At 35.1% G+C, this 144,179-nt stretch overlaps 1 protein-coding gene across 1 annotated transcript; it reads right to left on the minus strand.

Annotated features, from left to right (window-relative positions):
• Positions 1–31,441: 31,441 nt before the first annotated feature.
• Positions 31,442–100,295, minus strand: Tecrl (trans-2,3-enoyl-CoA reductase like). The gene is given in 12 exon segments (XM_028893949.2): positions 31,442–32,739; positions 33,991–34,036; positions 34,463–34,548; positions 37,426–37,483; positions 42,771–42,814; positions 45,803–45,875; positions 49,231–49,336; positions 55,613–55,728; positions 61,665–61,768; positions 66,323–66,367; positions 88,213–88,264; positions 100,049–100,295. Coding segments are annotated over 12 exon segments (1,086 nt in total). The 5' UTR covers positions 100,277–100,295; the 3' UTR covers positions 31,442–32,611.
• Between the last annotated feature and the right edge of the window lie 43,884 nt (positions 100,296–144,179).

The raw sequence follows: 144,179 nt of genomic DNA on the forward strand, positions 1-144,179 counted from the left end.
TCTGGAATGCTAGGATTAAAGGTGTGTGTGCCACTATTTTCTAGCCTCTGTATCTAGTGGCTGTTCTGTTCTTTGACCCCAGAGAAGTTTATTAGGGTGCACAATATTTTGGGGAACAATACCACCAGAAGTAGTAGTGACACATTTTTACTCTCAGCACTTTGGAGGCAGAGGCAGGTAGATCTCAGTGATTTTGAGGCCAGCAGCCTCTACAGAGCAAGTTTCAGGAAGCCACCCTTAGGCAGTGAAAGACAGAAAGCTGGTAAAGATGAAACTGAATGAGGGGCCATGTTTCAGCCACATGAAGCTCCTTTTTGCCACATGTTTCTAGGTTTACAGTTAAAAATAGAAGGAAAGCATTATGGAATAAAGCTGCCAAGGCCAGGCATGTGTCAGGGGTGTACCTGAATGGAGGCCTAGTAGAGAGGCCATTGTGTGGAGCTTTGAAATTGAAACCTGTATTGCCTTGGAGAACCCAAGATGTTAGAGATGCCAGAGTCATGGGATACCCTCTGAAGAGAGCTCCTAACAGGCAGTAGAACCAGCCCAAGAGAAAGAAGTATGTTGCAGTCAACAGAGCTGAATGGAGTTGGAGATCTGAAGAGTGTTTGGACATCAGACATGAAAATACAGAGTTTGTAGTTTTCCCAGATGGTATCCAGTCTTTGTTTGGTTCAGTGTTTCCTCACTAAGCCTACTTCTCTACTTTTTGGAATGGCAATGTATATCCTGTTTTATTATATATTGGAAGTATGTGATCTGTTTTTCTACTTTTATTTTTATTTTACAGGACATTAAAGTTAAGAGACTTCATGAATCTCAGAAGAGACTTTGGACTTTAAAACATTATAGAGACTGTGACAGACTATGGGGACTTTTGATGTTGGACTAAATGCATTTTGCATTATGATATTGTCACAAGTTTATGGGGGCCAGGGAGATAAATGTAGTTTAAATGTAATTGGCTCACATAATCTAATAGGGAGTGGCACTATTAGGATGTGTGATCTTGTTGAAGTAGGTGTGGTCTTGTTGGAGAAAGTGTGTCACTGTGGGGTGGGCTTTGAGTTTTCTTATGCTCATAATACCGTCCAGTGTTCTAGTCAACCTTCCATTGTCTGCAAGATGTATGACTCTCAGCTACTCCTCTGGCACCAAATCTGCTTACATTATGCCATGCTATCCACTATGATGATAGACAGAACTTCTGAACTGTAAGTTTGCCACCCTAATTAAATGTTTTCTTTGTAACAGTTGCCATGGTCATGGTGTATCTTCACAGCAATGAAAACCCTTACTAAGACAGAAGTTGGTACCAGAGAATGGGGTATTGTTGTGATAGGCTTGACTATGTATTTGTTTGGAGGGATTTGAGCTTTTAGTACTCTGGATTATGAAAGCAGTGGGATGCTTTAAGCACTGGTTAGTGATCCATGCTAGAAGAAGCATGAAAGACAGAGGTGATGATAGTTATTTGAACTGTCCTGGGCTCACTCAAGATGTTTTAGAGAATAATTTTAGAATGTTGCCTAGAGATTGTTCTTGTGATATTTTGATGAAGAAACTGACTGTCTTTTACTCTATATCCAAGAGGAGCCCCAATGAGAGTCCATTATCCATGGTGTGGCAGAGGCCAGAGTTCAGCCTCAAACTAGACCACTGACTCATGGTAATGAACACTTGCAAGTGAAGATGAATCGACTAAAGGTTGAACTGTGTGACTCACCGGGCCACACTACAGTTTCCATGTTGAGATTCTTATTCTTTTGTTTGTTTTGTTTTGTGTGTTTGTTTTGTTTGTTGGTGAGCTTTTCTTTTTAACTTTGTTTTGTTTTGGGGGAAGACCGCAACAGCAGGCATATTGGAGGTGACAGGGAGATGGATGAGTCTGGGATGCACGCAGTAAAATATGCAAAGAATTGATAAAAGTTAACACGGAAAAAGAACATGAAGAGGAAAGAGTCTAGAGTTGCTCTTATAGAACTGCCATTTCAAACCACCTTAAAACCTCGTATTCAAACTTTCAATTATTGTGCTCTTGTGTACGTATGACTCCTAAACATTTAGGGAGGATGATGTTGACAGTAGAAGTTCCTCAAGAGTCAAAGAATTATCAGTTTCTTTTGATATAAAAAACCAAGTAGAAACCATAATGTAGATGCAGAGGACCTGGTGTAGAATGATGCATGTGCCTTGTGCGTGTTACCTCAATCTCTGTCTCTATGGGATTCCTGAGTGTGTGAGTGAATGAGTCTATAGATTTGTGCCTTCCCCTGGGCTCTTTTACTATTGTTTGTTTGTCTTGTTCAACTGAAATGCAAAAGGTTTTGTTGTATCTTACTATATTTCATATTGTTATATTATTATCCCTTACAACTCTGTTTGTTTTCTAATGAGAGACAGAAATAGGGTGGATCCAGATGAACAGAAAAATAGGAGAAGAATTGGGAGGAATAGTTGTGGTGATATTGTGTTCCCTTAAATACTATGCACCCTAATAAACTTATCTGGGGTCTGAGAACAGAACATCCATAATGTTAAACATAGAGGTTAGGCAGTAGTAGCACATGCCTTTAATACTAGCATCCCAGAGGCAGAGATCCATCTGGATCTCTGAGTTCAAAGCCACACTGGAAACAGCCAGGCATGGTGACTGACACCTTTAATCCCAAGAAGTGAGCCTTTAATCCCAGGAAGTGATGGCAGAAAGCAGAAAGGTATATAAGGCATGAAAACCAGGAATTACGCCTGGTTAAGCTTTTAGGCTTTTGAGCAGCAGTTCAGCTGAAATCCATTCCAGGTGAGGACTAAGAGGCTTCCAGTCTGAGGAGGATCAGCTGAGGAACTGGTGAGGTGAGGTGGCTGTGGCTTGTTCTGCTTCTCTGATCTTCCAGCATTCACCTAAATAACTGGCCTCAGGTTTGATTTTATTAATAAGACCTGTTAAGATTCATGCTAAAAATAGTGGGAGGGGTAACTATAATCAGGATATATTATATGAGAAAAGTATTATATTTTCAATGAAATGAAAAAGAAAAAAATAACAAACAATCATTAAGAGTATAGTAGAAAGGCCAGGTGGTGGTGGCACACACCTTTAATCCCAGCACTTGGGAGGTAGAACCAGGTGGATCCCTGTGAGTTCAAGGCCAGCCTGGGCTACAGAGTTAGATCCAGGAAAGGCACAAAGCTACATAGACAAACCCTTTATGGAAAAAACAAAAAAACAAACAAAAAAAAAAAGAAAGAAAGAAAGATTATATTGGAAAGAAACAAGGATGAGCAAGTATCCCTGTGGTAAGAGTAGAATGTTTTAGGTATATGCCTGAGAGTGGTGATATATGATTGTTGAATATGTGATAGTTCTATTTTTAGAGTAAAAAAATAATATACACACTGAATTCCACAGTGTCTACATTTTATCACTTTACAGTTTACATTTTAGAAAGACTAAAATTAGGGTTATAGACATGTACAGCCACTCCTAGATAACATTTCTAATTTCCTATGTTAAATTTTATAGAAATCACAAATATTTCTTTGCTCTTATGTATCTTGTATCTTAAAATATAACCAAAAGTTATGTCCTCTTTCTTTTGAAAATCCCCTTCACTTAAAAACCCTCATTGTATGCAGAATTCTGAACAATAAAAATAGTTAAGATGCCTTTAAAAATTAGTACATATATAAATAAATAAATGGACCATATGTGAAAAATAAATAAATTTTGAAAGCCTTAACTAATATCAGTAAGAAAGTCACTTACCAATAGCTATAAGAACATGTTAGAAAGTTCATGAAATGAAAATGAAAGAAGTTAATTTAAAGAAAACATGATAAACTTGAATCTATGGTTATGAAAAAAAAGTAAAAGAAACAAAATGACTACTCATAATTCTACCTGGCATCAAAAACTTATTTGTTTAATATTATTTTAAGTTAAATATAATTTTATTCCAATTTAATAATGCTAAAATATCAAATATTATTTTAGTGGCTATGAAATGTATCAAGTGTCTCAAAGAACCATAAGTACTAATTTTGAATATTTTTTATGTAATTTCTTAATAAAATTTTCAGTTTCAAGGGAAGAGAATGAATTTAAATAGTTTTGCATGAAAACTATTTATCCAATAAAATTAGTGTTTTCCTTCAAAGACTCACACTAAAGTATTCCACTATAATAGGCTCATTAAAGAAACACTATTATGTGTGTAGTCTAAAACTAAGAGTAGAGGGCACAAAAATAGATAATAAAGAGTAGACGATGACGTTTAATTTTACAGTCTGCTAAACCAGCAATTTGGAATGTAACATTATTGCCTTAAACAAGGGATTTAATTCAAAATATAGCCTGCCCATCTGCTCTTATGTAAAATGCAGAGCAATGCATGTCTACATACAAGCTAAGGTTTTATATTTCATTATTTATTTATGGATATATTGCCTGTGTACATATGTATCACTCACCTGTCTTGTGTTCACAGAGGCCAGAAAATGTCGATGAATCCCTTATGAATTTCTTACATTAAATTTCACAGAAATCACAATTATTTCTGTGCTATTATATTGTATCTGGAGCTAGCATTACAGGTGGTTATGGGACACCATGCAGAGCTTTAGAGCAATACAGACCAATAAATAAGTCAGCCCAGTCCTACTCTATGCTTCATTGACAATTGATGTACGATGTAGGTGCTACTTACTATCCCTTGGCAACTGGTCCCGGGCTGTGCAAGTAAGCTATCTGCCTAGCCAAGTCGAGCAGTCTAAACAGAAGTGTTCCTCCATGTTTTCTGACTCAAGCTCCTGCCTTGAGTGTTTGCCTTGGCATCCCTTGATGATGTACCTATAAGCCAAATAAACCCCTTTAAGGACTGAAATATATGCCACTCTAGCCGGACCTATTGGGGCAAGCTTGAATACCAACTATCAGGAACACAAAATCCAGGAGCAACAATAGGAACAAATAACATAGTTGCTTTGGAAGAGCTGTGCACACTCAGGAGGTTCCACCTCCTTTGGGTTTGCTCTATCTGTGTCATTAGCCTATTACATGGTGCCCCTTGCTGCACTAATCTATGGGAATCAAGTACTCTCCTGAAACTCAGATGCTAGGCTTATCTGTGAAGTGTTAGCAAGTCTCCATGTGGAAAATTCATGAGTCTTACTTTGGGTTTACTGCTAACTTAGTGAGACACATGCACACACTTAAGTCCCAAACTAGCCATATTTGGATCCACTTTATGCAGAGCAGCTCACTCCTACTACATGTACATAAACCTGAGTGAGTTGTGATAAATGTTTTTTAAAAGACATGAAAAACACATGATTTATTGTTTTACAGTCCTAAACTTTATGTTTTTCTGCAGTAAAAACTAGATAACATCTTAATGACATATGAATTCAACACAACCTATGACTACAGATGAGCTACATTTAAAGTTAGATATACACTTATAACCTGCAGCTACAGGGTACTTGCCTATAAAGATCACTTCTCAATAAAGTGTGTGTCATGTATTATGAATCCCTACAAATTGTTATATATGTGCTACCAGCAACTTATTTGCAGTTTTTAGCCCTTTTAATTAGCAGTTGCAGACCTTGGTGAATGATTCCTGTCCTTCATAGTCATGAGTCAACACAGAATGATATGCATATTGTTTTCAACCATCAAAGTCCAGAATTTCAGAAATCTAGCAGCATTATTTTATCAATGCCTACCCATTATATGTAGCCCTGAGAATATGTACTAGCTTTTTATGGAAACTGAAGGCTTTGAAGGAAGAGCTTAGGTTGTCTCTACAACGACGTCCTTTGGATTTAATTATTCCAAAATAGAAAATGCAGTCCTTTGAATGGAGTCACAGAGCTGGTACAATGTATAAATAACTGCTTCTAAAAGACTGGAATTTTCTCCAATATTTCAATAGATTTTAAAGGTGGAATTGTTAGTAGAATGAGCACAAGAAGCAGCAAATTACTGTAGTAGGTAGCTATGCTAAGATTTCTTTGCAAATGAGAGCTGGGTAGGAGCATTACTATTTGCTTCTGATAAATCAAGGAAGACAAACAGAGTTCATTCTGGCCAAATATTGCATATTCAATATCATAGAAATTAACTGCTTTAATTGTCCCATGGGTTTTTTTTTTTTGTATCCATTTTAAATACTTAGTATTCTTAACACCTGTTCTTAACTTTAAGGTCAGATTCACTATCCAATTATCCATTTCATGTCAGATATTTTTCAGGTATGTAGAAAAGCTACTAAAAGACTAAATATATAGTCTGTAAGGTCTGAAGATTCCCTCTAACCATTCCTTCTAATTCCAAGTATCTCTTGAAGACATATAATGTTATCAGCCAAAGGTAGTTTAAAGCAGCAAAAGAATTATACTACAATTTTTTATGTATAAAACTCATACACATAATGTATAGTATGTATACATGAGTTCTATTTTTGTTATACATAGTATTATGGTTTTAACTTCCACATCCACGTATATTCATAGATAGAACTGATTTTGTATTGTGTATATTGTATCTTCAAATACTTTTTCTTTCTTTTTTTATTTAAAAGGTTATTTTCATTTTACATACCAACCACAGTTCCTCTTCCCTCCCTTCCTTTTGCTCACCCCTCACTTCCCCCTCCCCCTCCCCCATCCACTCCACAGAGGGGGTAAGGCCTCCCATGGGCAGTCAACAAAGTCTGGCATATCAAGGTGAGACAGGACCAAGCCCCTACCCCCTGTATCGAGGCTGAACAGGGTATCTCTACATAGGGAATGGGCTCCAAAAAGCCAGTTCATTATCTAGGGATAAATCCTGGTCCCACTGCCAGTGGCTCCACAAACTGTCCAAGTCATACAATTGTAACCCACAGGGCCTAGTTTCGGAAACCATGTAGGTTCCCCAGCTGTCAGTCCAGAGTCTGTGAGCTCCAACTAGCTCGGGTCAGCTGTCCCTGTGGGTTTCCCCATCATGATCTTTGCCCTTTTTTGCTCAAATAATCCCTCTTTCCTCTCTTCGACTGGACTCCAGGAGTGGAACTCGGCATTTTCCTTCATCAGTAACTGGATGAAGGTTCTATGATGACAATTAGGGTAGTCATCAATTTGATTACAGAAGAAGGCCAGTTCAAGCACCCTCTCTACTATTGCTAGTGGTCTTAGCTGAGGTCATCCTTCTGGATTTCTGAGAATTTCCCTAGCAAAAAGTATTAGAAAACTTTTTAATATTTAATACTTTTTCCAACTAGTGAAACAACCTGTAATCTTGGCAACAATTTAATAAATTATCTGAGTGATAATATTGAAATATTAACAAAATTATACAGGAGATGAAACTTTACTCTCCAGTTGACCTGAAAGCACACAAAAAAGCAAATGTGACAAGACAAATCAACTTATCAACCTAGATCTACAGTAGCTCCCAAATTTTATGATGGCTATTTGTTTATGTACACTCTTTTGCCTATTTATTGCTTTCATTAAATGATTATTATAACACTTAAAATGTACATATATCACTCTGGGATAGGGTGTGGAAGAGTCATCATTTAAGATTACAACTATGCATTAACTTATATTGTAAAACATAATTTCATGAGATACTCAGGCAAACAATTCTGTTTGCTTTTAATATTGTTCTTTCCTAAAAGGCAGGTTAAACAAAGAGGCTGAGTACATGGAGGGACATGAGTCTTAAGTCTTAAGTGGCCATAGGATATATCATTAACTTGGCTGTGAAGTTCAATAAAATTTCTTGGAATGTAAGAGATATTTTCATAGTAATGTATCGCCACTTTGCCATTAGGTGTGTTGGCTCAGAAATGGTGAAAATGCACTCTGTATTCTAATATAAAAAATAAAACATTCCAATTAAAAAGTGTCATAAAACTGATGATACCCTTGAAAACACGGTTCTCATGTTCTGTGCTTTAAACCTTTTTTAGCTCTCAGTAAAATGGGTAATCACCAACTATGCCACGGCCATAATTTAAATACTGCAAAGCCCAGACAATAGCTGCATTTGCAGATGTGTTTCTTGGTAATATTAAACTTTCCCTTTAGGAAGCACTAAGTGCTCAGTGGTGAAGCTGATGTCAGCAGATGCCTCCATTTTGATCTTCATAAGGTTATGCCTTGAAAATTAATGGGACAGCTATATTTGAAATCAAAATCAATTTACTATTTTCCACAGTGGAGAATGAATGAATTATCCAATATAAAGTGGGAGCCTATAACGACTGCAATCTCATCTCACTGTTCTGCTTTTTAATAAACTGTTCATGCTTTATTCTTGCCGTTTATGACATCAAGGGGACTCTTCTGTAAAATTACAGCAATAAATTCCACCTTATGCTGGACAGTTTTAGTTCTTCTTTTCTGTCTGTCATCTTGTTTTGCAAATAATCAAGACATGACAAAATTGATTAAAGATTTATCTTCTCTCTATGAAATACAATAACTGCTTTACTTAGCAAAAGCTAGCTATCAAAATGCAGAGCTAAGATTAGACTGAGCTTCTACTATTTAAGACACATATAGAGACAGACAAGATTCTGGTGAGCAAAAATAGTTGCCTATATTACCACTGAATATTGATTTGTTGTAGTTTTAGATGAAGTGAATTTAATTATTACCTCCAGCATTTGAAGAAATGTGTCAAACAGTTATAAAAGTACGTTGTTTACTACCTTCTGCTGTCATAGCTGTTTTAGAAATATGTAAGTCCAATGAGATTATTTATAGTTTCAATACACAGCATGTAATTCCATGCATAGGTTGTTGCCACAACACTAACACTAGTTTCTTTGTTTATAAACAATACAAATTCTCTAAATTAAAAACTAACATTGACATTAAATCATTCACATGGAGCCATTATTTAATTGAACTTTGAAATCTATTCCGCTCAAAAAATGTGAGATGCTTTTCAAATTAGATTAACTGTTCTGATTTCCTTCCATTGTAACTGTCAACAGTTAACCAAACACTTTGACACGCAGGTCTTCAGCCTATGCTTCCAAATAGCCTTGACATCTTCCCTGTGAACTGCTGACATTTTTAAGACAAGTTTGGAGATGTGGCTGTAGCACCCAGCTCTCGCTTCAACTTCATTTCTGCATTGCTGCTTTTATTTGGATAAGTTTGTCAACATTTGTTCGACAAATTAAACTAAAACGAAAAGGCCCTCTTTCATTCCCCAAGATTGTGCGGTCACTAGCTCTGCCTAGATCTTGGGTTTTCCTGTAGTGTTTTTTAATTGCAAGTGTACGTCTCTCCTTCCCTTGGGAGTCTGTCTGTCTGCTGTCCTGCATGTCTCTGTCTCTTTTTCAAGTGCTGTAACTCAGTGAGTACTGAAGCTGTGATAACATGCCCTCTTCTCAAACTTCCGATTCAAACTCTTCAACACAGACTATGACCATGATGCTTTTATTCTTTCATTTAAATATCCTAATGGGAGCTTTTAACTTTCAGTGGACTTCTCAATCTATTATCAAGCTATATAAAGAACAAATACACAAAATATTCTCTCTCTCTCTCTCATATGTGTGGTGATTTTTTCTAACTCTCTTCATAACAGCATTTATCTCTTTAATTATAAATATGCCCCCATTTTCCCTCTCAGTCCTACATATCTTGTAAGTTGCTGTCCAGTTAAGGATGGCTTTGAATTATTGATGTCCTTGCTTCTGCTTTCTGAGTTTTATCATTAGAGGAGTGTATCACCATGCTAGGTTTTATGGAAAATGTTCAAGTGAAGCTAGGGATTTACCCATACTAGTCAAACACTCTACTGACTGAGCTACAGCTCCAGCCTCAGCAAAGTCTTAAAGATAAAAAAAAAAAAAAAAAAAGAGAGAGATCTTTGGTTCTGTAAGATACTATATGAATATTCTTTCAACTTGTATCTGTCAGCTAAGTCTGCCTACTGAGATGCTTCATGTATTGTGCTAAGGTTCTCAATATCTTCAAGGATTATTATTGAAATTGGTCACTTTAAACATGAATTGCATTTGTCTCTTCAAAATAAATACCATCTGATTTAAAATTCTTAAATTAAATTATTTAAATCTCTAAAATTAAGAATAACCTTAAATTAGCTAGTTCTATTGAAGAGTTATTAGTACGCTTCTCTGGTAAAATGCTGAATGTGAACTGAGAAGCAATAGATCAGATTTATGTGTCTGTAAAACCCATTACAGAAATAGGCTTATAGTATCCCATTAAGAAGAAGCACCTGCTTTTGTTTAAGTTAGCATTTGCAAGAAAATAAATTTAATCTTTTAAGAGACTAATCTAGTAGCATACATTTGTATGAAATATATAGTACATGAAAACTAATTATGGAAAATGTCGACTCTCAAATATTCTTTTCTGCATAAAGCTTTGTTTTCATTTTAAATGAGTATTTCCTCAGTATAATGCTTATCCAAAATACCTTTTTTCATGAAGTTTTTTTAGTTTTTAAAATAAATTTTACATATTATCTATTTTCATTTTATTTTGAAAAATGTTTAAAATTCAAAATTGGATATGCATTTCTGGAAAAACATGACAAGAGTATATAACACATTAAAGATGCAGAGAGGAAAATGAATAAATGTTAAACTGATTTAGAATCTATTGCTTTTTCTTAACAAGAGGAAGCATTTCTAGCCAAATAAGAATGAGCACATTAGAATGATTTGGGCTCTCTTCTTTAAAATTCAGCGGTAACCAATAATATGTTAAAAGATAGAATTGTTAAGAGGTGCAAATCCAGGTGCATAGCCTTTTTGAATGGAATTAGGTGCTCTTTGAAGACAAGTAGGAAAAAGGTCTTTGTCTCCCCTGTCCCCCCATTTTTGCCATGAAGAACTCAGCAATTTGCTTCTCCGGAGAATTTAACACAACAACGAATGTGCTGTGTTGAATAGATGGACTGCATTTTAGACATAAACCATCTGTTCTCTTGAATATAATAGCTTCCAGAAGTGTGAGAAATAAATTCAGGATCTTACAAATTATTTATCCTATGATATTTGAGGAGAGCAGCTGCAAACGGGCTAAGACTTGGGTATAGAAAACTATTTTAAATCAGCACACCTCCACACAAGAAGGTAAGTTCATAAAAGACAGAACTGTAATGGATTTTTCAAGAGAATCAGAGCCAATAGAAAGAATGCATATTAAATCAGGATTACTAGATTGGCTAGTTCTACAATAACTATCTCGATGCCTCCACGTTCATAGTCTTGCAATGAAGGCCAGGAGAATTCTCCAAGAACCCATGGTCTACAGTTTACATTGAGTGTCCAGGGGAGATGGTTTCTGATGTCAACAACAGCAGCAGCAGCAACAATAGGGTAGATGAACTTGTGAACAGAGTGAGTGAGTTTGGAAAGACATGAAAGCAATCAGACAAAAAGCAGAGTTCTCTCTGGATCCCGTTTTATCTGAGCTGTCACTGGAAGGCACCAGCCTATATGCAGCATCGCACTTCCTATTGTGATTAACCTAAAAAAGAAAATCTCTCACAGAGGCATGCAGAGGCCCCTTTCTTATTTGGTTCCAGATCCAGTCAAGTTAACACCTAGATAACCTTCACAAAGATAATGATGCCCAATTTATACATCTTTCAGAATTAAAATAGGCATGTTACTTATGTGATCTGAAATGTATTTCACACTTAAGTACTTATGCATAGTTAATTTTCATGAAAAAATACTTCTTATACATCCCACTCTAACAGAGCATCTATGCAAAAGCGATGACTATTCAGCACAAGCTGGTTGCTTTCATTCATAAGTTCTCCAGAGCAAAGCCTTCAATCACTCAAAACCAGGGTAAATGGGAGGAGTTTTGCTATTATGGCTCTATGGAAGTATAAATTTTCACTTCCTTTCCCAACTCAAATTTTTCGCATAATTTCTGCAATCTAAGTGCCTTAAAAATCTCAATCCAACCCTAACAGTAAAAGAGACTGTGTGTTGAAATAAATGCTTTTGCAATTTCTATTAATACTTTTTTCAGAATGCTCAGTACTGAAGATGATAAGAAAAGCTGTAAGTATGCATCTCCACAAAAGACAGAAAGAAAAAAAAAAAAAAACCTCTTTCCTTATCTGTACATAAATAATGGCCAAGCTACTGTAGCCCACTGTTACCGATAACAGGAGAGGTCATTTGAGACATATTTTCTGACAGAATGAGGCCGTTCATTTTATCCGTGATTAGGTGAATAATGTCCCATGGCATTTTCTCCATTGATGCGACTTAACAGTGACAGCCTCATTTGCTGTCCACCCTGACCTTCCATTCCTTCTCACTAGATATCCTTCTCCCTTCAAAAGCACACTTAAATTCATAGGTATCTTTGTAGCTCTAAAAATAAACTGTGATTGTTCTTTGGCTTCCAAAGCAAAAATAAGTTAACTGTTAACAACATTATTGATTTCATTTTATACTGTTCTTATCACAAGCATCTATATTTAAAACATTTCTAAAATGTATTCTTATATCCTGAAGAGATGACTCAGTTTGGAGTGGACTTGCCAAACAAGTATGAGGACCTAAGTTTGGACCTAAGTTTTGATTAGCATCTAAATAAGCCAGAGAGTAGAACATACATCTGTAAACTTGATGTGGTGTTGATAGGATACAGGAGCAGAAAGATCTCGAAACTTCATTGACCAGTCATACTAGCTAAATTGATAAGCCAAAGGTGAGAAAATTTAATGCAAGAAAGAAACAGAGAGGGACTGAGAAAAAGTCCCATAGTCTCCACATGAAAACATATACAAGTTCAGGCATACCAACACATTCATGTTTACACATACTCACATGAACTTTCTCTCTCTCTCTCTCTCTCTCTCTCTCTCTCTCTCTCTCTCTCTCTCTCTCTCTCTCTCTTTCACACACACACACACACACACACACACACACACACACACACACACACACACATTTGTGCCACTACAGAACCAGCATATTGTGTATGAAAGCCGCCATTGTAGATGGAATGTAGCTAGATTGGTGTTTACCTTTGTCCTCTAGTAGCACGTGGAGTACCTTCCAGTAAGGAAAAGCATGGGGACAACTGAAGAGGCTTTATATAATGTTTATCTAGCATGCATGTAGATGTTCAGACTCAGTAACTCATGTTTTCCTGTATAACAAACCACTAAAAACTTAAGCAAATTCTGGGTCATAAGTTTCAAATTTTTAAGATACTCGAATTAGACTGTAAAAATTTAAGTAGAAATCCATAAAGTATAGATAATTCTTTCCTTTCTTTTTTCCACTATATTTATCTATTTATTTATTTAATTATTTATTTATTTACTTGTTCATCTGTTTGTTTTTAGACATGGCCTTACTATATAGTTCTGGCTGCCCTGGAATGAACTCTGTAGACCAGTTGGCTGCAAACACACAGAGATTACCTGCCTTTTCCTCAAAGCAGTTTTCAGTACAGTTTTCAATCTGACATGTTTTATTGTAATTCATAAAATATTAAGACATGGATGTTTTAAATGTAGAAGAAATGATGTCACTCGAAGGTGAATAAATGGAAAATATTGGCACTTTACAGAGTTTGATAATTCAACCACATATTTACTTTATTTGCTTAACATGTTTATATGAGTGAGAATTGTTGAGACCAAGATTGGAAAAAACACAGGGACAAATAGCCAAACTAGTGGAAACACATGAACTATGAACCAATAGCTGAGGAACCCCCAAATGGACCAGGCCCTCTGGATAAGTGAGACAGTTGATTAGCTTGAACTGTTTAGGAGTTACCCAGGCAATGGGACCGGGACCTGTCCTTGGTGCATGAGCTGGCTGTTTGGAACCTGGGGCCTTTGCAGGGACACTTTGCTCAGCCTGGGAGGAGGTGACTGGACCTGACTGGACTGAATCTACCAGGTTGTGCTGAATCCCCAAGGGAATTCTTTCCTTTCTAATCACATTGAAAATTGTTTGCTAAAACAATATTGTAAGCAGAGATAACAAAACAGAAATTGGAAAGTCAGTTGTTCTGACTGATAATGATCATATACCCAAAAGAACTCAAGTATAGAACTATAGACATGCTTAGATCAGGCTTGAATTTGACCCTGAAATGCAGTGAAAGATTATGCCCGAGGGTGACCAAGGACACCTCTTCCTTCCAACCACCACCTGTCTCTGCGGGCTTCAGTATGGAGAGCAAAACTTTTAGTCTTTCTTACTTAGAGAAAGACCCACAAATTCCACCCTAAAAATAAAAAAGGAGGCCAGATAAGATGTCTTTTCTTGTAAAATTGTCTGTTTCTGAGCTTGATCTGAGTTTGACCCTAGTGACCCATGTAAGGAAGAAGAGTACTGACGCACACAAGTTGTCTTCTGACCTCCACAGATGTCTCAGGTTACATCCAATTCCTTAAAGCACTTTGATTACTTTTAGGAATTGGAAAATAATGGCTTGTAATTCTCAAAGTTAACAGAAGACAGGCCATGACAAAATATCCAAACATCTGAGTTAATATCCATGAAAGAGAAAGGATACAAACAATTCAAAGACACCAATGCAATAAATATTGCTTAGGTGAAAAGATTTTAAAAGTGAACCCTTTAAGGGATTGGTGGGGTTGATCAGTAATAAATGTGTTTTCCTGTCAGTGTGTGAAAGTGAATTTTTATACTTAGAACTCATTTAGAAGCCGTCGTGGGGTAGCCTTCACCTACAGTCCCAGTGGTGGGGTCATGGAACCCGGAGGCAAGAAGATAGTGCCGGCCTCACTGGCCAGCCCTACTAGTCATTTGCTGGGCTGATGATTTAGTAACCAGTGACATCATAAATAATGATTTGGAGAAGTAATTTAAAAGAAATTGGCCTTGACCCTGATCATCCCATCCATGTGTAACTGCACAAAGAGCAACACATGCATACATACACTGAAACACAAAAGAAAAAATTGGCAAAACTAAGATGCTTTCTTCTATTTAGGTAGAAGGTAGATTTGTGGAGGGATGGCTGGACAGATGGATCTATGAGGTTGGTTATTTACAAGGAATAAAATGAGCAATGCTAAAGGCTCAGTCCCAGGGACTGGTGGTTAAGGCTTTCCCTGACTTTGCTAATGAAGGTTGTTTTCCCAAGTCATCTCTGTTTTCCTATGTAAGGCAAAGAGCAGTATCAAAAAGCCATTCCTGAAACTACAGTTCTTAAGGGAATTCAGCTTGATATAATGACTACATTCATTTACCAGATTTTGAAGTGAAGCTTTTTAATATTTCCAATATGGTTTGTTGATATTTTCATACATTTCCTATTTCATTTATCTTAAACAGTGTTTTAAGCAGGAATGTTGGGTTTTTGTCTTTAACTTTTTAGTGTAGCTCATATTTTTCTATTATTTATTTCATATCAAATCTATTGCTGTTACAGAACTAATGTTGTTTTATTTAATTCCATCTATATATTTTCAATCTTATTTTATGTATGGTTATGTGCTATGTCTTTGAATATGCTTCATGCACATTTGAACAAATTGTGAATACTACTATATTTAGAACACTTAAAGCTAAGAACACTATAAGTATTGCTGATGGTTTTATCTGAAACAATTGATATTTATTGAATTGGTATTTATTGTTCAATCACAAAGATATTTATATTTAAACTTCAGATATAATATTGAATTTAAACATCTTTGTAAGCAATACATCTGACATATTAGTGTCTAAAATGCCTAAGAAAAAAACAAACAACCCACTCCACTGGTTCAATGTTGTATTTCCATTTGTGTGCATTAAATATATATGAATATCTATGGCTCTAGATTCATAATATCTTTAAGATTTTAATAGGAATAGTTAAAATTTACAAGATAAGTTTTCTGTGTCAGTATACATGAAATCAACAAACAAACAAAGAATAATTTATATGAAGTAAATAAAACTAGCATGGATAATATATTTCGAAACAAAAATGAGAAATTCACATGAATGTCACTCTCCAAAGAAGTCCCAAAGAACCAAAAGCAATGAAAAGAAAATCATAGATAAAAATGTAGAACTTACTCTAATGTATATGTATCAAATTTTCAAAATATTTAAGAAATAATTGGAGTAAAATTATTAAGGTGATGTACTATGACAGCTTGAATCACAACAGTGACTATATTAATATCAAATAAGGGAGAAAAGACCATTTCAAATGGTTTAGAAACAATAGCTATTTCCATTTTTGCTATTGTCTATATAAACTTTATGGTTACTGTGCACTTTTGAATAATTTAATCTTGTCTCTGTATGTAATCAGTTTTGTTTTGTTTATGTTGTTATTTGTTGATTTGTTTTCTCATTAAAGTTGTTCTAATGGGTCTCAAAATTCTGTGACAAATTTGGTCAAGTTGTTTCTATTAAGTACAGATTTTGAAAACATATAACTTAAAACTGCCACACCCACACAAAATAATGGTTCACAAAATATTCTCCCTCTCTTCTGAAGGTTATACAATGCATTTGTATCATTAACCAGTCTTTATGCAAGAATACATTGTGGAAAGAATGAGTGAAGAAATATTCCATGTCTATTATTATAAACATGTCCCTTCTTTATGCTAAAACATTTAAAATCTTTCAATCTTCTCATTCTGAAATGTGTAACACAACAGTCATGCTGAGAAATGTGTTCTTTGATATAATTAAAGCATATTGACCCAAAATTTATCACCTACTCACTCTCTTCTAATGTTGATAACACTCTATAAAATTTATAAATTTTTTTGTATGCTTGTTATAGTATGGAATTATTCTTTCTATACCTGGCTTATTTTCTTGCCAAAGTATCCTTTGGGTTCAAATGGCATGTTGTCAATGTTTAATGGTCAAATAATATTCTTTTATGTACATTTCATTAATCCACTGATCAGTGATGAACATTTTGTAAATTTTGGCTATTATGTTAATATATTTTCCACAATATATTATCATAGTGCACATATTTTCTTAACATCCTGATTCCATTCCAAGTAGTAGCATGGCTAGAATACAGGATGGTTCTCTCTGCATATATTTCTTTATATTTTAAATATAACTTCTTTATTGTCTCTTGGATAGTTTCACATCATGCACACAAATTCTACTCATCTTCAGGTCTCCCCATATCTTCCCCTCATCCCTGCCACTCCCCCCACAAAAGAAAACAGAACACAGTAAGCAAGCAAGCAAACAGCAGAAAAAACAAAACAAGAGAAAAGATAATAAGCTCCGCAGCAACAACAGAAAAATCTCTTTGTTTCTTCTTCTTTCCTGCCTATCACCTTTTAATTTGTCCTGGTGGCATTGGAGGCTTTGGTGTGACGTATAAATACCCCTTTGTCCCATCAGCTTTACTGACAAATGTTTATTTCAATGAGTCACTGGTCTGGTGCAAGGCTTCTAGTTTCTGGTACATCATCATCATTTGGGTGAGGGGGCTGACCCTGCTTCCCTGCCATGCATGCCCTCAGGGCAGTTTCACCCTTGCCTATGGTGAGGGGTGGTGAGCATCTATCCTGAGTTCAGAGGCCAGCTCTCTTGTTACAGTGTCCAGCAAAAGACAAGGCTAGCTTTCCCAGGGAAATGAAGGGCAGGGTCGGCTCAGCATGGCCCTTGCATTTCATCTCCCATGGCCTGAGGTGACACAGGCCACAGACATGAACACAGACCCTAGTTACCGATGGACCCAGCCATGGCCCTAAGCAGCAGCTTGGACTCCGATGACATCCTGACTCTGGGTGGAAGGAATGGCCACTCAGGTGGAATGGTACTATTAGCCATATGACAGCCAGACAACACCAAGGCCTTGGTTGTGGCCCCAATCCTGGGACTCTATGAAACCTTTGGTGGCAATGCAGAACATGGACTTGAGTTCATACCCTAGCCGCAGTATAACCACGGATCGGACATGGACTTCAGCAGCAGCTGGGTCTGGATGTCACCACTGCCCCAGTGGCAGTATGGCGCTGAAACACCAACATGGCCCTCGGTCTTGGATCTCTGCATGGCCTTCGATGGTAACAGGAGCATAAAACATCAGCACAGATCCTAGCTGCTGTAGAGCCACGGACTCTGACATTTATATATACATATACATACATATATATACATATACATATATATATGCATACATGTTAACCCATTGCCTTTTTATGGTGCTATTGAATGTTTTGTGTTTCATAGATTCGCCAGACATTAACTGTTAGCCACAAAGATAATTCACAAATATTTTTTCCCATGTTCCATGCCCTTTGCTTTGTTTGATAATTTGTTTTGCCATATCAGGTTTTTTAGTTTGACATGATCTCGTTGGTCCACTTAGTTTTTGTTGCCCAAGCCAGGTATTTTTATAAAAACACACAAAAATCCATAATATATTTTGAGTTGATTTCTGTTTATGGAGAGAGATAGTGGTCTTGTCTATTATTTTAAATATAATTATTTATAGCAAAACTTTTCTTTTTCTTTTTTTTTCTAATTTGAGAATATGAGTGTAACATTTTTACTTAAAGACCACTGATTCTGTTTTTTTTTTTTTTTTTTTTTTCCCAGTTGTTTGTAGCAGGAATCTTAAAAGTTCGTATTAATAAAATCAAACCCGAGGCCAGTTATTGGGGTGAATACTGGAAGGTCAGAGAGACAGAACAAGCCACAGCTATTTCACCTCACCAGTTCCTCAGTTGGTCCTGTTTCCTCAGACTAGAAGCCTCTGAGTCCTCATCCAGAATAAATCTCAGCTGAACTGTGTTGCTCCAAAGCCTGAAAGCTTAACCAGTCAAATGCTTAACCAGGCCAAAATGCTTCTAGTTTCTGGTCCTCACGCCTTATATATCTTTCTGCTTTCTACCACCACTCTCTGGGATTAAAGTCGTGAGTCACTATGTTGGTTTTTTCCAATGTGACCTTGAACTCACAGAGATGCAGAGGGATTTCTGCCTCTGGAATACTAGGATTAAAGGTGTGAGTGCCACCATTTTTCTAGCCTTTGTATCTAGTGGCTTTTCTGTCTCTGAACCCAGATAAATTTATTAGGGTACACAATATTTTGGGGAGCACAATACCACTACAGTTGTGGTTGTTCTAATAACTTCTGTCTTTTTCAGAGGTTTGAGTATGTTCCCCTCTCCATATCAATTTCTCCCATTATCACCTGTGGGTGTCCCCCCACAGGTTTGTATATTTGAATGCTCAGCACCAGAGAGTGGGATTTTGTATAGGATTAGAAGGAATCCATGATCTGCCTATGTTGGAGGAAGTGTGTCAATGGAGTTGAGCTTTGAGGCTTCAAGCCAGCCCAGCCTCTCTCTCTTTCTCTACCTGTGCATCAACATGTAGATCTTAACTATTTCTCCAGCACCATGCATGTCATCTGCCATGTTCTTCACCACTATGATAATGGACCAAGCTTCTGAAATTGTAAGCAAGTACTCAATAAAATACTTTATCCTATAAAAGTTGCCATGATGCTAGTGTTTCTTCCCAGCAATAGAGTAGTGACTAAGACACCACGAACTCAACTTTTTCTCTAGTCCTGATATTTACCCTCAAGCCTCAAGACTGTAGTTCTCACTTCAGCATAGTGTTATATCCCTATACCAAGTAAATTCTTTTACCAATATATGATATAGATATACTGGTAAAAGTATATATATATATATATATATATATATATATATATATATATATATATAATGTTCCTAATATAAATTGTATATGTAATATATATGCATAGACTCACTTTTACTTACCACATTTCGTCCTGTATTGATGGTGCCCATAACACAGTAATTTTGTTTGTCAAACAAATCTGAGAGCTTGCTCTCTTTTACTAAAATCATACTGAAGGCTTGACAACCACAAAAAAACATAAAGGAAACTAGTGTTCCAAGAGCCTTCAGAGTTGGTTAACATTTGCATCTCGTGGACTTCCCTTCTTTGTGTAATGGAATCTGATTCACTAGAATACTATTAGAGGAAAATAAGTAGCATTCCCAGAACATTTGTAATTCAATCCGCAGACAGATTTAGAGCTTCTCTCTCATTTAGGATTGGCATTCTATAGCTGTCCTTGTCTGCTAAAATCACAGTAAACACCACTAACAACCAGATGTTCCCTCCAATACTAATCCAAACTGCTTAAGTACATCAGGACTTGGCTTAAACCTACACACTAATGTGCATTTTGAATAATATGATACAGTTCTCTAAAAGGCCAATTACATTTGCAGTTACGAGACCCACTTTTAATAATTCAAGAGTGAAAATATTATTGAGCATTTAATTTTCCAAGTTTGAATTTGAACAGTGACAGGATACAGAGAATCATGTCTTTCTCCACGTGAGTGAACAGTTTGAAAAATTGTGATGCATTATCTGCCTCAGTTGTTGCATGCCTGATACACTAAATATAAAACTGACAGGTAAAAGTGACCTTTCAACTTTTAGCTTAATTCAGGCTTTTAAAAATCTAATGTTCGGCTCATCTCCATCGGGCGGTGGTGGCGCACCCCTTTAATCCCAGCACTCGGGAGGCAGAGCCAGGCGGATCTCTGTGAGTTCGAGGCCAGCCTGGGCTACCAAGTGAGTCCCAGGAAAGGTGCAAAGCTACACAGAGAAACCCTGTCTCGAAAAACCAAAAAAAAAAAAAAAAAAAAAAATCTAATGTTCACTGCGATGCACTGACGTACACGCAAAACCCCTTTCAGGACAATTGAGAGTATGATTCTGTTTTCTTATGAGGAATGTTTACTAAAACATTAAACAATGATCCCACATGAACATTTCTATAGGAGTATTAATTGTGACACCAGGTTTAAAATATAACTCAATTTATCTTTCTTAACATAATAAAGAAATAATATTACAAATAATTTTAAGACTAGCTAAAATTAAAATGCTAACTACTAAAGATATTGTTTTTGCACTGTAAGTCTCTAAGAGCTACATGCTTCACATATCCAAAGCTGAAAGGCATTGAAACAAATATAAACAGACAAAGATTGGTTTATGCTCTAATAAGCACGTGGATATCATTGTGTGATAATTAGAAATACTTTCAAGCCGAAATTCCCACCATGTTTCTAATAAAGACATCATAGCTGAGATAAGGTAATAACATGAGGTTTGCTCTAAGTGTGCACCAGTCTGTCAGCTGTCACCAACCGCGTACCATAGTGAAAACACAAAAATAATTCTAGATTGACTGTGTTGTTCAGGCAGTTTTCTCATACAAAGAATCTTTTAATCTCTCATTCAAGGCTTTGCAGCAAGTTCAACTACCAAGCATGTTTAAGATTTTGAAACTACTTATATTAGAATCAATTCAAAAAACTAAAAAAAAAATATATCATTTTTATCATTTGTAAGATACCTACACCTTCCAGCATGAAAATGATTTCCCTTGCAAGGAAATTGTGGACTATGAACTATAAAACAACAACAACAAAAACCAATACTGCAGTCATCAGGACACTGAAATAAAGAAGATGTAAAAAGTACTAGCAAATTACTACACTGTTAAGCACTGAAGGTCAATTTCAGCTATCACCTCTTTTTAGATATTGCACTGTAGTCACCAGTTAAATGCATTGAGTAGAAGCTCAGACTCTGTGCTACAATCAATGATGTTAAACAATGAGCTCTTTAGACATGATCCTTCATTCTAATGAGGCACATAGTCAAACTTTGACTATAGCTATTTTGGATTGCTCCTACAACAGCATTGTTAAATAGATTGAAAGAACAATATGTTTGCTGACATAAAGCAAGACAAAAATAAAATGCAATAAACTATATCAGAGTCATGAATTTTTCGGATGGAAAAGAGATACTTGAATACCAAGACAGTATACTGTGAAGTAACTAGAATAAAGTATCCTATATATTTAATATCCAAATATGTGAAATGTCTTATAATTGAAGGTCCATGATGCTTTTGCTCACACGATTCATAGTAGAAGTGACTCAGTCATTGGGTGAGATTTTTGCTCTGAGCTCTGACCTCTTGGCTTTCTCTTTTACATTGTTTCTGTGTTTCTTATTTAATAAGACGGTTGGTTACATCTATATTACACATTTAAAAACAATGGGTAGCTACAATTTACACTATTCAAGATATTTCTAAGAATGTCATTATAATATTGGAATGCATCAAAGTATATTTGAAATTAAACATAAATGATTAATACAAAGAAGTCCTGAGCTGAGCTGCAAAGAAGACTTGAGAGAAGAATAAATAAAATAAAAATAAAAAGAATATATAGGTATAGACTTATATGTATGTAACAACAATTAACAAAACAGGATGCCATGAATTTGAAAGAGAGCAAGGGTATATGAATGGATTCAGAGGGGGTAAAGACAATGAGGTAAAGACGTAATTAAAATATTGGCCAGAAAATATATAATCTCAGAAAAAAATATATTTTTCATTTTTAATTAAAATGGAATCTTCTCTCATACAATGCAACCTGACCAGAGTTTCCCCTATTTTCATTTCTCTAAACTCCTCTTCCACACACACACCCGCCCCCGACAGATCTACTCCTTTTCTGTTTTTCTTCAAGAAAAAGCAGGCCTCCAAGTGACAACTACCAAATATCAAAAGACAAGATACAATAAGACAAAGCAAATGCTCTTGTATTGAGGCTGGACAAGGAAACCAAAGAGGAGGGGCAAAAGTCCCGAGAACAGATAAAAGAGTCAGGAACACACCTGCTCCCACTGTTAGGAGTCCCACAAAAACACAAGAAAACAGCCATAACGTATACGGAGAGAAACTGGAGCACACCCATGTGGGCCCAGTCTCTGTGAGCCCATGTGAGCCTTGCATGGTTGACTCAGTTAGCCATGTTCTCCTGGTGTCCTCTCTCCCCTCTGACTCCTACATTCTTTACTCCTCTTCTTCTTCAGGGTCTGAGCTCTGAGGAGGTGCCAGATAGAGACCTCCAATTCACAGTTTCCACATAATGTCTGGCTGTGGGTCTTTGCATCAGGTCCCATCTGCCGCCAGAGCAGGAAGCTTCTCTGATCAGTACTGTACAAGGCACCAATGTATGATTATGGCAGAATATCATTAAGAATCATTTCATGGACTTTTTTTTTTTCTTTTGTTTTTGTTTTTGCTACTCATGTTTGGTTGTACCCTAGGTTTCTGAGCTATCCATTCTTGGGTTCCTGGCCATTCAGGCAATGTAGGGCATGGGATCCCGACCTTGGTGTGGGCCTCAACTAAAACCAGACATTGATTGGCCACACACACATTTTCTGTGCCATCATTGACCCCAGTACATTTTTCAGACAAGAGAAATTGTAGGTTGAGGGTTTTGTGACTGGATTGGTGTCCAGTTTTGTCTTTCTTTAATCTAAAGAGTACCTTCTTTCACTAAAGAAGCTAACTCATGGGGGCAAAGTCTCTCTGCCAGCACCAGCTGGAGCTTTCTATGTTAAATGAACTGTGTGGATGTTGTCCTTGGCAATGGGGAACCGATGTCAGTTTTCAGAGAGCGACTTTATGTCCTAGGGTAAGCCTGAGTTGTTTAGGGATCTCCACGGGATCAACTCTGCCAAAAACTCAATCAAATACAACCCAATCTCACCATTGGGAGCCTTGCCTGGCTACAAAAGATGTCCAGTTGAAACACTGTATCTTCCATCACTAGATGGCCACACTAGGTTCAACCTCATAGATTCTGAGAAATTTTCACTACACTCTGCTCCCCAAATGTCCCCAATCCCAGCTATTTCTCTCACACTCTCTCCCTCCATCCCTTCCTTACCCACCTGATCTGTCCTACTCCCATCCCCACTCTTCCCAAGTCTGCCGCAAATCTATTTCTGTTTCCAAAGGAGATCCATGCATCCCCTAGAGCCCTCCTCTTTACTTAACCTCTGTAGTTCTGTGGATTGTACCTTAATTATCATTTACTTAACAGCTAATATTCACTTACAAGTGAATACATACTGATTATCCTTCTGAGTCTCAGTAACCTCACTTGGGATGATTTTTTTTTTTTTGAAGGTTGCATCCATTTGGCTGTAAATTTCATGATGTCTTTTTTTTAAACAGCTGAGCCATGCTCCATTGGGTAAATGTACCACATTTCTTAAATCCATTCTTCAGCTGAGGGACATTTAGATTGTTTCCAGTTTCTAGCTATTATGAATAAAGCTTCAATGAACATAATTGAGCAAATGTTCTTGTGGTAGGATGGAGAGTCCTTTGGGTATATGCTCAATAGTGATATAGCTAGGTCTTGATTGATTGCCAACTTTTGATTTCCCTTTTTAAACTTCACCTAACTTATTCTTTTCTTATACACTCATTGTGTGGTAGTTTACAGTATTTTTCTAGAATTACAAAATGCATATTATAGTCTCATGCAAATATATTTTATAGAAGCTCATAATCATATTCATATAATATTCCATATGATTTTTTAAATCTTCCTATATTACTAGATATTATAACCATGGCAGTTCTTAAAGGTAGAAATTAAGCTTTAATCATTTTTTATGTGTAATGGAGAACTGTAGCATGAATATTAAAAAATTCTTATTAGTAAAATCAAACCTGAGGCCACTTATTGGGATGAACACTGGAAGATCAGAGAGACAGAACAAGCCACAGCTCACCTCACCTGGCCAACTTCTCAGCTGATCCTGTTTCCTCAGACTGGAAGCTTCTGTGTCCTCATCCCAATGGCTGTCAGCTGAACTGTTGCTCGAAAACCTGAAGCTTAACCAGCCAAATGCTTAACCAGCCAAAGCTTCTAGTTCCTGGTCCTCATGCCTTATATATCATTCTGCCTTCTACCATCATTCCCTGGGATTAAAGGTGTGTGTCACCATGCCTGGCTCTTTCCAATGTGGCCTTGAACTCAGAGATCCCAGATGAATTTCTCTCTCTGGAATGCTAGGATTAAAGGCATGAGTGCTACTATTTTCTGGCCTCTGTATCTAGTGCCTGTCTGTTCTCTGACCCTAGATAAATTTATTAGGGTGCACAATATTTTGGAGAATACAGTACCACCACAGAGAACGATGATGGCAGAACACAATATGGTTTCTACCTACAAGCACCATACTTATGAGAACTCAAGGTTTCATATGTTCTTCATTTCAGTGTTTCCTATAGGGAATGTGGGATCTAACAATGACAGCATGATACCGGCTTCAACTCTATAACAATGTAATTCATAATGTTTATTATTAACACTTTAAAATATTCCATTATACAGCTTCAGCTAGCTATAAATTTTCTGTAGCTAGCTCTGGCTCATCCTTCCTAGAGATAGGATTAAAAGTACATACTACCATACATAACCAGATAAATATATTTTTCTGACAACTACTGCTTTAACATATTTAAAATAGAATGATCTTTTAATAGGAACTTGGTGACATGATCCATTCCACCTGCCTGAATTCCATTCATACAAGAAACTCAATATGGACAACAGGCATTGAGAAAATGTTGAGAGAAGCAAATGGTTTTGTGTCCTAAAGTCTGTGAAAATACAACATGAGACAAATGTTAGAATGTTAGAACTGATCATCACATTTTTTATTTGTGAATAAGGCCTCACATTTTTTATTTGTAAATAAGGCCTCACAGTTTCAGATGTATCTGTACAACTTTATGCAGTCCATCAGTTTCATATTGGGTTCAATAACATTAGCTGGAATGCATTTAGAAGTGTGATAATTCTGAAAATCAGAGACCATAAGGAAGCAAAAATTTCTCTTTTCTAGCATCCTAGTCTCACAGAAACTGAATCCAAGTGACCAATATTTCCCAAACACTTAATTACTTCACACCAGGACTTTCATTTTTAGTTTCTATCTCTTCTTAATCCTATCATAAAGAGGACCAAACTGGCCAGTTTTGCACAGTCCTTGGACATCAGGGCATCAATATGGCTGAAGCAGCAGCCTGGATGTTCCATGGCCTTTAGAGGTGACATGGGCCAGAGACATTGACCCAGACCCCTGGTGTTGTAGGACCATAGACCTAGACATGGCCCTTGACATCAGCATGGGCCAGGATATCTCCATGACCTCAGGTGGCTGCTAAGATATTCACATTAGGCTGTTCCTCACTACCTTCACATCTCTAGTTCCATTCAGCTTCTCTTTCTCTGTCAACTCTCCACCATGTTTGCTCATTATAGTGTCACTGACCCCTCTCATGCTGTGTGGCTGCAAGTGGGGGCCTCTTTGGTGTCTCTCATCCATGAGCCACCTCTACACTGACCATAGCAGGGGCCAAGCACAGGTCCGTAGTGTCTTAGTTCTTGTGCAGATGGTGCTGCATCTTGAGACCCATTGTAGGTATTCTTAAACACTGAACAAAGAGAAGTAAACCATGTTTTCAACTTATTTAGTTTTTTTTTTTATTTCATTCACCAGAATTTAAAATTTTCCTTATAAAGTTCTCTATGTTTTAGATTTTTTAATTAGTATTTCATTTCTTAGAATGCTCATCTAAGTTGTATATCTAGTTTAAAATTATACATGCAAAGTTGATTGGCAAAAGAGAAGTTGGCTTTTGTAACTTTAACCTTATCATAACTGTTTATTAATTTCAGTGCAGCTACTATCTTATATCATCTTCACAATTGTAGGTGATCCTCGATTTAGGGTTGAACACTGAACTACAGGGCAAAGCATCTATAAAAGTTCAACAATAATGTTTTTCAAATACATATTGTCGGACTTATTTCATGAAAGAAAGTGGGAATTTCATATTAAATGAGTATTTTGAAGACAAAATTCTCTTCCTTTGGTTTTTCCCCACATAATTATATGCAATGCTTAGTCATTTAGTAAAACTATGTGATTATAATCAATATTTTGTCATAGTTTTCTATCAGAAGATGTCTAAAATTAGACATATAAAATGCTTTCCAAAGAGATTAAAATAGTTTTCAATTCACTAAAAGAGCAATAAAGAAAAATACATGTCAGAATGGTAATTCAAGCGATCACCAATTGACAACTGCTCGCAAAAAAAATAAACAGTCTCCTCCCATGGAGTCTTTAGCTGGGTATAGACAGCAACTCACTTAAGGGAAGGCCCCCTAAAGGCCACCTAAAAACAAGCTCAATGGTATTTTTGGAGATTATTTTTGTATATCTGATAAAGCTTTGTCTGGCTGTTTTTACCTTCCTTATCTTTTCAATATATATTATGGTTTTTAAGTTTGTGCTTTTATTGGTTTTCTTCATGGGTACGTGTCTCTTTGTGTGTATGCGTGTCTCTTGTTTCTTCTTTTACTTTTCTTCCTCTGTTCATTAATTTTGTTCTATTCTGGCTTGTTTGTTTGTTTGTCTGTATATAAAGAGTGAGAAAGAAGGCATGGAACTAGGCTGTGAGGAGGTGGAGATGGTCTGAGAGGAGATAAGGAGGGGAAACCATGGTCAGAATATATTGTATATAAAAATATCTATTTCCAAAAACACCCAATAAATAAATATAAAAGTAAGAAAATGTAAAGAAAAAGTACTGAATTTTTTCCTTCCTGCACTTTTGTAAAGGGTTGTCAGACAATTAGAGTGTTTTCACATAGATTTCGCTCTTCCCTTTTTCCCTTATTTTACATTAATTCTTTTCTCACTGTATTTAAATCATATTTAATTATAAATTAACTTAGTATACCTTTTCATATCCATTAGTTTTTCCAGAATAAGTAAACCATAATGCCCATAAGACTTAATCAAATTGTCCCCTGAATTATATATTAAATATTTGGTTACTAATTGATGGATTTTTGGAAAGTGACTGCATGATGCAGGTCTGACCTAAGACATGTGTCACAACATTGATGGATTCCTATTTGGAATATTGGAGTTGGCAGAATCTTAGGAAGTTGTTGGGTGATATTTTATTTGTGCTCTGACAAATAGAGTTAACCTGAAAGATCAGAGAAACAGAACAACCACCATTGACCTCTACCTTTCCAGATCCTCTGCATCCAGATTCCTCAGTCCTTGGATGGGGTTTCTGGCAAAACTATTAGGGTGTTTGGCCATTCCATCACCAGAGTAGACCAAAAGCACCAAGATCCTGTCTCCATCTCCTGAATGCTGGGATTAAAGGCATAAGCTACCACTGCCCAGTTTCTATGGTTAGCTAATGTCTAGCTCCACCCTCTGGTCTCCAGGCAAGCTTCATTTTTCGGAACAAAAATACAGTATTACAGAACAGGAGGTACTTGAGAGCATGGAGCTTGAGATACATCTGGTTCCCAGCCTCCCACATCCTTGATAATTCAGAGATATTCCTTGTTCTCAAGCAAATAAACCAAAGGTGCTTGTACATTCAGTTTGTAAATAATCCCAAGCATGGTAGCATTGTTTATCTCACAGTTTTTAAGCACCACCTGCAAACTGTAGTTTAAAATGAACATTCCCTGTTTTCGAGAATTGCTGTCCTTGGAAATGTTTCTGCACCTTTCTACACCAAAGCTCCTTGAAAGGAAGACTAATTATAGGCTTTGATACACATCTGAGCAAAAATTAGCTTTACGCAGGCTTTAAAAAGCTTGATTTTTAATTATTATCATTATGAAGAGATGGCATAAATAACTTTAATTGAACTTATAAAGCACCATTTGCTATAATCACTTTGAATATCTTGAAATAACCAAAGGACTTTCCTTCCTTTTTTGCTTTAACAAAAAATATGAGTAGAAGAGATTATTTATATTAATTCAATGAATTTTTTTAATTTTAGGGTGAAAATGCTATAATTGATATAAACCAATAGCAGACTTTGACCTGCATTGAGACCAGTAAATTTAATTTGAGCTGAAACTAAATGTCATTATGCAAACAAATTCAGGAATTTTATCCCTTGGCTTATGTGTTGGATACATCATTTAAATAAAGATATAAGCTTTAACCAACTGAAGCAAATCCCTATCCTGAAGACTCAGGGATGTAGGCTGATGAAAAGGTGGAGAGACTGTAATAGCTAAAAGTGACAGAAAACTCCAGAAAAGCAGGGTATTCAAAACTCATCAGGGCTGATAACATCTGAACTCACAAACTGTGGCGGCACACACAAGACCAATAGTTCCAAGTCAGATAGGATCACAGCACTGACGGAGAGAAGAGAGAAAGAAGAGGCATGTAGTTGTGGGTATAAAGAGATGGGGAGGAGGGGAGTTCTGAGAGAAGTTTGGAGAGGAAAATCATGATTAGAATATGTTATATAAAACTGTTTATCAATAAAAGAGAATCAAGCAAACAAAACTAAATATACCACATGTGTAGTAATTTGTGTATTAAATGATGTTGGGTGAGGTTGAGAATCACTCTCCTGTGGCAATGAGGGTAGGTATGGCTGTTGATGTTTTTTGTGTCTACAGCTCTAGCTACTTTTTAAAAATTATATTTGACATAAATTGTGGTATGTTAAAATGGAAGGAGTTGAAGAGATTCACAGCCAAACACCAGGCAGAGCTCCAGGAGTTCAGTCCAGTCGAAGAGAGAGAAGAGGGATTCTATGAGCAAGGGGCATCAAGATCATGATGGGAAATCTACAGAGACAACTAGTGGGCGCTCATGAAATTTAGACCAATACCTGTGGAGCCTCCACGAGACTGGACTAGGCTATGGGATGTCTTTATGTACACTGTAAATATGTGTTGCTCTGATTGGTTGATAAAGCTGCATTGGCCTATGACAGGGTAGGATGGAGCCAGACGGGAAGATCCAAAAGAGATAGTGAAAAGAGAAAGGAGAGGCAGGAGAGACACCAGCCACTACCAGAAGCAAGATGTAAAGGTACAGGTAAGCCACAGCCACATGGCAACTTATGGATTAATAAAAATGGGTTAAGTTATAAGAGCTAGCTAGCAAGGTCATGCAATTAGTAATTAACATTAAGCCTCTGAATGATTATTTTATAAACAGCAACAGGACTACAGAGGCTAGGTGTACTGGAGAAACCTGACCACACTAGACCCTGTGCATAAGTGAGACAGTTTGTGTAGCTTGATTTGCTTAAGGGGCCCCTGGCAGTAGAATCAGGATCCATACCAAGTGCATGCAATAGCTTTTTGGAGCCTACTGACTATGGTGGGACACCTCGCACACCCTTGAGTCAGGGGGAGTGGCTTGGACCTGCCTCTACTGAATGTACCAGGCTCTGCTGACTTTCCATGGGAGGCCTTACCTTCTTGTAGGAGGGAATGAGGGGGTGGGGAGTGTCTGGAGAGGTGGGAGGAGGAAGAGGGGTATCTGTGATTGGTATGTATAAAAATAAATAAATTCTTAATTAAAAAACAATAAAAATTAATTTTTTGGGAAATTGTTATGGGATAAAGTCTTATTCTGAGCAAATATGCATAAAAACCACTAGTTAGATTAGATGAACTATGCTGTTCTTTTTTTTTTTTTTTTTTTTTTTTTTGAGACAGGGTTTCTCTGCGTAGCTTTGTGCCTTTCCTGGAGCTCACTTGGTAACCCAGGCTGGCCTCGAACTCACAGAGATCCGCCTGGCTCTGCCTCCCGAGTGCTGGGATTAAAGGCGTGCGCCACCACCGCCCGGTAATGCTGTTCTTTCTAAATGTAATTTTTTAGTATTAGAAATTGTTTCCTATTTTATAAAACCCAACAACTTTAACTGTCAAAAATTTTAGTATATAATCCATAAAGTATATAATTTAAAAAATGAAAAAATCCATTTGCAACAAACTTCAAACAGTACATGAAACCTACTGGTTGTCTAAAGTCATACTAACCATTGCTTTAAACGGTATAAATATGGAATCTGAGGCATGTTCAATTTTATTTTCCTCACCTCTTAAGAATATGACTGATTGTTTTCTTTGAATGGATTAGGTGGAGTTTCCCTTTCCTGACTGCATGTTTCCAAATAACCAGCAACCACTTCCCAAATATATGATTCGGAGACTTATTATAAATTATAAATGATCAGTTGATAGCTCAGGCTTGTTACTAGCTAACTCTTACATTTAAATTAACCCACATTTCTTATCTACCTTCTGCCACATGGCTCATGGCTTGTTGCATCATTGTCTACATGTCCTGCTTCCTCTGAATGTGAAGAACGATGACCTTCCTCATTCCAGCATTCTCTCTATCTCAGGCTGTCTCTACCAATCTCTTCCTGCCAGCTATTGGCCAATCAGCTTTTTATTAACAATAAAAGCAATACATATTTACAGTGTACAGATCTTGATAAAATGAAGCAATTAAGTTTTGCCATGATAGAAGGGACCAACCTGTTCCAGTCTCAAGGAGTATTTTTTTTTTCCTTCCGGAAGACACACTAAACTCACACTTCTTTGAGCATATGGAATATATGTACAGGGCAACAAATTAATGAAAAACATGATCTGTGAAAGTGCCATGGGACATAAATAATTACACATTTCTCCAACTAGTCATGATATGCTTTAAATTTTTGAATTTTTAATAGTTCAAATAAAGAACACTGTTATAAAATGCTAGAGATGAATAGGAAATGCCTTCTTGAATCTTATAACGGAGAGATGGCTCCAGGGAAGATCCAATGTAGAAGTCAGATTCAACATACTTTTAAATATTTACTTGTGTGTTGGGCACTATATATTTGTTCCATTATGTTCTATATAGTCAAAGGAGTAAAACCATGGTTAATGGGGTAAACTTAGTTTTGTTTGAATTGCATGCATTTAATTGGTTTTCATTAGTAACCTTAAATTCTTTGTATTTATGTGACCCGTAGCATTTTTTTCATTATTAAAACCAAGATGTATTTATCAAGTTTTAGTATACCTTTTCAAAAAAAAATAAATTTGGATGTAGGAACACAAACTGTTAATTTTATTGTAGTCTGGGGTCTGCAGTTTCCTTCAGGGAAGTGATGGTATTTACGTTGCTCTTTTGAGTGTCACACAATATACACCTAATTTAAAGATGACATTTCTCAAGTAACAATTATAATCACCTATTAAAGTGTTTAATTGTATATCAATGTAAAACTAGAAAAATACCAACCAAAAAAAAAAAAATGCCGCAAAGTCCAAGGGAATAATAAAGGAGATTCCTAAGGCTTAAATACAATATGGAAAGTTCTCAGAAGAAAGAAAAAAAGCTCTTAAGCACTGAGCCAGCTCACCAGACCAGAAATCAGATAATTCAATTACCTTATGAAATAGTGCTATGAAATATTCATGCAATATGACTATTTATTTTAGGATCAAGCTCTTTCAAATAATTCAATGCTATTTTTAATCTTTATATTGATAATTTCTGCTTTTCATCCTCTCATTTTTAAGTGTAAGATGGGCTCTCCATCATAATCTAGTATGATTTCACACTCATGGCAGACCTCCTGGTTCAAGTTTAAGTGTGCTTTTATTCAGCATGACTCGTCATGCCTAGTTTAACTCCTCCTGTTGATTACTCCAGTTCATAATGTAAATTTAGCTAAATACCCTCAATATTTTCTTTCATTAAAAATATTGTTGCAATCAATGGTTGTATCATAATAGCTGGTCATCTTTTCCTAAACCTTTATTATTTAATTCCTGTGTTGCCTTTCTTGCTCAGATGAGAATAGCTACATTTTCTTATAATATGAATGGAATTATTGCTGATTTCCTATGCACATATGAGTTGAATTTCTTCTGATATATCTTATGCTTCTTTCGTGCCCACATAGACATCTGGATGCTCATTAAAATTGTAAAAATACCAACTGAAAGACAAAAAAATCACATTGTTATATTCCTGTAATGGAAACAATGAGTTACACTTAAAAACAATAAAAATAATTAATAATAGAAAATATTTCCTGTGGTGATATTGTGTTCCCCAAAATATTATACACCCTAATAAACTTATCTGAGGTCAGAGAAGAGAACAGCCACAGAACAGAGGCCAGAAAATGGTAGCATGCACACCTTTAATCCTAGCATTCCAAAGGCAGAGATCCATCCGGATCTTTGTGAGTTCAAGGCCACACTGGAAACAGCCAGGCATGGTGACTCGTGCCTTTAATCCCAAGTGATAGTAGAAAGCAGAAAGATATGTAAGGCATGAAAACCATGAATTAGGCCTGGTTAAGCTTTTAGGCTTTTGAGCAGCAGTTCAGCTGAGATTCATTCTGGATGAGGACTCAGAGGCTTCCAGTCTGAGGAAACAGGACCAGCTGAGGAATTAATTGGCAAGGTGATGTGGCTGTGGCTTGTTCTGCTTCTATGATCTTCAAGCATTCACCCCAATACCTGGCTCCAGGTTTGTTTTTATTAATAAGACCTTTTAAGATTCATGCTACAATTTTTCAAATGCTGCATCATTTCCTATTCCTAAATTCCTTCTGCATGTTGCTTAGAATAATACATGCAATAAAATTATTTGAAAGATAAATTAACCAAAACAATCTATTGAAACTCCTTATATATTTTCTTCTCAAAAAGTTTCTAAAAGAAATCATGTTTTCAATAAACACATATATACACATATATATAAACTATTTACATACATTGTATTTATGTATCTATACTAAGTTAATGATAATTCGTAACTGATAAATGCAACAATCAATGACATTGGTGTTACATATATTTGTTTAAATATAACACTAGGGTGATCCAATTTTCCTCTTTACTTTAAAATATCAAGTTTTCAAAATTTTGTAATCATCATTCCCCAGCCCACCTTTAACAGATGTACATACACACAAGAGGTAGCTTTAAGTGAAGTACATACTCCGTAATGTACTTCCATTGTATTTCTTACCTTGAATTAAATTTCAGTTATATAGGTACAAATAGGAGATAATGTTTCAGTACTTTAATACTAAAATAATCACTACCAAAATAAAAATGTATATGTAATATATCATTGCAAATACTTCTACATGAGTAGGAGAGTAATTCATTCTCAGAAGTTATTTCTCCTACAGATGTTTTCATGTTGATTAATTGTCAATAAATAAAAAAATTACCTGGAAGCGTTTGTGTCATGACTGTGAAACTAATCCAGGATCCAATCTGTTAATATAAAATCCCAAAGTTAACATACACCTGTGGTTCATCTAGATATTTAATCACTTATGGTTTTAAATAAGTCATTTGAAAGCTCAAAACATTATAAAAGTTATGACTACAAAGAAATTTAACATAAATTTTACCTGTGAAAGCCACAAAGGGTCACAAATAATCATGACATTCATAACATAAAAGAGCATTGTTTTAAAATCTTTACTATACTCAAAATTCTAATATATATCATACTATGTTATATAAATCTTTAAAAAATCCTTAAGTGTGCATATATTTATGTAAAATATTAATATACCTGTCAATATCATTAGAAACATCTATCTGCAGATTGTGCATAATATATTTAAAGCATGTAGTTGTGGGTTCAGTATATATAGAATACAGTTCAGTCATTTGCTTATGTAAACACCATACCTCATAGGTGTAGTTGGGACAGGAAACCAGGAAAAATAACCATGTAAAGGGGTTATAATTTGCACTTGGAAAACAGGCATTGCTCCCTTTTAAGAAAGAGGGAAAAAATGTCAATTACAATACAAGTTGCTGCAAATGATACAGTACACTTTTAAGTACTATCAAATTCCAAATATCAAATGAGTACAATCATATAACACATGAAATGTCATCTATTCATAGCAATTTACTTCATAAATATCCCAGAAGAGTCATAGTTTCAAATGTTGTGACATTTTGACTCAGACGGAACAGATCTCATTTTTGAACATTTCTACATCTATGTTGCTTTAAAATTGTGAGGTGCAAAGTATTAACAATTATTTAATGAATTAAATGATGCATAGTAATTACTCTGTATAACATAAAACCTGCAGCAGAGTTCTATTTCTAAATTATATATATATAAACTTGCTAATTCCATGGATTTTTACATTCTCTCTTAGTGTCAAAAAATAATTGTTTGAGATTATAAATACCTCAAACTCACTACTGAATTAGTGAAAATCCAAAGGGAATTGTATGAGGATGCCATTTATATGAAATGAGTCTGAAAATTTCTTGAGAGTTATCTAAAATCAGTATAGTCAATATTCAGAAATACCACACAAGTTATTTTGGTGAATCAATCAAAAATGTTATTTACAGCTTCCATCGTATTTAGCACACCATTACTTGATTTTCATTAATTTTCTCCCAGTAAATTTTTTTCAGGGAACATTTTGGCAAATAAATTTATAATGATTTCAATTTAAACTTTGAGCTGTGACACTTGTAAAAGAAAATTTGAATTACAAAATTACAATTTTATTCCCCATAGCAAAATTTAATTAGGTAACAAATCAACTAATCACATTTAGTTACAATTATAAAGTCATAATGGAATGTCAATGTGCTGTGTTCAAAAATATAACTGTGGTTGAAATATCAAGTTAAAATATATGAATAACATGCAGATATCATTATTGCTCACTTTATGACAAAGATGAGCACATGTTGCTAGTTCTCTTAGAATAGCAGTTCTCAACCAGTGGGTGATGCTCCCTTAGCTAGCTGAATGATCCTTTTACAGGAGTAACCTAAGACCATCAGAAAACCCATGTTTACATTATGATTCATAACAGTGGCAAAATTACAGTTTTTAAGTAGCAACAAAAATAATTTTATATTTGGGGTTCACCACAAATGAGAAACTGTATTAAAGTGCCCCAGCATCATGAAAGTTGAAAATCTCTGTCTTAGAACATTTATGTAAACATGTCATGTGAGGCCCATAGAGTAGTCAAACGAAAGTTTTTTGGAAGCTAATTCAGTCAGAGAGGCTAGAGATACACATGAGATCATCTGAGACAAGCCTCTAGATAGTGAATGTTTAGCTCCTAGGCATTGACTATTAATCAAGTGTTCACAAACCCACATTTGTTTTTACTATTTGAAGATTAAATGATGATTATGTCATAAACAAAACATAAGTATATTGGCAATGGTGCTTAAATGTATATACAGTTGCTGTTGATTATAATATGCAAGTGTGGGTAGTACTAATTTGATACAGTCTCCATAATTGGTTTCTCAAGTTACACTTCTTATCATTTCTATTAAAAGAACAGAGGGTGTGTGTGTGTGTGTGTGTGTGTGTGTGTGTGTGTGTGTGTGTGTGTGTTATGTGTGTGTGTGTGTGTATGTGTGTAATTCTAAATTTCTTTTTCTCTCACTCTCAATCATATTTCTTGAGATGAGTTCTCTCCCTGAACTTGGAGCTTGCTAGTTTGAAGAGTCTATGGGCAGAAAATACCAAGAATCCTCCTGTTCCAATCTCCTCAGAACTGAGTTTATAGGCATGCATCACCACATCTGACTTTTATTGTGGGTGCCATTAACTAAAACTCATTCTTCATGCTTATTCAGTAAACACCTTACTGACTGAGCCTTTCTAGAGTATAGATTTATAAAAATGGGTTAATTTAAGATATAAAAACAGTTAGCAACAAATGGCGCCCAACGGCTTGAGTTTCCACCTTAAACCTGAGAATATTTAATAACCAATTCTAAACAGAGCCAAAACCAGGTTCTTGCTTCTTGTCTCATACGGGCAGCTAGATGCCACAAAAAGCAGGTTTGAACACTGTCAGGGTCCTGGCGTGTGGTTTGACCGGCAGTATGGCGAAAATGAGGCGTCTGCCAGCGGCACATTAAGCTGTGTGGTAGATTTAGTCTTTACTAGTATTTTTTTTTTTTTTTAAAGAGGTTTCTGGGCTACACGCTGCTTTGATAAAAGCTTAGACCCACTATTTCTGAGACTTGATGACTCACAAAACTGACAAAAAACACCATGCTGGTAAGCTGAAATGGGCGGAGCCAACAGCCACACCGCAGTTTCAGTCTTAAAATGGTACAGTTTAAAACAATAGGCTCAAGGTAATATAAAAATAAGCCACATAAAGAATTGGGGAAACAGGAAGAAGGGGGAGAGACATTGCAGCCACCACCAGGAGAAGCAGCATGTAAAGACGCCAGTAAGCCACCAGCCAAGTGGCAAGGTATAGATTTATAAAAATGAGTTAATTTAAGATAAAAGAACAGTTAGCAAGAAGCCTGCCATGGCCATACAGTTTATAAGTGATATAAGCATCTGAGTGATTATTTTATAAGTGGATTGTGGGACTGCGGGGCTTGGGGAACCTGGAGAAAAGCCCTCCAACAACAGAAGATATGAAAAAGTTCCATGGTATTCAAATATAAGAAAATTCAAAAGATAAAATTGATTTTTGAAAGATCATCCTGATCTTCCCACCTAACTTTGGTCAGTAGCAAGGATTACATCAATTTGCAGCCTATCTGACATGTTTCTAGGTCTGCAGTGTGTGTAGATGTATTAAGTATGAAAAAAATTGGAAGCTCTGGATGAATAGAAAAGAACTAACCTGTGTGATTGGGATGAGCCAACACTGTATTGATGAAATGATTTCCAGCTTCACAAATCTGCAAAAAATATTACAGCTTTTCAATTAACAAGAGGGAATTTTGCAACAACATTAGAAGTTTATATTGTGAGCTTATATCTAGCCACCAATATTTAGCTAAATATAAATTATAGCTAAATAGAAATTCTGAAGATAGTCTTCACTATGTTAGTAACCACGTTCGAATGTCTGTATTAATTTGTTGGTGCTATCTGCTTTTCATCATGTTTTCTGGGTAGTTTTTTTTTTTAATCATGAAGTTATTGTACATGTTGTTAAAGAAAGACTTCATAACAGTATGCACTCTCAGTTCATTAATACAAGAGCAACGCTTTTAGTGCAAGAATCACAGTTTGATACTCTGTTCCAGATCAGTTTGTGAGCTAATTACAATACAGCACAGTATCCAGGCTGTGGCATGTTAATTCCTCATTTTTATTAGTCGGGTTTACAGTGATTTAAAACACAGCAAATGAAACAGAACCAAGAAAATGATGAGTAGTTTGGCTAGGTAAGTATCAGATAATGTAGCTAAAGATGAAGGGTAAAAGCAAACATAAAAGATGTAACTGGTAAAGAGAGTAGCATCATCAAAGGCAAACGAGTTCGATCCACAATGTAATAGCGGTGACAGTGTCTTAAAGACCATCATTAAGTGTGATTTTACATTATTAGAGTTTAAATTGTCTTGTATAATAAAATGGTATACTCTACAAATGAAGTCAGTGTGACTATTATGAAAAATAAGTGGAAATTTTAATGGAGTTTACATTTGAATTAATTTTAAAGAAAATTTAATTATTTTGTGAGTTGATAAAATCCTCATTAGGTAGTTCAGCCATTTGTAACTTAATGCTAGGTTCGTTATTCAACTTAATAATATGAGAATATTAATTATTTAATAATATATTGTTACTATATTCAGTTACTATATGGATGAATATGAAATAGGAAAGAAATATCATATAATACAGAAATGTTATAGTGGAGACACTCTTTAATTGCTGCTCAGTATTATGCCTAGACTCCAAACAAATGAAAATGAGAATGACTAGAAATAACTTATTTTTATATTATATAATGAATGCGCTTTCTTATAAACAAGTCATGTTAAGTAATTTCTTTATTTTCTGAAGATAATTTTATTTGTAAAAACAAAAATCCAAAAACTCTTAAGACAAGACTTGGAGTCAATGAAGAGTCAATTCTTTCAATCTTTTTAAGTAATATTAATTCCATCTTTCATGTAAAACACTCACCTTTCCAGTGTAATCTCTGTAGACTTTATAGGAATCACAATATTCTGTCTTGACATTTGAACTGCCCTCACATTTTGATTACTATTGCTTAGTATGATTAATATATAATGACCATATTAAGTATATTATGTCTAATATTGACACTGGGGAATAGGAAAGACAGCCATTGTACTAATTAAATTGAAATATAAAATCTACTAATGACTTTCAAAGGTTAACTGAGTTTTTTCAGATTCAGATGTATTTTCTTCAAAAAAAATGATAGCAAAAATAACTGCAGTTTTATCTATTTTTACTTTAGTATTCAAATTACTGGAACATTTTCTGCTATAGATGATTATAAATTATTAAGGCCGGGTGGTGGTGGCGCACACCTTTAATCCCAGCACTTGGGAGGCAGAGGCAGGCGGATCTCTGTGAGTTCGAGGCCAGCCTGGGCTACCAAGTGAGTTCCGGGAAAGGCGCAAAGCTACACAGAGAAACCCTGCTTCCTCTGAAATAAATTGCTGTTTGATAGAAAAGGTCAATGCAATACTATTTCAATATTCACAAATGATTTTTATGATAAGTTAGATTGATATACTCCTAAAAGTATATGCTTAAAATTCCTGGTTTTTCTACATTTTTTATTTTTATTTTTTAACTGTTTTTTATTTTTATTTTCCAAAACTGTTAGTACATATTTCAGTTTCTAGATAATCCATTAACATGCATTGTTTTAATAAAAATTTATTTTAAAAGTGATTTGTTTTTTTAATAATTGTCCAGTGACATTTTTTACTTTTGAAAAAAGTAAATATTTCACTATAATTTTAAATAAATTTCATATAGTTTTTAATTTGCACGATATAAATTAAACCTTTTTTATTGTTTTGGTTTTTTTTTATTTTTATTTTTATTTTTTATTTCAAGACAGGGTTTCTCCGTGTAGTTTTGGTGCCTGTCCTGGATCTTGCTCTGTAGACCAGGCTGGCCTCGAATTCAGAGATCCCCCTAGCTCTGCCTTCTGAATGCTGGGATTAAAGACATGCATCACCACCATCTGGCTTAAAATTAAACCTTACTAAATTGTTTGTATAAATTTGTTTTATTTGCTTTGATTACTGGAGATAAAACTTTGTTCAAAAAATTATAAGATCACTGCATTTTGGAACTTTTTGAATGATTTAAAATTTTCACTTTTACTTCAGTGATCTACCTCATTACCACAGTTTTTACAATATATCAACTTGTTTGTAAATCCATGGAGTTTTCACAAATTATTTTGTGCACTCTGAAGATCACACATTGAGTTTTGAGAACGCAGATGAGAGATAACGTGCTCTGACTGGAATAAGAGATGACCCCAAGCTTACTTGTAGACTTTTTCTTCATGGGCTTTGATATTATGTAGCTTAAAAAAGAAATACAAGTTTTATGTTCACATAATAGTTACTGATTTTAATTGAAATCAGTTGTTCTCAGCCCCTGGGCCATACTCTCTTTTGGTGTTGCATAGCAGAGACCTTGAGCATCAAATATTGACATTATGATAGATAGCAGGGTTGTATTTCCCTCCCCATCCCTGGTACTTCAGGCTCAATACACACTATGCCAAGTTTATAGTCCTCTCCAAGCTACATCTTTCTTCTTACTTCTCTATTTCTGTGAGACAAGTATTAAATGTATCTACTTGAAAGAAAAATTGTTAAACTGCAATATGGTCTGAATATTGTTTTACCAGGTAAAGGTCTATTCTACTAAAGAACAGAAGCTAAGATCAACTTTAATGAATGTTATCATTTTTAGATTCAACAGTACCTAAAGTAACAAAAAATAAAGGTTTGCAAATAAAATTTTATGAGGAAAATTTAGCCCCTGAAATTGAGGTATATATTTATGATTGAAATATACATTATTGAATACTTATCATTATTTCCCTATTGATTGCTGTGTTTAAAACTGACTGCACTAAGTTCTGTTAGTTTAAAGAAAGAAAATTTACAATAATCTGAACTTAAAAGGAGTTGTAATTTCTTCACAAATGAAATACACATATAGCATTCATACTAAAATGAATTAATCTTACACGTGTTTATTCATTTATAAATGAATAAATCATCTTTCAATTATCTCATTATGTTTGTAATATATGTAGATCTTCTGGATTGACATGATATATTCAAGCCTGAACAAATCTTTAAAATTTATATTCTGTAATATTATCTATTACCTAAATTTTATCTGAGTAACAAATGTTTGCAAAATTTAAATCCATATGGCAAGCATGGATAATTATTAAGAATCCCTTAGGCCATTAATTATGGTTTTTTTTCTCTTCCCCATAGCTATTGCTTGCAAGAGGTTCAATGAAGACTTATGTCTTATTTGCAAACTTTGATTTCTTTCTGAGTAAAATTACATTCATTGTTTTCACTTTTAAGAAAGATTATAAAATGTCTCCAATATTATCTCTGCTTAAAAATCAAAGGTATTCTTTTCTGCTGGAAATCCATCTTAACACATGTCTTTAAAGATTTGAGTAATCACAAATTCATTAAACCTTTATAAATTGAAATAAAAAATAATTGACACATGCTCAAAAATGTGAAATTATGGTCACCATGCTTCTCTCTACCACATTTGTAGTGGATTCAATTACTGCTGCAAGTATTGCATGATGTGCATCAGCTTCCTGGACTTTCCTAATTTTTCCCAGGATTGTATGGTAAATAGCATTGATAAGTTTATATGAAAACACGAATCATTGACATATAAATGAACAGAACAACAAGGCAGTCGCATGTTTCAAGTTGTTAGAAGTTTGCTTGTGTCTTATTATGTATTGACTCTAAGATGGTTGTGATATAAATTTTTGGAAAATCTCTAACTTTTTTATTTTTGCATGTGCCTTTCATATGTGATGGAGGAGGGGAAATCCGTGAGTGTCTACAACACATTGGAGAAAACAGTAAATCAACAGCAGCATGTGAAGGGAGGAGTGTGAATCACACCAAAATGAGATTGTAAACATGTTATAAACAGCAACGGAATGCAGTGCAAGGAAGGAGAAAAAAACAGAGCCACAACAAGAGGTGCACAACAAAGACAACAACAGAGCCCAAAGTTAAGTAACAATTGAAATACATTGATGTGTGTGTGTGTGTGTGTGTGTGTGCCAAATACTCCCTCTGCTAAAATTTTTCTGAGTAGTTCACAGTCATAAAATCATTACAAATAAAATAAAGCTAAAAAGTTATTCTGCCTGGGCAGTGGAGAAGAATAAAGTTAAATGTTTAATGTACTTCACCATTTTAATTAATACTAAAAATAAACAATATGTAATATTTATAGAATAGAGATATCTTACTATGTGTAAATGTAGTCACTTATAAGATGCAACCTAATATAATTTGTCACAACAGTCAAGCTAGTATAAGCCTAAAAATACTTTGTTTACTGGACTGATTTATTAAAAGAAGAAAGAATTTTACATGCTCATATCATCTTGTATATAATTCAGTGAATAAGCATGTTTGCATACATGGGATGATAGTGAAGAAAAGATGGTGAAAACAATTTAGAAAGGGCCCATCCCTAGTTTAATGCTCAGTACCACTAATTAAATCAAACAGATGTAAAATTTTTCTTTATACTGAATCAATGAATAGATTGCTTAGTGAATTTTTAAAATATTTATGTGTTAGAATTATGAAGATATTTGCTCTTAGAAGTTTTTAAATTCATAAATGTGTAGATCCTAATTTTTTACTATTTATTATATTTCAAAAAATTATGGTTATCTGACTGCAGAACTTTTATAGGAAGGAATATTCAACAACTAATGAGTAAATTATCTAAAGTTGTTTGTTTTGTTCTACTTTATATGTATCTATGCTATATATATATATATATATATATATATATATATATATATAATGAAATAGATACCTTCTATATAGTTACACATATTTTCTACATACAAATTCTTGTCAGTATGATGCATTTTCATATTCATATTTCATACAAAATTTAGACTATCAAGAACAAACCCTCTATAATACATACCAGAAAGCTAATAGCAGATATTGTTATTTGTCTGTTTCCAAATGCTGTAAAGGAAAAGCAGATGCAATGTTAGCAAGCCCTCCTATCGGATCATTATCCTGAAGACATTAATCAGACATCATTTCAGAATCCAACAGTCCAGTCCTCTAATTAAAAAGATTGATATATGCATTTGAATTTTTAATATGATACATTTGGTCTGTAAAATATTTAAGTTATTTTTGTTTGCTCATGTTCTTTTCTTCTTATATTCTAATAGTATTTAGAAAATGAATGGAATAACATAAAATTAATAAGTATTACTAAGCTCTTTGTAAACAGATTACCTCTTGCTTAGTTCTCATTTTCAATACATGTATAACATGGCCCAGCAAACAGCAAAAACTTGCAATTTCATTTTTCTTATTTAACAATGTAATGAAAACAATCATATTTCTTTTATCTTGTACATCTCATATATATTTTTTAATTGTATAAATTTTGAGTGTGCTTTGTAGTCAGTACTGTTATAAAGGCTTCATATTTATCATAAGAACAAGTGGAAAAGACATGACTTTTACAATTTTCATTATATTTTAAATATATTTATTTGTAGAGGGGTGTGTACTCATCCTATTTTGTGCATGTGGAGGTCATATACATGTATTTATATGAATATATGTATATATATATATGTATGTATGTATACACACACACACACACACATGCACAAGCACATATATGTGGTGGTTTGAAAGAAAATGGCCCTCAAAGGGAGTGGCACTAGTGGCATTATTGGGAGCTGTGGAGTTGTTTGAGGAAGTGTGTCACTGTGGGGGTGTGCTCTGAGGTCTCATGTATGTTCAAGCCACACCCAGTGTTCTAGAACACATCCTGTTGCCTGTGCAAGATGTAGAACTCTCAGCTACCTCTCCAGCACCATGTCTGCCTGAGTGCTGCCATGTCCCACCATGATGCTAGTGGACTGAACCTCTAAACTGTAAGCCAACCAATTAAATATTGTCCTTTATAAGATTTTCCATGGTCATGGTGTCTTTTCACAGCAATAGAAACCCCAAATAAGACAGAAGTTGGTACTTGGAACATGAATATTGCTGTAATAGGCCTGATCATGTTTTCATTTGGAGGAATGTGGAATTTGGTCCTTGGTTTAGCAAAGCAATGGAATGCTTTAAGCACTACTGAATGAACTGCACTAGTAGAACCATGGAAGACAATGGTACTGAGAATGATTTGAACTGTTGGGGGCTGGCTCAAGAGGTTTCAGAAGAGAAGAATTTTAGTATGTTGCCTAAAGATCATTCTTGTGATACTTTGGTAAAGAAAGTAGCTGCCTTTTGCCATTGTCTGAAGAATCTGCCTAAAACTAAAGTGAAGTGTTTTGGATTAATTAAGTTGGCAGAGGAAATTTCAAAACAGTCTAGTATAGACTCTGTAGTGTTATTATTAGTGGTAAGTCTATTGAAGATTTATAAAGAAAAGGAGCAAGCTGAGCAGGGTAAATTACAAAGTGTAAAATCTGAGGAGAAAAAAGAGCACCAGGAAGTGGAATGGAGCTAAATCCTGTGTTCAAAGTGATAAACGGATTAAGAAATGGAATAAAGGGAGCTGTGATTTCAAGGCAAGATCCCACCCAGCTAAGCTTCCAACTTGTAAAAAGGAGTTCATGTAAAGCTTAGAGCCAGGTGTGGTGGTACACACCTTTAACCCCAACACTCCAAAGGCGAGGCTGAATTTGAGGCCAGACTGGTTGACAGAGCAAGTTCAAGGACAGCCAAGAAGGACGTGAAAGAAGCCATGGAAAACAGAAAGCTGGTGAAGATGTAATTGAACAAGTGGACCAGCAAGCAATAGAACTTGGCAGCTTTGGCCACATGGTGCTGGCTTTAAGGATAGAAAAAAAAGGGGGGGTGCTTATAAACTATTCCTCTGTGACTAAAGAAATCAGCTGAGACCATGCACATGTCAGGGAATTTTGCTTTTGATTTTATAGTTAATCACATTTAAGAGATTGCATGAATCTCAGAATAGTCTTTGGACTTTGGACTTTGAAACATTGTTGAGTCTATGATAGACAATGAGCACTTCTGATGTTTGACTAAATGAATATTTGCATTATAAAATAGCTACAAGTCTTTGGGGTCCAGGGCGTAAAATGTGGTGCTTTAAAAGAAAATGGTCTCCAAAGGGAGTGGCACTATTAGGAAGTGTGGCTTTATTAGAGTAAATGTGGCCTTGTTAGAGAAAGCATGTCACTGTGGAGGTGTGCTTTGGGGTCTCATATATGCTCAAACTACACCCAGTGTCTCAGACCACTTCCTGTTGCCTATGCAAGACTTAGACCTGTCAGCTACTTCTCCAGCACCATGTCTGCATGCATGGTGCCATGTCTCATCATGATGGTAATGGACAGAGCCTCTGAATTGTAAGCCATCCAACTAAATGTTGTCCTTTATAAGAGTTGTTGTGGTCACAGTGTCTCTTCACTGCAATAGAGACCCTAACTAAGACAATATACACACACACTCACACACACACACACATGCACACACCACGATATATATTTACACATTAAATAACAATAAATATGTTATACTATATGTGTGTATATGTATATAATGTTTACATATACATATAGCCTAGAGTTCATTTGGTTCTACTTGTGTGCACATTTGTATAAGGCTGACCGTTTGGAGACTATTAGGGGATTCATTCTTGAGGAATACTGATTCTTCCTTTCTTAGCATACATAATAACTCAGTGGTTATATTTTCCTTTTAACTTTTGCTTTTATCACTTCACTATGTCTATTTTTGAAGCAATTAAAGAGAGAGAGAATATCCATGTCAGCCAAATTTAGTCTTTCAAGCCTACATGGAAATTTAATGAATTATGATATGAAATAAATTGAAAATTCATATTTTTATTAATTTTTCTGTTAAGTATAAGACATTCAATTTTTATGGATTTAAAAGCTGAACACGGATCTTGACAATTTAGCATGGGGTTAGTAAAGAAGAAATTGTACGTACAAGGTGGTGTATATCTTGGGTGATTAATATAATATGCAATCCAAGAAGTGAATCCCCAATAAAATGCACATCCCTACAAATAAAACAAGACAAAATAAAAGTTATAGAAATGATACAATATACAGTACATTATTTTAACATACCCTTACATTTACATGCACACTTTAGCCTTTTAAAATGTCTTTCATTGACTTAGTTCTTTGGAAATTTCCTACCTATATAAAGTACGTCTGCTTACTTTAACCCCTCATCCTCTTAATCTCTCACCCACAAGCCTTTACATATTATTTTGCATACAATTCCCCTTCCCTTCCCATATCTACATCTGATTTTTTGTTTGTTTGTATCTTTTTGGAGAGTCACTGAGATTAATCAGAATCATCAGTGTCACAATGGTGGTCTCCTCTGTGGGTACAAAACTGAAGAAAATGACTGCCTTTCCCCAGACTCAATCAGCAGTCATAGAAATTCATGCCTGGTACTGTATACCTGGTCCAAAATTGGCATCTGAGGAAGTCTTAAGCTCTCTAGGCGAATTTAATGTACTTTTTAGCTAAATTGTCATGGAGCAATGCTGATTTCTAAACATTTATGTTTCTATCCTCAGACAAATGCTATGCCCTTACTTAGAGAAACTTCTCTGGAGACAAATGCTGCGGAATAAAAAGTCATGATTGGCTTATCTCTGAGCAAGATATTTACAGCATGCCCTCTAAGTCTGAGAGACTATCACTGAATTGGGGGTACTGTGAATGTAAGAACTGAAAGGTAGGAAGTCTGTGTGATGCTGTTTTCTGCTGATGGTACAGGCAATGCTGGAATGTCCTCACAGATCATGGACTGCCTACAATGGGCTTAAAACACTACAGGAGCCTTTCATTAGAGCACCACAGATCAGGGAAGGGCTCACAGGACCTTATCTCTCCCACAGAACTATTGACTATTACAGCATATTTTTATAAAGTGTCTAAACTTAATACATGGAATGCTTCTTCCTATCATAAGGAACTGTGTAAAGTTATATTTTAGTATCACTCAGTAAGCATATAATTTAGTTCCATGTTTTTGGTTTTATATTAATGAATATTTGAGAAAAATTCAAAGATTTATATTGTATAATTATTTATTAAGAATGATTGATTTTCATCAAGATATTAATGAACTAAGAGAAATTATCTATAGCAAAGTAATAACACTAAATAAAGCAGTGATCAGCCTAATTTTAGCACTATTGTATGTTGTTTGATTGTAAAAGAAAGTGTCAGACTTGGTTCAAAGAGGAGGCTGTCTAAGCATACTAAAAATCACTGTCATGAAAGGAGAATCTTGGGTAAGAACATAATAAAATTTCAGTAGAAAGATATGTCATATTTAAATTTTAACTGAAAGTGTAAAGTGTAGGTTTCCTAATGTCTTGTTTTCAATGCAGTGTTTGAAAACTTTCCCATTTTCTTGAAGGTTTCTTGACCTTGGACATCTATCAATTTTCACTGTTTTCACATGGCAGATTTTAGCCTTACTCTGGCAGCTATAATATCTATAAATTACTATGTGGGTTTCTTCCTTTTCAAATGTATTTAAGGAATCTGATTTAATTCTCACAATGAAGACATTTCAATGCATGATAGACCTATGCTCCTAGAAAGCCTTTCTCTGTAGATTAACTAAGATTAAGGCTCAAACGGGATGGGGGACTAGAACATAAGGGAAAGGGATGGTTGAGCTGGAATAGGGACAGAGTGGGAGAGTAACTAGCAGAAATGCATGAACTGTGAACCAATAGCTGAGGAGCCCCCATGGAACTGGATCAGGCCCTCTGGATAAGTGAGACAGTTGATGAGCTTGAACTGTTTAGGAGGCCTCCAGGGAGTGGGACCGGGACCTGTCCTTGGTGCATGAGCTGGCTTTTTGGAATCTAGGGCCTATGCGGAGACACTTTGCTCATCCTTGGTGCAGGGAGCAGGGGACTGGACCTGCCTCAACTGAATCTACCAGGCTGGGCTGAATCCCCAAGGGATTGGAGGAGGTGGGAATGGGGGGGGTGGATTGGGGGTGAAGGCTGGAGAGTGGGAGAAGGGAGGACAGGGGAATCCGTGGCTGATATGTAAAATTAAATTAATTATAAAATAAAATGTTTATTTAAAAAAAGAGATATCTTGATAGAGGGAGACATCATGGGGATAGGGAAAACCTGGTGCTGGGGAAGTTCCCAGGAATTCACAAGGATGACCCCAGTTTAGACTACTAGTAATAGTGGAGAGGGTGCCTGAGCTGGGTTACCCTGGTTATCTGTCAACATGGAGCCTTCATCCAGTAATTGACAGAAGCAGATGCAGAGATCAATAGCCAAGTACCAGGCCACAGTCCAGGAATCCAGGCAAAGAGTGGGAAGAGGGATTCTATGAACAAGGGGCGGGGGTGGTCAAGATCACAATGGGGAAACACACAGAGACAGCTGATCAGAGCTAGTGGGAACTCATAAACTTTAGACCAACAGCTGTAGAGCCTGCATAGGGTCGAACTAAGACCTCTGAATATGGGTGAAAGTCGTGTGGCTTGGTTTGTTTGTGGGGCCCCTGGCAGTGGGACCAGGATCCATCCCTGGTGCATGAGCTGGCTTTATGGAGCCCACTTCCTATGGTGGGACACCTCACACACAGTCTTGATGTAGGCCAAGGGCCTTGGACCTACCTCAACTGAATGTACCAGGCTTTGCTGCCTTCCTGTAGGAGCCTTTACCCTTTCGGAGGAGGGAATGGGGTGGGATGGGCTGGAGGCAGAGGCTGAATAGGGGGAGCAGGAGGAAGGAAGAGAGGGGGATCTGTGGTTGGTATGTAAAATGAATAAAAAATTTCTTAATAAAGAAAAAAAAGCAAACACCTCTCAGAAAATGTCTGATATATGCTGACACAACTAAAGAAGAGAAACCTAGTTTTAAGGAAAAGGTGATTTTCCTAAGAAGATGGTCCTGTTTTGTTGATGATTGTTTTCAACTGGACAAAAGCCACAGTTTCTGCATAGAGGGAATGTAAACTGATAAAATGCCTCTATAAGATTTGAATGAATGTCTGAGTGACAGTTCCTTAATGAGTGACTGATGTGGGGGGGACCCATGCCATTATGGATGGTGACTTTCCTGTGCAGGTGGTCTTTGATGCATAACCAAGAAGGCTACACAAAAGAAAAACATTGAGACAGTGAGCAGCACTCCTCCATGGCTTCCATGTTTCAGTTCCTGTCACCAGGGCTCCCCTCAGTGATGGGCTTATTAATACAATGTGAAATAAACTCTTTTTTCCCCGAGTTGCTTTTGGTCATAGTGCCCCACCCCCAACAGGGATTGAAACCCTAACTAATACAATGATGCAATGTATTATTATCTATTATTTTTCCCAGCTTTTTTTTAAATGGCATATCTTAATTCTCACCTTTATCAAGTTTTTCGTAGGACTGTGTCCTGAAGAAACTTTATGGACAAATAAAGTTTCCAGAAGGTGTCAGATGTAGTGGATGCAATGGCAGAAGCAAGCCAAGCTGGAAAATGAAGAAATTAATCAACAACTAAATTCCTTTTCAAAAGCCTCCTCACCATATTGCAGGGAACCATAGAGTTGGCTTGGCCTAGCTGCCGTGAGAAGCATGAGTCACAGTCTTTTCAGGTTAGAGTCTGTGACCCCTGGGACACAATGTACCTTCCAGTTCCTGAGAGACCAATGCCTTCCTCTAGCCAGTGAAGCATTCAGGCCACTTTGTTTCTCTGTATGTTCCCTTAGTAGTCAAGGAAGCATAGAAGCTTGACAGGACAGTTGGTCTTAGACATTAATCTTCTGTACCTTGTATGACTTTCAGACTTCACTGTATCCTGGCAACTGCAACTGTATTGATCCTGGAAATTCCCATTATATTCTGTTTCAGACAAAGGTGTAAAAGGTCTGATTGCTCTCAATAAAATTACCACAGCCTCAGTTGTGTTGTGGCCCCTCCAAGGGGCTTGATTTAATTCCTTTCGGCCATATCAGGTGACCTTGGCCCCATGAATAACTGTAGGCACTTAAACCATAGTATAAGACTATTTAAAGGTTATTTATTTTTTTAAGTTTCCTGACAAGTATATATTATTGCTTAGCAAATGGCTTACCACACCCACTCCCTTCTTTTTTCTTGCCCTTCTCCACCACAGTAAATACTTGTGCCTGCAGTATTACTTCTGCTTTCATGTCTTATACATATAGATCTATAATTGTATAGATACACATAGATTCTAGCAAATATTTTAATTTTTAAAGCATATTACAGTGTCTCATTTAACAAGAAATCTTATTCAATGCTAATTACCCATAGCTGTTTCCTTATTTTTCTAAATAATTTCAATTTTTATTTAATAATGAAACTAATACAAATATCAAAATTCACTTCTGATGATACTAGAAATACTCCATAATATTAACCATAGTTTTTTTGGTTTTTTTGTTTGTTTGTTTGTTTGTTTTTTGCATCCAAATTCCCTAGGAGGAGGAACAAAACTCATAATTCACAATGAGCTCCTAAGAAACTGCCTGGAGACTGAAGCAGATAACGAACAAGTTTAAAAATAACCAGTGCCTGTGCTGAGCGCAGCTGACATTTTGAAATATTCAAAATTACTTTTTAATTGTTTGGTTGTCCTTTAGCAATTACTTTAAGATTGAGAAGGTTGGAATGTCATTTTCTGTGCTACCATAAAGCATTCTTTATTTATTGGTTTTGTCTATCTGACACATTGCCACATTTGTATCTTTATATACCTGTTTCTCTTGTAGTTTAAGACTCCTTCCTTGCCATTTTTATATAAATAATGTTTTGAAAGTAAATATCAATTGTCTTTTAGTGTGGCCAATTTCCCTGACAAAATTAAAATGATTTATTCTCTACTAGTGTATTTAACTATTTTATTGTAAGTAAAAGTTAAAATGTTTAAAAATTGATTGTTCTTAAAAATCTTAAAAATTAGCATGGATCAATGATAATATACTTTAAGCAATTGAGTGGAGTAAACATTTTAAGATATCATTTATTCTATTTAATATGACACTTGGTTTATTTATCAGAGCAAGAAATGTTTTTAAGAAATAAATATACTGGGTGTAGTAGTAGTAGTAAGGATGAAAATAAAACATGAAATAATTACCATATATTGCTAAGCATAAGATTACAATACCAGGCAAAATTACAATACCCTCCTATTGACTGGGCCTTTAGTCCAATTAGAGGGCTCTTGGTAATCCTCAAGATATAAGTGCCACTAATACACCCCTGAGTATATTTTGCTAAGCTGATCATTGAAGTGGTTTGTAAGTTTTACGGCTGGATATGACTATTGATTGGTCTTCTCCCTGGGCATCTTACACCCTTCCTTGAACTACTACGATAACTGATGCTGAGGGAGTAGTTTTCCAGGTCAGTTTCACCTTGATTCCTCCAAGTTGTATGTTCAAAGTCTGTAGTGTATTCAGCGATATGTCCTGGAACTGAAGTTGTTTGAGGCATTCAAGGACAATTGTAACAGCCTTTGTTATTTTTTTAGTTTCCTCCGATTAACACTTCATCATAAACATGGTCTTAATCTTAAATGATGTCATTTTGAGATCACATGCCTTTGAATCATGCAAAATGTTTCATAAATCTCTGATAACTGTTCAAACCTGTGTAACTAAATCAAATTATTTGTGGAATTCTGTGGATATCGTTCTGTATAAATAAAACACTGATTGGACAGTGTCCAGGCAGGAAGTAGGTAGGACAAGGAGAGGAGAATTCTGGGAAGTGGTAGGCTGAGTGAGGGAGACACTGCCAGTCGCCGCCATGACGAGCAGCATGTGAATATGCCGGTAGGCCACGAGCCACGTGGCAAGGTATAGATTTATAGAAATGGGTTAGTTTAAGATATAAGAACAGTTAGCAAGAAGCCTGCCATGGTCATACAGTTTGTAAGTAATATAAGCGTCGGTGTGTTTATTTTATAAATGGACTGTCGGACTGCCAGGGCTCAGCGGGATCCAGAGAGAAGCTCTCCAGCTACAGTTGAACATTAACATTTTTGTGCTTTGGAAAATAATAAGTGGTACAGATGTATTTGTTACCAGGATATTATCAAACGTGTGTGTTTAAGAGTAGTAATCACTGTCAGTCAGTTCACTTGGGACTAAAATTGCTCATCTTCCAAGCTGTGCCATATACTCAATATATGCTAGAGTCCAGTCATAAAACACTAGGGTCATTACTTTCTCCTTCCAAGGTCTTCAACTCACTCTCTAGATTAAATAACCATTCTATGTAATTTAAGGAAAATGAAGAAGTTAATATTTCAAAGCTTGCTTGACAAGCCTCTCATTACCAAGAATCAATTTCTTGTTGTTCCCTTGTGAATGGCTACATCAGCCATTCTTCTGTTTCTACAGTGTACTAACTACTTTGTATCACAGATCGCTTTCATATGAATAGTTGTCAGATTCACTAGTTGAAATCTGACCCATTAATTACCCAAGGTGAAATAAGTATGTATGCACTGGGTTCATCTTTCAAATCATTCAAATTATTTCAATGAGCCATTTATATGCAGTGAGCCTTATAAGCCATGCCATGTCAACAATTCACTGCATCTATTGGGGAAGTTAAATTCAATTGAGGGAAAAAAATATCAAAATGATCACAGTAACAGTTTAAAACAATACATTGTCCAAAAGCAAATCAAACTAGCAAGATTTATGGAAGTCATTGGAATGATTACTCTGAGTGAGAAATTTTGACACCATGATTGGGATATAGATAATTGATAAGATAGTGGGAATGAGAATTGGAAATGACATGGTACAACAGAACAAGTTGTGTGAAGAAGTGCAGCAGGGAATCAGGACAAGAAGTCCTCAGTATGGCTGCAGCTCAGCATCTGTGATGAGATGAAAAAGTAAGGGTCAAATTTGTTATTTTTACTAGTGTCCACAGGACCTCAATGTTCTTTCTTAATTTACTTGGGATTTGTTTGTTTGTTTGTTTGTTTGTTTGTTTGTTTTTTGTTTTTTGAGACAGGGTTTCTCTGCGTAGTTTTGTGCCTTTCCTGGAGCTCACTTGGTAGCCCAGGCTGGCCTTGAACTCACAGCGATTCGCCTGGCTCTGCCTCCTGAGTGCTGGGATTAAAGGCGTGCACCACCACCGCCCGGCTTAACTTGGGATATTTTTAATTCATGGAATTTGAAGTTTTGTTCTCTTTTTTCCTTTTAACACATTTTAATGTGGTATTTTGAATAACTGCACCCCCTTTTAGTATGCATGTCTTCTGAGAGGCATGGAGATAGACCTGGAGGGAGAATAAAGGATGCATTGTTTTCACAACAGGCTAACAACCACAGTTACATAGCATATTTTGATAACTGTCCTACTACTAACAAAAAGTCAATCACATTCAAGTACTACTTCATTTAGGGTTTTAACTTACTAAAAGTATCCAGTAAACTGTTTTTTCCATAGTTATGTCTTTCTTCTCTATGTAATATTGCTAATTGTTTAAGTCACTCTCCACTTCATAGTTCTAAGTGTATTTTCCTGTTTTTGAATTGCCTGACACACATTGTCTGTTGTTTGCTATTGCTTGCTACTCTAACTGAACTACTCTTAACAATTTGGGACTTTAAAAGTGCAAACTGTTTTGTCTTATATCATTAGCTAAAATTCATTGTTCTACAATTAAATCTTCTTCAGCAGGGATTTCAGCCAATATTTACTAGGATCATACTTACTTACTGAGGAATGTTCTGGTTTTAAGAAAATATGACTTAAGATTATTCAAGTTTATTATGTTTTTAACAGATTTAATTCAATTTATTTTTTTCTCTACAAAAGCCCTCTATGGTAGTCACAGATGGAACATGGGTCCTATGAACAGAGGCTCTGGTGTTGGTTTTCCACAGATGGTCAGTGAATTCCTGGTAAGGAGATTTGGTGAATTTGGTCTCTTTCCAGAGATCTGTGGTCAAATACCTATAGGTCTTGGAGATAGCATCAAAAGTGGCCTTGGCTAATGTGTAGTAGTCACTGATACTGGCCAGCAGCAGCAGCTTCTTGGGCACAGGAGCAGGGATGATGACTGTGCCCCTGTGGGCAGGGACCGGCTCAGAGAAACAGTGGCTTGTCACCCTGCAAGGAATAGGGTAGGACTTTCCATTCTTGTTCCCTCAGTAGCCTCTGAGGAATGGTTAACAGGGAAAGCTTCACCAAGATAGAGGCCCCTCGGATGTCAGTAGCCACCTTCTTGGAGCACTTAGCACTAAGACCAGCAAGACCATTATAGTTCCCAATAGTGGGAAAAGCTTTGAATCTGGTCTGCATGTCATCTGGAGTATGCTTCTGCACTGGCAATCTCTCTCTCTCTCTCTCTCTCTCTCTCTCTCTCTCTCTCTCTCTCTCTCTCTCTCCTTTCTCTCTCTCTTATTTAAATTTAGAATTTAAATTTAAATTATAATTCTTAAATATAGAATTTAATTTTTTTATATTTTCTCCAACATAATCTTTTCATTAATTATTCAGGAATTTCATACAATGCACCCCTACTACACTCCCTTCCCTTCCTCCCAGATCCAACCTCTCATCCTTGTGCTCCATCCCACGTAAAAAATACACCATGTCCAATTTTTGTTGCCCATATACTCATTGGAGCATGGTCAAATTCCCAGTGGCCAGGCCTTTAACAATAACTGGGTCCTCCCCCACCTCTGGCCCTGTGCCGCCACCATCTTTATCAAAGTCATGTCTGGACTGTTGCTTTTTCTTTGTGGGGAGGGTTGTCACAGAAGCCTCCAGTAACTCTTACTCTCAGTTATGAATCCACAGTCATTGATAACACTTCAAAAGCAGCTTCTTTGCCCATACCAGCCAGAGGCAGCATGGATCATGAACTTCCACATGGTTTCAGGTGGCAACATTGACCACAGACAATAGCATGACTTCTAGCTGTAGCATGGACCATCGATATCACCATGGCCTCCAGCAGCAGCCCTGATCTATAGAATCTCATCTTTTCGGGATTCTTCTAGGAAAATGTCAATAATCGTGGATTCCTTAATGGACAGGGAAAACAGGTAGATCTCTTTCAGAGACTTGAATTTTCATATCCTTGACCAGGCAGACCAGCTTGGTTACAGGAATGAAATCCTTGTCTTTATAGTTACCTCCAAGAGCCTGGAAGTCCAGACCTTGGCCCCTAAGACAGCTGCAGAATCACCCAAGGAAGGCACAAAGGCCTAAGGCTGGACTCTTGGTCCACGGAGCCCTCCCGCTGCACCAATATCAGCCAAATTGCCTGCTTTACCAAACTAGATTGTTCTGTTATTGAGAAAGGGTGTTTCTGCACAACCCTGGCTATGCTGATACTCATTATACAGACCAGGTTGTCCCCAAACTCACAGAAATCATCTTTCCTCTGCCTCACAGCATGCTGGGACTAAAGGTGTGCTCTATTAGGTTTTTCAGCTTCATTATATAAAAGCTATATGAATTAGTTATAATTATAATACGAACATTGGATTTTTTATATTGTTTTCTCTGCTAAGCTTATATAGTCCAACATTCTTTCCTGATGCTCGGGCAGCTGTGACTAAGCCATGAATAGAAGGTGAATAGCTGGTCCTTTATACTGCGCTAAGTGCTGAGAACTACTGGTCCAGAAGTTAGATTAACTTTAACGCTGGTGCTTTTATCTGACAATGTAATTATCGAGAAGTGGTCCCATCATAATTAGGAGTGCATCCGTCACCTTTTGTGTCCCCATGTGTCACTTACTGTACCACAGGGTGACGAGGCCGCCGAGAGCTCTCCTTCACATCATATATGTATGAGCTCCTCAAGTAGAAAAGAAGGTATATTAGTAGAGGTCCTGAGAACTCGGCCAAAAAGACCTAAAAATAGAAAGTAGATTTTGGTTAAAAAATGGTTTTACAAATATTCTAAGAGTTACCTACATTAATAACCATTCATCAAATACATGAGCTGATGAAATATGTTATTAGATACTGATTTAAAAACAAACTAGATACTGCCAGAAATTAATTATGCTCAGAAGAATCCACTTAAGAAAATGGATAATGTAGAGATAACTTTAAACATAATTTTGGACAACTTTTATTGTAGTAAATTTGTAAATGAAAGCATCCATAGTTATATTAATGTAGCTGCTCACACAAACATTTGCCCAGTACCAAACTTTATACATCTCAGTGAATTTCTATATCATTATAATGGTCATTCTGAGGCAGTGTATTTCACTTACGGTTTCACATTTTCACTCTTCATTAGACTTTAAGGTACGTATCCACCACAAACACACACAAAAAAAGTGACAGATTTGAAACTAGAAAAATGATTAGCTTGGTAACCTCTGATTTTGAACTGAGTATCAGACTTTAATGGAAATAGTGCAAAATCATTTTATCTGCTAAGCAAATCATTTTAAATACACTTTCAATTTTGTCCCGCCCATTCCATGTTCTATATGAAGTATCCCACTCACTGTCAAGAACATCAGTGAAAGTAGCTATTTTTTCCATTATTCATTCTTTTCTTTTGCCAAATATTTCCTTCATTAACTCAATTAACTTGACTATCATTAAGATAAAAAAATTGGAAATGTTATACCTTATGATACTTAGCTGTAAGTGTCAACTAGACATATTCTGCAATTACTTGGGAACAGAATCTTAATGACAGATTTTCTACATTATGTTGCTCTGTGGGCATGCCTGTAGAGGATTGTCTTATTTAAATAAATTGATCTAGAAAGGCTCAGCTTACTGTGCAATACTGAATCTGAGTCAAGAGGATCATGTGTTTAAAGCCAGCCTAGGTTATAGAAAAGAATAAGTACCTTACATGCACATATACTTATATATTTATGAAATTATGTATTATACTTAAATATATAGCTAGGTTTATATAATGGAATATGTAATATTATTATATATTTACATTTATATTCTTGTGTTTCCTCAGTTATAATTCTGACCATTAGCAATGTATTTATCATAGTCCCAAAGAGACCAGAGATTAAAAAAACTGTAAAACATGTGATAATATGCTATGGGATCTTTTTCTCAGTGCTGTGAATGTGTGTTCTTCCTATTGGTTAATAAATGGACTGATTTAGCCTATGGCAAGTCAGCTAATAGGCAGGTGGAAAATCCAGGAGAGACACAAGAAAGGGAGAGACAGGCAGAGAGGAGACACTGCTAGCCACCACCAGGAAAAGCAAGATGTAAAAGTACTGGTAAGCCACAAGCCATGTGGCAAAGTATAGATTTACAGAAATGGGTTAAAATGTAAGAACTAGTTAGCAAGAAGCTTGAGCCATTAGGCCATATAGTTTGAAAATAATACAAGCCTTTGTGAGTTTATTTGGGTCTGAGCAGCTGTAGGATCAGATGGAACACAGGAAAACTTCTGACTACAATAATATAAATTTCATATAAAAATTTATATTAAATTAGGGCCTATGATATGTCTCATTATTGAAATGCAAAGATATTATTTTGCTGAACATGCTGGCTCACATCTATAAACCAACATTTGGGAGGATGGGGCAGTAACATTGCAGTGAGTTTAAAGCCAGATGGGGTACAATATGAGAGCCTATCTCAACAAGAAAGAGAGACAAAGAGACAGAGAGAAAGAAAGAAAGAAAGAAAGAGAGAGAGAGAAAGGAAGGAAGGAAGGAAGGAAGGAAGGAAGGAAGGAAGGAAGGAAGGAAAGAAGGAAAAAAGCAAGCAAGCAAGGAAAGAAAGAAAGAAAGAAAGAAAGAAAGAAAGAAAGAAACAAAGAAACAAAGAAACAAAGAAACAAAGAAACAAAGAAACAAAGAAAGAAACAAAGAAAGAAAGAAACAACAAGTAGAGAGAAAGAGACAGTAGGATTATTAACCATTATCAATATCCCATAACCAGTTTCAGTTATTATTTTGTAATAATGAGAAGGCTGTATTCTTTATATGAAAATTTCTTAAATATTTATTTCAAGGCCTTCTGATTTAACGAAGTCAAATTTTAACAAATTCTGTATGATATATCCAATATGAAAAATGTTGTGAATAAAAGTGAAATTTGATGAAAAGCCACTATAATTTAAGCTAATAAAATTTTATCAGATATTATGTATGGAGTTCTTCAGAGTCAGAGGAAATTAAACTATGTTCTTCTTTCTGTCATCTCTTAAATAAAATTCAGGATAGGATGCTCACAGGCATGAATTCAATTTAACAGCCAATATTTTATCACAAATATTGTGCATTCTGAAACATGGCAGTTCAAAAGAGAACTAGATATGAATTATAAATCTTGAATACACTAAAGAATGACACAAACTTTTGGACAATATCTCTTTCAAAGCATTCATTTGAGTGCAAATAAAAGAAAAGGTGAGAGATACTTTATTAAACTGAAAAGGTTATCAAAAATTGTTCTATGATGAAAAGCAAGGACTGCATAGATATATTACTGTGGTAGCTTACTGTTCCAATGAAAAAATAAAATAGAGTCCAATAGATGCTTGTGCACAGACAAGCAAGGCAAGTGATAAGGACGCACAAAGTCTGGAAACTCCACTATAAACAGTAAGGCCTTGTTTCTATTTTGAATTCATGAAGTACACTTAAGTTCTAATTTATCTATTTTATACTATGCTAATATGCTTTTCCTTCAGTTTTCTCCACATTCCACTAATGTAATGTTTTTCTTGAAAAAAAAAAAAAAAAGAATTACTTTAACTTGTGAGCCTTTGGAGTTATTTACCATTGGTATCTGTAGGAAGTTATTCTAGGGTCCCATGGTACCAAAACTTCATGTCAAGTTCCTTAAATTAAATGGACTAGTATTTGCATAAATTTGCACACTTCGGTACACTGTAAATAACATCTGAGATATTTATATTGGGTGATACAATCTATATGGTGTACGAATCCATGGGTCCTATATATTTTGGAAAACAAAGAAAATCAGATTTATATGTGTTCAAGATCTATGTGTTCAGCCATAGCAAGTCTTACTATAGAGAACAAGGCCAGTGCATGATTGAATGTGCAGGTCAAGTGCCAGCAGGTATGTAAGACAACCGGAATTATAATGATTAGACCAAAATAATGTTTCAATAAGAACATAAAAACTGTAGTGCTAAGTTGAATAGCTTTTCTATACTTAATCTTTTCTCAATGAATTTAAGATGTCTTGGAAATTGTCTTTAGTTTTACCATATTATGGTGTTGAGAGTTTGCATTCTTAATCTATACTTGTGTTTCACTCCTGAAAACAAATTAAATAATATTTCAGAAATACTGAAAATCAACAATAGAAACAAAGTGATTTTAAACAACTGCAAAACAAAGGAGAGTTGTGGATTAAGATAAATAAGTATTCTCTTAAATACTTAAAACTAATATTACATTGCTTTAGGGAATATCACTGATAATAGTATCATGTTAGACAAATATTGTTTTCCTTTATTTTTATGTGAACAATATAGACTATGTAATCTTCCAAAGTGTCAAATAATAGGGTTAACACACTTGTGCTTAAACATATCCATCAATGTGCTCAAGGACATAAAAGGAAAGATTGACAATTTAGATATTGGAAAACAGTGAGAAAAAGAATATGAAAAAATAAAAACCTATAAGGATGATAAAGAAGCCATACATGAAGAAATAAAAAAAATCTATATCTATATAAAATTGCAAAAAACATGTTCAACTAGTGCTATAAAGCAAAAACATAGTAGGCAGAAACATTATCAAAATTGTGATATTAAATTAAAACTCATGATGTCAAAATAAAACCAAATTTTAAGATGACCCAAAGATCAGAATGATTACTATTAACATAAAAAAGCTGATATTTTATAGAAATAATAAGTCAGAAATGAAGATGTGAAATTTTATGAAGAAAAAAATTATATTTATTTTCTATGACATACTCTTTAATACATTTTAATAGCTTACAAATATGTATGTGTTATGTGTGGTAAAATATTTCTATTGTACAATTAAGTGGATACAAAAAGGGTGTGATTAAAATGTGCATCTTTAGCATTTAATAAAACTGATCCATTTAGAGCAAAAGAATATTCGAACCATGGGAGAGATTAAAAAACGTCCATGCTATTTCCAGAGCTTGGTTTGTTACTTAGATGACTTTCCTCTCAAATAAGGTATAATTTTCTAGTACAGTTATCAAAGAATTCCACTGTCCTGCTTCTTCTTGTCGTTGCTTATCCCCTTCATGCAGCTGGAAGTTTCTAATGAACTCACGGCTAATGCCTCTCACTTTGACACAATCTCTGTAAACAAAATTTTCTTTTCATCATGTTTGCTCAAAAGATATTAGGATATTTGAATCCTGGTAGATCACATCTACCAATCTGAAATATCTTTAGCGAAGTACACTAAAGTTTCATATTAAATATTATATGCTTTTTTACAAAATGCATGCATCAATAGTTTTACCTAAACATTCCTATGTTTCACAAGAATTAATATTATTTTAAATTTAATTTTAGTCTAACAATTTTTTACCCAAAGTCTCCACAATCTCAATAAACTAAAATAATTTTTAATACCAAAAATAACCCCACTGTAGAAGAACTCATTACTAAATACAAAAGGGAAATCAATATTAAAATTAAGTTGGAATGGTGACAAATATGGCAGCATTTTATTAGTAAACATAAACATGAATTTTCGTCTCAGAGAAATTTTTAATATATAACTGAGCATGCATATTTATTATTTTTAAAACATCTATCTGTTTATTTAATGTGTACATGTCTTTGTCTATGTGCATGTCTGTGCAATGTGGGCAGCAAGTGCCTGTGGAGGTCAAGAGGGGTCATTGGATTAAGAATCATGAGAAGTGAGGTAGGGCTGGGAATAGAAACCGAGACCTCTGCATAAGTGCTGAGCAATCTCTCCACCCCCATATTTAATAATTTTAAATTGATTATATAAAGAAAGTACTCCAAACTTTACAAATGATAAAATTCATTTTAGTGCCAGCAAAACAACATCCATTCAAATGAAAAACATTGATACAAACACATTACAAATATAGATCATGTTGTAATTCAAAACACAAATATTCACATTTGAAACATATACACAAAAGATGCCTATTGAGAAAAGAAAATGAAGACAGAAAAGGCCCCATTCTCTGTAGATCATTGCAAGAATTACTTATCATGTTAGCTGTTTCTTTGAACTAAAAGTCCTATAGAGTTTACTCTTGTCAGCTTTTCTATTACTTGATTGCATCAATCATAAATAGTTCAATCTCTTGAAGTGGTTTCAAGAATTTTTCCCTTCATGTCCTTTGGGTAGCCCTCCTGTTTCTATATCATTAAACACAGATGAAGTAATTTTGAGAAATATAATTCTTCTCAAAGAGTGGGGAGGGAGAAGCCTAAAGAATGTACCCATAAGCCAAGGAAGTCTTACTTAATTCTTGGTAATTCTATATAAGAACCTCATCACAAAGATTATTGTATCTACACCTACTCATTCCAGTGTGAAGAATATCCTTGAAATATCAAGGCTTCTGGAAAAAGAAAAGCTAAAGCAATATCACTCAACAGACAAGGCAAAAAGAAAACACATGGACATGACATGAATTGACATGAAAGAAAACATATTTGCTTCCTGTCTTTCTACACATATCTAGAGCTTCACTAGAACTTTGGCCACTGATTTCATTACAACTCTAGTAGATTTTCTATCATTGCAAAAAAAAAAAAAGGCCTTAAATACAAACAAGAAGTTTATAAAATGGGGCATATATACTAAACTCCAATTGACACTTACTGTGGTCCAACTGACTTGTCGACCTAAGTCTGTAAAATAGAGTGTGATAATTGACGAAGCTGCAACACTTTGAACAGTGATGTAGTCTTTCAAAAAAGGGCCACCTAAAATAAAGCAATGAGAAAAGAGTATTTAAATATAATTTTATAGCAGAGTGACAAAGAACTTCTTAATATGAAACTGCTGACTACTTAGGATTAGAATTATGCAGTCATTCTATAACAAATGTGAATGAACCATTCCATTTAAGTAATGTATGTATCAATTTTTTTCAAACATAAAGTTTACAAAAAACTTTTGGTGAAAAATAGAGACTGTCCTTAGCTTTTATGAAAAGAAGGAAGGGAGATGACTCGAGAAATTTTCCATGAAAATTCAACTCAACCATCACTTTGCTCCAGCTTTCATGTGTCCTAAACAGATAATATAGGCAGTGTGTGTGTGTGTGTGTGTGTGTGTGTGTGTGTGTGTGTGTGTGTGACTGTAATGGGTAAATGGAGGTTGCTCTTGACTGCCATTTTTCTATATAGCAATAGAAAGTGAATATGACGCCGGGCGGTGGTGGCGCACGCCTTTAATCCCAGCACTCGGGAGGCAGAGGCAGGCGGATCTCTGGGAGTTCAAGGCCAGGCCGGTCTACCAAGTGAGTTCCAGGAAAGGCGCAAAGCTACACAAGAAACCCTGTCTCGAAAAACCAAAAAAAAAAAAAAAAAGAAGAAGAAAGAAAGTGAATATGACATGGAAAACAATTTGCAATCAGCATGGTCAATACTACTGTGACAGTAATGTATAAGATCATAGGATGTTTATTTCCAAGTTTATATTTATTATTTTTTGTCATCCAAGTAATTTGGATAAAAATAGTATAACTTTTGTAATTATATTAAAATATTTATAATTCACAAATTTCACACAATAAGTTATTTTTTAATTTTATGATTTAATTTAATTTTACATATCAGCCATGGATTCCCTTGTTCTCTCCCCTCCCATCCACCCCCACCCCTACCAACACCTCACCCCCCACCCCTGCCTTCATGCCAGCGCACACTCCACTCCCATCTCCTCCAGGACAAAGACTCCCCTGACTCTCCTGAGGATTGAGTTCAACCTGGTATATTCAGTCCAGGCAGGTCCAGTCCCCTCCTCCCAGGCTGAGCCAAGCGTCCCTGCATAAGCCCCTGGTTTCAAACAGCGAGCTCATGCACTGAGTACAGGACCCAGTCCCACTGCCTGGATGCCTCCCAAACAGATCAAGCTAATCAACTGTCTCACTTATCCAAAGGGCCTGATCCAGTTGGGGGCTCCTCAGCTATTGGTTCATAGTTCATGTGTTTCCATTCATTTGGCAATTTTCCCTGTGCTTTATCCAACCTTGGTCTCAACAATCCTCGCTCATACAAACCCTCCTCTTCTCGACAATTGGACTCCTGGAGCTCCACCTGGGGCCTGGCCGTGGATCTTTGCATCCAGGTTCCCTCAGTCATTGGATGGGATTTCTAGCATGACAATTAGGGTGTTTGGCCATCGCATCACCAAAGTAGGTCAGTTCGGGCTCTCTATCGACCATTGCCAGTAATCTATTGTGGGGGTACCTTTGTGGATTTCTGTGGGCCTCTCTAGCACTTTGCTTCTTCCTATTCTCATGTGGTCTTCATTTATCATGGTCTTTTAGTCATAGAATGTTTGTATGATAAACATTTGAATTCTTTTTTGTACCTTTGCAAATATGCTGAAAACTTTCCTGACAGATGACTACTGGGTTCTTTAATAGGGTAATCAATTTATGCTCTGCTATTATCTTTGAAAACTTTAAATAATAAAACACTCGAATTTTATGTTTTTTAATGTAGTCCCACCATTACAAATTTTGAAAAGAGTAAACCACATGCATCATAAATCATACCAATCTCTTTGTGTGTGTGTGTGTGTGTGTGTGTGTGTGTGTGTGTGTGTGTGTGTGTAGAAAAGATGATATCCTTGTGCATCCTTCTTGCATGTGTGGGTGGAAGGCTTAAATTGGCCTCAGTATCTTTTTTTCCTTTTCCATCTCTCTTCTTGATGCCTGCTTGCTCTCAAGCCCCCAGGATCCTTCTGACATTAGCACACTCAGCCAGTCCCTGGGTTACAGGCACATGCCCCCCAGTCTGTCTCTTACAGGAGTGCTGAGGATACAAATTTACATAGAAAACTCGTTCTCATTGACCCATTTTCCTAGTCCTAATCACTCATTCCACTCTCAAACTTAGGAATCTGGAGCTCCATCCTTTGCCTTCCAAGAAAATGTCTTTATGTCAAGGAGAAAAAAATTATAGAAAAGTATACAGAGAGAGTGAACATGCTGAGACAAAGCATCTACCATTCCTGTAGATCACAGTTTTGGCCTATTCAAAACTCATATTTTCCTGCCCCAACAAGCTCAAAAAATTCCAGTGCACCTACCAGTACACTCAGAAGCATAGTAATACAGATAAGGATACAAGAAACATGTATTTTTTTAATGTTTTAAGTGCCAAATTTATTATAATAATGGTTTTAGTACATGACCATTCTTATTTCTGTGTCATTTTAATTATGACTGTAGCTCTCCTCTATGATAACTGATATCTCCATTCTGGCTCTGGGAAGATAGAATGGTCTCCTGGTTGCTTTAGCTAAGAGATTATCTGAAGAAAGCTTTGTGGCTCTAAGCCTGGGCCTCAAAAAATTCTTGAATGCCTCCCTGCTCATCGTTCACATGCCCACTTCCACCTTCTGAGGGAGCCTGTTTGTTCTGCTAAAGGCCAGCAGATTACTTAGCTCAGAATAGAAATGCTGCTTTCCTGTGCATGTTAGATCAATGGGTGATTGCAGTTGAATGTGTGAGTCTATCCAAGTTCATCAAACTATAGCCAGTTCAGAAAAAACCACTGGAGTAAATAAATACTTGTCATTAATACATTAAAAAATGGTTTTGTTTTACCATTATCTGTAGCATAAGGAAATTAAGATTCTGATTTCATAAAGTGATTGCTCATTACTGCCAAATGTGTTCTAGGAGCATCTCTCTGTAGTGATTGTGGTGCTGATTGATAATAGACTCGACTCACCTTTTCTCCTCCTGTGGGAATAGCTGTTACTGCTATAGATGCATATGTAAAATGTTGAAATTCAGTAACATAATCTAACTTAACATTATAAAACATTGATACTACAGAGAAAGTCCTGCAATTACAAAAGCTGGATGCTTTTCCAGAGGACTCAAATTTGGTTCCAGTACCAATGATGATTAGACCAAAACCCATCTGTGATTCTAGCTCCATGAGGGTCCTATTCTCCATTTGGGCTTGTATAGATTTCTGCAGAAACATCACACATGCACACACATACACACACACACACACACACACACACACACACACACACACACGCACACACAGGGAAAGAAAGAGAGGGAGAGAGACAGAGACAGAGACAGAGACAGACAGACAGACAGACAGACAGATATTTAAAGACTTTGTTGACTTTAGTTATTGAAAGTGCATGAAAATAAATGTCACATAGATAGGTAATTAGAAAAGTTAACTTAAAATTGAGTTAACTAGAAGAAACTTCACTTTGCACAATACTCTGCTTACTTCAATGAATTAATTTACTCTCTAAAACAAACAAAACATCAATTTCTGTCCAGACATTTAGTAAGCAGTTTTATTTTGCTCAAACCACTTTCAAGTCCCAACAACCCAGGAAGAACATAGGAAAATGCCTTGACCACAAGATTTGTTCTAACCAATCCTTTAGGCCTTTGGAGTGTGACCTAAATGGATACTGATGCCTGTTGCACTCTTGACAGTCTTTGTGCTAGGGATTGTTAAAATAATACAATCATTTCTTTTTATACAAAGTATAGATGCTGGAGGTCCACAGAAATAACACAATGCTTTTGCTCCTTTAAAATCAGTAAGACACAGATTTGCTTTAAAGAAATGATTAAAATACATGTCAGACTAAAATAACATGAATTCTAAAACTGTGACAGATCCCTATATTTTCAATATACAGGTTCCAGAGAAACGGAGAATAGTAAGGAAACAGCATATCTTTCAAACATTTAGAGAAATAGGAATTTGGCTTAAATTCTAGTGATATTTGAGAATTGTGAACATGACTATTATCAAAGGAATAAGAAAATCCACTTAATTTTTAATTAATATATTTTAAGTAGTAACTCCTTAATAAGTGCTTCCTATAAATGCCCTAGTAAGTTTTTAAATATGAATTTAAAACCTCTTTCAAACTCTAAATATTCATTCTAGCTACAAGTCTCCTACAAAAGGAAAGAATTAAATGTGAGGTTCAGTAGATGCAATGTCAATAATATTGGTTCTCAACTAGAACTCATTTATAGATTTATATTTTTTAATTCTGGTAATGTTGCATCTACTAGTAGATGTATTTTCTTCAGTTTTCATCAATTTTGCCTGTCTTTATCATAGTATTCTATTTATGAAATCAAAAGAGCAATTAAAAAAATTTTAAAGACAAAATGGAGATGGATTAGCGTGTTAGACTCAAGTGAGATGGTGTTTACATGCATAGACTAAGTAATAAATGTGAGTTACTGAGCTCAGAAGACAGATTCTAAGTTAAATAAATTGATTAGTTGAAATTGGTCTTACCATATTCTAGTTGTAGGCCAACTCTGGAAGGGTACCACTTTGGACCTATACATTAAAAGAGAACATTTAATCATTAGCAAGATTAGAAATGGAGCTTTAAGATCTAGAGGTTCTTATGGGAAGACAAGATCCCTATTGGAAAGGGAGTACAACATTCATTCATATCAAACACAGACACAGTAGTTTCCATTGGCAGGGAGCTGCCTAGCAGTGGTGTGGGTGGTGAATGGATGAAATTGTGATTTGACTATGCAGTTATGCTCATGTTATGCGCATGTACCAATCCTTATGGTCCAAGACAGGCAGCATATGTCATATAATTAATTCTTCAATAAAAATCTGCATATTGGTGAAAATTATGACTTTGGCTTTCATTGAAAATTCCTCTAAGTTTGGCACCAGAAATTATACCATTTCTTTAGGAGCAATGTGCTCTATCAGAATAATTCCTACTGTCTTAGGCACTCCATCAGAATGATATCTACAGAAGTGAAGTGCTCCTTCAAAATGATACGTATGATTGACTTTGATTATTGTCAATGTATTAATTAAAGCACAAATATTAGTTTATATGTTCTTTTTGGACAACATATATTAATGGACAGAATAATATTTTCTTTACAAGAAATCCTGAACATTTTTATAACATATTGCAGTATCGAAAAAAATTATTTCCAGAATTCAAAGATAATCACATTCAATTATCTTAAATATCTCTTGGAGAAAATGCCAAACAATTCTATCCAACATCAAATAGTAAATTAATAAGTGTATTTACAAGAACATTCTACAATCATCATTTTCCCAAATAAATAAATTTTAATTATTACTAACAACAACTGAGGCAAATGTAGCTGGACTTTCTTTTTAGCCACAAGCCTCAAATAATGATATGGAGACTTAATATTAATTATGAAAAATTGGCCTTTAGCTTAGGCTTGTTTCCAACTAGCTCTTATAACATTTTGCCACGTGGCTTTTATTTCTCTTTCATTTTGTACATTCAATTTTTGTACATCCCCATTTCCATGAGGGAAAAATCCTAAGAAAGAATTTACATTCATGCATTAAGGTTATTGAGACTTATTCATAAACAAAATTTAGAGATAACAATTACAAAGATAATACATAAATACTGTGACATTTACCTCTTTTAGATAGTCTGAAGGTTAAAAGCATCATTTTATTTCAGCTTGTATATTAACTAACATGCTTACTATTTTTATATCGAGTTATAGTTTTGAATTGTATGCTAGTATTGTTTATTGAAAAATACTTAAAGATAGTTTTGCTACCATGTAACCTATAGACAAAAAAAATACAAAAAGATGCAATTAAGTGCTACAGAAGACTCAACAGTTTTAATTGAGCTTGTGAGGTCACTTGATATTGAACCAAAATACAAGCCATCCACTTATATTTTGAAATCCATTTATATTTAACAGACAGCAACTGACCCCTGTGGTAGTTGTATATATAAGCAGTCAGGTTCTATCAATTTAAATAACATCCTCTGAAGACATCACTTTCCATAGCAACTTATGAGGCCATCTTGGGTGGAAATGCCAAAGAAAAAATAACTGTTATAACTATTATGCCTTACATGTAGACATTCCTTATGAACTAGATGACGTGTATTGGCCTGCAAAATGGCAGAATATGTATATATATAATTATTGTTATTAATATGATTTTTATTTATTAATATAATCAATATATTAAATTATAAGGAGCTTGAGATGTATAAGGGTGCTTAGCTTATTTTAACAGCTTGAAAGTATTGACAATGCAGAAGACAGACCATGGTGTCACAGTTAAATGGTTAGTGTAGGAGTGTTTAGGAGTATAAGATGATAGCGTCTTATCAGGAGCAACAATAAACTTGACTTATGCAATAACTATTGTACTCTAACCACAACTTAGAATTTTTTTCTAACACTATCTAATAACACTTTGAATACAATAAATTTTGCCACGAGTAAAATATATTTTACTAAATTATTTATCATCAAAGATTCACTTGAAGAGTAAGGACATAATTTTGTCAATGTACCTACAATATCATAACATCTTTTAAAAAAAGGTAATGCATGTGGGAAATCAAAATTGTTAGACAAAGTGTAATATAAAGTGTAGATGTAACCAACCGTCTTATTAAATAAGAAACACAGAACCAATGTAAAAGAGAAAGCCAAGAGGTCAGAGCTCAGAGCTAAAATCTCACTCTTCCTTCTGTGGTGGTCCTAGCTTCCCGAAAGAGACCTATTTCCTGTGTGTATGTCTTTTCATAGTCTTTTGTTCTGCCTTCTCATTGGTTGTAAATCCAAACACATGACTGCCTCGTCACTGTCTGTATGTACAGCCCCCCAGGTCTTAAAGGCATATGTCTCCAATGCTGGCTGTATCCCTGAACACACAGAGATCTATGGGATTAAAGGTATGTGCCACCACTGCCACACTCTTGCTATGGCTCTAATAGCTCTGACCCCCGGGCAACTTTATTTATTAACATACAATCAAAATCACATTTCAGTACAATTAGAATACCACCACAATAAAGTATCCAATTTATTTTGGAATTGTATCAGAAATAACAGAGCCTAATGCAGCATATGTGCAATGACACAGAGTAATTCAGAATTCCATACCAGAAAAGGAGCAAAGGCAGGTGAATGTCAGCAGTTCTTAAGTGCAGTCCGATGGAAACATTAGAGCAAAACCGTGGATCAAAACTATATGTGTCTTTTATACTTCATAGAGATTATAATAAATAATATAAATGTTAAAAATAAGTAAGGCTAGGGTATTATTCAAACCCAATAGAGATATTTATTATGAATCTTTTCAACTCATGAAATAAACTTGACTTAATGTACAGTAACTTTCTATATTAAATCAAAATCATTTGAAACATGATTGAAAACCCATCCTGAGCCCAACAGTTTCCAGGTGGGTTTCAAATGACATCCTATTCAAGACAATCTTTCTAAGACAGCTAAGTAAACTGAGAGCATAAAGCAAACATGTGAGCAGAGCTTCAGCAGGCTAAAGAAAAGAAAACTTCCTAAACACATGCTAGAATAGACATATTGTACTCATATTAAATGAAAGTGTACATGAACTCTGCACCTGTTTTTAGATTTCAGAATTTGCAGAAAGATAAAAATGAGACCATTCACAGAAAATGTGAAACATGTTAATTAGAGATGGTTTTGTAGACTATTTCTGAAATAGAGCATGTGTTCATCTGAAAGAGAAATGTTTACAAATTAAAGCCATGCCTAACCCACTCTTCAAAACTTTAAATAAACCTCACAGGTTTATTTAAGAGAATATTTAGTAGATCAAATGATAGAAAGTTTTTTTTTTTTAACTTGGTAAGCATGTCTTTAAATTGAAATTAGTACCAATTAGGTTTTTTGATGTGTGTCATACATATATGTATATATACATATATGTGTATATAACACACACACACACACACACATATATATGTGTGTGTGTGTGTTACATATCTTTGTTTGTTTTAATGTACTTTCTTGATTAAATCAAAATAATTGTTTTCCCTATAATAGTTGCCATTATCATGTTGTCTATTCACAGAAATAAAAACCCTAACTAAGACAGAGGGTGAGAGTGTTTGCTTTAATTTCAAAGACCAGAGTTCAGTTCCCAGCACCCATATCAAGTGGCTGACAAACACCTGTAACTTCAGCTTCAGGGAATCTAATACCACACTCTCTTCCCACATCTGTCAGTACACAGTTACACACATACAAACACACATAGAGACACAAAGACACACAGACACACACACAGAGATACACACACACACACATTCATATACACATAACAATAAAAATAAATTTTAAAAGAATTCAAATATGTAAAACAGACTAAAACAAGTAGGATGATGTAAGTCAATATGTAGCATCCAAACATACATAAATATATTCCTTCCTGCAAAGATAGGCTACCTGTTCCGGTCCATCCCTTCTGAGAACAGTTATAAAAGCTTAAAGTCATCAATACTTCAGAAATTCTCTAGACAGAGATTAAGTAAAGGATGAATGACAAAGACAAGGTTTAGGTTAAGGACATCCGAGAAGCTTAGCCTAACAGGAAGAGCCTTAGGTTTCCTCTTTGCATGAGGGTGAGATTGCTGTGCTTGTAGCACATAAATATAAAGCTTTATTACTAGTCATGTTGAAGATCTGAATGAAGTCCAGTGCTTCAGCCAGAACATGAAAACAATGTGAACTAGAAACAGACAGCTCTTACAAGAAAAAGCAAACTCTCAACCATCCTAATTCTAGTTTAATTCTTGTTTAACGAAAGTAAACTATGTTCTCAAAATTTAGTATCTTTTCTTGGATACACAAACATAGACCTTAGGAGAAAAGGATGCCTTTATCCATGCTGTAGAATGTCAGTAAAATAAGCATGATATTCAATGAATGTAGAAACTGTGAAAACAAACTGTATTTTCACTGCAGTTAACTATTAGTTTTAGTTGATATACTGTCTTTTTTTGATTCTGAATTGTTTACTCTCTCAGCTTTAAAATCTTAAAGTATTGTTTCTAATATATATATATAATGAATGTGTGTGTTGTGTGTGTGTGTGTGTGTGTGTGTGCGTGTGTATTCACAAAGTGCTTCTTTAATTACTACCTTGGCATATATTTCAAGATTTTAAAACCTTTGAAAACCATGTCAACAAAACTGTGTGCTTCCTTTTACTTTTTGGTTCTGAGATTTCAGCACTTTATATTTTCCCAGTATATTACATACATAACTGAGTCTTCTCTATTCTTTATATTTTCCTGGTTGGTTTTGTCTGCACATATTCTTCCAATTTATAGCTCACTACTGCGTAAAATCTTTAAATGACCTTTATCTCATCTTTGATTTTAAAAATGAATTTCTTTCTTCTCAGCAAATGAACTAAGAGACCAAAGAAAAGAATAACATCAACAAAACAATTCAAGCAAATGAAGTACATGGGTCATTCCATAAAATTTCAGAATAGCTATGTAATTTGATTATGGAAGACGATATTGATATTAGTTATTATCATTGTAAAGAATAAATAAATTTTTAACAATAGTACGCAATGTGGGAATTATTCTCTCTTTAACTATTAATTTTGTGACTTATTTATGAAGGACATTGGAATATTGATTGAGCTTATATTTTAAAATATAGAACTGTTTTAATAGAAAGCAGCATACTTTTACCAAGCTATCTTTTTTTGTCTTAACAAATGTTTCCTCAATAACTGCCTTTGTTTTCTCATTCTGGTACTTATGGGGGCATACAGACGTGCTTTCCTGCAGCCAAAATCCCCATTCCAATGCAAAGTTTTATTTTCACAAAATAAACTTGCTACACAGTGACAAAAAAGCTATAAAGAGAGCACAGTGGTGAGAATGTCTTTTATATATTGCATTAATGCAGTTACTATAGTATTTTATGAGCTAGCACCAAAAGAACAGCAATTTTGGCACTTTTTTATCAAAACTATTATAAAATGTTACCTGAAATTTCTTCTTGATGTGCTACAAACCTGGGCTTCTATGCTCATTTTGGTGAATTAATTGTTTCATTTGTTTTGACATGATTCATTCATTGCACTCTTTGAGGAAAACTGAACACACCATGTACACATGGCAAACCACTTCCTTACCGTCTAGTAAATACCACAGACATAATGAAGTAATCAAATCAAAATGGAATCCAGGATTCCAGGAAGATGTTCAGAGTTGTAGTAGGAGATGTGGTACAATGTTTCTGAGAAATTTGTGAGAAAGAAAGAAAATTTGCTCTACCACCAACAACTACTAAAATTATTTCATGCAAATCAGAATCAATAAAACAGGAATAATTTTGCTGACCAAGATAAAAAAAAGTAATGGTTGGTAAGTAAGTAAGATATTACAGTGCTCAAGTTAGAAAGAGGATAGCATAGCATTGCATAACCAATATTACAAAGCAAGGTTCCTGCAGGAAAATGGGGGCATGGCTTAAGTAAGAAAAAAATTAAAACCTTATAGCTGTATAAACAAAAGTTCTGAGTTATAAAGCAGGATGTCGTTAGAAAAGGAAAAAATAAAACAACTCAAAATCTCAAATGTTTTTTTTCATTTCTATGAGGATTTCCAGAAATTGTCCTCCTATCTTTACTATAATAGATCCCTCTTTCTAAAATCTTATACTACATTAAATTTTATCTGACATCATATTTCCATAAATAAGCCTTTTCCCATCATTTCTCTTCTATTTTATATCATCATGCTAATTAAAAATCTTGATCCATGTTTTTCAAGTCGTCCTTTCCTAGGTTACAAGATAATTCTGTAACAGATTGATTGACTTTGGTGCTGTAAGAAAGCAGGCTGGGCAAGCCATAAGGAGCCATAAGGAACAATTAAGCAAGCAAACACTCTTCAGTGTCCTCTAAATCAGTTCTTGTACCCAGGTTCTTCCCTTGATTTCCTGCTGCATCTCCCTTGGACAATAGACTATCAGCTGAAGAAATAAACCTTTCCTATCATACTCAAGTCTTTTTTTAAAAAACAGCACTAGAAACCCTAAATCAGACTCCTACACAGAGAACTAGCTAGCTACATAGCCTAGTTTGGGTTCAAACTCACAGACATCCATCTGCCCCTGTCTTCCAAAGACTGCAATTAAGGATTTTGGCATCAAGCCCAGCAACAAATTTGTGTATATGGTGTTGAAGAATAAAGACAGAGCCTCCAGAATGCAGTTATTTTTACCTTTACCCTGTTTTATTTTCCTATGTTAAACTACTTTACATGACTATGAAGATGCTTAATGCCCATTTCTCTTTACCACTGTAATATATCCAATCTCTAGAAGAAGTTATAATTATCATTTGATCCTGATTATATGTACAGTGATTACAAGTTCACACACACACACACACACACACACACACACACACACACACACACACACTTCAATTAAGTTTTCAGGAAATCAAATGTTTAACAACAAAAATATTTTATGTGCTTTTAAATGTCACTGGAAATACAATTCCTTGTCACAAACTACTCAGTCATTATGGTTCTAGTTCTAACACTTTACTTTGTTTACAGAATTTCCTTTGGTGATTGTTGCTAAAGAATGTTGTCAAGAGATTAGCATTAACTCTAATTTTTATAAATGAATAGAAAAAAGGAAAGTGAACAGACTGCCATGACTGAAGAGAAGGTTTTATATTTGATTTTAAAGTGTTTTGGAAATTTCTTCCCCAAATTTAGGGATACAAATTTAGGAAATAGCCGGGCGGTGGTGGCGCATGTCTTTAATCCCAGCACTCGGGAGGCAGAGCCAGGCGGATCTCTGTGAGTTCGAGGCCAGCCTGGGCTACCAAGTGAGTTCCAGGAAAGGCACAAAGCTACACAGAGAAACCCTGTCTCAAAAAAAAAAAAAAAAAAAAAAAAAAACCCAAAAAAAAAACTTAGAAAATAATTTGTGTTATTCTTTGACACTCATCTGAGAGATGAAATTCCCCTATATCTGCACCAAGTGTGCTATAAATATGCATCTGTCCTTTGTATGGATAAATGAAATGCAAATTAACTAGGTGATATACTTTGTCAATAGCTATGACTCTCAGCCATTGGCAATGAGATTAAACCAACAGTCAAAATAACAGAAAATTTTTATATAAAGAGAAACATATTAGAGTCAACAATTTACCTATACACAATCCTATATGTCTGTACATAATTTATATTTATATGTAAGAAGCACAGTTTATACTTATATGTAGTACGGATATACAAGTCAGTATAATTTTGCAGATGATGTTTTCTTCTAATTTTGACATAAGAATTTGAAATCTGAAATGGCTTGACTTGTTCAATGTAAGAAACTGTGCTCATAAATTAATTCATGTATAGAGTTTTGTATCCATTAGAGCCCCAGTCTCAACCTCAGCTACATAGATAGTTGAAAGTCCAACCTGGTATGAAGAAAACCCATCTAAACCAAACAAATACACACACACACACACACACACACACACACACACACACACACACAGACGGACGGACGCAAGAACAGAAACAAAAAGCAAGAACAAACTTCTGATTGGTTAAAAACCTAAGGTAAAAGACTGCATGTTTCTTTGCCAGTGGAACATGGTGAAAAAAAACAGTTTCAAGTTTCTTTTCATCATATCTGTTACTTTAAACCTAATGACTTTGAGGCTTGGATAAAGATATAAAACACTAATACAAACAGCTCTGAGCAAAGAGCAATTATTCTGAGAGGCATGAGAAACCAAAGAAAAAGAACTTTGAAGCTGCAAATGACCACAAAGGAATTCAATTTTGTTTTTTGTTGTTGTTGTCTTGAAATTAGCAGTTGATATTTCCTACACGAAACCAATGAGCAGCAAGCAATTTTTAATTGGGTGAGATGAAGGTTGGATTCACCCAGCAAACATTAAGTGACACTAATAAAGCCTACAGTGTCTCTCTATGTAACCAGTAAGTCCCAGATGAGAGCTTTGCAAGTTGAAAAAGGAAACTAGCTCTCAGATCTGTGTAGGCTGGCACAGTTCACACTGCAGAGGCCCACATGGAACAGAAGGACAGAGGAGAGGCAACTGTACTCTCTGTTCAAGCTTGCACAACAATATTGGTTCTCCAGCTATGCACTTTTGTTCTTGCACAGTGAAGAATACATGGAGGTATACAGCCATGGACACTCATGTTCTCAGTCCTTTGGCTTTTCTCTTTCCTATCTAAGTCTTGCAGGTAGAAGGTGACAGATGCTGAAAATTTTCAAATTACATAATTATCTGAGCAAATCCCACTAGATCAACCTCTTTCCTTGTCAATCTCTCTCTCTCTTTCTCTTTCTTAACACTTAGATAGATAGATAGATAGATAGATAGATAGATAGATAGAGAGAGAGAGAGAGAGAGAGAGAGAGAGAGATAGATACCTCTATGTACCACTGGTTACATGGAAAAGCAAGACTAATCTGCATATTACCTGACCCTCTAAGCTGGCGGGCACTAGTATCAGGAAAATCCATGCAAGTCATGGAAATATTATCAAAGCTTGGGAAATGGTCTGATGAAGTTGATATTAATTGGAAATATTGCTAAGGTGGATAAACTTCAACTTCCATTCACTTTCTTCTTCTCAAATGCAATATTGTTCTGTAAGATGAACCGTTGCACAGACTCAGAAGACAACACGTTGCTACTCCACAAATTCTGGCCCCATATGAAATGACCAGTGCTCTAGCTATTTAGAGAAGAGGAGGAATTGCCTCCCATGCTGCCTGCACTCATAACACTTCAGCGTGGATGCCCTGGGTTGGTGCAGTTGAGCACATGCAGCTGATTTTCTACTTTCATTGCAATTTCAATGGTTTTCTCCATGGAAAGGATCTTTACACATGGCTGCTTCTCAAGGGTTTTTCATATACTAAGTGACCCTGTATAACAGCACTTGCTTCTTTTAACTGATCAGTCTCCAGACAGAATAACAGTCAATTAACCACAATATCCACAAATTATTCCCCCACTATGTTCCTTTTGAAAGCTCTCTCTACTCAACAGATTCTCATGCTTGGGAAACTTAACTGGGTTTATATACTCTTCTGTCTACTCATTCCTGCTCAGTTCCTGCCTGGAGCATATTCATTAATAATCACTAAGGTGCAAAATATCTTTAAAGTTCACAACAAGAAAAGGCCTGTAGGTTCATGCATAAGTCTTGACAATCGTGGTTTGTGAAAGCTTTAGAAAGTGCATCTTGTTCAGAAAGATGTTATCTACCTTCTTCTGTTCCTTCCAATAGAGAGGCTACACAGCAGCATTCTCCAGTGTCCTGACATAGAGCAGGAATCTGTGATTCAGATCAAGTAACTCACACTTCTGCAAATAGCACTTGACCCTATCCTCGAAGGCCACTCAGCCTTTCCTAGAGTCTATAAGCTTCAGAAAGTGTCCACATGCTTATAAACTTATATAACTTTTATATGCAATTCAGGAGCATTAGAAAACAATGTCAAACTGAGTCCATAAAATTTGCTTACTTTTGTTTTATCTACCTTCATTCTCTTGATATGTAGAAAAATAAAGTTAGAATGCTTTTGTTTGTTTGTTTGTTTCATTTCACACTTAACTGCAATAGGAATTTTTTGGATCTTTGTCACATTGCTATGCCATGAATCTGGTCATATATCTTCCCTTTAGGGTTAAAATCCTTCGTTTTAACACACATTATGGTATCATTCTGTCTATCCAAGTAGTTTTAGCACTGTCTTCCTACTTCAAAATAATTTTGCATCAGTCATCTATGAAAACACATATCTATGTTTTATTTGTAAACACTACCCTGTAATAAAACTAACCAAAGAGGTGAAATACACACACACACACACACACAGAGAGAGAGAGAGAGAGAAAGAAAGAAAGAAAGAGAGAAACAGACAGAGAGATAAGAGAGAACCATGTGTATGCAAACAATTGTGAGCAGAAAGAAATAGCCAGAGACATCATATTAACTAAATTGAAACTACACTACGTAGTCATAGTGATCAGGGTATCATGATACTGACACAAAACAGATTTATTACCAATGGAATAAAATGGAAGGCTCAGAGATGAATCCTTTTATGGTGATATTTTATTTGTGCTGAAATGTGATTTTATTTATATGTTAATAAATAAAAGTGCCTGGAGGTCAGAGCTAACAGTAAGCCATAGCAGAAGTCTGGCAGTGGTAGCACACGCCCTTAATCCTGATCACATGACAGGCAGATCTCTGTGTGTTCAAGAACAAAGCCAGCATGGAGACACACTCCTTTAATCTCAATACCAACCATAGAAGACCTGGAGGTCTGTATAGACAGACAGTGACGAGGAGGTCATGTGGTTGGGTTTACAAACAGTGAGAAGGCAGAACAGACAGAACAGAAAGTCAATAAAAAGAGAGACACACAGGAAGTAGTGTATCTTTCAGATACACTGTTACATCTTCATCCTTCAGAGATGAATTCAGTTATGGAAAGCTAAGTTTTGACAAGTTTTCAAAGTATGCACTTAAAATCATAGAATTTTTTCAGGTGGTGGTGCTGGCAACAAAGTATATACATATTAAAAAGGTTGAAATTAGATCTATTCTTTCATTGTACACAAAATATCAGTTCAAACTGGACTTAATCTACAACTAGAAGCAGTATAATTGCTAAAAAAGAAGAAATATTTTGAGACCTAGTTATACTCAAAAACAAGTATGAATATGATCATAATAACATATGATATGAACTCAAAAATTGGCAAAATGAAATACATGAAATAAAATCTTCTTTATGGAAAAGAAACCATCAACAGCGTATGCAACAACCCATAGAATAGGCAAAAATCAAGGCCTTCAGACAAAGAGGAAATATCTATATTATTTGAAGAATTGAGACTATTAATCACCAGAGAAACAAAGCTGCCAGCCAACAAATAGACTGTTAGAAAAGAACTACAAATAATAATTCACAAAAAAATATATAATAGCACACTCAGGAATGGTTTTTATACAGTACTCAGGAGGTAGAGACAGATAGATGTTTGTGAGTTAAAGGCTACTCTAATCTTTATAGTGAATTCCAGGCCAGCCAGGGTTACGTAGTAAGAATTTCGCTAAAAGTAAATTTCAAATAAAATGTTAAACAAAACTAGCAAGCAGAAAAATGTGGAGTATAGTAAATTAAAATTACTTTGAGATTTCATCTCATTTCAGTGAGAACAGTCACTATCAAGAAAACAATATTGAAAAACAAAAGAAAATATGAGGACAAAAAAACCCTCATATACATGTAGGGAGATTAAACTACAGCTTCTATGGAAATTAGCAGGAAGACTTCTAAAATAATGAAAAGATAATTACCTTACTGTCCATTTCTACTAATCTGGGACATGCAGTCAAAAATAACACATCCTACTACAAAGATAAGTACATACCCATATTTATCAAGCTGTTCAATTCACAATAGTATGGAAAGAAACTTAGCCTAGATGTCCATCAACAGATAATGGATAATGCAAGTGTGACTCATACATTCACTGAGATATTTTTAGCTGTAAAAAATTAAATCTTATAATTTGTAGGAAAATGTATGCAACTGTACAACATGATCTTAAGCAAAGTAATTGTTTCAGCTATTTTTCTGTTGCTCTTATAAAACACCATAACCAAAAACAACATATAGTAGAAAGAGTTTGTAATGGCTTGTTTCCAGAAGAGTAGGAGTTCTTCATGGAGGGGAGGAATGAAAAGCTGAGACATCACATCCTTAACCTTAATCTTGAAACAGAGAAGTTAACTGAAAGTAAGATGAGGTAAGAACTTTGAAAAGCAACCTCCATTAATATGCTTCCTCTGGTTAGGCCAAATATTCTGAAGCTCACCAAACAGTACCACCAAGGTAAGACCAAGTGACCCAATGTGCTTTCATAAGGAGTCCATTTCTCCCTTAAACCATTACAGTAACCAATACACACACACACACACACACACACACACACACACACACACACATATATTAAAGACAAACACCGTATGTACTCTCTTAAATGTGATTACTAGTCAGTAATTCTTAAATGTCTATATCCAGTTGTGGGGGAAGGAAAACAGGTCTGTGTAACAGGCCTGTGTCAGCAGAGAGGTGAGAAAGTCCACATGGCAATACGGAATGGAGAATACTGGATGAGAAAGGTTCACTGGTGAAAAGGAGCTGGGAATGATGGGGAAGGACATGTATAACAGAACACTAACCTTCCATGAAACATATATGAAAACCCCACATTAGAGATAATTTAAATAGTAACAAAATCCATTACAAAACAATTAAATTTGACTTAAAGATCATAACAGTGAAAACAGAAGTAGATGCTATTTATTCTATGTTATAAATTAAGTGCATAGTGAGTTAGAGACAACTCAGAGGAAAAACAATTACCCCCTGTCATGTTATTTTCCAATCTAAAAAAATGACACAAACACCTAGAGATATAGTAATGGAGTTAACTGAACAATTGATCATTTAAATGATTCAAGATATTGGGGAAAAAAATAATAGACATTTAGGTATCTATTTTCTAAATTATGTATATATAGCACAGTGCAGAGTAAAATTGACTGGAAGATGTAATAAAAGCATATTTCTGGATAATCTAGTCACATTCAGCTTTAACTAGTGGGTATCAGAAGAGATGTTTAGCTCAATCTATGAAAAAGACCGGATGCCAAAGTGAGATGTGACTGTGATGCCCAGAAACACAGACAATTGCTGAGCATAGATCCTGAGTCGTGGAGCAGGGCTTAAGATGATTATCTCTTACAGCCCTCAGGAAAAAAATGCACCAGCTTGTTTCAATTTTCTTTTTGAGTTAGAGACAAAGAAGCAAAGAAAGGTCTCTAAGACATGAGATAAAAGGGATTCTGAAGCTACATTACTCTTTTGTATGGAAATGATATAATACAAGAGCCATAGACACTAAGGCTACAAAGTATAAAATGAATAAATCTTTAAAAATATTCTCAATGATATGAAAATAAAATTCAAAATTTGGCCAGTTATAAAGGTAACGATTCTTTTTTTTTTTTTCTACTATAATTCTTTACGGATGCATTCTACTTTCCCAGCAATAGTCATACCAACATCGTCAGGATGTCTGTCTTTCACAGGCAGTTTTCTCTGAACATGCACATTGTAATCGCCAACTGTCAGATCTCTCCATATTTCTGAGCACATCCTGTTTCTAGTCATCCAAATCTCTCAACTATAGTTACAGCAAATACATATATAGCACAATTAAATGCCCTAAAAACAATAAATCAATTACAATTCACAAGGTAGGAAGTCTTATGGGAAAAATATATTTAAACAACGCTATGTCAAAAGGTTTTCTTTTATCAACATTATACATATTTACATTTTAAATGCTAATTTTATTTTAAATAAAACTACTTTCACTTTAGAATATTGGAATCATATGGAATTTGGTCACTTATTATCTTTAAAAATTGAATTTTACAGGACTGAGGAATCTGGATGCAGAGATCCACGGCTAGGCCCCGGGTGGAGCTCTGGGAGTCTAATTAGCGAGAAAGAGGAGGGTTTATATGAGCGAGGATTGTTGAAACCAAGATTGGATAAAGCACAGGGACAAACAGACAAACGAATGGAAACACATGAACTATGAACCAAAGGCTGAGGGGCCCCTAACTGAATCAGGCCCTCTGAATAGGTGAGACAGTTGATTGGCTTGATCTGTTTGGGAGGCATCTAGGCAGTGGTACCGGGTCCTGTGCTCATTGCATGAGTTGGCTGTTTGAAACCTGGGACTTATGCAGGGACGCTTGGCTCAACCTGGGAGGAGGGGACTGGACCTGCTTGGACTGAGTCTACCAGGTTGATCTCAGTCCTCGGGGGAGGCTTTGCCCTGGAGGAGGTGGGAATGGGGGGGGGCAGTAGGGGGGAGAACAAGGGAATCCATGGCTGATATGTAGAACTGAATGGTATTGTTAAATAAAATAAAAGGAAAAAAATATTTTTAAAAAAATTGAATATTACTTTCTTCTAGTTAGGACCAAATATCCAGAGGTATTTCTTCTGTAAAAATAGGATATTTTTTGTTACGAATTTTTCAAGTTCTTACTAACTATACCTTGAATGAAATTACATAAAAGAAAATTTTGTACAGCAAAAGATGTTAAAAAGTCAATGCTTTGTAGAGATAAGTGTTTAGTACCAGTTTTTTAAATATTTTATAAGTTCTTTAATTTGGGAGAGTATCACTGTTTTCAAATTATTTCTTGAAATTTAATCTACAGTGGATGAATTAGTAGGGATTGCTTTTCCTCCCATGTTTTGACTTATACATTCTTTTTGAGATTGTCTACTGAATTACGGAAACAAATGCAAATAAAACAGGAATTTGGGGGAAAATTACTTCTGAGTAGACTTCAATTTTAAGAGGTCTACTGCTACTACTAATGATACAATGTTCCATTAATCTTCTTCCCTTATTCTGTGTAGATCAGGAACTTTATGGTAGCTGCTCCAGATCACAGCATAAAATCTGCTTTTTCTACCTATTCTCAATTGGTAACTCAGAAAGAGTAATATGAATAAGAATATTTGATGGTTTTTTTAATGTTCTTTTTCAGTTAATATAAAAAAAGAATGCTAAGAGGAAATCAACCATTTGAATTACATTTGGTGCAGGAAAATTTTGTTCTTGAGAAAAGAATAGTGAAACATCCTTTTTCTTAATCTAGTAAAAGAAAAATATTCTAACATTTCTTACTTTCAAATCACACGTGTTTATTTTCAAATCACCCATTATCAAAATTGTTCTCATATGTAAATAAGAATCGACCTCAAAAGCAAAACTAAGTCATTCAGCATATTATGATTCTGCAATAAGAACTCAGCCCCTTATGTAGAAGAATATGTAAATATCCCAAAGTTTAGATATTAATGTATGAAGTATTTATTCAGTGACCAGCATGAAGGCTGAGCAGGTCAAGGCACTTGCAGCTTGCAGCTAAGCCTGATGGCAAGCTGAGTTCAATCCCCAGGATTCATATACTGTAAAAAGAAACCCAACTTACAAAACTTTTCCTATGACCTCCACTGTCCTACCATGTCACACATGTGCAAATACATATATACACACACATACAGACAAAATAAATACAAAAATTTAATTTAAAAATCCATTCAGAGCAATTATATACAAGATCTGTTCTGTACATGAGCATCATAAATTGTCTAAAGATGGCCAGGCAGAGCTGGTGCCCACCTGAATACCAGCACTAGGGAGGCAGAGGCAGGCGAATCTCTGCATTGAAAGCCAGCCTAGTCTACAGAGGAAGCTCCAGGACACCCAAGGCTGTACAGAGAAACCCTGTCTTGAAAAAACAAAATCAAACAAACAAAAAACATCCCCCAAAAAGGTGTAATCAAGAATTTATAGAAAGATTAGGAAATGTATTTTTAAACATTTAGCACATTAGATATATCAGAATTTTACTTCTGGAAATGGAAAGGTTTTCTTAAAATAGATTTCTGTCTACAATTAGACAGTTCATAAGCAAAAACAAATAGCTGGCTGCAGAAAAACGTTATTATTGTATGGTGATGGGATGACATAAACAGCTGAGAAACATAAGGCCAGCATCTGAGTATCTCTGCTTTAGAAAAGCAAATGTCTAGTTGATGAAGAGAAACACAAATGTTTCAGTGTTTTGCCTCTTAATTTTAGACAGACATCTCCACACCATAAATGTTAATGTGTATAACATTACCATTTTTATCTTTGAGCATTCAGAAGACGTACAGGCTTTCAGAGTGAAAATCTAAAGCGATTGACTATATGAAAAGCATTCATGAATTACATTGACATAGTGTGTATTTCATTATCTTAGATGAGCTCACGCATGTCAGTTCTCTCCCGTGCACAAACCCCTCATCGAGCCCGCCTCTGTGTTTATGCACAGATGTAAGTATCAGGGCAAAAAGCAGCGTCTGTTTTCTGGGTTGCTTATGTCAAGGACAAATGGCAGCATGATCTCCAGGAGCCATATACTTTGTTTCAGTAATTTGTTTGTGAAGCACATGTCTTTATATATTGAACTTGTGTTTTTGAATATGCATGGTCTAAGCATGTGAAAAGTAAGGGTGAATAATGTATGATTTTTTCTTTTCAGAAACTGAAATATATGTGTGAGGAATGCAGATAGAGACATTTGCTGATAGTCAAATAATGTAAAGAGCATTTGCAAAGCATTGATTGCTACATGTTACTGTAAAAGTAAGGAAAAGTAAAATAGCACAGATTATGAGAACAGCATCGGGCCATTTGTAACACACACACACACACACACACACCATAAAGATGGGGCTGGAAAGAAAAGGGAATGAACAGTATATAATAGACATGGATATGAGAAAAATACATGTATCCCTTTTAAAGTTTGGAACTCTACTTGTCACATATGAAGCAATGAATAAAATCATGGCAAGCAAAGGGCTCAAAATTCATAAATACTCTGTAAATTTGATGTAGAATATGACAGATAATTATTCCTTATGATCCACAGTATCAAGTGACTAGTTGAATTTAATTCCTAATTAAGTAAGTAGGGATTAAGTGAAAGATTATCAATAAGCTTAAAATTGAACATGCTAAACAGAGCTTGCCACAATATACCAAGTTTGCATATAAAATACCAAGATGCTATCTTAGCAGAATATGTAGAGAGCAGGATAGATTTTGTTTTTAATTATTTTGAGTCATGATAAATGTTATACCTTGAAACTGGAGAGCCCATAGAGACAAAAAAAAAAAAAAAGAAAATTCCCCAAAACCAGAAAAAAAGTACAAAATTTTAAAATTAGGCAGGTAGAGTTAATCAATTACCTAAACATCATCAATCTCCATCAAGGAAATGCAAATCAAAAATTATACTGATGTTCATTCTTATCATGGCCAAAATTAAGTTCACCAAAAAAACAAAATGCAGCCGGGCAGTGGTGGTGCACACCTTTAATCCCAGCACTTGGGAGGCAGAGCCAGGAGGATCTTTGTGAGTTTGAGGCCAGCCTAGTCTACAGAGTGAGATCCAGGAAATCTACAAAGCTACACAGGGAGAAACTCTGTCTCAAAAAATTTAAAAAAAAAAGTAAAAAGAAATAAATACTGCCACTGTATAAGAAGGAAAAAAAAACCCTATGTCCTATTTATGTTCTATTGGTTGCATTGTAACATGGTACAGGCACTGTGAAAATCAGTTTGAAAGGTTAGTGATATATATATATATATATATGAGAGAAATATATATGAGAGAAAGCAACATTCACAACATCCAACTATATCATTTATGTGTACTTCATCCAAAGAGTCAAGAGATAACCTGTATACTCACATTTATTGTGACATCATTCACAATAACCAGGTAATGAAATTACTCTGGGTTCCCATTGACAATAACAGCAATGAAGAAAATGTGGTATGTACACAATGAAAATTTACTTGACAAAGATAATATGACATTTATAGAAAAATGAATGGAATTAAGGATCAGTATTTTCATGAAATAAGTCAACCCCATAAACACAAATGTCCTGTGTGCTGTCTAGTATGTGCTCGTGTGTCTCATAAGGTATGTGTTTGTTTGTGGTGGGGGAGAGAAAACTAGAAGAGTAACTGTAGTCTGACTTTCTTTGGACCACCAGCTTCCAAATAATGACATAGAGGCTTATTACTAATTATGAAAGTTGGCCTTTAACTTAGGTTTGTTCCCAACTAGCTCTTTTTTTTTTAAGTAAATTTATTTTACAACATCATTTAGTGCAACATAATAGCCACAGATTCCCCTGTTCTCCCACTCTCGCCCCCCTCCCCCTCCCCCCATCCCACCCCCCATTCCCACCTCCTCCAGATCAAGGTCTCCCCCGAGGACCGGGATTGACCTGGTAGACTCAGTCCAGCCAGGACCAGTCCCCCCCTCCCAGACCGAGCCAAGTGTCCCTGCATATGTCCCAGGATTCAAACAGCCAACTCATGCAACAAGCCCAGGACCCGGCACCAACACACGGCTGCCTCCCAAACAGATCAAGCCAAATGACTGTCTCACCCGTTCAGGGGGCCTGATGCAGTTGGGGGCCCCTCAGCCTTTGGTTCATAGATCCTGTGCTTCCATTCGTTTGGCTATTTGTCCCTGTGCTTTATCCAACCCTGGCTTCAACAATTCTCGCTCATATAAACCCTCTTCTTTCTCACTAATTAGACTCCCAGTGCTCCACCAGGGGCCCAGCCGTGGATGTCTGCATCCAGATTCCTCAGACCTTCCTTGGATGGGGTTTATGGCACAACTAACAGGGTGTCTGGCCATCCCATCACCGGAGTAGGTAAGTTCCTGCCGTCTCTCGTCCATTGCCAGCAGTCTTTTCTGGCGGTATCTTTGTGGATCTCCGTGGGCCTCCCTAGCTCTCTGCTTCCTCCCCTTCTCATGTGGTCTTCATTTACCATGGTCTCCTATTTGTTGTTCTCCCTCTCTTTTCTTGATCCAGCTAGGATCTCCCACTCTCTTTCCCTCGACCGTCGCTCTTCATTGTTCCCACTCATGACCAGGCTGTTCATGTAGATCTCATCCATTTCTCCATGTCTTTTTTGGGGTCCCGTTTTCCAGGTAGCCTCACTGGTGATGTGAGTAGCAGTTCAGTCATCCTTGTTCCACATCTAGTATCTTCCTATGAGTGGGTACATACCATATTTGTCTTTCTGAGTCTGGGTCACCTCACTCAGGATGATTTTTTCTAGATCCATCCATTTGTCTGCAAACCGTATGATGTCATTGTTTTTCTCTGCTGAGTAGTATTCCATTGTGTATATGTGCCACAATTTATTTATCCATTCTTCAGTTGAAGGGCATCTAGGTTGTTTCCAGGTTTTGGCTATTACAAACAATGCTGATATGAACATAGCTGAGCAAGTGCTCTTGTGGTATGATTGAGCATTTCTTGGGTATATGCCCAAAAGTGGTATAGCTGGATCTTGGGGGAGATTGATTCCCAATTTTCTAAGAAAGCGCCATATTGATTTCCAAAGTGGTTGTACAAGCTTGCATTCCCACCAGCAGTGGAGGAGAGTTCCTCTAGCTCCACAACCTCTCAACTAGCTCTTATAACTTAAATTAACACATTTCTAGTAATCTATTTCTGCCACATGGATATTTACCTATTTTCCATTCTATATGTCCAACTCTCTATATCTCGCTGGCATCTCTCATGCATCTCGATTCTTACCTTTGAGTTCTCTTTTTCTCCAGGAGTCCCCCATACCTACCCTGCCTAGCTATTGGCCATTCAGCTTCTAATTAAACCAGTCAGAGTGTTACATCTTCACACACGATAAACAAATATCCCATAAGAGACTCTATCGAATGGGAAAAGAAGGAGTGAAATAAATACTAATAGAGAAGTGATTATTGTTAAGGTACACTATATGAGTGTATAAAGGTATCATAATAAAAAGCTGTTGAACAGTAAACATGGGAATGGATTAAGTTAAATAAGAATTTTTCTAGTAAGAAACAATCTCTTGTGAGGAGTAGTTTATTTATTCATTTACTCATTTATGACATTAATAATTTGAATTTTATACTTCAAAGCCTGAAGACATGATAAGAAGTTAATTTAGTATCAGAAAATAAAGTTTGTAAGCCCTAAAGTTATAGTACAAAATACAAAAATGCTAGAATATACATTCTATCTTTAAAAGAAAGAAGCATCATTTAAATAAAGGTATTTTTATTTTTTAATAAGCCTGCTAAATATTAGAAATAGGACTGTGAAGAATTAATTAACTAGCTAATAAGTCTCAAGTCTTATTATAGCTGTTAAAACGGATCACACTTTTGCCAATGGAGTACTTCTCAAATTTTGTACAAATTGTCCTTATTTTTTAAGTCACTTTCAAATGTCTTCTTCCTTAATTGCTATACTTCCCCCTGTCTGAACTTCTGACATTTTAAAGTTTAACATTCCAATTACTGGTTTAATGCAATATGTGCTTTCTGCTAATATTGTGCTACTCTAAATAAATGTACATAGAGTAGAAGTAAGTAGGGAATACTGTGTGCATAACAGTGGTAATTACATACATAGATTATGTAGTTAGATAAAAATGATTTTTTTCTCTAGCTTTTCACTATTTAGCTCACTGGGGCTTGGAACTTAAGAGCCACATGTTCCTGAGCATTGCAGGCAGGGTGTAAAGACATGTACCACCACATCTGATGTTTGATAAAGAATTCTGTGGTTTAAAAACTTAATACTTAAGAAATTCCATTTTTTATAAAACATTGGCACACAATGACAGAGACTTTCACTCTCAAGTCAATGATAGAAAAGTGAATCTAGGGAAGCTATGTGAACATCCCTTACTTTGCTTTTTCTTGGATCTTGGTGTAATGACCTACTCAGTCCTTTCATTGTATCCAAACTCTACATGTCTATAAGGCAAAATGTCAGAACTTGCCTTCCCAAAGCACCTTAAATGGTAAGCAGTTTTCCAATAATTATATTCTTCATTTTTATATGTTTTTCAACAGCACATGATAAGAAAATTCTTCCAAAATGTTTGTATACTTTATCTATATATTAACTAATTGTAATTCCTGGTTTTATTTTTTTGTTCCTTAAGATGTACATTGAAACTTCTATATAGGTTTTTTTCTATGAATGATGTTACTACTTACATTGTCACTGAACTAGTCATATCATAAAATAATTATCTATAAACCAATATATCAATATTTTCTATTTCTCCTAAAAGAAATAATTTATTTATTCTGTTGGTTTTTATCTTCAAATTTTATTCAATAGCTCAACATACTAACTTATGAATTCAAAATTTTTTCCAATTCACATGGCTCTCTTAAATACAAATAATGATAAAAATACATCTTAAAATGAATACAAGAAAAGAAATATAATGAGATATATTAAACCGTAAGGCATTAAATTAAACCTCAATTTGAATTGTTCTTGAGATATAATTCAGTAGCTATGCACATGGATTCTGAACATATGGCATGAAGATCCATTCTCAGTACTGACAAAAAGCTGTTGAATATTAAATCATCAATAACAGTATCAAGTGTGAGAATTATTATATTCAAGAATTATTAAGTTCAAAATTATTAATGATATCTGTTTCAAAACATAGCTTTCATGTGTTTGCTCTATAGACAAACCTGTTCTCATAGACAAATTTGTGTCAATTTGAAAATAAGTTGACATAAATTTTAATAGATAAATAAAACTCACATGCTTTGTGAAACTTTTGTTTGACATCATGAATAGTTGAAGTTTGAGTTACCTAAAAGAGGGAAATACAATTGTAAGAAAAAATAATTTCTGCTAAACAAATATTTAAGAAAACATATTAACATTAATAAATATATGTAAATTTATAATTTTGGATAACTTTTCAATTCTACTTTAACAAGTATTGCAATAGTGATATGATGTTTGAAAAAATTATTTGTATAAAGCAATAGTAGTTTAATTCCAATCAATATATTCCTCTAAAATATATTTTTAAAAATTTCATACATTCAAAATATTTGGTTTCAGTCTTCAACTGTCAAGAGAATATGTACAAGTAAAAGGGCTTATTGAGAGACAGATGCTGGAGGATGTGAATTTGAGTCACACAGAATGTACAATAGAAAATGTATAATACATAGGATTCTTGGGACAAGTCACTTACATGATCTCATTACTGACTTTATGCTAAAATATTTTATTCAAACTCTCAACTGAATATACTAAAAGTGCACTAAAACATATATTAGGTACTTTATAAAATGGGTTGAACATAGTTTAGATGTAATTACTGAAAATAATTCACTGTAAAAATGAATGCAATTTGTTTTTATTTATTTACATTGGAAAATTATTAAAGCTGCTAACAGTTTCTTCCTAACACATCAAACTATCATAGGATTTCTGGACTTTCTATTCATGTCAAACTTCTGAGCTCAAAATCCCTTTTATCTTTCACTCTGGCTTACAAATAGTCCTTCAAACACATCTTCATGATCACTTTTTACAACTTGTTTTGTTCTACAGTATGAGCAGAAGATTGGTGAAATATATGATGATTATATGTGGACATGTTTATTCTGTTTGATTAATTTCTAAATATGGATATTTTAAATAGTTAAATAAAATATACATGAGAAATAATGCACAGAATAATTCTCCAATTGCTTAGCATTGTATTATATTTAAGCTACAGATAAACAATGAATATATCTGTTTTACCTTATCTTCCCTGCTTAATGAAACTATGATGAATATTATAGCATTATTAAGAGTTTTACATTAGTGACAGTTACCACCCTTAGCGAGGACCCAGGTAGGCTACCTGTACTCTCTTTCCACTACTCCATTCTGATCTCTCTAATTATTCTTATTCTCCCCACTACCAGTTCCTCGCTTCATCCTCCCAATGGAACACATCCCCTTGGTATTCAGCTGCCATTACTCCTGGTACATACACAGAGTTCCCTTAGTTCTTCATCTCCATCTTTCCTCAGCCATTCTACTCATTCCTTTGCTACTACCCTCACAATGAGGTGACCATTAATCTAGGGTCCTCCCAGTTACATTAGGTGGAGACCAATGTAAACTACCTGTGTCCTCCTTCCCTTCCTCCATTCTAGTCCCCCTAGGGTACAATAATCCTTTCTCTGCTGTCCACTTCAGCCCCTTCTCAAGATCATCCTATTCCCTTGAGATTCACTGCCATCTGTGGTAGGCTTTGTTCTACCCTTGTGGCACAAAACTGGATCCCAAACACTACTTAAGAGAACTGAGAAAAGGTACCAAGCCACATGGCTAAACATAGATAAGAATTATGAATTAAATTAAGTGTAAGAACTAGTCAGTAATAAGCCTGAGCTAATGGCCAAGCAGATATAATTAAAAAAGAAAAAGAAAAAAAGAAACCTCAAGAATCAGTCCAGTTTCCCTAGTGGATAGCTTATAACCACCACACACACTTAACTAATCTGGGAATGCTTGGAATATGAACTCAGAATTTCAACCAGCACTTCAGATCTGTGACCAGTTGGAATCTAAACACTAAAATTCAAAAGTGATCCCAAGACTTCAAGCTAAGCACCATTCTACTAATATACAACCTTTCAGACTGAGGAATAGCACTCAAGGAACTGAAAAACCATAGCACACCAAAAAATAGCAAAAGATATTTAATTCTAAATACAAATATACAAGCACAAAAACACAAAAAAGAACATACAAGATAATATGCCTTCTCCAGAAACCAGGACTTTAATATTTTCTAGAAAACTAATTTAAATGAAGCATAAGAGAAGGATTTCAAAATAGAAATCATGACTAGGGTCAATGATTTCAAAGAGGCTGTGCATAAGTACTTCAATGAAGACTTTGTAAAAAACAAAGAGTTGAATGAAATGAGAAAAACAATTTAAGATATTAAAATATAATTTGATTAAGAATTGAAAAACTAAAGAAAAGGCAAGTTGAAATTAAAAAAAAAACTCAAGAAAAAAAAAACAAAAAAGTTCAGTGCAAGTCTTTCCAACAGATTGAATGAAGTAGGAGAGATAATTTCAGGTTTTGAAGAGAAGGTAGAAGAAATGGGTAAGACAATTCATACACAGAGCATTGAATGCTTTGGACTGCAAAATAAATACCCCGGTAGTTTCCGTGAAGGCTTATTATCCACTTTACTTTCAGCCAGTTTTTCAGAATCTTCTGAAGGAAGACTGAATATCACATTAACTTAGTTGTTGTCATAAGTAATTCAAATATACAAATAAATAAACACTCTCATATTGGAAACTCTAAAATTCTCTTCATTAATGTTTCTTATAAGAAAGCAATCAAATTGATATGTAATCAAGGTAAATAGAGTTTTTTAGCTGAACCAAAAATGTGCATCTACAATTTAGCAGATTGTAGTTGAGGCTTGGCACGTTTGTTGGTTTGCCAACATTTAAGTTGACAAAAACAAAGTTTTCACATGGAAGAAATCAAAGTTGTGACTGCTTTGACCATCTGTGATTTGTTTCTAGAAAACTGTCCACACTATCATTGCTTGTAAAACTATATTTTTGTCATTTTTCTGGGAGCTCTTAAAATTGACCAGATACCTCAGAAATACTGTCAACAGCTCCTTTTTGAAAATAAAAATTAAATGATTAGAAAAACAATAGCCCTTTTAACACATTTGTCAGAAATTTTCAATTTTGAACCAGAAATCAGCAAACCTTTGGAAAATTGTTCCCACACGTACAGAAGAAAACAGAATAAAGTTAAGTTGAACAGAAATGATTAAATATTAAGATGAGAAAACAGTCACATGCACATGGAAAACCACATATTCAAACACTCAGTGCAGGGATTGCTGTCTGATGAGAAGTGTAGTGTGTCTTGCTGGTCTCAGAACAGAAAGAAGAGCACAGGCCAAAAGTAGCAAATCTAGGATTAACCCAGGAAAGTGGGACAACAACATCTGTAAATTTCTATTACAAATTTTTAGTTTAGAAAATGTGATAAGTTGAAAATTTGCTTTAGAATATACAAGGATTTCTTTAGAAAGCAAGCAATACTTTCCTACTGAGCAATATTTAGATAGTTAAAAAACACATATGCAAACTAAGTTTCATAACTTCTAGGACTTCTTCAGTATTTTATAGAGGAACAAGGATTTTCAGTTTGAATGCTATTGACACCAAATTGTGGATATATAAAAACTCCAGTTTATACAAGATTTGATTTTAAATTAATTTAAATTTCACTTATTAACTAGTAGTGGAAGAGATCCATAATGTAACAGCACTCTAGATAATGAATCCAGTCATCTAAATTCTTATCGTGGTAGAGTATATCTATTTAACTGTGGCTGGGGATATAGACCAGCTCATAGGCTTGCTTAAAAGGCATGGAAGTCTATGTTTGATTCCCAGCACCCCAAAAACTTGGTATAATGGGTACTCCTATAATCTTAGCACTTAAGAGGTGAAGACAAATGGTTGAAACATTCAAGGTCAGCCTCAGAAACATTGCAAGATACATGTAACCCTGAATTCTGTAAAACTTTCTCAAGGAGGATGGGGTTGCAGGAAACTTGTAGTTTATTAAATATATTTCGTTATAAACTCAATGTAAAAATATCCAATATGTCATTCTGATAAGAAACTGAGGACTAATATATATGTCAATTTCTTTAAAATATGCTCCCTGAAAGTTTTAAACAACATTCATCTGAATAAGTATGACTATAAACAGCATCATAATAGTACCAGTAGACTGTGAAAATTTCACTAGAAGTACATCTTAAAACAGAAAACAAACTAGAAAAATAATAAAGAAATTAAGATGCTTTTTATTTTTGAAATTTTCCCATGTTCAGGGTATAATTAGCATCACATTTATTAATTTTTTAATTTTTATTTTATTTTTATTTATTTATTTCTTTTTTCGAGACAGGGTTTCTCTGTGTAGCTTTGTGCCTTTGCTGGGACTTCACTTGGTAGCCTAGGCTGGCTTCGAACTCACAGAGATCCGCCTGCCTCTGCCTCCCGAGTGCTGGGATTAAAGGCGTGTGCCACCACCGCCCGGCTAGCATCACATTTATATTGACTTGTGTTCAAACTCTGATTAAATTAAGCTCAGATAATAGCCAGTTTTCATTTGGTGACATATAAATGACAAGGAGGTAGTAAGTCTGTGTTCAGCAATGCACAGACTTGTACAGACAAATAAAGAACTCATTAAGACAGCAATTTACTAAATGCTTGGCCAGAAGAAATTGCTAATTATGTTAGAGTATGAAATTCAAAATCAAATAATTGATAATTGCAATGTTAAATGTCTTTAAACAAGAAATAACTTTAAATATTTATTTTAGAAGCTTTGGAAGCACACAATGTGAAAAATTAAATGGCCACAATACCGAAGACAATTAATAATTAATTCCTGCTTTACTAAAGTGAAAAGAAAATGAAAACAGAAACACATCATCCCTTTGCTTAAAAGAAAAAATACCAGATGTACAGACCATTAAAAACGAATCTCTTGAGAAGATAGCATGTGGCATTCATAGACATCATGCTAAAATAGACGGGTGGGATCAGGTTACTTCCTTAAATCCTAGCAGATCAACAGGGATTATTTAAAGACCTTCAGCTTGAAAATCCACCAATAAAACATGATATCCTAGTGGTTTGGAGCCTGAGAAGTTTGCAAGTGGGAAAATGTTCAGCGAGTAGGAAGGAACACCTAGTTGGCTTTCCTGGCTAAGCTCCTTTAGGGTGTTTGTATTGCATTATGGCTTCTATCAAAGCCTACAAGACCAGCAAGGTAGGGCATTTAGAGGAGATAACTGTTACTTTAGAAAATGCCATTATTGTCAAAGATACCCTCACCCCACCCCCACCCCTGTCGATAATCCTTCCATGTGCTGCAGACATTGGACACATTAAGTGGAAGAGATTTCTATAGCTATTCTAAATTTTCTCTGTTAAAAAAAGGACACTCTAGGAGTTGGGCTTGGGGTAGGGAATTAGCTCAGTGGTAGAGCATTTGACCAGCAAACAAAAGACCCTGAGTTTTATCTTCAACCTTACCAAACACTGGAAAAGGAAAAAACACTGAACACTTTAGCTGAACTCACCCAGTTCCTTTTCCATACCTCTTAAAAACAAAACAAAACAACAACAACAAAAACTTGTGTTATGTTTACTTATGTCCAACTATTTGTATATGATTATCATTTAATAATAGGAATATCTGAAGAGTATAAAACATTTTTGTTTTGGTGTGATTTCCAAGCTAAGGTCTGAGAGAGTGGCTCAATTCTGGAAGACACTGTGTATGCAGTCTCCCCTTAACTTGGATTCAGGAATTTTTTCACATATCAATATGCATTGATGTTCAGGCTTTTAAATCAGGGGTATGGTGTTCACAAAGATTCCATGCACTTCCTTTCATTTACATTGATCCATCATTTGGTTGCTTTAAATAGCTAATGCATGACAAATGATATGTAAATAATTGGTATGCTTTAGCTTTTAGAGAATGTTGATAAGAATAAACATTCTGGATATAATTGATAAATGTACTGTACAGAGGCTCTTTTTTAATTACTTTTTTAAATTTTTTAAATTGATTTTACCTACCAACCACAGATCCCCCTCTCATCCCTCCTCAATATATCAATAATAATTGATATGTAATAATTAAACTTATGAAGATGCTCTCTGTTGGTAATGGGTTGATGGATAAGAAAAGATATTGGTTGGTCAATAGGCTTAAAATTGAATTTAAATAGTTGTTAAGATTAACAAATTCTGGAGGTTTTCACACATGAAGCTGACTATACTCAATAATAAAGCACTAGTAGCTAAAAATAACTAAAAGAGGATTTTTAAATGTTCTCCACACAATACCCTGATCAGTATTTGTAGTAATAGATATGCTGCTTGGTCAAATTATCCACTACCATTCCACAATGCATACACCCACCTAAGCAACCCATTAACCCATAAATGTACACTAATGTTATCTGTCAAATAAAAATAGGATGGAACTTTCAAATGGAAATACTTTTCTCAATCAGTTTCCTACTGTTCAGTTGTCTTGTCCAGCCTGAATATGATGGGCTTTTGCCTTGTCTTATTGCTTCTCATCTTGCCACATTTGGTTGCTGTCTCCTGGAGGCCTGATCTTTTCTGAAGGAAAGTGGAGGGAGGGTGGATATGGGGAGGAGGGAAGAGGATGGGAACAGTGAGCTGTGGAGGGAGGGGAAAATGTGGTCCGGATGCATGATATGAGAGAAGAATCTGTTTTTCATTCAAAAAGTTGAAGGGATATTACATATGATTTTATTGTTCTACTGACTTAAAGCTTATGTTTTATTCATGTTTACGTTTTAACTAATGCTATTTTATTTCTCATATGTAAAAACAAAACTACACAAGACCCATCCTCTGCCTCAAATAGTAAAAAAAAAAAAAAAAAAAAAAAAAAAAAAAAAAAACCATTCAGTGCTTCTTATGCTATAAATGGTAAATGATAATATTATTTTCTTAGGAATAAGAAATGTTGGACAATATCCAATAAAATAACACCCTCTCGGGTGTCCTATAAGGTTCTGACAGATCTGAATTAGATAATCATGAGCTGCTAGTTGTATCATTCTATAACATAGAAAACTGAGGGGAAATGACTTACAATAAAGCAGGAAGGACTAAGTGTGAAAGAAACAGGGAGCAGATCAGGGATGCCGATAAAAGGTGGATGAAAAGAAACAATCTTTTAGAGGCATAAATGTGAAATTTTGAAAAAAAAAAGCCAAAATCAATGTAGTGAAAAAGTCATATCCATTTTAGAGCAGAATAGCTTAAAGAACTAACATGTTGGTTATAATTTTCAAGAGGTATTTAAAGTGGTGCTATCCACAGTTAAGAATTTTCAGAATTTCTGGATTTTATTTAAAGACACACTTTTTTTTTTTTTTTGAGACAGGGTTTCTTCATGTAGTTTTGGTGCCTTTCCTGGAACTCACTCTGTAGACCATGATGGCCTTGAACTCACAGAGATCTGCCTGCCTCTGCCTCCCGAGTGCTGGCCAGGCTAAAGACACAGTTTTTAAAGTGATCTAATTCTACTATCGTCTCCATTGTGCTGTAACAGTAGCTCATATATGTACCTTTGTGGTGGTATGTGTGAAGGGGGGAAAGGTTAGTGCTTTATTTCTGTGAAATCTTTAGAAAGATTCTGTTGGGGAAAGAGTAAACAAAAGAATAAAAGAAAAAGACCTCATTTTCTTCTGAACAAAGATCAAATAAAACAGAATGGGAGGACACAGGCACACTTACCACTTGCAGTGTTTTATGTCCCACACTGCCCTTGAGTATGTATGCGCCTTAACAGCAGATAAGCTTCTGACATTTTTAAAAACAGGAGACAATGATGGGAGCTAATTGTTAACAATTCACTATTTCCTAAAAATATATTTTCATGTAGTCTCTTATATTTGATGTTCCAATAATCTCTTAGGAATGACAATGTATTTTAAAATTCTTCTTTTTATCAATATTAATTAGTTCTATTATTTTAGTCATTCATTATAATACCTTAGGTAAGCAAAAATCTCTAAGTGATTCATTAAAAGCAACATAGCCTACTGTAAAGTTATGCACTTTGACAGAGTAAAATTGCCTACTGTATACTTATGCACTAATTTATAGATAAATTATATCTAACCATCTATGGGAAAAATAAGGAGAAATCCTTCATTTAATAGAATGATATGAAGCAATGTCTTTGTGTAAAAATAAATTTACACTGACTTTAATTACAGCTTGGTTTAGAAAATAGGAAATGTGTACCCTTGTGTTACACTCCTCCAATTTTAAACTATCATGTCAGAACAAGAGGGCAATAGCCAGGCTCTCAGTTTGGATAGATGTCATTTACTAAACACATATGGATTAAAACAGTGCCAAGGATTGCTCTAAATGCAGAAGATGCTGAAGTGAAAGAAATAATAAAACCTCTGGATCTGTGGATCCAACATACTATATATAGTCAGACCAAGTAACACAATTCAAGAGAAAACACTACTATGGAGTAGCCGATGTAGAAAATGAAAGGGGGTAGGGAGAATCATGTTGGCGTGCATTGAAGGTTCAGCAGACAGAAACAGCCCGTGGGAAAATGTGACACTTCAAACCAAAAGGCAGGCCTGGCCTCGTTGCCAGGTGGAGTGTTTCATCTGACACACTTTAACGGCTAGCTCTGCTGTTCGTGTTGGGAATACACTGTCAGTGATAAGGACAACGCGGGGTGAAGATGGAAGCAGGCTAGCAGCAGAAGGCGCAGGAATTTTGTCAGCGCCTGGATATGCTTTGAAGGTATTGTCAAGAAGATGGATTGCGTGTGGAGCGTGAGATTAGGAGATGAGTCACGACTCCCATGAGCATCTGGAGAGTTATTTGAAGTGTAGTTTCCATTGACAAACTTGGATATCTCTATGGAAGCTAATGAGTGGAAGATCAACATAAAGTCCACTTGTGGTATTTGAAAAGTCTAATTTTCAACTAAAGATATCAAAAGTAATGTCAAGTCATAAACATACAATGAAATTTATTAGCCTCTTTTTTCTTAGTATTCATATGTACAAATATTGTCTCTCCAAGTCATGAGCATAATTAAAAAGAACTTGGTTCACATTATGTTAAAGGCACTATCTTAAGAAGTTCCATATGTTATCAGCATCAGATATATTAAATTGGGCATGCCTATAAAAAATACAGATAGAAGATGATGGAGATGATGATGATGATAGGCAGCCAGATAGATGATAGCACTGATCATAAATGCCTAATGAGTCAGGTGATGGTGAATTAGCAGAGATTGAGGGAAATAGCCAATGGAATATTATAGGAATAAAATGGTTTTGTAATTCAACACAAGTGTCTTGAGAAGATTTCTAATTGAGTAATAACAACACGTGCTAGAAGCCCCCTGTGACAGTATAGTAGAGAGAGCTGGGACACAGCAGTCCTTGCCGCTGCCTCAAAGGTGATTCAGCAAGTTCCAGTTCTGAGACGTGAGGAGGATAAAACAGCTTGGTTCAAATCAGAGGGGTGGAGTACTGGGGGTGCCTAAATGAAAACCTGAAGAAAGGAATAAGAGAAATGGGACACTTCATATCTACCCCATAATTCCCGTGAGAAAGACAATAAAGTATAAAACACACAGAATTAGTCTTTATTATGATTAAAAATTTAAACTCCTGGAAATTATGAAAACAGTAACCAAAAATGCAATTCATCCATATCTCTTTTCTCTCATGCACCTTCATCACTTTGGACTAGTTACCAAATTATTAAATTAAAAAAAATAATAAAACAGAAACAAAGGAAGGAACTTATCAATGCAAAGCAGAGATTTCATTTAAAATGTCAAAATCTTACAGCTTTTGGGGGGAGGTTGGGGGTGTCAGCTTGTAGAAGGTGACTGACATAGCATATACTGTGATCTGGGTTGAATCTCCCATAAGGAAGGAAAACAAAATAAAAGAACAGTGGGACAATGGGAGAAGAAAAAGGCAGAAAATCAAATAGGGATGGTGAGGAACCCAAAGTCAACCCCTTATTGTTAGAGTTGTTTCTAAAAAGAATTTACCACTCCAGAGGCAAGTCCAAGGACTTTCACAGCTGAAGTGTGGAATTCCTAAGAGAGTGACTTTCTGATGTTTTTTTTCTTCTTCCTCCCCCCCCCAATTTAATCTTTTTTTATTTATTTTATAATTTGATTTAATTTTACATATCAGCCACGAATTCCCCTGTCCTCTTTCCTCCTGCCCTCCCCCCAAGCCTGTCCCCCATTCCCATCTCCTCCAGGGCAAGGACTCCCCTGGGGATTCAGCTCATTCTGGTAAATCCAGTCCAGGCAGGTCCAGTCCTCTCCTCCCAGGCTGAGCCAAGTATCTCTGAATAGGCCCCAGGTTCCAAACAGCCAGCTCATGCTTAAGGACAGGTCCTGGTCCCACTGCCTGGGGGCCTTCCAAACAGTTCAAGCTAATCCACTGTCTCACTTATCCAGAGGGCCTGATCCAGTTGGGGGGCTCCTCAGCTATTGGTTCATAGTTCATGGGTTCCCACTAGTTTGGCTATTTGTCCCTGTGCTTTTTCCAATCTTGGTCTCAACAATTCTCCAAGACCAATTTAATCTTATGCAAGTGAAATTTTTCTAATTTCCTTAAAGAAAATATTAGGTATGAAAGCAATAATTGTAAAGTGTTTAATTTCTTACTATTTTAGGGTATAAAACCTTAACTTACTCCCTTACATTTTGTTCACTGCTTTATTCTCTTTTCTGCATTTTTTATTCATTCAGACATTATGACACTAAAATACTACAAATGTCAGCTGTCTTTCATGAGGCTTAAAGTTTTAAGTTTTCTCATTCCTGAAAGCATTATTTCAAAAAGCAAATAAAATACATTTACATTAAGCAGAAACTGATCATATGAAACTTATATATCAAATTTCCCTTTACATAAAACACAGTCGTCACCTACAGAAATATAGACATGTATGATTTGCATTTAGATATAAGCAGATTATTGGAATTTCCTCAGTGTTACTTGAGACCTGAATTAAAATGTAACACATCTTAGCATTTATTTTATACCTAAAAGTAAATCATTTTTTCAATTATCAAGTTACCCATAATATTATAGTTATTAAGTTTTAAAAGATATAATGTTTTAGACAGTTATGAAGGACAGTGGACAGTTTCTATTTAGCACCATTATCTAGCAGTCCACTTGCAGCATATTTAAATGGAATAATGACTGGATGTTTTGTTTAGACAAACAACAAACATTTGTGTCTCTATGAAACAAAATACATATTTTTTTTACTGAAAACATCACTCTTCTAATAAATTAAAGTTACTTTTTTTTTTAAATAAGAGAAACGTATTGGTATGTGATTTATGTACTTACATCTCCAGGTTCATACTACAATTTCATAACCTAAGATATTGAGATTTTATCATTCTTTTTAAAACATCTGTATGCAGATGGAGAGAGATGGTGCATTAAATAAGCTATACTCTAAGAATTTGAAGACTGTGCTTTAAAAAGGTAAAAATTTTAGAAAAGTAAACACTCAAAACAATGTACTAAAATGCCTACATTTCAGATACATGATAAATTTTTTTTTAACTTTTGTGAGTTTTACTTCCTGTTTTTTACATACACTGTTAAATGGCATACATTTTATTGCTATAAAAGCATGAAGAGATGATCTTTTATCCAATCTGTGTTTCCTTATGAATGTTTCACTCTGGGATTATGGACAACACAACAGGCAATGAAGCAAAAATATTAAAATTATTATCTTGAAGTACATATAAAAATGCAGCAAATTGTTCTTGTTGAGATAGTAAATAAGGCATCTTGTTACTAAAAAAAAAAATAAGCTTAAAAATTAGAAATGTATTTAGCAAAGTTCTGTCAAGTAAATGAGAAGTCAGTAGTTAGTTCTGTGCTTCATAAGAAACATTTCAAAAGATAAATAAAGCTTACCTTATCCACAATACATATCTGTTTTCTTGTGTGAGCATCCAGAATTTCAATCTCGAAGTGAGTTGTTTTGGAAAGTTTGACTGTTCGACTTGTTTTCAGCTGGCCTGCTGAGAGCACAAGTTGTGACAGAGAGTGGAAATTTCTTGTATTGTTCTTCATTGTGGACTGTGGAAGTCCCTGGGATAATAATTCCCTCTTGCGTTCCAGGGACTTGTGCTTTTTAAACATTGTGGGAACTGTCAGGGGAGTCTGGCATGTAAGCAGGAGACACTTGCAAGAGTGCTCCCTTTGCACCAGTTAAATACTGCTGCGGTAGTCCTGAGAGGTCAAGTGGCATGCCATTCCAGCAGTCCAGTTTTATTTAGCAGGCTCGAAAACAATGACTGATCTGATTTCTATATATAACACTATTGAGAATTGCTGCAGAGACATGAATTGCCTTCTGCATTTGAATTATTTCTTGCTTTCTCCTTTTATCTCTGCTACTTCTGAGTACTCTTATCTGAAATTCCAAAGCAAAAAAGAACAAAGTGTTTTCATTATCTCTCAATTCTGGATACAGTAATCTTCAAACCTATTACATACTGGTTCACATTCATATATATTATACTTTAGTATAGTGACACCTTAGAGGGTGAATTATAATGCTGCAAAATATTATAGAACACATTTTAATTGTGTCTAAAGGTAAGGTCATTGCATATGTATGAAGACATTTGTAGGAAGAAATTCACTTTGTGACAGACTTACAAACAGTAGCCAAGAATGGGAGATACTGAACTTTCATAGAGACAAAACTGTCAAACAGCGTGCATTTTAACCATGGGACCACAACAAAGACAAACTGGGAGACATTTGAAAAATAGTCTGTAAAAATGTAAAAAAAAAAAAATCTGTGTGTGTGTGTGTGTGTGTGTGTGTGTGTGTGTGTGTGTACGTACAAAATGTGATAAACTGGAAGACTCATATACGTAACAGATGCAAAGAGAAAATTCTGTGTTTACCCTGAATTGTTTGGACCAAAACAAACACACAAAATTCTAGTTGGAAAAAGTGATGAATTAGACACAATATATTCACCATTATTAATAGAATTTATCACTGACAACAATCATTTTGTAAAGGTACTAAAATTACAAGAAACTGCCTAAATAGTAAGTGCGAAAATATTCATTATATATTTGAGCCAGTGAGATGATTCTGCGAGTAAAAGAACTATAACCAAGCCTGGCAACCTAGTTAGAGCCCCAGAAACCACATGGTGGAAGGAGAAAGCTAAGTTTACAAATTGCCCTCTGACCTCTATATGCATTCCAACCCCTAACACACACATACACACATACCACAAACACACACACACATACCACACACACACACACACACACACACACACACACACACACATACAGACACACACACACAAATTTAAAGATTAGAAGAACCAAAGTATACTCTTCTCAAAGTTTGTATAAAAATGATTCTAAAATGTAAAATATGATATAATAATCCACCCAGCAATGTGATATCAGGAATAACAAGAGTATGTATGTGTATAGAGTGGAAAATTATAGGGAAAGTCATAGCTTGAATTATGAAAATTATAAAATTGTATGCATTAATCTGGGATAATTGCTAAAGTTTAACATAGGAGAAAATGAAAAACAAATAAATTTTGCAGCTAATCTTTTTATTTTATATAAATGAAGTAGTTTTGAATACAAAGTGCTTCATTTTTTCTTAGTTGATTTATAACATTGATAATTCAATTAACCATGATTCATTACATACCTGACACCAGCAAATTAATAAAATTTATAATCATACTGAAAACTGATAAAAAGTGTCAATGATGAACTGGAATCTTCATTTTAATGAAACACAGTCATAATGAATTATAAATGAGTTTTCAAAAAGAACATCATTTTTTGGCCTTATCTTTCTTGTCTACTTTAACAACAACAATAAAAATCAGTTGTCTCCTCATTTACAAAAAATTTATTTGGGTTCATTATTAATTTATTTTTTATTTATGTGTATGTATGTATGCTTACTTATCTGCATGTACACCAGTGCAGGTGCCCACTGGTTTCAGAAGAGGGTTTGCATCTTCTGAAACTTGGAGTTATAGGCAAGAGTAAGTCACTTTATCTGGATGCTTAGAACCAAATGGAGGTCCTATGCAAAAGCAGTGAGTGCTCTTAACATCTCTCTAGCACTTCATTAGTTCACTTCTTAAACCCATTGAACTGTGTAGAGCAATGGTAATATATAGAAACAATTTGAGTTATTTGTGTGTGGATGGGTTTGTGCACATGAGCCTTGTGCCACAGAGGTCAGAAGAACAGACAGACCACAGAAGCCAGAGTTAAAGGAGTTGTGAACTGGAAAAGAAATCTTGTCCTTGTAGGAGCAATATTTACTTTTAACTGTTGAGTCATTGCTCCCAGCCCCTAGGAGATCTTACATGATTCTTTGCCCTACACCGACACATATTTAATATATATAATTGAAGAAGCAATTTTGTTAGAATGTTGTTAGCAAATATTGATGGATTATTTTCAAGTTCATGTTCTGCATTTCAAATTCTGTGATTAGAAAAATGAATAGTATCTTGTCTATATTAGAATAGTAGTGTATAGAGTAGCATTTGATGTAAAAGTGGCTTGCAATCTCCCTATACATTTCTCATCACTGTGAGCACTTGAGATCTTTATATCTTTTATTGTCACCAGATTGTTTATAGACATTACTTTAGAAAGCTTTCCAGTTAGAAATTCTGCAAAGAAAAATTTATAGAATTTGCATACAATACAATTTTAAACCTTCCCTAAATTTTTAAAATTCATGATTCTTTAGCATTCAATGTATTAGATTTTTATTATGGCTTTTTTCTCTTCACACTTTTCACTCCTAATTGAATAGCCCTCATCTTGTGCTCAACAACTACTGGTAGCCTCCTTTAGGCTCTCTTTTCATATATGTCCTGTGGTTAAACCACTACCTCCTTTTCAACACCTCTTGATCCCTGAACTGGTGTTCTATGGCTGTGTAACCTCTACTTACTGTCATATCACCTCTATGTTCTTTTCAAAGTTTCAGTTCTTTTAAGTTCATAACACTTCATGGTATGGATGAACCACATTTTATCCATCAATATTGTTGTGGGCATTCAAAGGCAGACTATGGGTGAATGAACATAAATTTGAATTAATTTGAGTATATGCCTAAGAATGTAATTCCTGTTTTGCATAGTAGGTTTAGGTTTCATTTGATGGAGGAATAAACAACAGAAAAAAATTCTTTAGAGATTTGCAAACCTTCTGGAATATATTCCAACCTCACCAACAATGAGTACATGCCCATGTCATTCTATATTCTCATTATCAGTTTGCATTTGTCAGAATTATGAAATTCAGATTTAATATAGGGGAAATAGGCTAGCATACATTGTGTGAACACAAAAATAATTTGAATACACCAATGTTACATTAGCATTTGTTAATGAGCTTGGTCTCTACTCATGTCTTGTGTGCATTTGCACTTCTCATGAATCTTGACCACTGAGTTTTAAGACTGAAACCTTAGATGTATTTTGCATACTATTTTTAAATACATTTTGTAAATCTGTATTTCCAGTTGGTTGATTATATTTTAATTATATTGACACCTTCTTTTCATCTGATGTGGAGACATGTTATGCAACCTTCAAGGCAAGCATTAACAATTAATGAATGAATGGCAAATTGTCATTTATATTTTGGATAATGTGTTTAAATTGTGTGAATAAAAGTGAATACAATAAATACTGGAACTGAAAGACACTACATGTGACCAAATAGGTCATAGTTGGGTTTTGTTGTTGTTGTTGTTGTTGTGTGTGTGTGTTAGTGTTAAACCACTAGGTTGCTGTTCATTCCCTTCCTTTGTAACTTCTTTTTTTAAAATTAAGATTTATTTATTTATTATGTATACAATGTTCTATCTGCATAAATGCCTGCAGGCCAGAAGAGGGCACCAGAGCTCATTACAGACAGTTGTGGCCACCATGTGGCTGCTGAAAATTGAACTGGACCTCTAGAAGAGCATCCAGTGCTCTTAACCTCTGAGCCATCTCTCTAGGCCCCTAGGTCATAGTTTCTAACTAGTAAATAAAGCTGCAGTCATATATCCAAGCCTCAAAATTGATTGGCAATAGACTAATAAAAAAGAGTGACATATAGGAAGTTACATAATTTTATATATTTTTATTTGTCATAAATATAAATATTAATCATTCTGAAGTAAAAGTTAAAAGCTAACTTGAAGCAAAATCCTTAGTATTCTTCATCTGAAGGTCTATGACTCAATGCTCATTACATATAACTAGAAAACAGTCTTTGGAAAAGAGAGATTTGTTTATGAAATTCACATCACCTCTTTAGTATGATATTTGAAGGATTTTCACTCACTCAATAAACAGGCTGATCAACAATAGTCGTGGTTGTCCACTTGATCTGCATGGATTATTTTCTTGTTATTGTATTATATTAAGTGCACAAAACTGGCAATTACCCATTACCATAGAATTCCAATTAAGAAAGAAAAGTAATGTGATGAAATAGCAATTTGTGATGGTAGGTGGGGGTGGTGAGGAGTATGCTAGGTATCAAGTACACCAATAACCCCTGTCCACTAAGATATGTCCCCAACACAAATACTAATTTTCTACTAATGTAGAAAATTATTTTTTCAGGCATTATTTTAAGTGGATGATGAAAGTGTTCAAAATTAGCAAGAGGACGCTGCAAAGAAAAAGTGCTATTTCACAGGAATGTGAGTTATTTTTCATTAAGTGAACCAGAGGAATAATTTGGTACTCAATGATTTATATGGATATAACTCAAAATAGGATAAACTTTTATCTTCTTTCTCACATGATATGAGTGACCAATAACATAATATTAGTTGAGTGGTATTCTTTACAAAATAGTCATAATAAAATGAAAGATTCCCAGAATAGTACTTCAAAAGTTTCAATCTTAAAAAAAAAAAAAAAAAAAAAAAAAAAAAAAAAAAAAAAAGGTATTACAGATTATGGAAGGTTGAGTGGTGAACAAGTGGTTCTCTGATTCTTGTGCATGCTCTTGGGACTCTTTTCCTTCTTTTGGGTTGCCTTAGCCAGTTTTGATGTTGATACATTTTGTTTTATCTTATTATATATATTTTTATCACATTTGGTTGTTACCTACTAAATGCTTATTCTTTTCTAATTACAGATATAAGGGGAGGGGAGTTGAGGTGGATACGGGAAGAGTAGAGGAAAGAGAAACTTTAATAAGGATATATTGTATGAGTAAATATTTTCTATAAAAAGAAAATATGAAAAACAAGCCTAGCCAAAAAAATAAACATAACTATTAATATTTAACTTAATTAGGAAACAGATGAGATAGAAATTTTTATAGTAGATAATTTAAATAATTGACATAAAAGTATCCATATATTTAATATTATTCAAATATTGCACAAGTGTGATTGGGAACTTTTGTATTACGTAAGAGTGTAATTCATCCTCTTAGTTTGAAAAAAGCTCTCACTCTGAACCCCAGTCTCACCTGTTATTCACTTTGCTGTCCAAGAGAACCTTTGTCTTCTGATCCTGCTTCCTTTAGGTTCTCATGTGCTGGGATTGCTGCTATGAGCTCCCATATCTGGTATAAGAGATTTTTTTTTTTTTATGAAACAAATGATGTGTCACTTAGTGAAAGGAGGCCACAATGTCTCTGTATCTAACTCTCAAATGGCTTAGAAAAAAATAAGAATTTCTTTACAGTCAAAAATGGTAACTTTTGTATAAAATGTCCTTTGTATTATTATTTAATAAAAACTTTAAGGCTATTAACTGTTTTAAAATAAGATATATTAAGCTTTTCAGTAAAAAATGCCTAATAATGCTGGTGAGTGGTGGCACATGCCTTTAATCCCAGCACTCAGGAGGCATCGCCAGGCGATTCTCTGTGAGTTCGAGGCCAGCCTGATCTACAGAGCGAGATCCAGGACAGGCACCAAAAGTAGACAGAGAAACCCTGACTCAAAAAAACAAACAAAAATGCCTAATATTAAAGTCCTAAAATATAGAATAAATATATTATGCTGTAACTTTTAAGGTAAAAGATGTTCTTATTTAATACTGTAATCCACACCTCAAAATAGAAAGCTAGAGTATGCCTCTAGGAATCAACATATACTTGTAATATTTAACCAACTAGTAGTTAATCTTGATTTATAGTTAGCAAAGCAATCAGTTTCATTGTTACAACTTCAAATGAGATAATGTCATTTGTATAATATACACGCAAAGAATGGTCTAAAAATTAATGATCATTTCAGTGTTATTAAATAGATATGTATAAATTGCCATAAGAATCTATTAAAATTACAAAAACAATAACTGTTTTTAATGTGTCTTATAGTGATATTTCTTTACTCTTTTTTCTGTAAATACTAGAAAATATTCAGACTGTTTCCATAGAAATAAAATTTGATCAAAATTATCCTATTGGTTATTTTCTACATGTTCTAGTAATGTGTTTATTATAAAACTCATGACTAATTTAAATATTTTAATAAAATTATACTTCTATGCATTTTAATATTATTATAACTATGCGAGTTGTTTTATGAAACAAATATTATGCCTAAAACTAAATTAAACTATTTCAGTGTGAATACTAATGAAAAGAAAATGTATATAAATGCATTATTAATGTATTTACATATACCAAAATATAGATAATGGTCGAAAAATATGAGATAGTAGATAAAATGATCTGTTGCTACAATAATTTCTCTTTATCTGCTTTTCACAGAAGGGACTGGGTTTGGAATAGGTTCAACTTCACTGTTCTCTGCACATCTTTATCTCCAGGAACACAGTTAACTGTTTTAGGCTCTCTCTTTATTTTTCCTTCAGTATTTTTCCTGTAATCCTCTCTTTCCTTCCTATATTCTCCCACATCAATAAGTGTCCCATTGTATTCAGTCACATTTTCTAGCTAGATTATATATCAACACTACTTACCTCCTTTCTAATAGAACAGCCAAGCCATAGATACTAGTGTGCTTTACTCTTTACAGCTGTTTGTAGCCTCATAATGTCAAATGCTCTCAGAGCCCACTCAGCACAAAGATAGCACTGTCTCTCATTTCGATATGACTTTAGTCCCCAAACTTCTACCCTCTCCTGCTCCTCCTCCTTATCCTACTCCCCATAGTCTCCTATTCCATTTCTTCCTACTCTCCCTTCTTCCTCTTCTTTCCTCTTTATCTCTCCTTAACTTTTTCCTCCACTTGCCTGCTCCATCATTCTGACATAATTACATTTATAGCAACAGTCTTTCCTTTTTTGCAGAAACTGGCCTTCAGGTCACATTGCCTTTAGGGGCTATCGTAACTGAACAGACTATAATCATTTCCAAAGACTGTGACCTTCTAAATGGTGTCCACAGATCAACAAATTGATTTTGGTGAGGTAATAGATTTGGTATCTTTCTGATATACTTTTTTCCAATTATAATTTATTGTTTAAATATATCATACTGAACAAAATATACTTACCATTCCAATTTTCCAATACATCTCTACAAATTTGTGCCCTTGTCCTCCTCATTACATCTTAAGACAGATCACCATATTTAACAGTAAGTATGACCAGTTTGAATTTGCATCCTCACCACCTCTTTAGACCACAACCCTGTGGGTATAGAATTTGTCCTCTGTAGGGAACAGAGGAATCCTAGTGTTAGTGAGGTTCTTTGTGTATGTGTGTATATTTTGATATCTGCATGTCAGAAACTCTGAGATCAATTGGTCTGTTGAAAGTTGGTAAAACCGTTACCTATATGGCCAGTTTCAAAAGGGGTGGCAGAGATTTCCTTGGGAGTCCGAGTATTAAGGCTGATGGATGATTGACCACTGTGTGCATAGACTAGCAACTGCAGCTCCCACCCCCTGGGTATTTAGAGTCTGAGACTGCCAAGAAACAGAACTTCCTACTCAGACTAGCTAACTCCTACCATGTGTTTTACTAATAAATGGGCTGAGGTTCAGGGCTATGGCGGTTCAAGAACCCTACACGCACCAGCCCATTTTAGATGTCTTTATATGTCTCTTTTTTCTTTATTTGTTCCTTGTTTCTAGCCAGGGTTCTAGAACCCAGGCCAGGGGGTGGGCATGGCAGTCTACCCCATGAATTACTATTATTTCTTAGTACTTAGTCCTCCATAGTAATTGAGAAATCATTACTAATGTATATTGTGTTAAAGACAAAGAAAAGTACACAGAACAGCTGTTTTCCCTGTCTATCTAAAAACAATTATAGATGGGTATGATGGCTCTCACCACACTCCTAACATGGAGAATAAGGCATGAAGACTGTTCTGCTGTTCTTAGTTCCAGGTAACCTTCTGTTACATTATGAGAACACTGTGTCTCAAAAACAGAGAAGAGAAACAAATTAAGAGCTAATGCAATCAGCAACTATTGAATTTTTAAAAAGAAATATATTTCTAAGTTTTCCTAAATGCTTTCAGCAATTATATTTACCTTAACAAAATTATGCACATTTTATTTAATGTACTCACTTTCATAGCTTCTCTTGCTTTTCACTAATCTAAATTCTAATTACACAGCAGTACTTTCCCTAAATTTCTAAGCACTGATTTTCATACCTAATTAAATGAACCTCAGTCAGTTTTAGTATTTCATATCAGTCACATTGTTGCTGATTAAATGGACAAAGCTACATGATTTATTCATCCAGTTGTTCTCATAAAAAATATTGAATAGAATATAAACATGGAAATAAAATGTATATAGAGTGAAAAATAAACACACTACATGATATATAAAATTGGGTGGCAAAAATTTCCCTTAGCACTAAAAATTATTGTTTATATTTAATATATTAATGACACTGTATTTTAAAAGTAAAATATCAATAATGGTGACCATTCTAGAAGAATATTTGTAGTTTTCTCTTGAGTTACTTTTCTTCCTAAAGTATACAATTATATTTTACTTCAGAATATCTAAATTTTCAAATATGAAGCTACTTTAATACAGCAATTACTGGCAATTCATATTGTCTTTCATTATATCATACCTTCTGTGTGTGAAGAGAATTCAGGAATGACCTGGGTCATTATAGAAGTTTGTTCTTCTATTTAAAAAGTTTTAACTAAGAAACAAGAAAGACTAAGTTTGTGTTCAGATAAAATTGTTCAACAGTTGTATTCATTGGGATTCTCTAAAGGAATATAACTAAGAGAATACATATTCTTATGAAAGAGATAATAGAATACATATACTAATTTGCAGGCATGGCATACACAATAGGGCCTACGTAGTCTAACAAGGGTTGTCTGGATCCTGCAGAGGCTTAAAATCATGTAGCCACTAAATCAATGGAGAATTCACCTGTTTCAATCTGGAGCTGAAAATGTTAAGGATTCCTAGGAGTGGTTGATCTTGAGAATACAATGGAAAAGTGATGAACCTTGAGTCTACTATCAAGGTTCTACTATCTACTCCTGTCTGCTACTGCAGAGGGCAGTGGAAATAGTAACAGTCAGTAATGAACTGGAAGCCAAACAAGTAGTTAGGATTATTTTTTCCTTGGAACTTTTGTTATTTTTTTCATTAAGTTACTTCATTTATTAACTCATCTACTATCCATCTACCATCCATTATTCCACTCAGTGGAATATTCACATGCTGAAAGAATATAATAGATCAATAAGCCAGGATTGCTGAGAATAATAAAATGAATGGAAACCATACCCTAGTCACGAAACACATAAACAAGTGGCAAAGAGTAATGTGTAAACAATTGTTCATGGCACAGAAACATCTGTAATTTGTATATTTAATGCTATTTGTCCTTTGTGTAGGAGAATATTTTTACACTGTGTGATGTCATGGAAAGCAGAGGCCTCTTCTGAAGGAAAACCCAAATTTTATATACACACCCACCCACATTGATATCAGTAAGTATAGCACATCTGGGCAACGATAAACAGATTTATCAGGATGTGTTTATGTGTATGTGTGTTTGTATATGAGAAAAGTCCAAAAGAGGTCATGAATTTGGGAGAGGGAGTCATGGGAGGAGTATGAGAGGGAGATGAAGCCCTCGATATGATGAAAATTACAAACAAAAATGTGGATTTCTTTTATGTGGGCCAGTAGTTAGAAGGTATCCTCCACTCTGACAGAGGGTCTTCTTCCTTCAGGCAGCCATTTACGTAAGTGCCTAACAGATTCACCCAGAAGTATGTCTCTTAGTTGAGGATATATCCTGTCAATGAGACAGACAATTTTCAAATTGCAATCATTCATTTAGTTGTATATTCTATTTCTCTTTGTATTTCCATTTTTAAAGTTTTTGATTTCTTTAATAATTATGTACTTTTTTAAAAAACAATATGAAAATTAGAGATAAAAATGGAAATTTTAATAAATTCTACTTCATCAACTACCTTTAATTATAGCCTTAAATTGTCTGTGCTACACATTGAAATGTATGCTTTTTGAAATCTCTTGTTTTCAGCATAACCATTCATCATGCCTGCCTGAGTTGTGTGGTAAGTAGCTTCTTTGCCAAGCCAGGTTGGATTTCAGAGCCTAAAGCTACTTTTGCTAAATATGGTGGTGTGTCTGCAGCATTCCAGGTGTGAAGATAAACAGAGGCTGTCAACCTCTAGGGTAGTATGAATTTAGAGAGTGCCTCACTTCTCACAGTGGCTTCCGGCCACATCTATTACACAGTAGTAGCTGGTATTGGCAGAAGTACTATATGGCTTTCTTTTCTAAATCAAAGTCAATGTTTAGACTCCAGCTGAGTCCTTCAGGTAAGGGGAAAGCCTGTGGAAAGGTAAAGTTTCAAGTATCAAGTACTGTCTGCTCCAGATTGATAACACTTTTCTGTGCTTTCCTGGAAACTTGTTTGTCTTTGTAGAAGATCCAGAGTCACCCTTGCTGGGCTTAAACAAAAAGTAAACAAGTTAATATAAAAGAAACATTTAATATAAACAAATATATAAATAATCTAATATAAAAGAAAGTTTTTCTTTTTCTTCTGTGCCATATCAAGTCTCCATTTTTCCTTGGTTCCAATCTCTGTCTTAGTGAGTTCTCACAATTCTCCCCCAGTTACAAAACCTCAAAGTACAGCATTTTCAGAAATGTTGCTGCTATCATCTCATTCAATGTCTCTATAAGGAATCAGTAGTGCTACAGAGCTCCCATACATGAGTTGTGTCTTTATGACATTTTTTATTAACCTGAGTTTTCTTAGAAGTGTATTGTCTACATAAGTCCTGTGCCAGGACTAAACATGTATGCTAAGGTAGATCTGCAATTTTTCATCCTGTCTTTCCAAAAAGATAATTTCTTTGGGTGTGCAACCACTGCACAGATATTTGAAGATGGCAGCACTTGGTTGCTGCTGCTTTTATGTTGTAAGTAATGCAGCATCAACAGTCCATTTTTCTTTTCTTCTCAGTAGTCTAACTGTCCTCCCCACCCGTCCCTTTCCTTACCTCCCCAATAGACCGATTTTCCTAGTCTTCTTGTTTTCCCTTTGCCCTTTAAGTTGCTTTTCAATGTCTTTGTAATTCTGAGGAAAAAGAATTTTACATTTAATCTGAACTTTATTTTTAAGGTCATACTGTTACTCTCTGAGTTAACAGAGTATAAAAGTTATTTCCATCCAGGTACTGATGTTAGCCATTTTTACTTTCAGGTATTCACCTATAAGAATAAGATTATTTAAAAGTAATCAGTATTTCATACACCATTATAATTTAGATGCATTTTAGAACATTTTGGTTTATTAATTTAAGTGGTCTGGCGTGCACATTACAAAAGTATCATTGCTATTATTTCATTATATACAATGCTTTTACAATGTACAAGTAAATTTATATAAAAATAGACTAGGTTTAAATTAAAAGACTATTTTCTGTAACAACAGTTTAACAGCTTGATTTTATTTCATATGAAAATCAATTCAAAAAATGGCTTTTCAAATAGTAATACTGTTTTCAAGTTTTACACTTTTAAAATTTATCATGATCATAACGTAAAGAAGCTATGTCCTTGTCCTTGTGGTGCTTGCAATATATTTAGAGAACATTGGCGTTGCATATTGAGTTCATCTATAATTCAATAAACGCTTAAGAAAAGAAATTTAAAATGAGCAAAGTAGGAAATAATCATTAAGAATTGCTTTGCTAAACACTGACTGGTGTGAACAGCAAAGGTTTCCTGAGAAGATATTTCCATAGACATGTATCATAAACACATCTTATGGCTATGTAGAAGAAATGAGGAAGAGGATAGTTAGCAAAAGAAAAAAAACGGGGTGGGGGAGCAGCAAATAATGGAGAGACAGGCAGAGCAGTCCTGAAGCAGGTGCCACAACATGCTCTGAAGCCTTAGCCTCACAACAAGAAGCCAGCTCCACTAGAAAAGACATATGAGTTGATGTGAGGATAGTTTAGAAGGTGAGTGTCTTTGTCTATTTCATTTATAACATTTTGGGTACTGGGTTGAAAACAGTCTGGATTGCCAACGTAAGGAGAGCATGACCAATTAGAGGCTACTTCTTATAGGTCAAAAACAACAGATCTCATCCTTGTTCCACATCTAGTATCCTCCTATGAGTGAATACATACCATATTTGTCTTTCTGAGTCTGGGTTACCTCACTCAGGATGGTTTTTTCTAGATCCATCCATTTGCCTGCAAACCTCATGATGTCATTGTTTTTCTCTGCTGAGTAGTATTCCATTGTGTATATGTGCCACAATTTATATATCCATTCTTCAGTTGAAGGGCATCTAGGTTGTTTCCAGGTTTTGGCTATTACAAACAATGCTGATATGAACATAGCTGAGCAAGTGCTCTTGTGGTATGATTGAGCATTTCTTGGGTATATGCCCAAGAGTGGTATGGCTGGATCTTGGGGGAGATTGATTCCCAATTTTCTAAGAAAGTGCCATATTGATTTCCAAAGTGGTTGTACAAGCTTGCATTCCCACCAACAGTAGAGGAGTGTTCCCCTAGTTCCACATCCTCTCCAGCATAAACTGTCTTCAGTGTTTTTGATCTTAGCCATTCTGACAGGTGTAAGGTGGTATCTCAGAGTTGTTTTGATTTGCATTCCCCTGATGATTAGGGATGTTGAGCAATTCCTTAAATGTCTTTCAACAATTTGAGTTTCCTCTGTTGAGACCTACTCTGGTGATGGGATGTCCAAACACCCTAATAGTTGTGCCAGAAACCCCATCCAAGGACTGAGGAATCTGGAGGCAGACATCCATGGCTCGGCCCCCAGTGGAGCGCCAGGAGCCTAATTAGCAAGAAAGAGGAGGGTTTAATATGAGCGAGAATTGTTGAAACCAAGGTTGGATAAAGCACAGGGACAAATAGCCAAACAAATGGAAACACATGAACTATGAACCAAAGACTGAGGGGCCCCCAACTGAATCAGGCCCTCTGAATAGGTGAGACAGTTGATTGGCTTGATCTGTTTGAGAGGCATCTAGGCAGTGGTACCAGGTCCTTGGCTCATTGCATGAGTTAACTGTTTGAAACCTGGGACTTATGCAGGGACGCTTGGCTCAATCTGGGAGGAGGGGACTGGACTTTCCTGGACTGAGTCTACCAGGTCAATCTCAGTCCTCGGGGAGGCTTTGCCCTGGAGGAGGTGGGAATGGGGAGTGAGCTGGGGGGAACGGGAGGGGGGACAGGAAGGGGGAGAACAGGGGAATCTGTGGCTATTATGTAGAACTGAATGGTATTGTAAAATAAAATTAAATTAAATTAAAAAAAAAAAAAAAACAGATCTCCCTTAGAAGGTAACTATGGTGATGAAGTGAAGTGAAGAATTCTACAAACAGAAAGTGGAATCACTGCTGGCCTGGGTACAAAGAACTAAGAGTGCAGAAAGAGTCCGCACACCCAGAAAATCATGAAACCAAAAATATCATGTAAATAGTGTGGCTCTATCTCCTCAATAAAGTTCCTTAATAATGAAACATTACATCAAAGATATGTATGTTTGAATTTCTCTATCTGTAACTCCCCATGTACATTTTTCTAATGCATGCAATTCTCAACACTATGCATAACTATCACATTCTAATATAATAGTATGTTTGTTTCAATTGCTAGAAGAATTATGCATAAAAGTATGTCTCAGTACTGATTTGATATCCTTATTAATTGAAATAAGTTTATATAGTAGATGTAGTTAAAATACTTAGTAAAAAATGCACATAATTTGACTTCTGACTGTTCTTTAATATAATTCACTCTTGCTTTTTATCTCTGTAATAAATTATGTATACCTATTTGTCATTTCTTGCTTTTAGGATATTGAATCCTCATGTTCTTTAATGTTTCCTGTATATGGAATTGTCATGGAAATCTGATGAGGAATACCCTTACTGTCATATATGTTTGGCACACAGCATTTAACAGCACATGCTTTTCAAAATGGAATTTCTTAAGGACTTAACAGGGTGACTTATGAAAGTGTCAAATGATTATGAAATAAACATTTAAATTCTAAACTATCAAAAAATAACTCTCACTACAGAGCTTTCCTTAGTAATTTACACTATCTCTAATACCACAAGAATCAAGTTTATTGAGTATCTCAAGCATTATCTTGAGGAATTAATCACAAGTAAAATTTATAATATACTTTCAATTTAAATAAGTCCATTTTAAAATGTTTAATAATAATATGATTCTATCATGAGTAAATTTTTCTATTAAATTTTATAATACAGAAAATAATTAGTTTCACTAAAATGCAACCATCTATGCATGATTTGTTTTTAATTTTGCTGAATTTCAAGAGGTTAGAGTTTATTCAGGTCCAATTGCTTATGTGTCTGCTTGAGCACCATCAGAAAATTTTATCTCCCACAAAGTTTAACTTTTCTTTAATTCAATTCCTAAAATAATTTCTACTCATGGTCTCTTCAGGCCTGTAGTAAATGTCATCATCCCATTAAAGGAAAATGTGTCCAGTAAACATGTTGGGGCAGAGACAGGTCATTGAGATGTATACCTAAATAAATTATAGAGTCAGAGGAAATATAGAGAAAAATGCATTTTAAGACAACTAAAAATGTGTTGTTGGGGTTCAGACTGTTACTCAGTGATAGAACATGCATATGTCACTAGGTCTGAAATGTGGTGTGACCCAAATAATCAAACAAAGTATGCTTAGATATCTTATTTCCTCAAAATTAAATTAACTTATCATTTTAGTGATTTAATATTTGTATATAGAATTTGCATATATGACCCATATATACGTTAAGCATTATATATAACCTACACATACAGTTTTCTGATAAATATATAATGTGTGTTCCAAGACAACACAAATAAATATTCTTGGCATAAACATTCAACTACCAAAATGTTTCTCTAGCTTTAATATATAGTGAGCAGAGTTCTTGTTTTGAACTCCTATTTTTGACACCAAATAACTTATTTTCTTAATAATTCTGCACCATAGCAATGAAACGTCAAATACGTCAAAAGTAAATAGACACTACACTAAAACTTTATGTATTTCTAAAACAACTTGGCTGTAAATTGAAACCTACTATGATAGTATTTTATCTTTTTTTTATATAAGTAGTATGATTGTACTAATAAAAGTTCAATTTCTTGAGCCAGGCGTGGTGGTGCTTGCCTTTAATCCCAGCACTTGGGAGGCAGAGACAGGCGGATCTCTGTGAGTTCGAGGCCAGCCTGGGCTACCAAGTCAGCTCCAGGAAAGGCGCAAAGCTACACAGAGAAACCCTGTCTCGAAAAAAACAAAAAAAAAAAATCAATTTTTTATCTTACCTATATTTTCCAACATGCAAGATATCTTGAGGGGAAGTGCCTCACATCTATGAAGGGAATTAATTATATGTACCTACATGCATAGTATATGTATCAGTATTTTTTATAATTTGTAATAATACATCTGTTCCAGGAGAAATCAAATCATAAAACAAGAAATGCATAATTCAGTGACAATACATAACTATAAATTTCTTTCAGCAAAGTCACTACTGTTTTTACAGAGAATTCAGAATAGAGGATAATATCTTTCCCTCAGAAAGAGAAATTCTGTTGCACAGTCCAACAGAAATTTCTTCTGTTTGGGTTATTTCTGCTTATAAATTTCTGTGCCAATTTCCTCACATTTCAATCTCAGCCTCATTATCTGAACTTGAGTGACCAGAAATGCCATTAGTATGAGTTGATGCAAGACAGAATATACACTACCAGCATCGTTATATTGGTTATGTAAAGTTATTTTTTAATACCTAGAAGTATTTCATTAAATGCTATTGATTAGAAGTGAGCAACCCAATACTACAAAAGAACACACCTGAAATAAAAATAATGTCCCAAACTGCAAAGAATATTTATCAATACTTTCCCATGTCTAGTAGAACCAGAAATGAGTCTATGTTTAGAATTAAACATTAAGTCAGTTGAATTAAAATTTTACAATTCTGAGACACAGATGAGAATGGAAATATCAAAAGAAAAAAATGCCTCACTTATTTAACAAATCCATAAAAAAAACAAAACCAAACAAACAAAACCCAAAACAAACAAAAAAATCACAGTTCTCCCTTCATTGGTGTTACTATAATCAAACACCCCAATCAAGAAGAGTCAGGGCAGGAAAAGGTGAGTTTAAAGTTACCCACCATCATTTTGGGGAATTCAAAGCAGAACTCAATCGTCTACTTACTTCACATCTGCGGTCAAGAGCAGATAGCATAAATGCACCATTGTCTCTTTCTTGTTTATATAGCCAGCTAACTTTCTTCACTCTTATATAGCTTAGGGTCCAGCCCAATAAATGGTGTTGCTCACATTCAAGGTGAATCTTCCTGTGCTGGCTAATCATGAAAATCCTTACAGACATACTCACAAGTCAATTTGATCAAGATAATTCAATAGAGCTCTCTTTGCATCTGTTTCTATATTCTGTCAAGTTAAGACTAATCAGTACAATCCATCCCTTACCAACTTGTCATTGTTGTGGAATAGTTTCCTTTGAGGTTAAAATATTCCATACCATAAGGAAGTTCCTTAATCAGAAAGGTAAACAATTCAAAATACTTCCAGGAAGTTCCTTAAAATGACCAGAATCCCTAGGCCCCTCCATGTCAGAGTAAGTAATGAAAGTTGACAGTTTCTCTCATATGAAATGAAACCAAGATGCATAGACGTCTCTCAGACCAGATCAGCTGCTTGGAAGAAGCTTAGACCAACTGAGGCACCTAAGAAGGGCATGCTCCAATCTGCTGTGCAAAATACTAAAAGTTAAGTTGTAAGGATAAACAATAAATTATTGATTGTCATGAGATAATTGAATGATGGTGCCATGATGGTTTCAGTTTAATTTATCCTAATTTGTTAGTATGAAATAAGTATATAGAACAGATTCAGAGATTTACATAAGCTAGTAAAAATAATTTCTGTAGGAATTCTCTTTGAACCAAGTCATGGCATTTGTTTGTCAGAGAGGAAAAATAATACAACACTAGTTGCCATTTATTCATGTTAAATATTAGAAAATATATTTCCTGTGCCAAACTTGAAGATGTAGTGAATAAACTGCATCTGACACTACCAGTATCTAAAGAAATTCTTGGAGAAATATAACACGGTCAGTGTTCTCTACTGAACCACCTCTCATTCCCACCAATACATGAAATTCTCAGTTCACTTTCTCTAACTTTCTTTGCTAATTCTCTAACTCTTAGGTTTGAAATTCATTTACTTTTCAGTGTAAATACTAATAACTCGATATTAAGATCTGTCTTTACAAATGCATATTAACTCAACTTTTCTCTGAAGTCTTGCTCTATCTTCGAGCTTTGCCCAACGGATGCCCAACTTCTGAATCTACTCCCTTGAACATTTCTATTCGTTTAAAGCACTCCTTAGTACGACAGTGAATTATAAAGAGATTTTTGTCTTAATGTCATCTTGTCTTGATTCCCTAGGTGCAGCTTTCCAGTCACAGTACACATTATCTCTCCATAGACATTCTCATCTTCTGGTCCTTATAATCATCCCACTCCTTGTTTTCAGCATTTCCTGAGCCTTAGGTGCAGGAGTCAAACTGTGGTATATCACTTGGGACAGAGCACCCTATGATCAGCTAGATGTTTTTCTTCTCATTTTGGTTAGTTGGGACTTCCTGTAATGGCCTCCTGCAGCTGCAAAAAGTAAGTTCTTTAATGTGAGATAAGAGCTACACTTCTCTGTGGGCATTAGGATAAGGAATTAGAATTCAGTAGTAAATTATAGTGAAAAAAAGAAGTGTTAAGTAGCCTCTTCTCCACTAAGATCTATGTCCTCACTAGTCACATGTATTTGGCTAGACTTTCAGTACCAGGCTTGAATTCTCTTCTGTCAAATAGAGTAGAGTCTAATCAGACAGTTGTTAGTCACTACCAAGGTATAAGTGCCACTATTTGATTTGTAAGTAAGTCTGGTCATTGTTATTGTTCAGAGACACCACAGTTGGGAATGATTATTGGTTTCTCTACTCCATTATTTGCTTGCTCATTACCTTTGGTTACTATCAATAGTGATCATAGAGGAGGCTTTCAAGTCATGCCCAACTCCAAGACGTTTGTCCAATGTGCATTGAGTCTTTATCTATAAAGTCTTCTTTTCAACTTTGGGAGGTAATCAAGGGTTATAGCAATAGTCTATATAGTTTAGTAAAAGTATTCTTAGAGGAAGGAATAATCTTAGGCAACATTAGGGTGTTTTGAAACCCTGTAAATATGGGACTATGAACGAAATGATTAGAATCATTTGTGCTTCACTGCGACAATAAGGAGCTGATAAGTGTGGGACTAAAAGTTGTCTATGGTTGTTAAGAGTGCTATGTGATTGAGATGAAGTCGTCCGTGTTTCATTGAGAGAAGAGAAAATTATTTCTTTGGGGTCAGGACATAGAAACTGGAGAGTATAGGAGGAAGATGTAAACAGTGAGCAACTGTGGGAAAATAAAATTAATGGGCATATGTTCCACTTTATTAGGATCATGGACAGTGTAGAATTATGTAGAATGACAGACCTGGTGATTGAAGAATTAAAAGGATATAAACTGATCACTAAGTTGACCTTAACCTGGATATTCATTTCTGGTCTTTTACTATCTATCACACTTTGAATAGCAAGTTTCCTGAATCAAATATTATGTGTCAATTAAATTAATAGAAATTGAAGGGATGCTGTGTGGAATCAGGAATAAATATCCATCAAATTCTAATGCAAGATGTCTAATCAAGTCAAATAAAAAGGCAAAAAGGTGTATTCCAAATATTAGAAGACTATTAAAGGGCAATGAATGTTAAACATATTTCTCCAATGAGAGAAATTATGAAAGTAGTTTTATCTTAAAAAACAATAAAACAACTGTAGCCTCATACTAAGTTCTTTATTGTATGTGCAAACACTGCTAGACATTTTCGTGTGATTTTAATTTTTTTTATTGTGAGCTAACAATGCTCACTCTGCTTTATTCATAAGACTTTGTCAATTATACTAAAACAAAGGTGTTAAAACCTATTAAAAACGCATTTCAGCGTGCTAGTTACTTTAAGGATAATAACCTTGTCACCTTGAAAAGTGAACAAGATTTTACTCTCAGTGGTTTTTATTAAATAACATCAGTATGAGCTAGAGCAATTTAGGAAATATCAGACCAACTAAATGTGCTTTGTCATCTCCAAATCGATAGAAAAATCCCAACCTTCATCTGCCAAAAATTAAAATTGTGTACAGGAGCCAGAAGAGTTATGATTCATTTCATTTTCATTGATTAATAGATTTCCAATTTTTTTTTTTTTTTTGGCCAGGAGATTGCTGCAGAATTGCAATCTACATGGATAATTAATTGGATAGTCTTGTTATTTTCCTATCTTGTAGGAATGAATACATGACACCTAAGTTTAGGTAGGACAAATAGGTTTCTTTTATCATCTTGCTAACATTTTCTCCCGATTTTCTTTTCAATTACCATGCAAATGAAAGTAGCCTTTCTAATGCTGCCAACAGATTTTATTTCAAAAGTAAAATGTAGTTAGCACCTTCCTGGACTGTATGACAAATACTGCAGTTTTTACAACTTATAGAAAATAAAGTTAATATGGTATAATCCATAGTGCAATATAAATATTAACAGAAAGTGCACAAAATTTTATATGTGTGTGTGTGTGTGTGTGTGTGTGTGTGTGTGTATTTCCTTTGAGGAGATTCTAATATAGATGTTCTAATATAGATTGTTGCTATTTCCTGGAGCAGAAAGCATATAACCTTTTATAATTAAGGTTACAGGAAAGGCATAGCTCAATTCTTAAGAAATAAATTTAATCATAAATATAATGAATCTAGTTTGTTTATGGTTTAAAATTACTTTCAAGTGTATAATGGTGGCAGGCTGATTTATTAATATATTTATCCATTTTTTATGTGAGCCAATATTCATTGTTTAATATGAAGATGCAAAAATCCAAATGTTTCTAAATGAAAAATAAACTATATAAATCTTAAATAAACATATATTACATTTAATGTTCATTTTAAAACACTATGAATGTACAGATATAATAACCACACTTGTATTTTACAATAGAAAGGATTTACCATACAATCAATGTGTTTTGAAAAAGTTCCATTGTCACTTCACATTTTTGGGGTAGTGTTTCCTAGACATCTGTGAAAAAATATATATATATATATATATGTGTGTGTGTGTGTGTGTGTGTATGTATGCGTGTGTGTGTGTGTATATGTATGCGTGTGTGTGTGTAATATATGTTCAGCTTTCGAATTTAAAATGCTGTACCATTTATGTAAAACAAGTTGATCAATCCCTTGTGCTCTAAATCACTGATAGCTTGCTGTGAATTTACATACGGTTTAATTCTAGGTTAAGCAGTAGTTAGATCACTTCTATTAGAAAAGAATGAGAGGGAAAAACAACACTTTTCAATTATAGATATGACTAGTTTTCTCATTTTGTTTAGGAAGATAGGAGGGAGGATAGGAAGAAGGAAAGATTGGAACAGGGAGAGGAAACGTGGGGAGATTATTAATAGTTTATATTTCTTGGATGGCAAAAATGCTTTTAAAGTGATTGTGTTCTGTTTCAGAAGCAAGAATTGAAATGTCTAGCCATATCCTCATTTATTCCTGGAGGCCCTCACTCATGATATTTACTAGCCTGCACATTCTAAGATTTAGTCAATAGTATTAGCAACAAAAGTTGTTTCCTGCTAATTTCTAAAAGTCAGATGGTCCAGTGTATAGACTGCTCTCCACCAGAATCAATTGCTTTTATTCTACATCCACATAATGTTATAAGCAATAGTATTACATTAAGAAAATTGCTGTTTATGTATTCTTTCTTTTGTTATTAAAAATGTTTCTAAATAAAGTACACTTCATAATAAAATGTTAACAAATGGAAACCATGATTTTAAAGATTGAAAGTCATCTAAAGAATTATCTCAACCTCTAACACCTTGTTTTTGTTTATAACTTTGTGCTTGTCTAAATGAGAAGTTATACTATGCTTCTAAGACAGCAATACTTAATCCTTATTTTGTTCATTAATATTTAGAGTGTTCTTTCAATATCTCTATTCACATTCCTAATATTACTTGAATGAAGGAAAAGTGACATGACATTTTCTTATTATTTTTATATTTTTACATATTCAAATGTGGAATGTAATTTAAAAATTATAAAAAATCAGATGCACATACCAAACTCAAAACCTTTAAGGATAAAGAGTGCTTTGCTATTAATTATAAATATTAGAAATTACTATAAATAATAGGAGTTGTAATAGCAATTATAAATTCACCTATTATACATTCAATTTGGTTTCACTAAAATAGAAAAACAGTAAATATAAGGTACCATTATTTTATAATTATTTTACATCCTCAGCAAGGAAATAAATCTGCATGCTTTCACCCATCCATTTTTATATACTTCGTAAATACATTTGCTTATTTCTTATAACATGTAACATTAATTTAATTATGGTCATTGAACATGTCTTCTTATATTTGTACCCATAATTGGTTCTAATTTGGGTATAAAATTTTAATTATTTGAATACAAAAAAGCATCCTCAACAATTTATATAGATAGATAGATATTTTAACACACACATATATGCTACTGCACAATCTAATCTGAGCTGAGAATTTTTATAATAGAGATGTGAATTCTATTTATTTTCAGGAATAGGAAAAAATTATTATTGTTTGGTGTTGGCTGAGCAGCATATTTAATTTTCAAACATTTTTACAATAATCACACATATCACTTGCAATAAAACAGACGAACATTCATTAATGACTAACCTTGTTATGAGTAATGCTTTTTATCCCCCTTATACTCTAACAACCCCTGAGAATTGAAAATTGTAATATAAATCCATAAGTTTCTGATAATTCTAAAAGTGAGAGAAGAGGTAGTGAAAACAGGTAAGGAATAGACTTACAAATCCCCAGAATATGTTTAATAAGGAAAATTTAAGAATTGAAAATAATTAGGTTATAAGTAAATATTATTCTATATCAATAGTTTCATGAAATATACTCTTTGAATTTAGATCAATAACAGATTGTTGCAGGGCTGGAGAGATGGCCTGGGTTAGATTCCTAGGATACACACAGCAGCTTATAGCTGTCTGTAAATCCAGTCCCAGGGGGTTAGTGTCCTCTTCCTGCCTCTGAAGGCATACAGATATAACAGGAACACCCACATACATCAAATGAATGGCTGACTGAATAAATAAATATAATTTTGGACATTGTATATATATTTTTGGAACACCATGAATACATTTTTGAAGGAAGTGTTTTGGTTAAAAATGTTCTATTTAAGAACATATCTCTGTTTCAGCAAGTTATGATGACCACGTTGTTATGACTATAATGGTATGACCATGTTCTTATGGTGTTATGACCATGTTGTTATGTCCATTCTCTTAGGACCAACTTGGAAACATATCTCTACTTCAAGGAGGGTGCGATGAGCAACTTGTTTTATTTATGCACTGCTTCTGTAACACTATTTGCCTGCCAAAATCTCCCATTTGGAAACTCCCTATTCCTGAGTGATAAAATTCCTTATCTTCTCCAAGTACAATGCTGATTTCTGGAACCCCACATCTAGGGAGAGACAGTCCATAAATACAAATTAAAAAAAGAAAATACTGCTCTCATTAGCTTCATGATGATGATTTATGTCAGTGGTCTTTCTCCTCATATCTGTGGGATTAACAATATATCCTTTTAAATGATAGTACATATGATATAGTGAGAGGAAAAAATTAGTAAGAGCATGTACAGATTTTGTAACATTTTTCAAAACTTGAGTTCCTTTTTGATTATCAATATTTTTTATATTTGAAATCGAATTAGAGATAATTATTTAAAATATGGATTGATTATAATAAGAGTTTTTTAAATTATTGTTGCCACTTCCTTTTGCTTTTTTCACTTTTTTTACATTTTGGAGGTAACAGGCTTTGTTGTGTTATTCGACAAGTCTGACTCCCCATCCCTCTTCTCCTTGTATGTTTGCTCCACATTCTTCTTTCATAGTGCAAGTGTCCAATTATCTTTCCCTGCCCAATCCTGAAAGCCTCTGTTAGTCATATCACCTGGCTGTTTCCTGGTTTTCTGGCCTTTGGTTACATTTACTCCCACCTAGACACACATACTTACCAGTTATAAGGGAAGCTCCTCTTATCAGAGAGAGAATATGATATTCTGTTTTCTGAGCTTGGATTGGTTAACATACTAAAATGTATTTACATCAGTTTTCTTGAAAATGTCTGAATTCCCTGTATTCTTTAGGCTGGATAAAATCACATTGTACATAGGTAACTGTCATTATCAGTTTTGCTATTGGTGGACGTTCAAGTACATTGCATTTCCTTGTGAAAAGATCAACAATAAACATGGATTTGTAAGTATCTCTTTAGTAAGACCTGTAGTCTTTGGTGTATACACTAAAAAAAAGGTGTTACTGGGACATATGGTAGAACAAAATCTTGTGTAACATTTTAAAACAACCTTACTTCAAGTAGCATTTCTCTTCTTATCAGTAGTTATTAGAACTGAAAGTTATAATCTTTTCAGTTGTACACTTACTTCACATTCTTATCCCACGTGCTTGGATTAAATAATGCATTTTAAACTCTGCATTGTAAAATAAAGATAAATACCAGGGTAATGTGACTTTTGAATAAAATTTCACAGACAGTAGATATATAATTTATTTTTAAAAATCCATTCAATGTTTTTGTAAAACTATATTTTTCGTTAATATGATTAGTAAGATAATACCAATTTATATTTAAAAAACTGAACCACATTGCAGAAAACTAGAGAAGGCAGTCTCTCTCTCTCTCTCTCTCTCTCTCTCTCTCTCTCTCTCTCTCTCTCTCTCTCTCTCTCTCAATCTCAATCTCTCTATCTCTCTCTCTCTTTCCCCAGAACCAATCTCCCAGTCTCGTCCCTAGAGCTACAACAGAACACCAGTTGCATCCTTCCTTACTCCCTGTCCACATCTCTTGTAAATCTCATAGACCATCCCCTCCTAACCTGCACACACACCCATTTGTCACTGAATTCTAGCTCCCAAATCCAGTGGGCACCCACTGCTAAACCACAGGAGACATACCCCTCAAACCAGGTAGGCTTCCTGCAGACCTTCTCTGTTCCCCCAGAACTAATCTCCCAGTCTGGTCCCTAGCTGTAACAGAACACCAGCTGCATCCTTCCTTTCCCCCTGCCCTTATGTCCTGTGGATCCCATAGACCACCCTTTCTAACTTCCTGTACCCTACTTGTTGCTTTGTCCAAGACTCCAACTCCAGCAGGGACCCCCTGCTAACACAGGGGCCCCTCCTTCCAGGTAACACATAGGAGGAAGGCAAATACACACCTTTAATATTGATATTGAGATTCAATCTTATCAGGGTTCAAAACTAGCTCTGTAGCAGGAAAACCTTTCCTCTCTGACTCTATCTCTAACAAGAAAGACCTTCTCCAGATTTCCTTCCCCCAACTCATCCCAGCATTCCAGCCTCCAATGCCAACAGGCATTCCCGGGAAAACACCAATTAAACAAGCCACGAAAAGAGAGAACACACAGCAATCACACTTTCTGAAAACCCAAAGAGTAAACAGAAATCAAAGAATAAAATACCCACCCCAAAATAGCAAATCCAGAAACCAGCACCTATACCTATATTCATCCCAAAATGAGGTGCTGAGATGCCAGTGTAAAAACACAATAACAGCCAGGGAAATATGTCTCCACGAGAACAGAGCTATCCTACCCCATCAGGCCCTGAATAATTCAACATAGCCGAAGTACAAGAAAAAGACCTTAAAACAGCCTCTATGCATATGTTAGAGGTCCCTAAAGAGAAAATGAATAAGTCACTTAAAGAAATCCAGGAAAACACAAAGAAACAGTGTAAAAAAATAAATAAAACTGTTCAATACCTGAAATTTGGAATAGAACCAATCAATAAATAAAACCCAAACTTAGGGAATTCTAGAAATAAAAACATTAGAACTTCAAACAGGAACTTCACCAAGCTGGTGTAGCCATTCTAATGTCTAACAAAATGGACTTTAAAACAAAATTAATCAAAAAGGACAGAAAAGGCCATTTCATATTCATCAGAGGAAAACTCCACCAAGATAACATTTCAACTCTTAATTTTTATGCCTCAAACACAAGGTCATCTATTTTGTAAAAGAAAGTTTACTAAAACTTAAATAATGCATCAACCTTCACACACTGATACTGTGAGACTTCAATACCTCACTCTCCTCAATGGACAAGTTATCCAGACAAAACCAGAATACACTAGAAATGTTGGACCTAACAGATGTTATAAACTAAGCAGACCTAACAGATAGTTACAGATCATTTCACCCAAATATAAAAGAATATATATTCTTCTCAGCACCTCATGGAACTTTCTCCAAAATTGACCACCTCCTCAGATATAAAGCTAAGTCTCAACAAAGAAAATAGAAGTAACTCCCTGTATCCTATCAGATTACTGTGGATTAACGATGGATATCAAAAAAAGCAGAAACAACAGAAAGCTTACAAACTCATGGAAACTGAACAACTCTCTACTGAATGAAAAAATGGGTCAAGATAAAAATAAAGAAATGAATTAAAGACTTTCTAGAATTCAATGAAAATGAATACACAACACATCCAAACTTATGGAACACAATGAAAGCCATGCGAAGAGGAAAGTTCTTAGCACTGAATACCTACATAACAAATTTGGAAAGATCTTATATTAGCAACATAATAACACACCTAAAAGCTCTGTAACAAAAAAAGTAGTCATATCCAAATTAACAAAACCAGAAATGAAAAGGGGGACATAACAACAGACAGCAAGGATATCCAAACAATTATAAGGACACACTTTTAAAAACCTGTACTCCAAAAAGCTGGAAAATCTAAAGAAATGGATAATTTTCTAGATATGTACCACCTGTCAAGGTTAAATAAAGATCAGATAAACCATTTAAATAGACCTAGTGAAATAGAAGCAGTCCGTAAATTTCTCCCAAGCCAAAAAAAAAAAAAAAAAAAAGCCCAGGACTAGATGACTAGATGGTTTCAGCATAGAATTCTAACAGACTTTCAAAAAAGAGTTAACACTAATACCCCTCAAATTATTCCACAAAATTGAAACAGAGGAACATTGTGCAGTTCATTTTATGAGGTCACATTTGCTCTGATGCTCAAACCACATAGACTGAATAAAGAAAGATAATCATATACCAATATCCCTTATGAACATAAATGCAAAAGTATTTAATAAAATTCTTGCAAACTACATCTAAGAACACATGAAAAAATGGAAGACTTCATATCAGAGATGCAGTAATGGTTCAACATAGGAAAATCAGTAATTGTAATTCACCCATCTCATTATATATACAAAGATCTTTAACAAAACCCAACACCCTTTCATGGTAAAAGTTTTGGAGGGATTAGGGATACAAGGAATATACCCAATAGCTCCTCGCTGCATCGTGGGTCCTAGAGCTCATCTATTCCCTCTGTACTAAGATTTACTCTGGCTTCATCTTTTCTAGTTCTTTTCAGGTAAGTCAAGCTGTCATGAGTCCAGGATGGTGAGCCATCTCATGTTTAGAAGACAGCATTTCACAGCACTCCTCCCCATTCTCAGCCCCTCATACTTTCTCTGTCTTCTATTCCATGATCTCGACTGACCGTTGGTAGCAGGGGGGCTAATGATGTCATCTTAAGGGCTCAGGACTCCATCTCTAGTCTCTGCACTTTGAGCAGTTCCTTATCTGTGTTGACCAACATCAAGTGCAAAAAGAAACTTATCTGAAAAGATTTAGAGTATCCCAGGTCTATGATTTAAATATAAGTATTTAGAAATTAATCTGACAGCATGATGATTTAGCGAACTAACAGTATCAGGTGGGGAGAGAGATGAAAATGCAAAGTAGAGAAACTGAATTAGTGTGTTTTCTACTGCTGTGACAAGACAGAATAACCAAGACAGCTTACAGAAGAAAGTATTTAATTGGGATTACAGCTCTCGATGGTTAGAGTCCACAATGGCTGAATGAAGACATGGTGGCTGGAACAGCTGAAAGCTCACATTGCAAAGCCCAAGCAGGAGGCAGAAGTCACTTTCGATGGGCAGGTATCTTCTGAAACTTCTATCCCCCCCTCAGTGACCCACTTCCCCCATTAGAATGACACTTTTCTAAAAAGGTCTAACTAGGAACTAAGTATTCAGACATAAAAGCCTATGAGAACTTTTCTCATGCAAGCTAACACAACAACATCCTTAAGAAATTCTGGAAACCAATCATAAAACAACAATTTCTGCTGAATTTACAGCTCCCAAACCTGTGTATAGGACATGATATTTCTACAAATTTTCAAGCTCATATAAGGATTTTTGTTACTCTACACATGTTAGGTGTTGTATTACATTATGGGAATTTGTTTATTTGCTTATGTTGATTTTTTCTTTATTTAAAAAAAGTGTAGCATATACTCATTTTAGAAAGTAATACATTTCGTGCAAGACTCTTCTCTACTTTGACCATGTGAACAGTCTATTACCCTCGCCTGTCACTGCTCCCTTTATCTCTTTCACCACACAAAGAGGATAGCAATGTTACTTCTTACAGGTCTCCCTCTCTCTTTCTCTGCCTCTCTCCCTCCCTCCCTCCCTCTCCCCCCCGCCTCTATCACTGTCTCTGTCTCTCTCTCCCTGTCTGTGTGTGAATGTCACACACATATGGTGTTCTTATGTATGGATGAATAAAATTCTGAACCAGAAAGAGAAAAAAAAATGTGTCATTTGTCTTCTTCACTTTGGCTTATTTTAATACAATGATCTTCAATTTTATCAATTTTTCTGCAGGGAATATATTTCATGCTTCTATATGTCGAATAGAATCCCTTTGCGTATTTATTCATCCGTTGCTTGGTCGTTACAGGACTAGGTCATGCTATTCATTTCAGACCTGTCTGGAATTAACTCTTCAGTTTCAGTGCCTGTCTCTGTGAGATTACAAGTTGAGGCCTCTACTCCTTGTCAGTATTAAAATATTTTAAAAGTAATTAGTGGAACCCTACCTTTAGTGTTGAATGCCTGCAATTCCAGTACATGGTAAGGGAAGGCAGAGGGACAGTGAGCTCACGGCCAGTCTGAACGACACAGCAAGTTCCAGAATAACCTGGGAAAGAAGACGTTATCTCAAGTAACAGTTGAATATCTAGGAACCTGAGAGTTGGATATAGAGTACAAAATTTCTTGCATAGTAAATAAAGATTGAAAGTTACTGCTACAAGAAGAGTTCTTAACCCAGGTTTAATTTTTTCCTCATTTAAAAAAAAAATTCTAGTAAAACTGACTTCTCATAAATGCCCAAATGTGGCATTTGTTTAGAATAATTTGGCAACAGTTCCAGTCGGTAAAAATACTTTACCAACATGTATAAGGCATAGTTCTAGCATTATAATCCCAGCAGTTCCACTGCAGAATTGAGTCCACCAGGCTTAACTTGACAATAAATATCTGCAGCAGCATGTGCTGCAAAATGTCCCTTTAATAGTCAATAAAACTGGCAAGAGCCATTGCTCACCACCTGATAGCTACTAGGTTTTCAAATTATAGAATTCATTTGTCACACACCACTTAGCATATCTATAACTTTCCCCCAAAGAAATGCCATCCCCAAGTAGTTATTTTAATGGGTGAAGGATTAAATGCTAAAATAAGAGGCAATCGAAAGGAAAGTGAAAGACAATTATGTGCTGTCTCTTAAGACAGAAATGAATTTCACCTGAAGGTGAAGTCTGTTTTCTCTAATGAGTTTAAGAAATACATAGAAACAGAGAAAATAAATTGCATTCAACGTAACGTAGAATTAGTTTCATATGAATTTGCAGGTAAGGTCTTTGTAAGGGTTAGGAGTGTTTGTTATGCGTAACCTATATCAGTTGGCAGGACCTAAGACAAGGTTGTTGGGATTCACTGAAACGGATGAACTGGAAATGCAGAGCTCCACTGCAGCATGTCACTTTGCAAACAAATCTGCTAAATCTCTTCGCTCACCTTACATCCTACTGACATTGTTTGGACAGTAATATTTCATACTATAGTTTAGTAATTCTTGAAATTATATGTGTTGCTTCAGAATGATGTTGTAACTGATCATTCTTGGTGTGGCACAGAAATAAATTGTACTCCAGAACAAAAAAATTATATGAGAAAAATAAGAAAAAAGTTTTAAGTGTGAATAGCAATGTTCTTCTCTGAGTGCCAGATGGGGCTATTTTGAGGTGTCTATGGTGACAAAATTGTCGTGCATTGATAGAAAATATTTTAAATATAAATATTTTAATAGCAATGAAGACCCTGGCATGGTATTAGGATTCTTTATCATGTTAAAGCAGAGAGGAGTCCACTAGCCAGAGCCTGTGTTCAACTTTCAGTGGAGTTTTTAGTATGAAACTAAAACACTGCACAGGATCTCTCATGGATTATCATGATGAAAACTCCATATATTCTATGAAATATTCCTTTTCTAATAATCACATTGCTTTGAAAAGGGAAAACTTTCACTGATAATATTCTGGCCACTAAGTTTTAGCAAGTGGCCTTGGCTTTGTGGTAGTGAGGCAATTGAGGGGATACCTCTCTTCTTGAGGCAGTGGGCTGTTGAGCAGAGTTAAAGAACTGTTAAAATTACATTTGGTGTTAGTGTTCAGATCCTTAGGATTATATTGGAAGCTTTCTGTGTGAAGTTAGTTCATTTGGCTATAAACAAGCAGATGCTGCAGATGGGCAATCTGCCTTCCTAATTAGTGCTTTACTTTCCCCTGCTGCCCTAGGAAAAAGCACTGTAAATAAAGGACTAGCAGGATGGCACATACGCCATCACTTCCCTTCTGAACACTGGGTGCTTTGAGAACACAGAACGGAGATTTCAGTGGACTGTCCTGGCTCGTAGCCTCAACCAGTTTGTAGCTGACTTTTGCCTCCTGACTCTCAGGCCTGCAGTCATTCCTCTGCGGCCAGAAGGAAGTGTTTCTTTCGGTGGCAAAGCAGAGGGACTGCTGTGACCTGTGCTAGAAGACAAGGTCGTGTGGTTATGAGATGGCACAGAGATAAAGAAAAGTACCTACAGAGCAAGACTGAGGAGGGCCATAGTTTAATCACTGGAAAACATGATGGAAGATGAGAAGTGGCTTCCAAAAGCTGTCTTCTAACTTCCATATTCTGCTCACCTGCAATCCCACTCATATGATAGACAGTAAAAAATTATTTATTTCTTTTTAGACGTTTTTACTTTGGCATGTGTATGTGTGTTTTGTATGCATGTATGTTTGAGTATCAGCTGCACCTCTGGTTCTGACAGTGGACAAAAGAGGGCATCCGATTCCCTAAAACTGGAGGTACAAAAGGTGATGCTGGGAAACAAAGAAGACTCCTCTGCAAGAGAGCGCTCTTAACATTGAAGCCATCACTCCAGGAAGAGTGAATCAGCTGATTTACACCCCCCTGTGCTAAGTACTCTGGAGATGCAAGAGCACGCTCAATAAAAGGCTTTCCTCAAGAGGTCATCTGTCAGTTTTGAGTATAAAGGACTGAAATGGAAACAGAGAGGAGCAACAAAGACCGTAGACCGGGAGCAACCCCAGGAATAGCCATTGAGCCCACAACTGAGCAGTTGATGAATGCGGTGGTTTGAAAGAAAATGCCCCCCAGTGGGAGTGGCACTATTAAGAGGTATAGCCTTACTGGAGTGAGTGTGGACTTGTTGGAGAAAGTGTATCCTGACTGAACCTCTATAAGTAAGCCACCACAACAAAATGTTGTCCTTTATAGGAGGAGTTGCTATGGTCATAGTGTCTCTTCACAGCAATAGAAGCCCTGACTAAGACAATGAGAAAAAGTGTATAAGCAGCTAGGAAGCTAAGGCAGTCAGAAGCAGCAGTCCTGGCCGGGAATGCCGTAGGGGTCCAGGTGCTGTGTGGACTGTACCTGAGTGAACTTGGTAGCAGTAATGGTTGGAGGCACATCTATCATTGGTTACTGAGATTATATACTTCTAAATGCCCTCACTGGACCCGAGAGAGGGGAACAGTCCAGCAGTCCCTGAAGACAAGTTGTGTATGGTGTCTCACAGTTGACGAAATGGATGAACACAGTGACAGCAGCCAAGATGGAAGGAAACAAAATAGAAGTTGACAAGGAAGTCAGGAGAACCATGAAAGTGTTCAGACTTCGGGAAGAGAACACACAGTCCCTAGCTACCGGATGTCTTTCGGAGAGTTGTCAGATCTGAGAACGGAGATAAACTACCGTCGCACAGGCTGTTGCTAAGTGTCAGGCTATGTGAGGCCTGTATGAGGACTGTGACACTAGTGAAGGCTAAGAGTGATAACACTTAGGTCAGAACAACATAACAGGAGTGGATAGCACTTGCTACTGCTTGCCTAACATGGCAGAGAGGCAAAGCTTCTAGAGACCAGTGCTTATGAGTGTTCCCTTTGCCAAGCCACCATCCCTGTCCACGAAGGACAATACAACCCTCTGCAACACGTGGAAGAGCTGGTTGCCATGACAATGGTGAACCACCCTTAGCAGACATGTTCATTGTCTGAGAATCCTTTGACAAGCTAAGACACTTGCTACTCACTCATATAAATGTGAAGGCAAGATTTTATCCCCCCCAAAAAATGGCAATTATTGTGTCTTTCTAGAGGCCATGGAACAAGGGAATTTATTTACCTATTTATTACTTCCAAGGGAAATATGAACAATGGTACCACAGAGAGATGGGAATAACTGAGAATTCTTTATGCTCCTACAGAAAATCAAGGATTTTATTTAAAGGAATATGATAGAGAGAAGTAAAATTGGAAGGCAACAACACCAAAGGAAATTGGAATCTTGCCTTCCCCATATACAAGGAGAGAATGAAGAATGAGACTTCTTTGTGCTTTGTGCTTGTTTGAGTGCTCCCAAACTCTGTCCTTATTTCTTTCTTAATTTGGCAACATTGTTATACCACTAGTTTACAATTTTCATGCAAAGCTTGAATAAATGCATATTATTTTGCTTCTTTTAAAAATTGCCATTATCACAACCTAGAAGGAACATTTTCCTCCCACATACTCTAATTATCATTTAAAGACTAAAGTTTCCACTTAGAGTGAAATGATAAATGGTTATTTTTAGTTTTTGAAACCTGTTTCTATAACTACGAACTTCTCCTTTTTTTCAAGTAATTTGGTATATTTCTACAGATAGACAAATTATAAATTCTTTAAAATGCTAAAAAACGAAGACAACTAATTCTCATATATATATATAGATACATATATATATATATCTTCAGGAACAGCCTAAATTATTGGGAATTTAATGTTTGATAGTGAGATTAAATTATAATTTTATTAAATTACTCATGCATTTGTATCTTTTAGTCGATTTCTTTTAATATATTTTCTTTTCAAACCTGGTCAACTTTGAACTCCACCTTGCTTATCTACATGCTCAAAGAAAGCAAACAAACATGAACAGGCATTTGTTATTTGAGTTATTAAAGATTTTGGGTTTTTTTTCTTTTTCTTTCTTTCTTTCTTTTCTTTTCTTTTTTTTTTTTTTTTTTTTTTGAGACAGGGTTTCTCTGTGTATCCCTGGCTCTCCTGGAACTCATTCTGTAGACCAGGCTTGCTCAAACTCAGAAATCCCTCTGCCTCTGCCTCCTGAGTGCTGGGATTAAAGGCATGCACCACTACCTCCTGGCTGAGTTACTAAGGTTATTAACTCCTTCAACATCTTATAAAATCAAGGAAACAATTCTGTTCTCTTTTTTTCTTTTTCTTTCTCCTTTCCAAGACCCTCCATGTCTCCTTATCCATTCAACTTCATGTCCTTTCTCTCAGAGTAAAAACAAAACAAAACAAAAAATCAAAACTCAGAACAAATAAATGAACAACAACAATGAAACAATATGATACAAACAAATGAAACAAAAAGCCTGTAAAAAACCATGTGGTCAATTTTCTCTTGGCCATGTATTCTTGGCCATGGGATCTGCCTTAGAGTTGGTTGATATAACCCATGACACACCCTTACAGAAAGCTGATTTTGTCTTTTCAAGCAGATATCAATTATAAATACCTTCTTGGATAGAGAAGGGGCTTTGTGTCCACCTCCCTTTCTCAGTTTTGGGATGTTATAAGGTTTTTAACTTGTGCAGATCTTGTGCATGCTGCCATAGTATTTATGAGTTTATTAGCCATTGGTATCAGTCCTGTTGTGTCTGAAAAACGATATTTCTCAAGCAAACAATTTTAAAACATATCTTCACACAAATCAAAGGCAATTTACACATTTAATACTAAATTGAAATTCTTATGTAAAGATGCTCCTGGGAGCAAGGTAGCCAGAGAAAAAAATTAATTTGATGCAGTTTTATATGTGACATTTGACTACAGTATTATGTATAATTAATTTGCATATCAATCCTCATGCATTATTGGGTAAATATATGTCAATATGTTAACTTGGAATAAATGAATTAAATAACTGAATTTGGAATTATTCACAGAAAATAAATGTGTAATCACTGAATTTTTAATGTATATAAATATGTTTGGAGTTCACATTAAGCTATAATTCATCAGGACTTAATCCAGTATGGAATACCCAGGGTCCAGGGATTCCACAACATCCAGCGTGGGATATCTGAGGGAAAAAATCTACATATACTATGCTCTTATGTCTGTTATTTTGATTCCGCTAAGATAAAATTCCATCTATTCAGCTACAGCTTCGTCAGGACAAGAATAAATCTAGATACACCAAGCTCTTTGTCCATTGACTTTATTTCTCTTGGATGAAATTCTGTCTCCATATCTTCAGTTCCGTCCTGAGACTCAGTTCTCCTTTGTCCTCTCTTTTACTGTTGTCTCACAGTCCTGCTAACAACTAAGCTCTTATGCTTCCCGCCTCATTTTTGTCCTCTGTTTCTTCTCCCTCCATCTCTAGTTGCTTTCAACTCCTGGCTCAAGAGTTCTGCTTTGCCATCTATGTTACCTTTGTGTTCTTCTCTTCTCCCTGGGCACGCCTTTTGGTCCTCTAGAAAACACCTGTCCTTCTCCCCCTGGCCACATGGTTCGGGAATGTTGCTCTACCTTCCACCTTGATATGTATAAACCTCTTTTGTTCTCAGTCAGTTGCTCTGGAGAGCCACTAGGCCTCAAGGCAAGGGGATGGTCTGAGCTTCATTTGCACAAGAAACAAAGCTTTGTGTCTCCAACCAGCTTGTCTGGAGGGTGGGGGGAATTAGTTACCTAGAAGCTCACCATGTCTGGGGAGCTGAACTGTTATCCAAATGGTCTGGGAATATTTGGTCACACAAGAATTTTACAGCAGAAGACAGCTGAAATATTTAAAGCTGGATAAAAACCAAATATTCATAATAAATGGCTTGCCTTTTGACAGACCCTTGGCCAATCAAAGTATAGCTTTAATATACATCTGAATCTCTATAATATATTCTTGGGCCCGCCATAATCCAGGGAGACAAAACTCTTGTAATGTTTATCTGGATATAATGCAAACTATGGCCGAAAGATATGTTATACAATTGTGGGGAGGGGTAAAACATATACTGTCATTATCTGAGAATGGACTGTATCCTGTATTGCAGATAATTTTGAAGGAAGATGCACACGACCTGAAAATCAAAGAGAAGCAGGAACCCTTAGGCACACACTGATCCCATGTCTGTTTCTGGGTGGCTGATGTTGACAGTAAGGGTTTCTTTAAGGTGAACATTGTACTTGACTGTGCTCCATGCCTGGCTCAGACTTTGGAAAAACTGGGGATCCTGGGTAGGATGGAGAAGCTGTATGCAGAGCAGCTATCACACAAAGGGAGTGAACAACAAAAAATTAACAAGGTTGAACTTCTGAATAGCTACTGTTTCATTCCAGCCCTTCAGACAACCAACAAGGCCATTTTATCCAGCCTACTCCAAAGGAAACATCCAGAAATAAGAAATCTGGGAAACAAGTCACTACTATGAAGTTGGATGAGCAAGAATCCCACAAGAACCAGGATCTACATTTAAATCCTTTAGTTTAAATTATCTGCTTGTTAATCTCAAAACTCTTCAAGACTGTTTTAAGAATTAAATTAACATATGAACACATTTTATTTGTTATCCTACACTTTATATACATGGTACTTAAAATATTTTATTAAATATAACCATCCTAATATTTATTTGATTAAAAAGTAGCTAAGAATTGTTTGGATAAACATATAAAATAGCTATGGTTATCACTGAATACAGGGAGGAAGAAGAAAAATAACTCTTTCTGGTACAAGGAATAAATTTAAATAATGCATCCAAGAAGCTAAACAAAATGAAGAAGGTTTATTATTCATATGTTAAATGATCTGTAAAATAAACTCTAAACAGTGTTGCTCTTTATAATCATAATGCTCTCATTCATGTTCCAAAACTAATCACCTGCCATTTTTTCAAAAATAAAACATAGCATTTATAGTATTATTCATAGCCTTTTTTTTTTCATTTTTGTAGCTTAAAACTGTCATGAAGGGAATATTTATTATTAACTTCGAATTCATCGTGTGTAAAATATCTGATAGCTTAAAAAGTCACCAAGGAAATGGCAGTTCACAAGGGCCCACATTTGTCTGTGCTTGCCTTATAAAATATGTGTATCGAGCCCATTGTTCACAGTTTCCTGTGTTCTTTCTCTCTACCTTTCCTGTTTAATTTTTTTATAGATAAACTAAACACAAACTGTGTTCTGATTTTTGGGGTGATTGGCTTAGAATAATGCCTGCTTCATATGTTATTGTGGAAAATGTCTGAAGTTCTCTCCAGTGCATGGATAACTTGAAGAATAGTATCATTAGAACTTAAACACACAAGTTGAGAGCTCCAAGATTAATTACCATGGATAATCCCCCAATGCATAACTAAAAGAGTTCTCGAAGAGGGTACAATATGAGCTCAGAAACACTTTTGGCTCCTGCTGGGTACTTGCTGGACTCAGTTGATTCTATTTTTGCCTCTTCACCTCTTCCCTGCCTCTGCTGACCTGGCTTTGCTGTCGTCAGTGACCCTCAGCTCACTGCTGAGAGCTCTGGATCCATCAAGGTGAAGATATCCTCTGCTGACCTCTCCAAAAGACACAATTCCCCCATTGACTCTAATCTACAAGGGCCAAGAAAGCCAGCAAACCCATTTGAATCAGTTACAGTAATTCCTATAATGTATTTCACGAATTCACAAATGTTACACAAGGGACTCAGAGATCAGGCAAATAGAATGTAGAAATCGCAACCTAGATTTTGTTAACTTTACAAGATGATATTATTAAAACCCTAAATTCAAATGTCAAAGATATATGTACCTGGTTTCAATCGTTTATTAACAGGGTGCAATTTGAAAATCTGTGTCCATCAGATTTAAAGGCATGTGTATTCATATTCAATAAAAGTAGTTTCATATTTTAGTAAAATTTAGTTATATATTCTCATTTATTGGATATATATTTCTTATAGAAAATGAAAATATTAGAACTGTAAAACTTATATGAATAATAATTTGATATGTATTACTTATTACAAGTTTATATAAATTATAAAATTGTTGACAATATTTTTTCATAGTTATTATTAAGAACTGGTGAAGGATTATTTTATTACTAATAAGTTGGTTCTTTAAAATGAACACTAATTTTCTGCCAATAATAGTAGAAATAAATTACATTAACTACTATGATAGAAAATAACAATACTCCTTTTTTTTTGGTTTTTCGATACATGGTTTCTCTGTGTAACAGCTCTGGCTGTCCTAGAACTCAATTTGTAGACCAGGCTGGCCTTCAACTCCCAGAGATCTGCCTCCCTCTGCCTTCCAAGTGCTGGGATGGAAGCTAGGCACCACCACAGCTTACAGATAATATTCATATAGTGATGTCTGTGTTTAAAATTGTTCTAAATTGTTCACATATTATCATATTCTTGCCATTTAGGAAGGAACACTGAAATGCTGAGAGGGTTAAATCAATTTTGCAAGCTCACAATCAGGTTTCAAAATAAAAGAACTCTATATAACTCTAACAAAAAAACAAAACATTTTGTGGATATAACTTCTGTATTGATTGCTCTATTAAATATACTAAAATTTCACATATTCGAATGATTTAAAATGTGTTGTTTAGTAGCACAGGATGTTAGAACAGTTTAAGTTTTATGGCCAAGATTCTTATTATGTTCAGTAAGTAATTAATTTCTCAGTAGTCTTTAAGCAACACAAAACCACTTTGAGTATTGGAGGGGCAGAGATACTTAGGGTGGCAGTCTCATGCTAAGACTAAAGTCTTTTACAAATTTTTTAAAGATGATAAAGTACCCCAGGAGCCAGGTATGGTATCCTACACCTTTAATCCCAGCACTCAAGAGACAGGCAGGCAAATCACTATGAAATCTAGGTCAGCTTGGTCTACAAAGTAAGTTCCAGGACAGCCAGGGCTACCCAGAGAAACCCCAGCTATTGCTAAAAGTGAATAATTCACAAGTTCAACTTCAAAAACTATAGAAAATTCCCAAGAGGGGAGAAATTCCACAACACTGTTTACAATGAGAAACAGAACAAAATTACCTTTCCTTAGTGTGTGTAACCTTTATTGTAAGCACGCAGTGTTCTCAAGTGTCTGGTATCACTGTTCTCCAGAGAACAAAGCCTGCCTTCAGGTGAGCTAATGTGTCCTTGTATGCAGTTAAAAACTTGTATGTGGCATAAGATGCATATGGCAACAGACGTTTTGAGAAGTTATAAGGAGTTACTACTGCTAAAAAAGAAAAATGTAAGTAGAATAGAGGTTGAGTTCATGATAAACTGGTATACTGAGAACTTAGCATAAAATGAAGCATTTATAAGGATTATTTATATAAATATAAAGACACTCATATAAATATGGATTTTTAAGAAAAACATAAATGGTAAGAAATAAATATCAGAGATATGGAAGAACTGATAGACAGACAGACAGGGAACTTAAAAGAACTTGTCAGGGTTGACTTGTGTGAATGTGGATACCATAGACATTTCACTGGGAGGACCCACAGGCTGAAGATGGTGTGAATACATGATGGTACAATCATAATGGAAAAGTGATCATCAACAGGAATTTCCTCTTTTTGCTCACTTTTGTGACCTCTATCTCTGTTCCTATTTAGTGTCCAAAAGATTAGATAAAACACATGTACAATATTGAAGGCAATCTGCTTTACTCCACACATTATTTAAATGTTAATTTTGTCTTAAAATGCTTTCACAGAATTATCTAGAATAATGCTTGACTAAATAGTGGAATAGAGTAGTCTATCAAGTTAACATATAAAACCAACAGTCACACATTCCATAAATAAATATAAAAAAGTAATAACTATTGCTAAATTCAATTTTATTACATTAATTATATATATATATATGTATATATATATATATATAACACCTGTGTGTATCTTTATGTGTTCTTGCTACCAGTCTCTATTTGAACAGATATATGGAAATATTAACATATGTAAACACATCTAGAGTATAGATATATACATATCAAATATATCTAGAGTATTCCAAGATAATGTCAATATTTTACACATAAAATACTATTTCATGAATAAATGATACTCAGTGTCTTTCTGATATTTTACCTTTTGTACTTTTTGTATGCTGAGCATTCTCAAGGTTCTATGTAGAGGAATTGTTCCTGAAAAATGTAATGGAAAGTAAAAAAATGAGCTAACTTCAATAATTTAGTGTCACTTTAAGGCTAATTGTCATGAATTCTCCACAAACACACTAAGCCATTCCCAAGCCTCACAAAATCAATGGATTTCTCTAAATTTGGATCACTCCACTGATGATAATTTATAAATTACAACACTAATAAATAGTGACATAGGTGAGTGAGCAATTAGAATTAAGTAAATTACCTTTACAGCACACACACACACACACACACACACACACACACACACACACAATTCAGTCATTGTAAAGCACCTTTAAAATTTTTATTGTAGTTTCTTGAGCTCAGGTAGAAGTTTTAAGTGTCCTTTATTTTTATCTCTTTCTTCAAATTTAATTAGTATTTATTATCTTATAATTAGGCAGATATATATGTTTTAAATGATAAAACTCTTGTTTATAACCTAATGGGATGAATACTAATAGGATTTTCATTTCAGAATAACTCCTTTTATCAAAAATTATAGATAGTATGTACTGGGAATACTGTAGAAGTCATGTAAAATAGAAACTTTGTATACATTAGTTAATAACGAAGTAATCGTTTTCCTCATTTCCTTTTATCACTATTTCATCCAAGAGTATATGCAGGTTAACAACTTATCAAGGCCTCATTATCAAAAGACAAAACTATTTCTTGCACAAAATCAAATTTAGGTGAAATCTCATTTTCATAATAACTATTATTTATTTTCTGTATTAACACCCCAAACTGATTTAATAAATGATAAAAATTAACCACAGCTGTGTAATAGACTTCATATCAGTTACAAATTAGAAAGCATTTGCAATTAAGACATACAAGAATATATCCAGTAATTTATCTTCAAGACAGCTAAGTCTTATTGTCTGTGTAACAAAGCTTCATGTTAACAGCAGTATGGATGCCCTCAAGAACTAGTGATTCCTGGTGGCCTGGCTGGTGGTTCTGTTATAGAGAGCTGACAAAAGCTAGATTCTGATGGATGTGAAATCTGAATCAGGTTTAGTATCAGGATATTTATTTGGAAAAACTATTTAATGAGCATCTGTGTATAAAAAGGAACGGGTGTTAGAAAGGTTAAAAAAAAACAGCCTTAAGCATGTCTGAGAAGTTTGCAATAGTTCTGAGATATGCAGGAATGGCTAGCTGGTCTCCATTACACACTTATCATTTTGCCAGACTCCATTAGTCATCACTAAGGCCAATTCAATAGGGATATAACCTTGAGCAAGTTAAAAGGTTTCATCAGAAATCAGTATAGCAGCTAGGCCACTATATTATAACTTGAAGGGAATGTTAGCTTGCAGATCATAGATGAAAACACAAACTAACTTTAGTACAATTATGAGCTATATTCTCAGTTTTTATAAACCAGATTAGATTTTTGTACCAGAGTCACCAGATCATATGATGTACATATTATACCATAAAATATTATATCATAGTACATTAAATATGTACTATTTTATGATGTGCTATATCATATGATATATTTATATATTATACTATACATATTAACATATACTTTCTATTTATCTTCCCTATGTTTTTCTGATACATAATAGATCTCATATATATATATATATATATATATATATATATATATATATATATATAAATGACTGGAGGATATAGCAAAAGAACATGTGTGTGTCTTATGAGGCCATTTAATAATATTGTTTAATCCTTACATTACTTAAATTTTGTCAATTTTAAAATTATTCTCTTTCCTACTTGCTTTTGCAAACATCCATGTCAAAAACTGTTCTACTTAGCCTTTAAAGTTCCATAAAGTACAACATCGGTTTGCAGTAATTAGTACAGACAGAGCTCCCCATCTGACCTCAGCAGTTGAGGACAATAGAAGGCTGTTCTGACCATTGGAGCCTGTCGTTCTGATTCACCATCATTAAAACATCACGGCTTTTCTTTTAGAAAAAAAATTACACCTTCCTCTCTCTAACAGTTAAAACAGAATTCAATTAGAACAGAGAGTGGGAATCTGAAGTTCAAATAGAAGGCTGTATTGTTATGAAGTTTAAAGGTGAGTTTATACAAATATCAAAAACTAATTAAGGAGAATAGGTGATATTTAACTTCTTTGAAACTTCAAAAAGAGAAAATTGATTTTTGTCTCATTGGATTAAATTACATTTTCATATTGATTGACACAAAGAGCTTCTGTTACATCTCTTCCAGACAGGGTAAATATGCCAGCTGCTATTTATTCATGAAACCCTGTCTCTCACAATTTCAGGGAATGTTATTTTAGCATTTTATTATTGAATAAATATTTTGACAGGTGATGATATTTTGGAAGATAAACAGAAAAAAATCATTCAACCACTTCTACTCTGTAATTTAGACCTAGGGAAGAAGGCATAGATGTGGTAGGATGTATCCCCAAGTCAATTTTCTCTGTGTATAGTGCAGATTGTGATCAATGAAATCAATAAAGCTTAATTAAAACTTTGGCCATTAATATTTTTGACAGTCTCCAAATGAAAGTTTTGAGCAAAGTGTTGCAGTTTTTCGGTAATCATTTTAGTTCATTTATTTCTTTGATGTTATAGAAAGAATGAGAAGACATAGGCCTAATAGAATATTAAACTATGAGAAAGTAAAGAAACATTTCCTAAAAAAATGGATGAGGTATTAATATATAAATAAAGAAAAGATCAAACCCACTAACTATGAAACACCTTAGGATCATCCTCTCTCTAAATGAAAATTTAAGTTTAAAATAGTTTGACAGTTTCCTCTGGAAAGAGAACACAGAGTGATGGAAAGCTTGGAAGGCAGGTGAAAGACTGTGTAATAACCAACAACTAATTTTGAACACAAAATACTTTTCTGGTCAAAATTCTAACTCTTGTTGTGCTGGTGGAAATATAAGGTAAAAGCAATAAGGGGTTTCATGGGGCAGAAGAAAGGATGCATAGACATTGGTGAAATAAGCCATGTGAAGGCAGAGCATACCAATACCAAAAACAAACACACAAACCAACAAAAACAAACAAACAAAAACAACCCTCACTAAAAGCTTAGCTCTATCTTATGAGAAATTTTATTATTCTATTTTGTATAATCATGTTACTTTTTAAGTTATAATTATCAACTGTTTACCTACTCATCTTAAACTTCAATATACTTAATATTCTCTAGAAGATCAGAAAATATTTTACCATTAGCATTTTTTTTTTCTGCATTCATTTCTTAGTCATATCCATAATGACACATCTTAATGTCATCAGAATGGAATGCTCAGAATTCAGTGAATTATGCATTTACACTCACAACTCAAGACCTCTGAAACGGCTAGGGATATCAAGATGGCCACATTGTTTTGTCTGTCATTTCTCTCAGTACTATGCTCAAATACTATTTTACCTGCACATGTGAGTGCACAGTCTGACATCATGAGTGAAACATATGAGGGGTTTGGATTGTGGTCCTGGTGATTAAACTAAGTTTATCTGTTTTGGAGGCAAGTGTCTTGTCTTTCCTTGCTAACTCATCTCATTAGCCCTTATTTAAATTGAGGGCTCTATCATGCCTGGGCCTGGTAAATATGGCTATGGCAGGTCTTGTCCTCCCCCTTTCCTCTCCCTTGCTAAACAGTTAGATTACATTCCTAAAGCTAGCTGCCCTTATTTGACCACTTCCTTATGCCTAACTCATTCCTGAGACAAACCTACTCTTTGCATGCCAGGCAGTGGTGGCACATGCCTTTAATCCAGCAGTCAGGAGGCAGAGCCAGGCAGATCTCTGTGAGTTCGAGGCCAGTCTTGTCTGCAGAGTGAGTTCCAGGACAGGCACCAAAGGTACACACAGAAACCCTGTTTCAAAGAACGAGAGAGAGAGAGAGAGAGAGAGAGAGAGAGAGAGAGAGAGAGAGAGAGAGAGAGAGAGAAAGGAAAGAAGGAAGGAAGGAAGGAAGGAAGGAAGGAAAAGAAAGAAAGAAAGAAAGAAAGAAAGAAAGAAAGAAAGAAAGAAAGAAAGAAAGAAAGGAAGGAAGGAAGGAAGGAAGGAAGAAAGAAAGAAAGAAAGAAAGAAAGAAAGAAAGAAAGAAAGAAAGAAAGAAAGAAAGAAAGAAAGAAAGAAGTAAAAGAAAATAAACTACTCTGGCAGAAACACCTGCTGCTAACTTTGACTGATCCAGAGGAAGAAGACTGCCCCCCCCATGTCCTTCCCCTCCTAGGTAATAAAATCTCCTTTGTGCTGGGAATGCAGTGTGAATGTGTTCTGTCCCAGCTCTGAGGCCCTTTCACAAATATTAGATTCCTTAATAGGATTCCTTGATAGTAACATGCAGATTTTATCATACTTTCTATGTTCTCTCTCATTTTCACTGGATTTGTCTTTACACATCTATCCATCTTTTGCAATGTATCTCTCTTGCCTATCATTTAGAACTATTGGTTGTCCAGGAGTGTCCTTATTCCATGAGAAAAGAGAGCTTGTTTTATTTCCTTTTTACCTCTCCTTTTTTTTTTTTTCCTTTTTACCGTGATATCCTAGTACTTGACGGAGTTCAGTAAATATATTTTTTGAACAAAGGACTTTCCTTGCCATTCTTACATTTTTACATTATAAAGTTGAATA

Source organism: Peromyscus leucopus, chromosome 10 (assembly GCF_004664715.2).
Source record: "Peromyscus leucopus breed LL Stock chromosome 10, UCI_PerLeu_2.1, whole genome shotgun sequence".
In the NCBI taxonomy this organism is placed as follows: domain Eukaryota; kingdom Metazoa; phylum Chordata; class Mammalia; order Rodentia; family Cricetidae; genus Peromyscus; species Peromyscus leucopus.